This window comes from Schistocerca piceifrons, chromosome 3 (genome assembly GCF_021461385.2).
Source record: "Schistocerca piceifrons isolate TAMUIC-IGC-003096 chromosome 3, iqSchPice1.1, whole genome shotgun sequence".
NCBI classification, from domain to species: domain Eukaryota; kingdom Metazoa; phylum Arthropoda; class Insecta; order Orthoptera; family Acrididae; genus Schistocerca; species Schistocerca piceifrons.
Window position 1 is genome coordinate 753,210,255 of NC_060140.1, and position 144,179 is coordinate 753,354,433.

The window sequence follows — 144,179 nt, forward strand, 5'->3', positions numbered from 1 at the left end:
TGTGTATGTATGTGTATAAAACACACACACACACACACACACACACACACACACACATACACACGCACGCAAGCGATGTGACAAATGTGGGTAAAGAACGCCAGACATCGCCCAGCAGCAGTATGGAAACTACAAAATACATCTTCAGGACCACCACATAACAGTGCTGGAAATCGTAAGTAACACCGAACGATAAGTTCGCTTTACGGAATTTGTGCTACAAAAGTTGATTGTAACCTAAAAAAAGAGAAAAAGACGACAAAATGTAATATATGAGCATATTATATCTGTCACATAATAGGTTTATTCTATGTATACAAGAAAACATGTATTTCAGGCCACTGATGATACTTGCCAAACAAAAGAAGCGAAAGGCGTATAGCAATAAACAAACTGTCTTTATTTAGTTGCATAGATGGTACATACCTCTACGAATTTAGAGCAATTAAGGGAAAGACGGAAAACAGAAAAAATTACAAAAGACTGACGTCCTTAACGTCTGCGTGAAAGACAGAAAGAAAATGTGTTATCCTCATTCACACGATTAAATAGTCACATTCTGCAGACTTGTGTTCATAATTGTAGTGCTAAGTAAAATATTGGCAATAATGGATACAGTCTCTGATTCTGTATTGAACAAATTTTGCTGTTGCCCAAATTGTGAGACTTTGTTTCTATTGCAGCCTTTGAAGATCCATTCTCCTCAGTCAACCTATAAAGCAAGCGAATTTACCATTTCCTTTTTTCCTGGAAAAACTAACGAAAGAACTAACGTATATCGTTTTGCCCATTATTAATTCTTGCACAACATTTCCTGATAGTTTTTAGAAATTCAGTCATCATTAAGCCCCATCCGTGGAGCTGCAGTCACTATGGCCAAATTAACGTGTGTCCATGACACAAGTTTTGTAGCAAATATTATTTGATATCAAAGAACAAACTGTTTTCTTAATCTATAGGATAATGCGCATGGATTAACAACACAGCCTTCTGAAATTTGACGAAATAATGAAATATTTAAGAAAACTGAGCACCTACAGCCGTCCTTACGAAGTCATTTATTTTCGGTGCTTCAGTGCACCATCTTCAGACCTTAGCTGACTCTGAGGAGACTGACACCATCTGCATACACTATTCACCAGTGACACTTATAACTGGTTTTCGCAGACTACATGTAAGAGCGAAGTGGTCTCTCCCATCTCGTAAGGACGGCTGTAAGTCTTCCATTTTATTACATAAGTGAACGGCCGAAGTCCCTCAGACCTCCAATCACAAGGATGGACATACAAAAATAATAAAATGGTGGACATTTCAAACAAACGTGTAGTTATGTTGTTTGTTTTTGGTCACGTGTTTTGCAGTAACTAGTGAATAGATTAATATAATAATAGTCTAGCGCGTGGTCTGCAGCGCCTGTGATCGCTGAATGTCTATCTATCTATCTATCTATCAATGGTCTATTACTACTTGCAGACACCTCCGAGGAGTAATTCTGCCAAACTGATATACACTGTTTCTCAAACTGATGGAGTAGATTACAGGAACGCTGAAAAATACATCTTTCAGAAATTTAGCTGAATAACTCTTCGGGCATGTCTGCAAGGAGTAATAGTATTATTATTTAGTGAGCAATATCCCGTAGATTAAGAAAACTGTTTTTTGATTTCATATAAGATTTGCGGACTGTATTACTTCCGTCAAGGACATACCTCATTTTGTACAGAGCAACTTTAACTCCTCGGGTGTGTGTGTGGGACGGGGGGGGGGGGGTTAATAAATACTCAGTTTCTTTAAAAAAAGCAAGAAATATTGTTTGTGAGTCAATAAATAAAGCGCAAAAAGATTTACGTTGATTTCTTCATTTGTTTTTCCAAAGAAGTCGTAAAATAACTTATTTTATGGGCTGACTGAGCAGAATGGACCCTTCAACCAACTGACTGACGTATGTATGTACTTCTAAAATTTTTCAAAAACTCTATTTCTCTGAACTGACAAATTTTATTATTAATGCAATGGGGAGGCAAAAGCAATGGGATAGAGATAAGCACATATACAGGTTGCGGTATTATCGCGTACGCAAGGTATATAAGGGCAGTACATTGGCGGAGCTATCATTTGTATTCAGGCGCTGCATGTGAAAAGGTATCCGACGTCGTTATGGCCGCACGACGTGTACCAACAGGCTGAACGCGGAATGGTAGTTGGAACTAGACGCATGGGTCACTCCATTTCGGAAACCGTTAGAGAATTGAATATTCCGAGATCCACAGTGTAAATAGTGTGCCGAGAACACCAAATTTCAGGCATTACCTCTCACCATGGACAACGCAGCGGCCGACGGCCGTCTATGATCGACCGAGAAAAGCGGCGTTTGCTTGCAGTTGTGAGTCCTAACAGATACGCACCACTGCGTGAAAAAACCGTAGAGATGTACGATGTAGGATGTACGATGAATGTACCCTTTAGGAGAGTGTGACGAAATTTGGCGTTAATGGTCTACGGCAGCAGACGACATACAGGAATGCCTTTACTAATAGCGCAGCGCCTGCAGCGCCTCTGGTTGGGTTCGTGACCATATCGGTTGGATCCTAGACGACCGGAAACCGTGGGCTGGTCAGATGAGTCCCGATTTCAGTTGGTAAGAGGTGATGAGAGGGTTGAGTGTGGCGCAGATCCGACGAAGCCATAAACCCAAATTGTCAAAAAGTACTGTGCAAGCTGGTGTTGGCATCATAGCGGTGTGGGCTGTGTTTACACGGAATGGGCGCAGTCTTCTCGTTCTAATGAACCGATGAGTGACTGGAAACGGTTATGTTCGGCTGTCTGGAGACCATTGCAGCCATTCATGGACTTCATGTTCCCAAACAGCTACGGAATTTTTATTGGCGACAAGTTGCCACATCAGAATATTCTGGACAATTGAAGCAGATGATTTTACCACCCAGACCGCACAACGTGAGTCCCAACGAACATTTATGGGACATAATGTAGAGGTGAATGTTGAAAGTGAGGTGGCTTGATATGGTAAGGAATGAGGAGGTTGTGGGCAGAATCGAAGAGGAACGGGATATATGGTAGCCGGCCGGAGTGGCCGAGCGGTTCTAGGCGCTACAGTCTAGAAGCGCTCGACCGCTACGGTCGCAGGTTCGAATCCTGCCTCGGGCATGGATGCGTGTGATGTCCTTACGTTAGTTTTAAGTAGTTCTAAGTTCTAGGGGACTGATGACCACAGATGTTAAGTCCCATAGTGCTCAGAGCGATTTGAACCATTTGATACATAGTAAACACTGACGAGGAGACTGGGCTGGATGATAGGATGTCTGTTAAGAGATCAGGGAATGACTTCCATGTTATTAGAGGGAGCTGTGAAGGCAGACTGGAATACATACATCAAATAATTGAGGACATAGGTTGCGAGTGCTACTCTGAGATGAAATTGGCACCGGAGAGGAATTCGTGGCGATCAGCAGCAAACCAGCGATAAAACTGAAAAGAAAAATCGAGAAGTCAGTTGGGACACAAGATCCTACAACGACAACAATTTCACAGTTATTTACGGCTACAGAGACACCATGGCCTTCTGGAGTGGATTCCCAGAGACTTGTTGAGTCCTTGGCACTTCTAGTTGCTGCACCGCACTGGGCACAAAGGGGTGTGACGCGACATAAGCCGGTATTCAAAATGGTTCAAATGGCTCTGAGCACTATGGGACTTAACTGCTGTGGTCATCAGTCCCCTAGAACTTAGAACTACTTAAACCTAACTAACCTAAGGACACCACACACATCCATGCCCGAGGCAGGATTCGAACCTGCGACCGCAGCGGTCGCGCGGTTCCAGACTGTAGCACCTAGAACCGGTCGGCCACTCCGGCCGGCTAGGCCGGTATCCCATGGCTTTTGTCACCTTAGTATATTGGTATGGTTTGCATTTGTGACATCTTGAAAATTGTGGTAGCTGCAAGTTAAATTTGTGGAAGACGGGGGAGGGGGGCGGGGAGAAGGGACTAACGAAGTGTGACCCCCAAAAGGGAACCTAGCATCCGCGCCTTTCTGTAGTCTTATAATGCATGTGCTCTAAGACAAGATGGTACTCAAATTGCACGTGATAAGCATAGGAGGGTGTGGTTCCCAGTGACTAGGCGAAGACAGGGCGCGAGATGCGCCACCTGGACCGAGAGGCCTGCGCGTGCGCGAGCGAGGGCGCGCTCTGTGGCCGTATGTAGCTGCAGCGCTGCGCGCCGTCCTTGGGGCAGCGTCCCACCGACATAAACAGCGCGCTACACCGCGCCGCGCCGTGCCGCGCCACGCTGCTGCCGTAGCCCCGGCCGCTGCCGCAGTCGATAGGTCGAGGCCAAGTCGACTTCCGGCACGCGACTCGGCGCTCCTCCCACAACTCGGCGCGACCTCGCAGCAGCAGCTGCTGCAGCAGCGCCACAGGCAGCGGCCGTACTGCACCGCGCCGCAGCGCGCGCGGCTCTGCCGCTCCGTAGCCGGCGCCTCACTCGCCGCCGTGGCCTTCGCTTGTCGGTTAATGACCACTCAGACATCCGGCACGCGGAATGCGTGTCGCACGGTTCCTCTGCTCCCTGCATCCGACCTACTCTGCATTCTGCGCGACGCCCAACGGAACTACTGGATAATCTCAAAGATCTTCATCTACCTTTACGCTAACGATCATCTGAGCGGTGAATGGCAGGGAGAGCCTAGCGGCAATGTAGATCTTGTCCTTCTTGCTCCATTCACGGTGGTGAGCGCAACAGTCTGCCCATACGACATTCCGTGTAACCGGATTTTTACCACTATAGTCTCAATCGAAACGGGCGTGGAATCGAGGGCTACAGTATTCTAATTCACTGCCTGTAGCAACATCTTCTCCTACAAACCAGAGTCGTTGTTCATTACAGTTCCTTCTTAACTTACGTCATTCTTTATGCGTCTTGTAACCTGTGATATTTGTTCATTTCTTCATAAGTACTTCTTGCTGCAGTGTAGTCACACTGACGCATACAGCAATCTGGTGTTCAAAATTTCGTCTATGACTGCAAAATTTATATCATGACCGATTCTGATCTATGAGATCGTCATCAAATGCACTTATCTTCCTAAACTAAACCGAGTGAGGTGGCGCAGTGGCTAGCACACTGGACTCGCATTCGGGAGGACGACGGTTCAATTCCGCGTCCGTCCATCCTGATTTAGGTTTTCCGTGATTTCCCTAAACCGCTCCAGGCCAATTCCGGGATGGTTCCTTTTAAAGGGCACGGCCGGCTTCCTTCCCCGTCCTTCCCTAATCCGATGAGACCTGTGGTGTCACCGCCAGACACCACACTTGCTAGGTGGTAGCCTTCAAATCGGCAGCGGTCCGTTAGTATACGTCGGACACGCGTGTCGCCACTATCAGTGATTGCAGACCGAGCGCCGCCACACAGCAGGTCTAGTCTAGAGAGACTCCCTAGCACTCGCCCCAGTTATATAGCCGACTTTTCTAGCGATGGTTCACTGCCTACATACGCTCTCATTTGCAGAGACGACAGTTTAGCATAGCCTTCGGCTACGTCATTTGCTACGACCTAGCAAGGCGCCATATTCAGTTACTATAATTACTTCAAGAATGTATTCTGAACAGATAATATTGTAAATCATGTACCGTCAAGAGCGACGTTCATCATTAATGGATTAAAGTTAAGTAACCAACTAATTACGTCCGCTTTCTGAATTCTCATTCCTTGTCATGTTCCATACTTCACGTCAGTATAGTTCTTCCCTCTTCACGTCAGCCTGCGTGTGCTAAAAGGCGTGCATTTCGGCCTCCACTCGTAACACGGCGTTTGCTCTTCTGCTAACACAAAAAGACCGATGACATCGCTGTCTGGTCTCCTCCCCCAAACAATCCAAACCAATCCTAAACTAATAAACAAAGGATAAAAATCATGTGGCCAAGATAAGCACCATAGAAAGATGTAAAAACGCTAGAAAACTGTGATAAAAGATGGTTGACCCACAGTGTAGGGACACTGTCAGCATACCATGTGTGATCCTACACAACAAGGCAGTTACATTTTATCACGGTTTTATTATGTTTTCATACCTTTGGACAGTGCCTACCTTGCCCACAAGCTCTTTATGTTTTGTTTACTAGTTTAGAAACTTAGAAACGCAAACGCATCTGATGATGATCACATCAATCTAAACCGCTCATGAAATGAAAGAAAAACAATTGCGATCAAAGACTGTTTTCAGTTCCATAAATTAATCCTTTTCTCGTCCAGTTTATTATACACTCCCGGAAATTGAAATAAGAACACCGTGAATTCATTGTCCAAGGAAGGGGAAACTTTATTGACACATTCCTGGGGTCTGATACATCACATGATCACACTGACAGAACCACAGGCACATAGACACAGGCAACAGAGCATGCACAATGTCGGCACTAGTACAGTGTATATCCACCTTTCGCAGCAATGCAGGCTGCTATTCTCCCATGGAGACGATCGTAGAGATGCTGGATGTAGTCCTGTGGAACGGCTTGCCATGCCATTTCCACCTGGCTCCTCAGTTGGACCAGCGTTCGTGCTGGACGTGCAGACCGCGTGAGACGACGCTTCATCCAGTCCCAAACATGCACAATGGGGGACAGATCCGGAGATCTTGCTGGCCAGGGTAGTTGACTTACACCTTCTAGAGCACGTTGGGTGGCACGGGATACATGCGGACGTGCATTGTCCTGTTGGAACAGCAAGTTCCCTTGCCGGTCTAGGAATGGTAGAACGATGGGTTCGATGACGGTTTGGATGTACCGTGCACTATTCAGTGTCCCCTCGACGATCACCAGTGGTGTACGGCCAGTGTAGGAGATCGCTCCCCACACCATGATGCCGGGTGTTGGCCCTGTGTGCCTCGGTCGTATGCAGTCCTGATTGTGGCGCTCACCTGCACGGCGCCAAACACGCATACGACCATCATTGGCACCAAGGAAGAAGCGAATCTCATCGCTGAAGACGACACGTCTCCATTCGTCCCTCCATTCACGCCTGTCGCGACACCACTGGAGGCGGGCTGCACGATGTTGGGGCGTGAGCGGAAGACGGCCTGACGGTGTGCGGGACCGTAGCCCAGCTTCATGGAGACGGTTGCGAATGGTCCTCGCCGATACCCCAGGAGCAACAGTGTCCCTAATTTGCTGGGAAGTGGCGGTGCGGTCCCCTACGGCACTGCGTAGGATCCTACGGTCTTGGCGTGCATCCGTGCGTCGCTGCGGTCCGGTCCCAGGCCGACGGGCACGTGCACCTTCCGCCGACCACTGGCGACAACATCGATGTACTGTGGAGACCTCACGCCCCACGTGTTGAGCAATTCGGCGGTACGTCCACCCGGCCTCCCGCATGCCCACTATACGCCCTCGCTCAAAGTCCGTCAACTGCACATACGGTTCACGTCCACGCTGTCGCGGCATGCTACCAGTGTTAAAGACTGCGATGGAGCTCCATATGCCACGGCAAACTGGCTGACACTGACGGCGGCGGTGCACAAATGCTGCGCAGCTAGCGCCATTCGACGGCCAACACCGCGGTTCCTGGTGTGTCCGCTGTGCCGTGCGTGTGATCATTGCTTGTACAGCCCTCTCGCAGTGTCCGGGGCAAGTATGGTGGGTCTGACACACCAGTGTCAATGTGTTCTTTTTTCCATTTCCAGGAGTGTATTTTCCGTATATTTTCACTGCATCCTTTTTAAATCACTGTCTTCTGTGGTAAGATGGGTTAAGCAAATGGGATTAAGTACGAAAAAGCCCTGAGAAAACAATAAGTTCAGAATCCCATGAACTGTTTCCACCTGTTCTTCACGACAGTGTTGTAATACCTTATCAAGAAAACATTGAAAAACGTGGGTGAGACTTTCGGTAGCCTCCTCGACTGGGGAAAAAAATACTGTTGCTACAAACAGGAAGACTCTCGATGCCTCCTTGCCCTTAATCCAAAACTGTACGAGCAATAAGAACTCTCTGTTTATGCTCGTGATCCCTATATCTGCGACATACCTCTATTTGCCCATGTCAGTGCTTCATACTCCCAATTAGTTTTCTTGCTAGCAGACACGTGACTACCATATACTATGTTTGCTTCATTTGCTGGTCAGTGCACATACATCCCAGAGATTATGAACCTGACATATCATTCGAAACGCAACGTCTCATTTATCTAGTATCGTAGTATCCATAAAACAAATACGAGGGCTGTTAATTACGTAAGGAACGATCGGTCGCGAAATGGAAACCACAGTGAAAATCGGAACATTTTTACTTCCTTAAAGCGTTTTATCTGCAACAATTAGCTACGCCTTCCAGCTAATTATCTACATAGCCGCCGCTCCGACTTAGACATCTGTCGTAGTGTTGTACCAATTTTCCATTACCATCGTCGTAGAAGGCAGCTTCGTGTGTTTTACGACGATTTTCTACGCTGGATTGCAGTACGTTGTCTGTGCCAAAATGTTGTCTTCATAGCCAGCAGTTCATTTGAGCAGAGACGGAAATCAAAGGGAACCAAGTCGGTGCTGTATGGTAGGTGATAACAATTCCCATCTAAAAGGCTGCAGGAGCATCCTTATTCCTTTATCGAGAGCTTTCATGAAGAAGGAAATCCATGACAGTTACTTTATGTGGGATTGCATAAAATTAGGCAAAACTTCTCGTCATTCACACACACTTGGAAGGAGCAATTATTTTCTAGCCATCTTGTCGCGCTCATTGTGAGCTCAGAATTGAGATGAGCGACCTGATACGATCGAAGGAAATACTAGAGACACTGCCCACAATATCATTGTAAAGCATCATCTTATGTTCACTGTGGTTTCCATTTCGTGACGGATCGTTCCTTACTTTCCGAATGGCCCTCGTACATTTTCAAACTCTTTCTCTGTTGTTGACATCCACCTCTGGAACAAGCTACCTTGCCCTCTGTCTCCTGTTAAATGCGCTGTTGCCTTTAAGAAGATTCTGCAGTTCTTCCTTGTTCACCCTCGTGGCCAGTTTTCCCTCTGTCAAACAGTAAAGCAAATGCTGCAATCTTCACCTACTTACTCTTTTCGTTATCATTCACGCCACTTTCTTTTCCCTGTCTCCATTAATCGGATTTTAACATGTCCGTCGCTTTCCCGCTCTTCCGTCCCGTTGCTCATGACAACTGACAGCCCTCATGATTTAAATATACTCTACTGGCCATTAAAATTGCTACACCACAAAGATGACGTGCTACAGACCCGAAATTTAACTGACAGGAAGAAGATGCTGTGATATGCAAAAGATTAGCTTTTCAGAGCATTCACACAAGGTTGGCGCCGGTGGCGACACCTACAACGTGCTGACATGAGCAAAGTTTCCAACCGATTTCTCATACACAAACAGCAGTTGACCGGCGTTACCTGGTGAAACGTTGTTGTGATGCCTCGTGTAAGGAGGAGAAATGTGTACCATCACGTTTCCGACTTTAATAAAGGTCTGATTGTAGCCTATCGCGATTGCGGTTTATCGTATCGCGCCATTTCTGATCGCGTTGGTCGAGATCCAAGGGATCGGTGGGTTCAGGAGGGTAATACGGAACGCCATGCTAGATCCCAACGGTCTCGTATCACTAGCGGTCGAGATGACAGGCATCTTATCCGCATGGCTGTAACGGATCTTGCAGCCACGTCTCGATCCCTGAGTCAACAGCTGGGGACGTTTGCAAGACAACAACCATCTGCACGAACAGTTCGACGACGTTTGCAGCAGCGTGGACTATCAGCTCGGAGATCATAGCTGCGGTTACCGTTGACGCTGCATCACAGACAGGAGCGCCTGCGATGGTGTACTCAACGACGAACCTGGGTGCACGAATGGCAAAACGTCGTTTTTTCGGATGAATCCAGGTTCTGTTTACAGCATCATGATGGTCGCATCCGTGTTTGACGATATCGCGGTGAACGCACGATGGAAGCGTGTATTCGTCATCGCCTTACTGGCGTATCACCCGGCGTGATGGTACGGTGTGCCATTGGTTACACGTCTCGGTCACCTCTTGTTCGCACTGGCGGCACTTTGAATGGTGGACGTTACATTTCTGATTTGTTACTATCCGTGGCTCTAGCCTTCATTCGATCTCTGCGAAATCCTACATTTCAACAGGATAATGCACGGCCGCATGTTGTCCTGTACGGGCCTTTCTGGATACAGAAAATGTTCGACTACTGCCCTGGCCAACACATTCTCCACATCTCTCACCAACTGAAAACGTCTTATCAGTGGTGGCCGCGCAACTGGTTAGTCACAATACGCTAGTCACTACGCTTGAGGAACTGTGGTATCGTGTTGAAGCTGCATCGGCTCTGTTTGACTCAATGCCCAGGCGTATCAAAGCCGTTATTACGGTCAGACCTGGTTGTTCTGGGTACTGATTTCTCATGATCTGTGCTCCCAAATTGCGTGAAAATGTAATCACATGTCAGTTCTAGTATAATATATTTGTCTAGTGAATACTCGTTTATCATCTGCATTTCTTCTTGGTGTAGCAATTTTAATGGCCAATAGTGTACCTTCGTGTAGTTTGCCTCTATTGTTGTATGCATGAATTAGTGTAAAATCTGTTTATTTTTCTCTTTCCTTGAACTACGGTAATTGCCCGCCCTAATAGCTGCACGTCTCAACGTGCAGCTTCCGACATTCGTCAAGTGCGCCGGCTCCCGGATGACACCCACCCGTTGCATTAACGACGAGCTAGCGTAGCGTACATGTTGTTTCTAGGTGGTTTCGCACATTCGACTAGGTGAATACCGGGCTGGTACGCACGTCCCACCTCAGTTAAACGATTCGCTAAAGGAAAACTTCACACACTTTCACGTAATTAACATAACACATACACATACATATTCCGTCCTGCAGGGGAATAACGCGGTGGCGACAGGAAGGGGCATCTGCCCACCCATTAAATCAACCAAGCCAATTTCGATAATACTGTAGCTGGCACATGTAACTTATATCATGCTTATCGTAATGAGTATAATGCAAAACATATACTACACCTGGATAGATGTAAGAAGCAGCCATACAGACTGAACCTTGCCTGGTTAAATGATTAAACAAATAAATAAGACTTAACTGCTCTTACAACTTTTATTTTCGCATCTACCGTTGTCTCTGCACCAGCCTTCTCAGTTAACCACATCTCACTGGCTCTCATAAAACTAGTAAAGTGTTATTGTAACCCAGTTCTGAGAGAGTCTTCTTTTGAGCCTTCTTTTGAAATGTTCGTATAATACTCGCTCATATTGTTAGTATTTTAGTGAAGTGATTTTCTACAGATATCTGATACTTAAATAACTGCAGTTTTAACCATTAACTGTAAACCTTTATTCTCTAACGGTCTGGATCACTCAGGCCATCATCACCGGAAGAAAAGGCAAATACAAGAGTTGGGAAAGCAATTCATATTTCTCTTAGATATTTAGAAAGTCCTCAACGTTAGGATTGTATACGCACATCTACTACGTGTCTTTAACGCACATCTACTACGTGTCTTTATCTTAAGTAGTAATTAATTGGTCTTAACAATGGGACAAGACCAAATGTATCGTGAGGACTGATTCCAGTTGACTCATAATGTTGAAAACTTAATTTTTTGAGATATTTTTCCATTCCTTTTCGATATAATTTTCTATTCCAGATAGAATATATGGCGTTTTCTAACGTCTGATTTTGGAGTATGACCTTCACCCTTTCCTCTAAACACAAAACTATCATATGTTGCCCCATTTTTTAAAATTATGTTCCAGTAACAGCTACTCTAGTTTAAAAATGGACTTTAGCATATGATACGAAGAGCGATTAAAAAGTTTTCGTTCAAGGACGTCCAAGATGCTACTCCAGGCGGGTGTAATTGAATGTGCGCAGCGGAAATACCATAAGCGAAAATGAAGATTTGGCCCTGTCTGACTACCCCCTGAAGCAGATCTTAGGACCTCTTAATGGTGATTACCTCATTCTTGGTCTTTAACATACAAAGTACAACGTAAATATAAATGAATGTTTAAGGGAACTAGCAACTACCAAATGATAAATTCTGTTTCTGGTTGTACACTTATTGTAGATTAAAACCCCTTGTATTACAAATGATTATATATCAATGTCCAATGGACATAAAAAGATACAAATTAATATCCTAATACGAATGATCAATTGCCCAAATCTGCCCCTTTTTATGGCTACGCCATCTAATATAAATAACGCGATACGACTGACATCATCTACGTACCAAACACTAGGAGACACTATTTCAAAGATGATCTACAGTGGTGTGCAACCCCAATGGAAATAAAATTTGCGTGACCACAGCTGTTTAGCTTTATAGCCCTAATAAACCGAAGTAGTTAGCAATACCACCATGTGTACTGCGTCCAGTGAATCGGAGTGATGGCTCTCGTACACGTCAGCGACGATGGAAAGACCCCAGCCACAAAATAGAACACTTTAAAACACTAGGACGGCATAAGGCGGTCCTCTGACTAGTATAATCCAATACTGTCTTTTCCTCTTTGTGTTCTACAGAAAAGAAACGCCAACTCCCAGCCACAAGGACGGAATTCTGGTAACGTCTCTACGTGAGTCGTGAGTATAGACAGAAGAACTGCTCTCAGTCACTGAACGCTGCGTACTCAACGACGACTCCCTACCCGGAGGATAAGTCCAGAATTGTGCAAGTTTTCGCTATAAAATCTCCTGAGAGCAAAGACAGCAAGTCCGTCTGTACCAACAAAAGTTGATACTGAGCGACCGTGAAACCCGGGCGCTCAAAACGTAAGACCTTTTCTCTTCACCGCTGGCTTCCCAGCAAAACTCGGCTCCCCTCCCTCGTAACTGCAGAAGGCCAATTTTATATTCGAAACAACGGAATATTCTCCCTCTCTACAGATTCCTCCGACTGCCGACTAACCATGTTTTAGTCTTTTGTCGTCTAGCGTGGAAAGTTTGCGAGTATTACCTATACTCAGTCAATGGTACACTTCACAGAGTAAAAATCCTCGGAAATAACCCTGCCCGCGATTTCCGAGGTAACGCTTTCTCGTTCCTCTCTGCTGTGTCCAAGATTTTCAGATTTTCTGAAGTATTATCCGGTTATCCTTCCGGCCCCACCACAACCGACCAGCCACCGCTGCATAATGCTTCCACGCTCAGGTCTGCAGACCGTCCGTCTTGGCACTACCAGTGTGGAGTAGGACCAACACACCTGTGCGAGCTTTTCCACCCAGGGCTTGAGTTACGCCTGCCGTTTCATTTCCACTGGCATTCCAACCTCTACTAGTATAGGCAATCATTCATTACACCGTTTTGATAATACAGACACTCTGTCACCTTTCATGCAATAAGCGTTAACAACTATTTACAAGGAGTACGAGACAATGTCAGTCTTCTTTAAATATTCATATCTACGATGTACAACCTATGAAACCATACCTAACTGTGGTTGTAAATCACGGCAAAGTATATAGATGAGTGCTTGTAAGGTGCGAAATTATAGGCACCTTACAGACTGTAAAGTCCAAAATCGGTATTGAAATCATCCAAATTCGCCGGAGCATTTTGGTAGGCATCCCACACATACACCAGGTTGAAAATACGCGTTTGATAAAACAATGTGTCCTGCTGTGTGAGTAAGTCAGTAAATTATTGCTACGCATCCTCGTCTGACAGAAACGTTGAACAATCAAGGCCGTTTTCAAGGGACTGAAGGCACTACAATCGTACGGAGAGAGGTCAGGACAATACGATGGCTGTTCGCAATGGATAAGGCATCTTGTGCCGAATCCCCACCATTGCACAACGGTGGTTTTCATTCAGCCTCACACACATTCTTCATTCTCCGACTGATGTCTACCAGTGTTAGCCCTCCTGCAGCCAAGAAAAGAATGAAATGACGTTCGTCCTGTTTGGACACATTTGGTAATAAGGTCGCCATAGTTCACGTTTCCACCTATAGCACACGCACGTCGGAAAGGCACGAATGCCACACTAGCCCCTTGCATACATGTCGGTGTTTATATACCCGCATCTGCATATATGCAGCAGCAACGCCATCAAACGAAAACTTTTTGTTTCTGATGTTGTTGATTGATCGTCAGCGTACAAGAAATATATACCTTTTTTCGCGAGAAATTCTTCGTGGTGCTATATTTTTCCATTAATCAACATACAGTGAGTGGTGAAAAGTGATGCTAAGCACTGTGACACCATTAGTTCGTCGGCTGCCGTAGGTTATGAGATGCTTTTGTCTCTGCAAAGTCCTAACAAGCGCGTCTGCCTTACGCCCCATATTCTAATCGGCGGCCATATGACTTACGGTAGACCGTCGAGCTCCCCTTATGGCTGTGCAGAGGCGACGTGACGTTCTTTTCGTCAAACGCTTGCAGTCATCCACTGCAGCCATTGGCGCGTGTGGTAACATTGCATCTGTGACAATGGAGACCTTTTGATTTCAAAAACCCGGATTTTTGTGTAATCTTCGATACGCGTCTTCCTTCGATTATCGTCTGTCAGCGCGAAGACTGCTAACGCGATAGCTCTCCTACTCACAACACAGCTATCGTTAAAAAACTGCTCAGGTAACTCGTCTACATTCACGCCGTACGCAGCATTCAGTTGCAACATTCGATTGTCATACACATTCGATCGTCATACACACCCCATCTTCAAATTGGACAACCCTTCTTGAGAGACTACGCTGCTCAGTTCAGTGTCACTGCTCTGTATCTTGAAATAGAATTGGGTGTGATCTTACATCCAACCGCATTTCTCTGTAGCTTTCTTTCCAGTCATACTGTTGTTGACTGTGAGAGTAGTCTCTCTCTCTCCACATGTTGATAATATCAGTGACGCACACTGTTGTTGTTGTTGTTGCCTTCAATCCAGAGACTGGTTTGATGCAGCTCTCCACGCTACCCTATCCTGTGCAAGCTTCTTCATCTCCAAGTACTTTCTGCAGCCTACGTCCTTCTGAATCTGCTTAGTGTATTCATCTCTTGGTCTCCCTCTACGACTTTTACCCTCCACGCTGCCCTCCAATGCTAAATTTGTGATCCATTGATGCCCTAGAATATGTCCTTCCAACCGGTCCCTTCTTCTTGTCAATTTGTGCCACAAACTCCTCTTCTCCCCAATTCTATTTAATACCTCCTCATTGGTTATGTGATTTACCCATCTAATCTTCAGCATTCTTCTGTAGATCCACATTTCGAAAGCTTCTATTCTCTTCTTGTCCAAACTATTTATCGTCCATGTTTCACTTCCATACATGACTACACTCCATACAAATACTTTCACAAACGATTTCCTGACACTTAAATCTATACTCGATGTTAACAAATTTCTCTTCTTCAGAAACGCTTTCCTTGCCATTGCCAGTCTACATTTTATATCCTCTCTACTTCGACCATCATCAGTTATTTTTCTTCCCAAATAGCAAAACTCCTTTACTACTTAAAGCGTCACATTTCCTAACCTAATACTCTCAGCATCACCCAATTTAATTCGACTACATTCCACTATCCTCGTTTTGCTTTTGTTGATGTTCATCTTATACACGCTAAATTGTTAAAAATGGTGCATCTTTCTTCAAATGATCGCCGGCCGGTGTGGCCGTGTGGTTCTAAGCCCTTCAGTTTGTAATCGCGTGACCGCTACGGTCGCAGGTTCGAATCCTGCCTCGGGCATGGATGTGTGTGATGTCCTTAGGTTAGATAGGTTTAAGTAGTTCTACGTTCTAGGGGACTGATGACCTCATAAGTTAAGTCTCATAGTGCTCAGAGCCATTTTTTTTCTTCAAATGATCAACGAATGTAGGCAGTCTGAAATTACAACAAGAATGGTAAAGTCGATAATACTTAAGATTTTATCATTAGAGATGCTGCAATTGTATATCCATACGTATAACACTGAAGCGCCAAAGAAAGTGGCATTGGCATGCGTATTCAGATACAGAGATGTGTGCTCAGAGCCATTTGAACCATTTTTTTGCAACAATATTTTCACATAATATGAAATCTTTACGACACTTTTTCTCGCTAACAGCCCGCACAACGTTATGAAATGTAAATATGTTTATCGCTTACTACGGTTTCGGTGTTCATGAAGTGAAACTTCCGCGTGAAGCATGGCGTTTTCATTTATTTCTTCTTTATTGTTTATTCGCTAAACATTTTGCAGCCAGTACCGACATATACTACTGGATACACCTGCAAAATTATGTCATCGTACGACACATAGCTCCGGAGATACGACGTCATAAACATTGAGTTGTGTGTGAACGAAACTGCAGGACGAAATGTAGATGTATGTGAAATATGTGAGAAAATACGTGTTAAATATGTTAAACGCTAGTGAAATATACTTGACACTAGCGCACGTGGGCAAATCCACGAGCAAAATGCTCATCCTAAACCCCTGGAACAATGCAAAAAAAAAAAAAAAAAAAAAAAATTGGTACATATATTAGTTACAACCTGAAAAGAAATACTGTGGGAGTAAGAATCACCAGCCTGCTATTCGGGGGAGGGTTATAGCGTGGAGAGAGATGGAGGTATGAGGATATAGACAGACATGGAGAGGGAAGGAGCGGATGGGTACACAAGGGGGAGGAGGAGATGGACAGGGAGAGAAGAGGCGGTAGTCGGTAATGGACAGTGAGAGGACATGGTGGGGGAGGGGGGGGATAAAGAGAGAAAGGAAAGTGTAGGAGATTGACAAACAGATTGGTGAGGAGGAGATGGGAAGAAAGAGGGGTGGAAGAGATGCACAGAAACAGGGGGTGGGGATGAGATAGAGAGATGGGCAAGAGTAGAAGGAAGGAGGGGATAGTTGGTGGACAGAGAGAGGGGGTGGAGGAGATGAACAGAGAATGGGTGAAGGAGGAGATGGACTGAGAGAGGGGGAAGGAAGGGATGAACTACTAGAAGAGTGTAACACATACCAAGGGAACGCCAGGTATTATGCTAGCTCTTTTATAGTAAAATTTTTATTGCAAATGTCTCAGTTGCAAGCTGCTACAAGTGATTATTAGTTTGGATCAAGTAATGATCATCTTCAGGTCTGATTAACAACGCGTTCTGAAAATTTTAAAATAATGCTTTCTCTCATATCCTGATTAATCAATCTAAATGTGATCATTAACTGAACGAAACCAGTATTCCCTTTGTCATAATTTGCAACTCATCGCAGTTAGCGATTATTTGTTACTCCTCACGAACACATTTAGGCCTGCATTCCCCGTATGTAAATTAAAAACAGTCTTTCACCTCAGAGTAGCACTTGCAATCCACGTCCTCCATTATTTGCTGGATGTATTTCAATCTCTGTTTTCTACAGTTTTTGACCTCAGCGGCTCCCTCCAGGACCATGAAAGTCAATCCCTGATGTCTTACCAGACGTCTTACCATCCTTCAACATCAGTCTGTAGCACCACATCTCAAATGCTTCGACAGTTTTCCCACAGACTATGTTTCACTACCGTACAATGATGTGCTCCAAACGTACATTTTCAGAACTTTCTATCTCAAACTAAGGCCTATGTTCGATATTAGCTGATTTCTCTTATCCGGGAATTCCCTTTTTGTCAATGCTAGTTCGCTTTTGATTTCCTCTTTGCTTCATCGGTCATTTGTTACTTTGCTGCCTAGGTAGTAGAATTCGTCAACTTCATCTACTTCGTGACCACCACATCTGATGCTAAGTTTCTCGCTGTTCTCATTTCTGCCACTTCTCATTACTTTCGTCTTTCTTCGATTCACTCACAATCCATATTCTGTACTCAGACTGTTCATTCCATTCAGCAGATAATGTACATCTTCTTCACTTTCTCTCAGGATAGCAATCTAATCAGCGAATCGTATCATTGATATCCTTTCACCTTGAATTTTATTTCCACTCCTAAACATTTCTTTTATTTCCCTCATTGCATCTTCAAAAAAATGGCTCTGAGCACTATGGGACTTAACAGCTGTCATCAGTCCCCTAGAACTTACAACTACTTAAACCTAACTAACCTAAGGACATCACACACATCCATGCCCGAGGCAGGATTCGAACCTGCGACCGTAGCAGTCACGTGGTTCATTGCATCTTCGATGTACAGATTAAACACTAGGGGCGAAAGACTACATCCCTTTCTTACACTCTTTTTAATCCCAGCACATCGTTCTTAGTCGTCCACCGTTATTATTCCCTCTTGGCTCTTGTACGTATTGTATATCACCCGTCCCTCCCTACAGCTTGCCCTATTTATCTCAGAATTTCGGATATCTTGCACCATTTTAAATTATTGAACACTGTCTGTAGGCTGACTAATCCTATGAACGTGTCTCGATTTTTCTTTAGTCTTGCTTCCTATATCAACTGCAACGTCAGAATTGCATCTCTGGTGCCTTTACCTTTGCTTAAAGCCAAGCTAATCGTCATCTAATATATCCTTAATTTTCTTTTCCGTTCTTCTGCATATTATTCTTGTAAGCAACTTGGATGCATAAGCTGTTAAGCTGATTGTGCGTAATTATCGCCCTTGTCAGTAGCTCTTGCAGTCTTTGGAATTGTGTGGATGATATTTTTCCGAAAGTCGGATGGTATATCGTCAGACTCATACATTCTACACACCAACGTTTAGACTCGATTTGTTACTACTATCCCCAGCGATTTTAGAAATTCTGATTTAATATTATCTATCTCTTCTGCCTTATTTGTTCTTAAGTCTTCCAAAGCTCTTTTAAATTCTGATTCTAACATTGTATCCCCTATCTCTTCTAAATGGACTCCTTGTTTCTTCTTCAACCACATCAAACAAATCTTCCCCTGATACAGGCTTTCAGTGTTCTCTGTCCACCCATCCGATGTCTCCTCTGTATTTAATAGTGGAATTCCCATTGCACCATTAATGTTCCCACCCTTTCTTTTAATTCCACCGAAGGTTATTTTGACTTCCCTATATGCTGAGTCAGTCCTTCCGACAATCATTTCTCATGTTACCATTTCGTTTTAGCCTCCTTGCACTTCCAATTTATTTCATTTCCCAGCGACGTATATTTCTGTATTTCTAGTTTCTCTGAACTTTTTGTGCTTCCTTCTTTCGTCGATCAAATTAAGTATTTCTTCGGTTACCCACTGTTACTTCGAGTTACCTTCTTTGTACCTATGTTTTTCTTTCCAACTTCTGTGATGGCCCTTTTTAGATACGCCCATTTCTACATGTCGACATTATAACTGAACAAAAGCTTGGGGAAACTCTAATAAACAACAAAGCTTCTTTTGCAATGATTTCCTTTCTGATTTACGAATAGAGAGAACCCTTGTGTTGACCAAGACAGAAATGAAAGAAAACCCTCAAAGTTTTTATTTTAACTCGTCATAATCATTCTCTTATTTTACATCTCAGTAACTTCTTTCTTCCGTAAACAAGATGAACTTCATCAAGTATTTACTGTAAGCCCGAAGTTGGACTAAGACCTTTCCCAGATTAATGCTCATTTAGAAATTTTTTATTATGATGAAGATTGCTGTAGTGCATTGGAAACCATGGTAAATTTGACAAAAATTTTGTGTAACACATGTGGCTATATACATACATTCTATAGCACTACAACGGACAGTTGCTGGAACTCAGTCAACATAAAAGTTTAAAATTTCAGTGCTCATTTACTTATTTCAAATACATTACTTTAATATTAAACCTTACATGGTTGATCAACAGACTCCATTTAAATGTTACTGTAGCTTTCTTATTGTTGTAGTTACAATTGCGGTCTTCAGTCCGAAAACCGGTTTGTTGCAGCTCTTCATCTATGAATAACTGCTGCAACCAACCACACTCATTTGCACCTGCTTACGGTACGACTGTTCACGCCTATGTAGCCCTGCGCAATACATGTATCTTTTCTGCAGTTCGATTCAGTGCCTCCTCATTCCTCTGCAGCACCAGAGTTCAAAAGATCTCATTATACCTGAACCACTTATCGTCCACATTTCACTTCCGTACAGGCTACACTTCAGATAAATACCTCCAGAAAGGACTTCCTAACACTTAAATTTCTATTCAACATTAACAAATTCCTCTATTGCAGATTTTTTCTGCATTTTATATCCTGTCTACTTTGTCCAATATCAGTTATTTTGCTGCCCAAATAGCAAAACTCATCTACGATTTTTAGTGTCTCATTTCCTGATCTAATTCCTTCTGCTTCACCTGACTTAATTCGACTACATTCCATTGTCTTTGTTTCAACTTATGTTGATACATATAACCTTTTTTAGAGACTATCCGTTCCATCAACTGTACTTCGAAGCCTGTAGCTGTCTCTGACAAAAGCGCAACCTCATCGGCAAGTCTCACAGGTTTTGTTTCTTCTTCCTGTACTTTAATTCCTTCTCAAAAATTCTCCTTAGTTTTCTTTACTACGCTCTCAAAGTATACATTAAATAACATGGGAGATAGGGTACAGCACTGTCTCACTCCTTTCTCAACCGCCGCTTCCCTATCATGCCCTTCGACTCTTATTAGAGCAGTATTATTTCTGTTGAAGTTCTAAATAACATTTTATATCCGCTATCTTCAAAATTTCAGAAAGTGTTGTTCCTTCAGCTTTGTCAAAAGCTTTCTCTGTATCTACAAATGCTGTAAAGGTAGGTTTGTCTTTCCGCAATATACCTTCTATCATAACAAAGGGTCAGTATTGCCTCGCGGCAGTTCCGGTTTCTCCGGAACCTAAACTGATCTTCTCCGAGGTCAGCTTCCAACAGTTTTTCCATTCTCTCGTAAATAATTCACGCTAGTACTTTCGAACCAGGACTTATTAAGCTGTTGGTTGGTAATATTTACATCGTCCAATAGCTGCCTTCTTCGAAATAGGAATTATTAAGTTATTTTTTGAAGTTGATGGATTTCGCCTTTTCTATATATCTTTGTCAATTCTGGTTCTCCCATGGATCTAGGGACTTCAATAATTCTTAGAAAAGTCGTCCTTTCTGGTAGCCTTGTATCATCTTTGGTCTTTCAGTGGTATGTCAAATTCTTCTGTTACAATCATACCTCTCATCCCATCCTTATTTGTTCCCTCTTCCCTTTCTATATCGCCTTTACAGTTTATATAACCCGTCCACGTTTCAACTTCCCCTTCTTTACGTAGTATTGGCCTGCCATCCAAGTTCTTGACATTCATACAGCTATTTCTCTTTTCTCCAAAGAACTTTTTAATTTTCCCTTAAGCGGCATCTATCTATCTAGGTATGCAAGCTTCTACAGCCTTGCATTCATGCTCTGACCATTTAGTGGTGCTTAGCTATTTGGTGTCTCACCATTTGATTGGTTTTAGTGAACAAAAAAAAAATACATACAATTATTGAGAAGCTGAAGCTATGAACATCCTATTGAATACAATATAAAATAAAAAAATAATATATTAAAATATGAGAGTATAAACCAACAGTGTCCTAATGTGACTTCTTATCATGTCCGACATTGCGCATAACGGGCGTTCAGTGTGCGAGAAGGATTCTGAATACTGTGAAGGACAATCGAGAATGCAGTACGCATACATCAGCATCAGCACATGAGTTTACTCAAAAGGATCTTAACTGTGGGTCTGTATATGGCCAGCTAGTACAGGTTGACAGTTATTGAATTACATGAAATAAAATCGTCATAACTCCTGAACGGTTTGTATTAGGACGTTCAAACTGCACGGTTGGCCGCAGGGCATGATGGGAATTAGTATGCGCATGTATGGTTTGACTTTCATGTGGATAGGTTCGTCAGGAAGCAAAATTGGCGCATTTGCTTGACGAATCCGCATTTCACGACTGGGAAGTCTCTTCACCCTTAACAGGTGACTGTGTGGTGTACAATGACCAGTCACGGAATAATCAGTGCGATATTCCTTGGTGGCACGGTGACTACAGAACGGTACGTGTAAGGTTTAGAAGATTATTTCATCCCCATTATGCAAAGTGACCCTGATTTCGACAAGCTGTGGGTCATGCAAGACGAAACTCGACCCCATGGAAGCAAGAGGGTGTTTGACGTCCTGGAGCAGCACTTTGGGAACCACACTCTGGATCTGGGGTATCCAGAGGCCACTGGCATGGGCCTTGATTGGCCACCATGTTCTCCGTATCTGAACACATGCGACTCCTTTTTCTTGGGCTATATTAAAATTAAGGTGTACAGCAGTAACCCCAAAACCATTGTTGAGCAGAAAACAGCCATTGAGGACGTCATCGATGTTCCGAAACTTCAGCTGGCCACGCAGAATTTCGCTATACGTCTGCGCCACATCGTCGCTAAGGACGGCAGGCATATCGAACATCTCTAAATCTGAATATCTGTAGTGACATTTACATGTTGAATAAAGTGTGTGCACGCCGTAGTTTGTAACTAATTTCCTTTTTTTTCGTATAGTTCAGTAATTGTCACCCTGAATTTGGCACTATCAATACGGGGTGGACGAGAACTTGATAGCAAGCACACGAGTCGTCGAGGTTTTGATCAACCTTGTCTGACCATGTAAGGGAGGATTGCCCCATTGGGAAACCAGCCCATCACTTGACTACTGGACTTTCCATCGGAGCACGAGCAGTAGACTCACAACGGCCTGTGTGATTCATTACCACTGGTAGAAGGCAAGCAGAAGTCAGGATATTGCATCTCCGTTCAATGAGTATGCTAACGCGAAAATCAAAGCTCAGGCGGCTGCCAGTGGTTTTGCACTTCAGAGAGAGATACTAGGGCCGACAGCTGGTGTGGTGAGTCCCAGCTGCATAATAAATTACACTGTTTTTCGAAACTGCTACTTTTAAATCAATTTCATATGAGACAGCTTCCAAGTGCTCACAGCGTTTACACCTTACGCACCTTCTCTGTCTAATACTCTACTAACGAGGCATCTTTCATTGTTTATGTATCCCCCATTTTCTTTCTATATTCTTCTTTCTCTGTAATTACTTGTCTCCAACTGAATATACAACGTCTCTTGCTATATTTATGGCATGTAATCACACAGCACGTTCAGTCTCTCCACCAGTCATTTGTTCCATATCGTCCGTGAGTAATACTTAGGTTGAAACGTTCGGGCGACCGCCCATGGTCGTCAGAAATAAGTGACAACTGCTGCAATTATAAAGATAATCGTATAATATTCCATTTCCTTGTACCAATAAATACGTGACTCCCCCATTAATAGCCGCGAGTACCTTCTATGGACGTCAAAGCTAAGACGAATTCAACGCGGATACGTTCAGTAGTTTGCATCACTAAATTACAGTGGATACAGATTATCCTTGAGCAGCCGGTGTTTAACACTCGCGGAACTCTGCGTTACAACCAGTGGGGCGCAGCTGCCGTGGAGGGGGGTGATATTGTTTAGTCAGCATTTCATCTGCACGAAGTTTTTTCCTTAATTTCTTTATAAGATGTTCGTTACCAATACAATTCAAGTAATTACCCGTCAGCTTGGTCATTTAACGAATACTTCGTTGGTTTAGTTCTGAACGACTTTTGACCGTTTTCGGCGTGAGGTACAGCAGCTATTTTTTACGTAAAGGAGATAAAATATTCTTTTTCCTTCCTGTTTAAAAGTGTCGTTCCTGCTCAGTAGGAGTATGTTTTACCGCTGCGTTGTCTGGCAGTTTCGATTTTGGAATTATGATTATTCCGGACGTCCACCTGCACCGGGTAGTAATATTCGTTTATCTAGTGAATGTAAGATAGTATTACAATTAGAACAGTGTGCGACGAGAAAGTGAGTCAGATGAAAGAAAGCGAAGAAAGAAATGAAGGTAGCGCTGAGAAAATGAGAGTTCCTATTTTATACAAGTTCTGCTGCTGTTCCAGAAAATACATTAATATATGAGAAAATTGTGTCATGTCTGAGTCTACGAACTACTGACGTCATGGTGTTGCAGCTACCTACAATGAAACATCATCAGAGTAGAAAACTAAGGGCGTCAGGCCATTACTATGAGACAGCACACCATTTGCGAACACAACTTGAAATACCAACCACAGCAAACTAAAAAAAAAAAAAAGAATTTGTTTCGTAATAATGCGTTAAGAGAACATTTACCGTAAAACTGGCACGTTTTCAAAACAACAGTCGACACCATTATCAGCTTTCGGGAGAAAGACGGTTCAAACCCGCGTCCGGCCAGCCTGATTTAGGTTTTCCATGAGTTCCCTAAATCGCTTCCGTCAAGTGCTGGGATGGTTCCTTTGAAAGGGCACGACCAACTTCCTTCCCTAATCCGATGGGCCCGATGACTTCGCTGTTTGATCCCCTCTCCAAATGAGCCAGCCAACCATTAGTAACAGCCCAACACCAGCTTTGATTTCCAGTATTTTAACGCGGAGATCACTAAAATGCTGAAGGTTGCTTGGAGAGCAATGAGGAGATGCATGTTGCGTGTGACTGTGAGACACAGGACACTTAATGAATCAGGGAACATACTGAAGTGGAAAACGTAATTATAAGTTTAACGGGAACGAAGTGAATGTGGACACGACGTTTAGCCAGAGAATGGATTGTACATTTCCAAGATAAGAAAAGTCCGGGAGGATAACGTAATGGAAATGTAGTTGTTGTTGTTGTGGTCGTCAGTTCAAAGACTAGTTTGACGCAGCTCTCCATGCTACTCTATCATGTGCAAGTCTCTTCATCTCCGAGTAACTACTGCAACTTACATCCTTCTGAATCTGCTTAGTGTATTCATCTCTTGGTCACCCTCTACGATTTTTGCCCTACACGCTTCCCTCCAATACTAAATTGGTGATCTCTTGATGCCTCATACGTGTCCTGTCAACTGATCCCTTCTTCTAGTCAGTTTGTGCCACAAATACCTCTTCTCCCCAATTCTGTTCACTATCTCCTCATTAGTTACGTGATCTACCCATCTAATCTACCGCATTCTTCTGTAGCACCACATTTCAAAAGCTTCTATTCTTTTTTTGTCTAAAGTGTTTAACGTCCATGTTTCATTCCATACATGGCTACCCTCGATACAAATACTTTCCGAAAAGACTTTTTGACACTTAAATATATACTCGATGTTAACAAATTTCTCTTTTTCAGAAATGGTTTCCTTGCCAGGGCCAGTCTACTTTTTATACCCTCTCTACTTTGACCATCATCAGTTATTTTGCTGCCAAAATAGCAAAACTCATTTACTACTTTCAGTGTCTGATTTACTAATCTTATTCCCTCAGCATCACCTGAAGTAATTCGACTACATTCCTTTATATTTGTTTTGCTTATGTTGATGTTCATCTTATATCTTCCTTACAAGGCAATGTCCATTTCGTTAAGCTACTCTTCCTTTGCTGTCTCTGACAGAATCACAATGTCATCGGCAAACCTCAACGTTTTTATTTGTTCTCCCTGGATTTTAATACATACTCCAAATTTTTCTTTTGCTTCCTTTACTGCTTGCTCAATATACAGATTGAATAACATTTGGGATAGGATACAACCCTGTCTCACTCTCTTCTCAACCACCTAGATCCTTATAACTGCCATCTGGTTTCTGTATAAATTATAAGTAGTCTTTCGCTTCCTGTGCTTTACGCCGGCCACCTTCAGAATTTGAAAGAGTATTCCAGTCAACATTGTCAAACGCTTTTTCTAAATCTACAAATGCTATAAATGTGGGTTTTTCTTTCCTTAACTCTCCTTCTACGGTAAGTCGTAAGGTCACTATTGCCTTGCGTGTTCCCATATTTCTCCGAATCCAAACTGATCTTCCTCGATGTTGGGTTCTACCAGTTTTCCATTCGTTTGTAAAGTATTCGTGTTAGTATTTTGCAACCGTGATTTATTAAAATGATAGTTCGGTAATTTTCACAACTGTCAGCACCTACTTCCTATGGAATTGGCATTATTATATTCTTTTTGAAGTCTGCGAGTATTTCACCTGTCTGATATTGCTTGCTCACTAGCTGGAAGAGTTTTGTCATCCCCAAGTTTTGTCATCTCCCAAGGCTATTAGTAGTTCTAACGGAATGTTGTCTACTCCCGGGGCCTTGTTTCGACGTAGGTCTTTCAGTACTCTGTCAAGCTCTTCACGCAGTATCATATCTCCCATTTCATCTTCACTTATGTCTTCTTTCATTTCCATAATACTGCCCTCAAGTACATCGCCCTTGTATAGACCCTTTATATCTCCTTCCATCTTTCTGCTTACTATTCTTTGCTTGTTGTAACTGGTTTTCCCTCTGAGCTCGTGATATTGATACAGGTGTTTCTCTCTTCTCCAAAGGTCCCTTTAATTTTCCTGTAGGCAGTATCTATCTTACCCTAGTGATATACGCTTCTACATCTTTACATTTGTCCTCCAGCCATTCCTGCTTAGCCGTTTTGCACTTCCTGTCGATTCCGTTTTTGAAACGTTTGTATTCCTTTTTGCCTGTTTCATTTACTGCATTTTTATAATTTCTCCTTTCATCAATTAATTTCAGTGCCTCTAGTATTACCCAAGGATTTTTACTAGCCCTCCGTCTTTTTACCTGTTTCATCGCTCAGACCAATCCATTCTTCATCTACTGTAGTCCTTTCCCCTGTTCTTGTCAAATGTTCCCTAACACCCCCTATGAAACTCTCTACAACCTCTGGTTCTTTCAGTTTACACACGTCCCATTTTCTCACATTGCTGCCTTTTTGCAGTTTTTTCAGTTTTAATCTAAAGTCCATAATCATCTGGCCCTTACAATCTCTGTCTTACCATCATATAATCTCTTTCATTATTCTTAAACCAAGTGCTAGCTATGATTAAGTTATCCTCTGTGCAAAATTCTACCAGGCGGCTTCCTCTTTCATTCCTTACCCCCAGTCCATATTCACCTAATACTTTTCCTTCTCTGTCATTCCCTACTATCGAATTATAGGTCCCCATGACCATTAATCTCCCTTAACTATCTTAATAATTTCTTTTAGCTCATCACAAGTTTCTTCAATTGCTTCATCATCTGCGGAGTTAGCTGGCATATAAACTTGTACTACTGTGGTAGTTATGAGCTTCGTGTCATGGGCTTCGTGTCTACGATAATGCGTGCAATATGCTGGACGTAGCAGCTTGACCGCGTCTTATTTTTTTTATTCATTATTAAATCTACTTCTGCATTACCTCTATTTCATTTCGTGTGTATAACCCCATATTCACCAGACCTGAAGTCCTGTTCCTTCTGCCACCGATGTTCAATAATTCCGCCTTTATCTAACTTTAACCTATCCATTTCCCTTTTAAGTTTCCTAACCTACCTGCACGGTTAAGAGATCTCATATTGCACGCTCCGATCCGTAGAACGCCAGTTTTTGTTTCTCCTGATAACGACGTCCTCCTGAGTAGTTTCCGCCCGCAGATCCGACTGGAGGACTATTTTACCTCCGGGATATTTTACTCAAGAGGACGCCATCATCATTTAACTATTACAATAAAACTGCGTGGCCTCGGGAAAAATTAGGCCTTTAGTTCCCGCTTGTTTTCAGCCGTTCAAAGTAGCAGCACAGTAATGCTGTTTTGGTTGTGTTACAAGGCCAGGTCAGTCAATCATACAAACTGCTGCTTCTGAGACTATTGAAAAGGTTCCTGCCCCTCTTCAGGAACCACACGTTTGTCTGGCCTCTCAACAGATACCCTTCCGTTGTGGTTGCACCTCGCGGAACGGCTATCTGTATGGCACATAAGCCTCCCCACTAACGGCAAGGTCCATGGTTCATGGGGGTTGGGGGTTGGAAGGAAAATATTATAAATGGATTAGAATCGCAATGGATAAGTCTGGAGGAGGACTTAACCCAGCTGATAAGAATGAGGATGGGCTTTCGTTTAGACTCCCATAACGGCAGTTAGGTCACTAATAATTCACACATTGGACAAACTTGCTGTTTCCTTTAGTAGTAAGTTACATTTTTTATGTTATACCTGTCTGATTATCATAGTGGAAGGCTCGAAATACGCCACTCATATAGATACTTTAATGACATTCAGTGTTTTCTGCAGCACACTCAAACTGCATGCCAATCATCCCTGTTTGTCCTTTTTGGAATTTCGTGCTGGGGTACATTACCATATCATGCATAGTCCCTTAAAACAACTCTCTTATCCCTCTTAGTTTTTTACACGCCCTCCTAAATTCTCCTCTCTTTTCTTTGCCAAGTTAAATGAGTATAAATGCGCATGCGTTCAAAGATTTGACGTTATCACACAGCATTAAGATTTCATATTTCAGGCTTCCAGCTCTACTGGAAGGAATGTTATTAAAACGTGAATCCTCGGAATAATGGTTGGTTGATTGATTGGGGGAGGGTACCAAACTACGAGGTCATCGGCCCGTTCAGGTTATGGAAGGATGGGGTAGGAAGTCGGCCGTGTCCTTTCAAAGGAACCATACCAGCATTTCTCTGAAGCGATTTAGGTTCAAATGGTTCAAATGGCTCTGAGCACTATGGGACTTAACATCTGAGGTCATCAGTCCCCTAGAACTTAGAACTACGGGGTGATCAAAAAGTCAGTATAAATTTGAAAACTTAATAAACCACAGAATTATGTAGATAGAGAGGTAAAAATTGACACACATGCTTGGAATGACATGGGGTTTTACTAGAACAAAAATGAGTTCACAAAATGTCCGACAGATGGCGCTGGACACAATACTGCTACCGTGACGGGTGAGAGGTACGCCGATATGTTACAGAATCGCATCATCCCCAGCCTGGATGATAAGCACATGCTGGAACGTACGATGTTTATACAGGATGGCGCTCCACCCCATTTTGCTAGACGCGTGAAAGATCTCTTGCGCGCATCGTTTGGTGATGATCGTGTGCTCAGCCGCCACTTTCGTCATGCTTGGCCTCCAAGGTCCCCAGACTTCAGTCCGTACGATTATTGGCTTTGGGGTTACAAGTGTATCGTGATCGACCGACATCTCTAGGGATGCTGAAAGACAACATCCGTCGCCAATGCCTCACCATAACTCCGGACATGCTTTGCAGTGCTGTTCTCAACATAATTCCTCGACTACAGCTATTGTTGAGGAATGATGGTGGACATATTGAGCATTTCCTGTAAAGAACACCATCTTTGCTTTGTCTTACTTTGTTATGCTAATTATTGCTATTCTGATCAGATGAAGCACCATCTGTCACAAATTTTTCGAACTTTTGTATCTTTTAGATTCTAATAAAACCCCATGTCATTCCAAGTATGTGTGTCAATTTGTACCTCTCTATCTGCATTATTCCATGATTTATTCAGTTTTCCAATTTATACTGACTTTTTGATCACCCGGTACTTAAACCTAACTAACCTAAGGACATCACACACATCCATGCCCGAGGCAGGATTCGAACCTGCGACCGTAGCAGGCTCGCGGTACCGGACTGGAACGCCTAGAACCACTCGGCCACAAAGGCCGGCCCCAGTACTAGGAATTCACAACGTTTGACTACACTACCTGGCTGATTATCTTGCGATAAAGAGATTTCGATTAAACGAAATTTCTGTTACAAAGTGCATGAAATGTGTTTCATTGTAATTAATAGACAATTAGTCTTAAGAGTACACGACCATGTTACACAGCCTCGCGTAGAGGCCGCGTGGTTGGAGGCGCCATGTCACGGATTGCGCGGCCCCTCCCGCCGGAGGTCCGAGTCCTCCCTCTGGCGTGGGTATATGTGTTGTTCTTAGCATAACTTAGTTTAAGCAGTGTGTAAGTCTAGGGACCGATGACCTCAGCAGTCTCCTCTCTTAGGAATTCACACACATTTTTATGTTGTACACTAATTATTAAATCATTTTATTACATACCATATCTCTCACAACAACACCTGTATCTTCTGTGAAAAGATACCTTAGTGTTTTATGCAACATATTTGGGAGCGGGGTGTTGACAAATGTTGCTAACAGCAGTGGCCGAGCTCCTTAATGCATCCCAAAACATAGCATTGTCCACACAGTCGACTAGGCCTCGTAGAATATTAATAGTTAATTAAAACCACCCCAGCTGTAAAATTGCACATTTATTGTCCTACGGCCAGTTTGCTTCTCAGAACATCTTCAGGTTGCCGTTTTAGTCTAGTCCGTTTAACTGTAAGGACTGCTCGTTTTGTCCAGTCAGGCAGATATTAAATACTCTTGATCATGTAGAGCACAATAGCCGACGTTAATTGTAGTGATTAATGAGAACTACCTTTGCTTTATTGCTACAAATCTATTGTTCTGCAACCGGTTTCGTTCTTAGAACATCTTCAGGTAAAACGAGGAGCCCTTCCACTTCAACGAGGACTAATTCTGGCAACCCAATGATGTTATATGAACGAGACCGGTCCTAGCGTAATAAGTGTGTGATTATAAAGCTGTGCTGTTTTTCATTAATAATGAAATTAGTATCAGCTGTTGTACTCAATACGATCGAGATTACTTTCTTTGTAGAATAAATGTTGTGCTCAACTTAACATTTAACCCGGGAAACAAGTCGCAAACGAAATAAAAGATTGGATTTTTGTTGATGTTCGTTCCCACAGATTGTTCGATTAAGAATCGTGGGATCTGAAATATATGGTTCAAATGGCTCTGAGCACTTACAACTTAGAACTACTTAAACTTATCTAACCTTAGACATCACACACATCCACGCACGAGGCAAGATTCGAACCTACGACCGTGGCGGTAGTGCGGTTCCAGACTGAGGCGCCTAGAACCGATCGGCCACTGCGGCCGGCCTTCTGCCTCAATAGCCGTTCATATATCCAGAGTGTGGTCGGCGCGGGATTTTGTGCACGAACTGACCTCTCGATTGTGTGTCATGTATGTTCGATGGAATTTATATCGGAAAATCTGGGTCGAGTTGTCCAGAATGTTCTTCAATCCAATTGCGAACAGTTGTTGTCCAGTGACATAGCACATTACATCGATAAAAATTCCATCGTTGTTTGTGAACATGAAGTCCATGAAAGCCCGTAAATTGTCTCTGAGTAGCTGAACACAACCGTTACAGTCAACACTCATTCAGTTGGACCAGACAAGCCAGTCCATTCCATGTAAACATGGCCAACACAGTTATAGAGCCACCACCAGCTTGCACAGGACCTTGTTCAAAACTTGGGTCGACGGCTGCGTGTGATATGCGCCACGCTCGAACGCTACCATAGCCTCTTATCAACCGAAATCGGGACTCATCTGATCAGGCCTCAGTTTTCCAGTCGTCTAGGGTCCAACCGCAGCAAAGGCACTCGCATCGCTCTGTTGCTGTCAAAGCGTATAATTTCGGCGCTCTTTCCTAACGGGTACGTTCGTCGAACATCCCACATTGATTTCTGAGGTTATTTCACAATAGATTGTTGTGGTTATTTCACGCAGTGTTGCTTGTGTCTTAGCAGTTGTAGCTCTATGCAAACGCCGCTGCTCTCGGTCGTTTAGTGAAGACTGTCCGTGGTGAGACGTAATGCCTGCACACTCTTGGAACTATGGATCTCGGAATATTGAATTCCAAAACTATTTCCGAAATGGTAGTGCCAAGCGCCTATCTCCAACTAACATTCCACGTTCAAAGTCTATTAATTCTTGTCGTGCGGCCACAATCACGCGGGAAACCTTTTGACATGAATCATTTGTGTACCAATGACAGCTGAACCGTAAATTTACTTTCAAAATCTTTTCTTAAAGAATTTACTTTATTTACTAGCGATTCACCAAGAAAATTAAGTAGTTGCCAGGAAGTAACTGATGGAAAATGAAATTACTTTTAACAAATGTGAAATTTACTTCTAAGAGCTTTTTCAAAAACAGATTTAAAATTATAAGCAGAAAAGCACCCTCGAAATACCAAGTTACAATTTTATCTAGAGGCAGAAAGAACAATATTAACAGTATGAGCCTTTGGGCTGAGAAGCTTGTCTGCTCCCTTTCAACACGGCCGTAGTCATGACCGCTCACAACAACCGCTGAAAGAGTACACTGGTGCAAATCTGCAACACACCAGATTACTTTAAACTAAAATTTTTAACAATTCACACAAACACGTGAACTATGCACCCCGTAAGAGGGATGGAAATGGTACAGCACTCAAATTATTTGCCACCGAAATTGCAATTTTTTTTATGTACCCTTACGGTGGAAGGGTGGCAACCTCATAACCTAAATACATCAAGCTCTACGTTACACATATACCACCTCGCTCGCAAGATGATAGGTAAGATAAAAACATATTTCAAGAATTCGGCCCTTAACCAATAAATTCATTAACACCGGATCCGACAAACATGACAGAGGTAGCTATTAAAGTATGGCAGATTGACGGGGGGGGGGGGGGGGCTTACTAAACAACCCGCACCGCAGATTGCTCTAAAGCTCCCCAATTCGACAAGAGAAAAATGGGCCACGCAATTCACAAATAACCACCTCCCGCGGGTGGGAAAACGGAGAAGAATGATGGGACGACGCCAAAACAAAGCGGCTGGTGATTTCACCAAGAAAACAAACAGAATTTAACAAGTAAATCAAACAATATGTCTCCAATCACTTAACTTCTAATAAACTGCGATTTCTGGCGAAGACCTGGCGCATCACCCAAACGCTCTCCCGAACCGTTCGCTGCCAGCCGCTTCAACGGACGTAGGAAGGCGCGCCGATCTCCCGTGTCACGGCGTCACAGCTCGCCCTAGCCAGCCCTTTGCCGTAGCTTCGCTCCTGTTGCTCTCGTGTGATCCGCGAAGCCACTACGCCTTTCTATACGGCGCTGCCCAGTGGACTCACGTGGGGACCTCACATGCGCCGACGCTCAAGGCGGACAAGTCATCTCGCGCCTCAGTGCGCGACCGACCAACCGTCCGATCCAACCGCCAATGACCGTTGCCCGAGCAACTCCAGCAGACTGGCGGCCTAACGCGCACACTCAGATGCAGGAACTCAGCCCCGACTGGGCGACCACTAGCTGAGTTCTGTTACTGGCGGAGTGGCAAGACTCTCATTTTCTGGCTTTAAAGTTTGATCCAAACGACAGACTTACTAAGCACTCCGATGACAGAGAGACACTAACTGCCACACAAATGCAAACGAGAGACAGACCAGCAACTGGTGACGCGAGACTGACGTAGCCTCACTCCGACTGACCAACTGACCAGACTTGCCGAGACTGACCGACTCAGATTGACTGGCTGCCGAGTTTTTTTTTTTTTTTCTTTATTGTTATTTCATTCCCCTGCCCCTCATGGGCAGGGGAGGGCTGTCAGTGGTACAATCCGCCGCTCTTCAGCCGAGTGACATGAACTTAAAATAAGAATAAAATGGTACATACATAAGGCGATAAAGGGGAACTTAAAACAGAATAATGGGAGAAAATGGAGGTAAAAAATATAGACTAACATGGAGACGTTCATGGAGGACAGTTAAAAAAACGTCTTCAGAAAGTTAAAAAACACATTTGGCAATTCTTCAAAACTCAGAAAAGACACTGAATGGACATGCACACGTTAAAAGTCGGCCACAGTACTAAAAACACTCCGGAACAACACACTTAAGACCCACTTGGAGCACACACGACGAATAATAAAACTGCCAGTCGGGACCTGCCAAGGGAAGGGGCAGAGAGGATAGAAAAGGAGGGAGAGCAAGGAACAGCAGGAGAAGCAGCTGGATGAAGAGAGGAGGGGCATCAGTGGGTACACAAAGAGGCAGGAGACACGTGGGGCGGGAGACGAAGAGGGAAGACAGGGCAGGAGGGAGTGCAGAGACACTGAAAGGAGGCACAAGAGATGGAGTAGGAGGGGGAAGCCGCTCAGGAGGAGGGAGGGGGAGGAGAGGGAGCCCTGAGGAGGAGGCAGGAAGATGGGGTTAGAGTTGGAAGGGTAGGTGTCAGGGTGAAGCTCATCATCCAGGAGGGGTAGCCGGTGGAAGTTGTGTTGGGAAAGCAGATGAAGGGTGTGGAGATGGAGAGCGGGTGGGACACAACGGTAAAGATGCGGCAACTGGTTGGGGGTGGAGAGGAAGGGAGACACCAGGGGGTGAGGGGGATCAAGGCGGCGGACAATATATAGTGTGCAAATGTGTTTAAGGAAAAGGAGAAGGTGGGGGAAGGGGATGAGGTCATAGAGGATGCGCGTGGGGGATGGAAGGCGGATGCGGCAGGCGAGGCGGAGCTCATGGCGTTCGAGGATTTGGAGGGCGTTATAGAACAGGGGAGGGGCGGAAATCCAAGCTACGCTGGCATAACAGAGGATGGGGCTGATCAAGGATTTGTAGGTGTGAAGGATGGTGGAAGGATGCAGACCCCACATCCAGCCAGACAGGAGTTTCAGGAGGTGGACGCGGTTGTGAGCTTTGTTTTGGATGCTGACGAGATGGGGAGTGCAGGTGAGGTGGCGGTAAAGTGTGAGGCCAAGGTATTTGAGGGTAGGAGTGAGGTGGATGGGACGGCCATAAATGGTGAGGTAGAAATGAGGTAGAAATCATGGAGGCGGAAGGAGCGGGTGGTGCGGTCTATGATGATCGCCTGGGTCTTGGAGGGATTAACATGGAGGAACCACTGGTTGCACCAAGTGGTGAATTGGTCAAGGTGGGTTTGGAGGTTGGCTGCCGAGCTCATAGCGCCCCTTAAACGCACGTTAACAGGCAACTTTTCCCCTTTTCCACCAGAGGAAGACACCAAAGCTGCGATTGCCATAGCGGCGCCACCGCCAGAAATGGAGGGCAACTGCTTTACACTACGCGCTGCGGTGCACTCTTCAAAACAGCAAATTTTTACCACGGCTCAACAGTTTCGCCAATTCACTGCCCTTTGCACCTTGTGTACTCGATACTAACTACATCTGTATATGTGCATTTCGCTATCCCATGACTTCCGGCACCTCAGTGCCCGTTCTGCATTTCCTTCCATGTCCCGCATCAGTGCAGGATCGGCATGGTTATTAACAGACTTGACACGGTTAACTTAAGGGGTGGCCAGATGCACTGCATGTCGCCATCCCCACCCAGGATGGGATACATGCACCCCAACTGTCTAAATGTTCTCGAATCGTGTAACCGAGGCAGGACTTGTGTACCAGCTCAGTATAGTTACTGAGAGGTGGAAAATTGCCTAACAGCAAACAGTGACATCCAAGCTGGTAGGCACATTGACCGCTGGTTGTTAATCCACGAGGCTGATTTGATCCTAGCGGGCACACCTCTCTGTCCTGGAAGCGGCGCTTTAAGAAGCTGTCTATCCGGGCAGGTAGAGTCTGAAACACGCTACATCTCACTAATGCATAACCTTAATTACATCCTTTGAAAGCACAAATAATTATAGGAATTTCATACTTTCCCGCTTCGTATGAGGTTGTTTAAAAAAAAAAAACAAATACTTTGCGAGGTGCCAGGGATAGCAGTGTATTTAACACTAAATTCTTCTAGAATCTTCATATGGAGAGGGTGCTCTAAGCCCCCCCTTTTCTGACTCCGACTTTTGCTGTTGCACATGGATTAAGAAGAAACGCAAACTAACTGTAATTGACCCTGCAAGTAGAGTAGAAAAGAGTTTGGCACCTGCAATAATTTAATTGGATAGAAATTAATTAGATAAAGGTAAGTTTCATTAACATAGTGAGAAATGAAAGGGTTGCTCTACCGATTAACAGAATGAAAGTTCTGTCGAAAATAACAATTTGATTTATTATGATTAAACTCAAATTAATAAACAAAACACACAAAAAATTTACAATACATCAAATTGGATACTAAAATAAATGATGTGAAGGTGAAGTTGTCTGTAAACTAGATTGTGACATTTATGACCAAGTGGTATGTGGAGCCAATTCCTTGCAACTCAAATCTTAAGAGAAACATCCAGCCAACCCAACATTAATTGCTGCTACAGTAGTGATACCTCAGACAATGAACACCCAAGACCGAACAAAGTTAGAAAAGACGAACAGGCGCGATCTGCTGAGCTCTGATTATCATCTAGCAAAATTCCCTGATTTGCTGGTGCTGCAGATGTACATTACCAAGCTGTCTTCTCAACTGCAAGGACACGATCTGGCATACCAGAGGTGATGGCTGGTTGCTTCGACGTCCCGTCGTGGTGATGATAATGTCGCGAGTACAGCCCGAAACAAATTCTCCTGGTCTGGTTGTTCCAGACTAAAGACTTCCTAGAAACACAAATATGCCTCTGAAGGAGACGAAGAAGGCTCGCTACACAATCACTGACGGTACAGTGAGTGATTTTAACAAGCGAAGTCATACAGTAACTCTGGTACAGTCAACTTTAGCCAAAACTGCTCAAGACGGACAACATAGGCCGCTTGTACGCAGAACGCTCAATTGCCAACTGCACTCGGAAAGTTACGTTGATGTCGAAACTTCAGCAACTTCGTCAGACAGTTACAATTAAATGAAAGTATATTAGACAGCCAACGAAAGGTAGGTTGTCCAGAGCAGCGAGAGCTCAGTCTTGTAACCTACTCCGACCGAAAGCCGAGAGCCGTCTCTATCAAGAGCACCAGTAAAAGCTGAACACAGAACATTCCCGCCCCCACGACAGTGGTCGTGGTTAAAACTTCCAATCAGCAACTCGAAAACCGGCGGAAAATTCCCCTCTATTGCCGACGCAGTACTATTTCACCAATGGAGGTACATGGCGCCAATTTCTGCGCCGATTTTGCTACGTCACGGAGCTATTCCCTGAGCAAGCCAATCACGGTTATGATTTTGCAGAAAACGCGGGAATTTGCCCGTCAAGACTGCCTGGGAACACAAGTCATTCCCACACCTCGCTGGTAGCCCGCCAGAAAGTGTTTTCACTACGTTTCTGCGAAGTAACGGAATCTCTAGCCCAGCCGCTCCGTCAGGCCCCTGTGGGCGTGTCTCCGCCGCTCTTATGACAATGTTGGCGTCTGGAAAGCATCCACTCGACTCCCTCACACCCCTCGGCTTAACCATTTCAAGATCAGGGGAAACCCGCCTGTCACCGGACAACCTGGTTGACGAGAGACGCTGCGTGGTAAGTCTGCGTGTGAAGGAATAGCAACTTTTCACCGCATACAGTTAGAGAGGAAAATCGAATTACTCAGAGTAAGATAGAAATATGAGAGGGGGCTCATGCCACCTCTTAACTTTTCGTGTAGAGGCTGACCATAGCTGTAAGATTCACATGTCTTCGCAAATGTGCCTGATGTTTCATCATAGAGATGTGAGGTCATGACACTTGATGATGAGAATCACTTCCGCTGACCTGACGCTCCCGCATTAACAAATGAAACTAACAGGTCTTTCTACAGTTTATTGAGTCTCCTAAAATCATTATTTAATTCATAAAGTTGAATTGCATTGCGATGACGTTGATGGTATGTAACACTGTAGCTGACAGTAACTGCTATAATTTGTTGATGATGATAAAATAAAAGAAAAATATAGGAGAATGCATAGGAAGAAAAGAATACCGTATCATTCTTTATAGGTTTACTCTATAGCTGTGGCTATTAGGTAAATTTACATCACAGCTGGTATAAGATTATTGTGTAAAGCTATTTATAGACATTTGCCACACCTTACTTATCAGTAATTGGTACAGTTTAAAAGGTAGCCCTAGATAACGTAAACTAGAGAGACAAAAAAATGAGAGAGAAAACAGAAGTGAACTTCAAACTGTTTTCAGTCTGGATATTAGAAGACACAGTTCATTGCATCGAAAGAAAAAGCCTATCACGATTATCATCTTCCCACGTGTGGCAACGCCGAAGACAGCTGATCCTCACAGTTACACCAGCGAGGGCGCTACCGCCGGTCAGTGTGGTCCATCAGTCACCGTGACTCTGACACTTGCGCTCTGTACAGGACGGAGCGGAGAATATCTTCGACAGTCTTCGATGGCTCATTTGAAGATTACTGGCAGTTGTCCAGTCGAAATATCGTGGAGTGAAGTTTTTGACGAGCGGCTGCAATCCCGAAATCTCTTCCAACATTTAATTCACCGGGAAACTTTTAAATTTCACAATTCGTGCTCTGATGACTTCGTGTGGTGTGGGTAGAAAAATCAAAATGAAAGGTTTTCCACCTACTTTTTCGATTGAAGGTCAAATTTACCATATAGCTGGCTCTTTGCTTCCACCAGACAATCATTAGCGCAGCAAAAATCGCTACATATTTACTTCGTGGGGGAAGGTACCAATGAATAAGTTCGCACTGTCACAGAGCAGTCTATAAAAACTCAGCGTCGACGACCTCTGTGTAAGCGTCGTTTACATCCCCACATTATCCTCGTATCGTAACGTACTTTTGCGGGTAACGGTAATCGCTATTCCTTCTCTAGAGCTATGGTGTGGGGGATGAGGAGAGGGAGAAGAACACTTTTAGTCGCATGCAATCTTCTTGCATGAATCCACTTCCCAATCCAGATATCCCTCAATCCTATTGGAATATAATCGAAATCCGTTAATATTAAATGTCGATTCGCACTTGATGGAAAGAAACGGAACGACTAAAAATTCTACATTTCCAAAAGCGACATTCGTACAGGATCTCATCGCAATGAGGTGGAAAGGAAAGGGACGGAAAAGAATGTTAATGTCGACGTTTCATGGGAAGAAAGGTTTGATGTTCACGTCGGTGAGAGAAAGTGGCGTCGTCTACTTTCCCTTGAAGTTAACGTAATCTCCTCACACTCACAGAGAGGATTATGGCGTTCGGGGTTTTAAAGTTCGGCAAACAGACACAGGGAAAAAGGAGGGAAGGGTTACAAACGAAATGCCTTTATTAGCCTTCAGTACCACGGAGTTCAGGAAAGTGCTGACGTTGTGTGTAGCGTGAACACACCACGATTTGTTACCGACGTCACCTTTCGTCCCGCCTTCTAATCTGAGGACTATGATTAAAACAAAATGTTTTCCCAAACTCACTTGTAGCTCTCCTGCAGGTTTTCACATCCCGCTACTACCTTTTCAGCGACACTATATTTTCTTTCTATGCACTGACACAGCTCAGGTCCGTCGTTTAGGCATCAATATTCGTAAAACATAGAAAGAAAATATTGCTTACGTAAATTGCTTAAATGACAGTTCAGAAGATGACAGATTCACATTTGAAATAATGCTATGCATTACAAAATAATTGTTGGAACGCATATGTTAGAAACATTTAATAAAATCTTGTAATTCTTGTTTGTAGAGCTACAATACTAACAATGACGGAAAAAAAACTCATCCCAGATAAACGAATAATTGAACGAAGAAGGCTGCATCAGAACGATGGAATAACTGAACGTACACGGCAGATTCACAGATGTGCTTGACTCCTGCAGAAAATGTTAGAGACAATCTTCAAAATGAATTCGAGACAGAGCGACATGTTTGCCAAATCGTCACGCTAATAGCGGATGTGTTTTTGGCTGAGCTAGGTACAACGAAGCGTAGAATCTTCGAGAGATCGACGTGTCCTGAAAACAATTTGATGTCCAGCGTGTTCTGAAAATTCTTTGAGGTTCGATGTGTACTGAATGTCTCTGAAGCTGGACAGACTGTTCCTCGTCTCTCTGCAGACAGGTACCACACACAAGTGATGTAATTGCCCCTACATCTAGCTATTGCGCGTAGTAGGCGTCGGTGGAAAGCGAAGGCCAATTTATTTTTCCAGTACTCCTCCATGGTCACGTTTAACAGACTCATGGTAAGCGCTGAGTCCCTGCTGTGGATTTGCATGTACTGGATTCGGCTATTACATTACTGGTACCCATAAGCTATTGAGGTCTGAGCGATTGTAGAAGGGTAAAAATCGTTTTGAAACGGACAATAGGCAAGACCAATGCCGAGGTTGTTTTCAGCAGATTTACTTTCAAGTTATGGATGAGATGCCTACATTTTAAGAATCACAAATGCAAATGTAACAAAAGCAGTCAGCGATACAAATAATTCTTATTTTGAACACCACAGGCGCTATCCTATTGCGGATGGTATGTCGTCGATTTCTTCCCATTTTTGTATTGATTTACCAAGGATACATTCAATCGTAGATTTCGAACCACATTGCGGCTTATCATGTTTTTACATTAACAAGCCACTGTCAAAAAAAAAAAAAATGGTTCAAATGGCTCTGAGCACTATGGGACTTAACATCTATGGTCATCAGTCCCCTAGAACTTAGAACTACTTAAACCGAACTAACCTAAGGACATCACACACATCCATGCCCGAGGCAGGATTCGAACCTGCGACCGTAGCAGTCGCGCGGAAGCCATTGTCAAAGATTGCACAAGAGACTGGTGGTAGAAGCAGTATTATGACGCCCCTGGGGGGTGGTGGGGGGGAGAGGGTGGAGGAGGGAAGAGGTAGAAAAGGGAGGCGGGGATGAACAGCAAACGTACTGACAGTTAACAAACGACGGAGTCACCGAGATTTAAGGCGCCGTTAAATGAGCTTATCGGAAGATGTTTCTCGTGTGTTTATGACTTGAGGTAGTGAAAAGATACGTAATAAAAGTTAAGTAACTATTGTCTTGATTACAATTTATTTTTTTACAACTTTATTCTCACTTATCTATCACACTGACATCTGTCTCGAAAAAGTTACTACAGTTCTGTACTGTTTCACTATTTCGAGGGATAACCTGTTCGTTATCTTCAGGCGACGATATAGATCGTTGCCGGAAAATTACACCTGCATCAAATACGTAAGAGCGTACGTCATGCTGCAGTATTTAGTTTCAGCACGCCCATAACAGGATGAAAACAGTACAAAGTTTCAGCAGTAACATACGATACTACAACCTAGCGAAATGCAGCGAGATAGGAGAGCTTTGAACAGCTCAGTGTAAATGTTTAACGTTTTGGCGAAACGTCGCATAATTGTTTTTGTCTTTCATATGCATCGGGGTTGTTTTTACAATTCTCCGCGGTTTGTCATAATTCATTGCGAAAACTGACACGGGTAAAACAAAAGCCAAAACGTGAGAATTAACGTGGCATTGCGGACGAACCGTCTGCTATGTGCTGTCTCGACCCGCCAGTGACATCTGTCCTAGTTAGTATACATGTTTCCGAAATGTGAGCTTTTCCGTTTAACTCGTGACTGTTGTGGCTGGTGTTCTCCTGATGCACACGGATTCGTTACCCGAGAGAGCGAAGTGAAGCCTATGCTGCCAACACCTAGGCCCCAAGACGATTTCAAGAACACACAAAAGATTAGCCACAAGTCAGAAAACGCAATTATGAAAACAGGTACAATTGCCTGGAATTCAGAGTGTAGCGAGGGTCTAGACGACGCACTTTGGACTTTGTCCGTGTATAGAAAGACAATATAATGGCACTGAAGAGATATTAGCAGGATGTGAAAGGCTGCAGGTGAACTACAAGTGAAAATCATTTTGTTTTACTCATAGTGTTTAAAATAGAAGCGAGACGAAAGGTGACTTCACTATCTAATCGTGGTGCGTTCAAGCTAGACAGAACGTCAACAATTTGCTTAGCCCCGTAGAACCGAATGCTACCCTATGTGATCAAACGTATAAGGACACCTGACTGAAAATGATTTATAAGTTCGTGGCGCCCTCTATCGGTAATGCTGGAATTCAATATGGTTTTGGTCTACCCTTAGCCTTGATGACAGCTTATACTCTCGCAAGCATACGTTCATTAGGGTGCTGGAACGTTTCTTGGGGAAATGCTGCTCATTCTTCACGGAGTGCTGCATTGAGGTGATGTATCGATGTCGGTCGGTGAGGCCTGGCAGGAAGACGACGTTCACCGGGCATTCGCCATACCCACACCCTGCCATCGGATCGTCACATTGTGTACCATGATTCGTCACTCCACACAACGTTTTTCCACCGTTCAATCGTCCAACGTTTACACGAGGCGTCGTTTGGCATTTACCGGCGTGGTCCGTGGCTTATGAGCAGCCGCACGACCATAAATCCAAGTTTTCTCACCTCCAGCCTAACTGTCATAGTACTTGCAGTGGATCCTGATGCAGTTTGGAATACCTGTGTGATGGTCTGGATAGATGTCTGCCTGTTACACATTACAAGCCTCTTCAACTGTCGGTGGTCTCAGAGCATTATGGGACTTAACATCTGAGGCTATCAGTCCCCTAGAACTTAGAACTACCTATTTTGGTAAACATTTTTGGAATACAGTGATCAATAGATTATTATATTTAGACTAAAGTTCAGTCTTGATCACACCATTTATGTTTCAGTGACATAGGTAACGGGTTTCGGTTATTTTTACATAACCATCATCAGACCCATGGCTCCCTTAGGATGGTAGGCGGAGCTCTCCTCAGCTGCTACGAAGTCAACTTCGTAGCAGCTGAGGAGAGCTCCGCCTACCATCCTAAGGGAGCCATGGGTCTGATGATGGTTATGTAAAAATAACCGAAACCGGTTACCTATGTCATTGAAACGCTATTTCTTCACAAAGTCGTCAATGTAGAGGTTAACAACATTCCGCGCACCCCCAACAATGCCACAACTGCCAGCGCTTTGCGCACGCGGGTATCAGATGCGGTCTCGCACCCCGCTGCCGCATTTGCGCTGGCGGTCACACGACCCAACGCTGCAAACTCCCCCATACAGCACCTTGCAAGTGCGCCAACTGTGGTGCTGCCCATCCGGCAAACTACAGAGGGTGCATTGCTTACAAAGCAGCTCTGAGGCGCAAAATCGCGAAACATGCGAAACCTACCGCCATCACAGTTCCAAAACCGCCCCCGCGCCCAGTAAGAAGTGGAATATCCTTCGCTGGAGTGGTCGCTGGCAGCCCCAGCAGCGCGGGACGGTCAGAGGAGCCCCAGAGCTCAGAACACGCTCGGCAAACACCCCCAGTAACAGACACACAACAGACAAACACAACACCTGACACCAAACCCGCACCGGGCACACAACACGAAACCAGCAACAACACCACCCTACCCCCTGAGATTGCGAACTGCAGCCCACCACAGGCTACAGAAAACGCACCTACACAGGGACAACCACAGCGCCAGAGGAGGAGGAGAAGGAGAAACAGCCGCAGCACGAGGAACACAACCACAACACAACAAGTACACAGACAACAGGACACCAACACTCACGAATACAACCCGGACACCAACTCAACAACCCACATAACACACCCACTCACCACAGAGAATACACAGGCGCCCACAACTGCCACACGAACAGCCGACTCTCAGGCCAGCCCTCACCAAACGCCAACACTGGAACAAGCGGCCGCTAACACGACCAATAACTCACAGGCCGACATGACCAACAATACGACAACATTCCAGAGAATAATGGAAACAGTATTCCCGGACGCACGACCACCGAAATAGTCACGAAGATTATGGGGTGTGTCTCACAACTCTTCATGCAGTTCACGTCGGGTACGCTCAACTGGACTAGCTTCCAAGCCACTATCACACCGCTTTTTACACTACTACATGGATAATACACCACACCAGCCCCGAAACGCAGACTTAAACACAATCTCACAGATCCTGTTTTGGAATGCCAACGGGATCGTAAGCAAAAAAGCCGAGATGGCCGCGTTCATGGAGCGAAAGGGTATCCGAATCGCTCTTGTGAACGAAACACTGCTTACGCGTCGCAAACAACTAAACTTCCCAGGATATTGCGTCTATCGTACCGACCGAGCAGATGGCAGGTGGGGGGGCGGCACGGCAATCATCATACACAGAGACATAGAACACACGAACATCGAGCTCCCAGCACTTGAAAGACTAGAGGCTACGGCCGTCAGGGTCAAGTTCAACGGGGCCAACACCACACTGGTATCACTATACAACCCTCCTAAAAACATAGTAACACGTGATATCAGCACAGTACTCAACATAACACCGCGGGCAATAGCCGCTGGAGACCTCAACGCAAAACACCCTGATTGGAACTCACGAATACGAACCTCCAACGGCAAGAAACTGTACGAACACGCACTAGGCCGAAACTACATTATACTTGGGCCGGACGTTCCCACGTTCGTGCCTACACAGGCTCGACATAGGCCAGACGTGTTGGACATAGCCCTCATAAAGGGCATCACATGCACACCCAACCTAACGGTTGAAAACGATCTGGACTCGGACCACGTGCCTGTAATACTGCACATGGAAGAGACACTGCAGGATATCGAACCACGCAGGATGCTTAACTACAAGCGTGCGAATTGGACACTGTTCAAGGATACGCTTGATAGTCGCATTCCTGACACTCACGAAATTAACAACACACAGCAAATCGATGAGGCTGTGGAGGCTCTCACAACTGCCGTCCAAGACGCAATGACTGACGCCATTCCATTTACAACACCAAGACAACACTCGACGGCCCGAGCCCCAGGAAATCCTGGGCCTTATCTCAATTAGGAACCGCCTCAGGAGATACTGGCAGCGTACCAGGCGCCCGTTCTATAAACTGCACGTCAACAGACTCCAGGGCATAATACGGAATAAAATACAAACATTCAGAAACGAGCAATGGGGACAGAAACTCGCTGGGCTGGATACCACACGTCCTGGCGTGTGGCAGCTGGCCAGACACTTCACCAGGGAGAAACATTACATTCCCACGTTACAAGGACCAGACGGCCCGGCCTACTCCGCGACGGAAAAGGCAGAGCTTATGGCCACAACACTTGCAGCGTCCTTCAAGCCGAATCTGGTTCCTTCAGACCCAGCATTCACACTTGAAACGGACCAGGAGGTTACACGACTTGTAGCCCAGCCCTCGCGCAACGAAATAAGACGTACTAGCACAAATGAAATCACATGGGCTATCAAGCACACCAACGCTAGAAAAGCCCCTGGGCCTGATGGCATTCAAAACCGTGTCCTCCAGGCGTTCACGGATAAAGCCGTAGAATACCTCACACACTTAACGAATGCCATCCTGACACACCAACACTTCCCTGACTTTTGGAAGGCGGCCAAGGTCCTGATGTTCAGGAAGCCAGGGAAAGACCACTCCCTCCCACAAAATTACCGACCCATCAGTCTGCTGTGTTCGCTCAGCAAGATTGTTGAGAAGGTAATACTGAAACGTATCACTAGGCATTGCATCGCCAACGAAACCCTAAGACCGGAGCAATTCGGCTTTAGGAATCACCACTCGACAACACAACAACTCCTCCGCGTAGTCGAACATATAACACACGGCTACAACTTGAACAAAGCCACAGGGGCCGTGTTCCTAGACATCGAAAAGGCTTTCGATCGTCTCTGGCACAACGGACTCATACGCAAACTAAGCGAAGCTGGTTTCCCAGACGGACTCGTACGTCTCATACACTCATATCTCACGAACAGATGTTTCAACACTAACGTGCAGGATAAACAATCAACACAAGACGGTATCCAAGCTGGAGTACCCAAAGGGAGCATCCTAGGGCCCATCTTGTTTAACCTGTACATTAATGACTTCCCAGCGACACAAAACACGACGTTAGCCGTCTACTCGGATGATACAGCCATCCTCGCGCAAGACTGGAAACCGTCGAACATCAATTCACGAATACAGACAGCACTCAGAACAGCTGAGCCTTGGTTGGAGCGATGGCGTATTAAAGTAAACGTCGGCAAGTGCGAAGCAGTTCTGTTCACACGCAGACCGAAACTACTGCGCAAACACCAACACTGTAGACCAATAACACTACATACACGCCCAATACGTTTCCGAGAGAAAGTCAGGTACCTTGGTGTCTGGCTGGACCGGAAACTTACATGGGGGGGACCACATCGAATACGTTGCCAAGCGAGCGCACGCGAGGCTCAAACAGCTCTACCCAATGCTCAACAGGGAAAGCACACTGAATAGGAGGGTGTCGAGGTCCTTATACATGACACTGATTAGACCTCTGATGACGTACGCAGCTCCCGTCTGGGGATATGCAGCTCCCACACGACTGCGCCACCTGCAGATCATACAGAACAAGGTGCTACGAATCATTAGCAATGCTCCACGCTACACACGCACCGTGGATCTTCACCATGAATACCGCCTTGATACCCTCAAGGAAGTATTCAAAAAACACGCCACACGACTATACAGGAACTCGAGACACTCGAACAATCCTTTCATCCTCACTCTGGGAAACTCCGATCACAACCACAGGTGGAAACACAAGCGACCAAAGACACTGCTAGCTAGGGCATAGCCACCTATGGTTAACTAACATACGCAAACAGCGACAAACGTCGGCAAGCCCCTGCATATCAGCAACACTGACTGGCAACTACCAGCTGCTATTAGTGCCGACCAACAGGCCACAGCAGGGACACCGACGAGCTCGCCCACAGACGCACAAACAATCTGCCAACATTCCCTCACACTGTGCCTCCGGTATATGACCTATCGGACACAAGATCGATAACAAACCTAACTGTTGCAGGTTGCTGACGCTGAACGAGGACTCTGTACCAGCACCCAGCGCCAGCCGCCGAGCAGCACAAACGCACAACGTCAAGGTATCGACATGCATGATACCTACTACTAACAAAGCCTATCCTTACACAACCTATCGCAGGCAGCAAGACAACCGCTACTGCTCTTGCCGCCCAACCTAACTTTCGCAGAGGTTTTTTTCCCTTGGCCCTTGCCTTGGCACTTTTTTTCCTCTGCCCTTCAAACCGCTACCCTTCGTCAGATTTCGACCAATCTATCTCCAGATGAGCGCGTATTAATGGTTAATCCTAACCAGACGTACGCAAACATCGCAGTACCCACATCCTGCGACACCTCACTTTAGTGAATACAAACCCTTATGCAGAGATGGCGGTAGACCTTTTGTGTTGGCCATCATGCCGGTGTGGGCGTGGAGGGGCTCCACCTCTTTTACTGAACTTTAGTCAAAATACTTAAACCTAACTATGCTAAGGACATCACACACATCCATACCCGAGGCAGGATTCTAACCTGCGACCGCAGCTGTCGAGCGGTTCCAGACTGAAGCGCCTAGAACCGCTCGGCAACAGCGGCCGGCTATGTCAGACAACAGATGAGGTCGCACTGTACGCTTTTGAGCTGTACGTGTCCCTTCCTTTTCCAATTCATTATCACATCGGAGACAGTGGACCTAGGGATGTTTAGGAGTGTGGAAATCTCGTGTTCAGACGTATGACACAAGCGACACCCAATCACCTGTGCACGTTCGAAGTCCGTGAGCTCCGCGGAGTGCCCCATTCTGCTCTCTCACGATGTCTGATGACTACAGAGGTCGCTGATATGGAGTACCTGGCAGCAGGTGGCAGTACAATGCACCTAATACGAAAAAAGTATGTGTCCGGATACTTTCAGTTACGTAGTGTAGTAAAGGCATTTCGTTTGTAACTCTCCCTTCCTTTTTCTCTTAGTCCTTTTACCGCACCTTCTTGAAGTCCAAAATCTTCTCTTCTTAACAAATGAGTGTGAGGAGATTATGTTAACTTCGAAGGCAAGTAGACGAAACCACTTTCTCCTACCGACGTCAACGTTAAAACGTTCTTCCCGTGAAACCTTAACATTAACGTTCCGTTCCCTCCCTTTCCGTTCCGACCCATTCCGATGAGACCTGTATGAATCTCGCTATTGGAATTGTAGAATTTTCAGTCATTCCGTTTCTTTCCTTCAAGTGTGCATCGATGATTAATATTAATTGATTTCAATTTCCATTATCTTCCAATAGGATAGTGGGATACTTGGATTTGGAAGTGGATTCATGCAAGAAGATTTCGGGCCACTAATAGGGTTCTTCTCCCTCTCCCCACCCCCAATCCCCGCTCTAGAGAAGCAATAGGAGCTACTAACAGTTACCCGCGAATACACTCGCATATCTGTAATTTTGTTGTGGTGGGTAAAGGACAGTAACAAAGCTAGATCAGTAAGTACTGTACAAATGTATGGAGACAGCGTGAACCTTGAAGACGAAGATAAGCTACTTTATAAACGTAAAAGAAAGAAAAAGACCTCTACGAGGGTAACGTGAGGATGCAGACGACTCTTGCGCAGAGTCGTCGACTGGGGGTGTTTATAGATTATTTCGCGACAGTGCGAACTTATTCATCGGTACCTTGCCCCACGAAGTAAATCTGTAGCAATTTATGCTGCGCTAACGATTACCTGGTGGCAGCAAAGAGCCTGTTATTTGGTAAATTTCGCCTTGAATCGTAGGTGTAAAGCCTGACACTTTGACTTCTGTACCCATACCAAAGGAAGTCATCAAAGCACGAACTGTTTCCCGGCGAATTAAATGTTGGAAGAGAATTCGTGATTGCAGCTGGTGGTCGCAAACTTTACTCCACGATATTTCAAACGGACACCTGCCAGTCATATTCACGTGAGCCATCGAAGACTGACGAAGATATCCGCTCCGCCGTGCATAGAGCGCAGAGAGTATTGCCGCGCATGCGTGAGAGTCTCGGTGACAGATAGACCACACTGCAAAGCGGCAGCGTCATCGGTGGTTTCACTGTGAGAACATGCTGTCTTCGCCGATGGCGTTCGCCGCAGCCATCGGAGTATTCTGGCGTCTTCATATGGAGAAATTCTCAGAGATGACGGGATTCCACGCATTTTCCAGGTGGTAGCTGGAACATTCTGTTCATCGTAAGCACACTCATACTGGCTTGTGTGCTTGCACTCTTCAAGTTGCCATCATCCACCCCAAATCAGGAGTGTGCTTAAAACCCTTGTACAAAGAAGACCATACAGTGTCGGATGCAGATAGTCTACGTAAGGAAGATTTAACGACAGTGTTCAGACACAATGAACACTCGACCTGGCCAATTTACAGGGCATTGTCAGCTGAGACCAAGAACCGGCAAGTGGATAAAGAGGAGAACCCGCCAGCAAACTCTCTAGCTTTTCTTCCCTCGGTTAGAAATACGCTATGTGATCAAAAGTATCCGAACACCCCCAAAAACATACGTTTTTCTTATTAGGTGCATTATGCTGCCACCTACTGCCAAGTACTCCACATCAGCGACCTCTATGGTCATTAGACATCATGAGAGAGCAGAATGAGGTGCTCCGTGGAACTCACGGGCTTCGAACGTGGTCAGGTTATTGGGTGTCACTTGTCTCATACGTTTGTACACGAGATTTATACACCCCTAATCATCCCTAGGTCCACTGTTTCCGATGTGATAGTGAAGTGAAAACAGAAGGGACACGAACAGCACAAAAACGTAGAGGCCGACCTCGTCTGTTAACTGACGAGAACGCCGACAGTTAAAGAGGGTCGTAATGTGTAACAAGCAGACATCTATCCAGACCATCACACAGGAATTCCAAACTACATTAGGATCCACTGAAAGTACTATGACAATTAGGCGGGATTTCATGGTGAAGCGGCTGCTCATAAGCCGTTCATAATGACGGTAAATACCAAACGACGCCTCGCTTGGTGTAAGGAGAGCAAACATTAGACGTTTGAACAGTGGAAATACGTTGTGTGGAGTGACGAACCACAGTACACAATGTGGCGATCCGACGGCAGGATGTGAATATGGCGAATGCCCGGTGAACGTCGTCTGCCAGCGTGTGTAGTGCCAACAGTAAAATTCGGAGGCAGTCGTGTGATGGCGTGGCCGTGTTTTTCATGGAAGGGGCTTGCACCCCTTGTTGTTTTGCGTGGCACTGTCACAGGACAGGCCTACGTTTATGATTTAAGCACCTTTTTGCTTCCCACTGTTGTAGAGCATTTCGGGGATGGCGATTGCATCTTTCTACACGATCGAACACCTGTTCATAATGCACGGCCTGTGGCGGAATGGTTACACGACCACTACATCCCTGCAATGGACTAGCCTGCACAGTGTCCTGACCTCAATCCTATAGAACAGTTTTAGGGTGTTTTGGAACGCCGACTTCCAGACAGGCCTCACCAACTGACATCGATACATCTCCTCAGTGCAGCACTCTATGAAGAATGGGCTGCCATTCCCCAAGAATCTTGCAGCACCTGACTGAACGTATGCGTGCGAGAGTGGAAGTTGTCATCAAGGCTAAGGGTGGACTAAACCATATTGAATTCCAGCATTAAGAATGGAAGGCGCCATGAACTTGTAAGTCATTTTCAGCCAGGTGGTTGGATACTTTTGATCACACAGTGTATTTTCTTTAAAACAGCAAGAATCGTTTGTAATTTTCAGGTGATAGAGATTTTCTGCTCTCCATCTAATATGTCGGACCTGGTGGGTTTAGCGAAGGACAGGTTGTTATTGTGGAATGCGGTAACTTAAAAAATAGCTTGTCAGTGGGGTACGTCCTATATAGGACAAACAATAAGCACAGTGGAAGTACGCTGCGCAGAACATAAACGTCGCACTGGCCTTTTGCAACCCAGCATGTCTGTATTGCCTGAGCATTGTATCTCCAACGAATATTCAATGGAGTATGACAAAACTATAATTCCAACGACAGCAACAAATTTTTTGGACTCCATTGTAAAACGAATCCGTTGAAATATGCACCGCGGAAAATGTAATGAACCTTGATAACGGCTACCATCTTTGTAACACCTGGAATCCCGTCATCTCTGAGATTTGTTACTGATAAAGACGCCAGAATACTCCAATGGCTGCAGCGAACGGCTATGCCGAAGACAGCTGATCCTGGCAGTTCTACCAGCAATGGCGCTACCGCCGATGGTGAGGTCCTTCTGTCCCCGTGACTCTGATGCATGCTCGGGAATACTCTCAGCGTTCCATATAGGGCGGAGCGGAAAATGTCTTCGTTATAGTCTTCGATGGCTCACCTGAAGATGACTGGCAGGTGTCCAGTTGAGTCCGCAGCTCGTGGTCGTGCGGTAGCGTTCTCGCTTACCGCGCACGGGTTCCCAGGTTCGATTCCTGGCGGGGTCAGGGATTTTCTCTGCCTCGTGATGACTGGGTGTTGTGTGATGTCCTTAGGTTAGTTAGGTTTAAGTAGTTCTAAGTTCTAGGGGACTGATGACCATAGATGTTAAGTCCCATAGTGCTCAGAACCATTTGTCCAGTGGAAATATCGGCTGCAATCCCGAAATCTCTTCGAGAAAACCACGCATTATATTTTCCGATCGTATTTTAAAAAAACTCATCTATTCGTTACATCCCCAGAGAATTAGTTTTTAGAGGTTTTTCTAGCTCGGCTGGTACTGAATGTGAGATTTTTCCTCCCTTTTCTTCGTTCCATTTCAAGGACTTAAAATACTTATGTTTTTCATCTATTATCCCAAAAATGGTTCAAGTGGCTCTGAGAACTATGGGACTTAACTCCTGAGGTCATCAGTCCCCTAGACCTATTTAAACCTACCTACATCTACATCTACATTGATACTCCGCAAGCCACCCAACGGTGTGTGGCGGAGGGCACTTTACGTGCCACTGTCATTACCTCCCTTTCCTGTTCCAGTCGCGTATGGTTCGCGGGAAGAACGACTGTCTGAAAGCCTCCGTGCGCGCTCTAATCTCTCTAATTTTACATTCGTGATCTCCTCGGGAGGTATAAGTAGGGGGAAGCAATATATTCGATACCTCATCCAGAAACGCACCCTCTCGAAACCTGGCGAGCAAGTTACACCGCGATGCAGAGCGCCTCTCTTGCAGAGTCTGCCACTTGAGTTTATTAAACATCTCCGTAACGCTATCACGGTTACCAAATAACCCGGTAACGAAACGCGCCGCTCTTCTTTGGATCTTCTCAATCTCTTCCGTCAACCCGACCTGGTACGGATCCCACACTGATGAGCAATACTCAAGTATAGGTCGAACGAGTGTTTTGTAAGCCACCTCCTTTGTTGATCGACTACATTTTCTAAGCACTCTCCCATTGAATCTCAACCTGGTACCCGCCTTACCAACAATTAATTTTATATGATCATTCCACTTCAAATCGTTCCGCACGCATACTCCCAGATATTTTACAGAAGTAACTGCTACCAGTGTTTGTTCCGCTATCATATAATCATACAATAAAGGATCCTTCTTTCTATGTATTCGCAATACATTACATTTGTCTATGTTAAGGGTCAGTTGCCACTCCCTGCACCAAGTGCCTATCCGCTGCAGATCTTCCTGCATTTCGCTACAATTTTCTAATGCTGCAACTTCTCTGTATACTACAGCATCATCCGCGAAAAGCCGCATGGGACTTCCGACACTATCTACTAACTCATTTATATATATTGTGAAAAGCAATGGTCCCATAACACTCCCCTGTGGCACGCCAGAGGTTACTTTAACGTCTGTAGACGTCTCTCCATTGATAACAACATGCTGTGTTCTGTTTGCTAAAAACTCTTCAATCCAGCCACACAGCTGGTCTGATATTCCGTAGGCTCTTACTTTGTTTATCAGGCGACAGTGCGGAACTGTATCGAACGCCTTCCGGAAGTCAAGAAAAATAGCATCTACCTGGGAGCCTGTATCTAATATTTTCTGGGTCTCATGAACAAATAAGGCGAGTTGGGTCTCACACGATCGCTGTTTCCGGAATCCATGTTGATTCCTACATAGTAGATTCTGGGTTTCCAGAAATGACATGATACGCGAGCAAAAAACATGTTCTAAAATTCTACAAGAGATCGACGTAAGAGATATAGGTCTATAGTTTTGCGCATCTGCTCGACGACCCTTCTTGAAGACTGGGACTATCTGTGCTCTTTTCCAATCATTTTGAACCCTCCGTTCCTCTAGAGACTTGCGGTACACGGCTGTTAGAAGGGGGGCAAGTTCTTTCGCGTACTCTGTGTAGAATCGAATTGGTATCCCGTCAGGTCCAGTGGACTTTCCTCTATTGAGTGATTCCAGTTGCTTTTCTATTCCTTGGACACTTATTTCGATGTCAGCCATTTTTTCGTTTGTGCGAGGATTTAGAGAAGGAACTGCAGTGCGGTCTTCCTCTGTGAAACAGCTTTGGAAAAAGGTGTTTAGTATTTCAGTTTTACGCGTGTCATCCTCTGTTTCAATGCCATCATCATCCCGTAGTGTCTGCATATGCTGTTTCGAGCCACTTACTGATTTAACGTAAGACCAGAACTTCCTAGGATTTTCTGTCAAGTCGGTACATAGAATTTTACTTTCGAATTCAATGAACGCTTCACGCATAGCCCTCCTTACGCTAACTTTGACATCGTTTAGCTTCTGTTTGTCTGAGAGGTTTTGGCTGCGTTTAAACTTGGAGAGGAGCTCTCTTTGCTTTCGCAGTAGTTTCCTAACTTTGTTGTTGTACCACGGTGGGTTTTTCCCGTCCCTCGCAGTTTTACTCGGCACGTACCTGTCTAAAACGCATTTTACGATTGCCTTGAACTTTTTCCATAAACACTCAACATTGTCAGTGTCGGAACAGAAATTTTCGTTTTGATCTGTTAGGTAGTCTGAAATCTGCCTTCTATTACTCTTGCTAAACAGATAAACCTTCCTCCCTTTTTTTATATTCCTATTAACTTCCATATTCAGGGATGCTGCAACGGCCTTATGATCACTGATTCCCTGTTCTGTACATACAGAGTCGAAAAGTTCGGGTCTGTTTGTTATCAGTAGGTCCAAGATGTTATCTCCACGAGTCGGTTCTAACCTAAGGACATCACACACATCCATGCCCGAGGCAGGATTTGAACCTGCGACCGTAGCGGTCACGCGGTTCCAGACTGTAGCGCCTAGAACCGCTCGGACACACTGGCCGGCTATTATCCCCCAGACGACTAACCGACGATTATACTTAATGGCTCATAGTCAGATACCACCTCTCTAAAAGCCTCCCATGTTCCATATGTTAAGTCACAACGTCTCTCTGCTTGTCACACAACATGTATACGGAGCCGTCGTTGTGAGTCTACACGTGTCTCAGAAGCTATAAAAAACACGTGACGCTTAGCGGCTAAAATGCAGCAGGCTTTCAACTACTGTAATGTCTCTGATGCTCTTAAGGTCGCTTATAAGTGCAACTAAGTTCCAGCGGATTTCTTCTTTTTCTTTTTTTTATTGGTGAAATACAACCACTACACCAAATGTAGTAGTAGTAGTAGTAGTAGTAGTGGTAGCTGTAGTTGTAGCTTTAATCATCCCTAGATATCTTTTTACAAGGATGAAGGACATGTCAAAGTATTTACAAATTTAGATCAATTTAAAATAAGCTAATTCGTATACACATATATTTACAGACTTCTAGTTGGAGACAATCATTACATTTACTCCTGGTATACAATACATTTTTCACAAATAACTTATTAAATAATGTAACGCCACATTGTTCACTCATATCTCACTATCAGTCACTGCACACACTGTACACACTTCACTCTCTACACTCGCACACACACACATTTGAGACTGCACAGAGGTTTGTTGGGTTCGAACAATTTTCGCTGCTCGAGTATTTGTCATTTGTGGCGCATAATGAAAGAATAAACAATATTAATAATATGTTTCTTAAGGCCTTCCCGACTGATAGCAATAAATACTGTGTCGGGCTTACGATCAGATTTTATTATTTTATTTCCTTAAGGCTTCGCCGTAAAAACTGCCCAGCTTCGCCATGTAGCTTACCTCTTCTCTTTTCTTTCTTTCTTTTTTTTTAAGTAGCTTATGCTTATGTTATCTCTCAGAGGTCAAACTATCTCCTTACCAAATTTCATGAACATTTTTTGTGTGATTTAGTCGTGAAAACGTACCGGACAGAGTTATTTGGCATTTATAATATTACTGTGGAAGATATATGAATATCGACATCACATAGTAACTTCACAGATGACATCGAATCAAGGACTACATGCGTGGTGCCTAAGGAGTTTGTTTTCGACTAGTGCTACTCGTTGGACAGACGCCCACGGGCCGCCACCGACGGCCTTGCTGGTGTTACGCAAGTCATGGTACCAGCTCTCACATACATGCTTGTGACGACCTCGGGCAACCGCAGGCACGTTAGGGTGGGGTTCGGAGGCCGCCGTGGTTTGGCACCTCTCGCATAGTGTGGGGATGCGGGGAAGCTGCCGAAGCGGCCGCAGGTGCAACTGACCAGCTGCGACCGCCTGCCGTTGCCGTAGACGGTGACTGGGACTGCACTTCGAGGATCTGAATTACATTGTTTATGTACAGAAGGAGTGGTGTGTTTGTAAATAAGTATTGTTTGGATATTAGCCTACATGCATGCACGTGCTACGGGGCTTTCGTGGGATCTCTGAAACCACAAGGGGTTAGAATCTGTTTAATTTAATGGGCACAGTAAGTTATATTGATTCTGTGTGCAAGGGATAACTGTAATATTAGACATAAGCTGAATGGTATGCAGCACGGAAAACAATTTTATATCTCTTCTAAAACATTCATCACTTCGCTGTGGCAAGTTAAGCGTTGGGAAAGGAATTATGTTTGGCTTTATGTGTGGTGGCAACGCGGGCTGGGAAGTCAGTAATTACAAAGCATGGCTCTTAAGGCATGAGGCTGTCATTAAACTTCACGAACAGTGGACGGAACCGTGTTCAACATATGAACACAGGCTTAACAAGAACGATGACTTAATTGCCGCGCGGGATTAGCCGAGCGGTCTAATGTGCTGCAGTCATGGAGTGTGCGGCTGATCCCGGCGGAGGTTCGAGTCCTCCCTCGGGCATGGGTGTGTGTGTTTGTCCTTAGAACAATTTAGGTTAAGTAGTGTGTAAGCTTAGGGACTGATGATCTTAGCAGTTAAGTCCCATAAGATTTCACACACATTTTTTAAATCTTAATTGAAACGCTCTCTTAATACAATTAATTAACCAAGGAATTGGCATTGGACTGCTATGACAGAGATAGTTTGCAGACATGGAGAACTGTGTGGAATGAGTTGGATAACAGGAATAATTCACTCAAACTTTCAGACGTATACGTGTTAGGATTCTATGGGTACTGAACTGTTACAAAACTACTGGAGTAGAAATAATTCGCTCAAGCTCTTAGACGTAGACAAGCTATGATTGTAGGGTTACTGGATTATTATACAATCACTGGAGTAAGAACGGGGTAAGCACAGGCACGTAACAGACCAAACCACAGCCGGAAAAAAGGAAAAAAGTCATTAAAGTCTGTAAGTGAAAAATTGTAACGATTTTTTTACGCGCGTCGGCATTTGTTATGCCTGTAACCCGACACAAAATATACAACCCGTGATTACTCGCTAGGTGCAAAACAAAGGACACATGGTACGTTCTGGTTTTCACAGCCATGTTCAGCACTGGCAAGGAAACATTAAGTCGGATTAAACACACGCGTGAAATAAATACACACGCGAAATAACTAAATTCCGCCGGTAAAGGCCATAGTCCTTTCACTGAATCAGATCAAAATCAGCTGCGGTGCCAAGTGGCATGACAACAGAGAAATGAAAAGCCACTAATGATCAAGGCGGACAGTCGTCTTCGGTGCATTGGTAGAATTTTGGGAAGATGTGGTTCATCTGTAAAGGAGACCGCTTATAAAACACTAATACGACCTATTCTTGAGTACTGCTCGAGCGTTTGGGATACCAATCAGGTCGGATTGAGGAAGGACATAGAAGCAATTCAGAGGCGGGCTGCTAGATTTGTTACTGGTAGGCTTGATCATCACACGAGTGTTACTAAAATGCTCCAGGGACTCGGGTGGGAGTCTCTAGAGGAAAGGACGCGTTCTTTTCGTGAATCGCTACTGAGGAAATTTAGAGAACCAGCATTTGAGGCTGACTGCAGCACAATTTTACTGCTGCCAACTTACATTTTGCGGATGGACCACAAAGATAAGATAAGAGAGATTAGGGCTCGTACAGAGGCAAATAGGCAGTCATTTTTCCCTCGCTCTATTTGAGAGTGGAACAGGGAGAGAAGATGCTAGTGTTGGTACGAGGTATCCTCCGCCACGCACCGTATGGTGGATTGCGGAGTATGTATGTAGATGTAGATCAAGTTAAAATTCTGCGATTATCATAAGAAAGATCTCCGACTCTTCCTCGAATAAATTAACGCTTAATTTAGTAATGAAAAAATTCATAAGAGGCTAAAAATGTAGATCTACAGACACATGCAGCTAGCTACATGTCATCACGGACAAAGGCTTCGACACTAAACCGTGCCTTACACATAAAATTCGCATAAATTCTACCAAGAAATAAAATCGCCATCCAGTATACTGAACTGCACTTCCGACTGAAACATATCGGAACTCACTACACGCTAGTAATGACACCAATAATTACCAAATTCAAAACTACACCATTAGGCCCACAAAGAATACAGTTCTGTACTTACATGTCTCCGAAGTGAATGTATCTGACTGTTCGTAACTTGAGCCGGACGCAGTTGAGCGGTGTTTAAGGGAAAAGGTGCACCTTTGGTTCACCCCGCGCTTAGCACTAACTCCAAACTACCAGAATGTGATTACGTTGGTACAGCCCAGGTGTTACTCTCTATTCCCTCGCGGAAATTTCAGAACAGAACGTTCATCCAACCACTCGTACAAGGTATACAGAAAGGAATGTTCAAATGTGTGTGAAATCTTATGGGACTTAAATGCTAAGGTCATTAGTCCCTAAGCTTACACACTACTTATCCTAAATTATCCTAAGGACAAAAACACACACCCATGCCCGAGGGAGGACTCAAACCTCCGCCGGGACCAGCCGCACAGTCCATGACTGCAGCGCCCCTGACCGCTCGGCTGATCCCGCGCGGCTACACAGAAAGGAGCGCGGTTTGGCTGCGTACCAGTATATTACAAGTAAATACACTTTCCTGCTCATTTTTCCTCCAGAGGTTGAGATGCAGTGTGACTTACGTGTTAATAGCACACTCGGATACTGTCAGTGACAAATCTTATGGAACGAAATTGACGGTACCGCTATACTTTCCATGGTCATTACCATCAATATTAAAACCACCACTATAGTAGTCAATCTCAGACACATCGAAATGAATCATTAGCATTTGTATCTTGAACATCATAGTCGTTGACATCGTCATCAAACACATCGACATCAAAGTGATCTTCATCGTAGTCATCATAATCATAGTCATCGACATCATAGACACAGACATACAAAATTTTCTTCTCTGTATAGCCTTTTCATCGTTAATTTTTTTTTCTGCGAGCGTTCTTGTCCTCCCCATGTTACTGACCTGTATTTATATTCTTTTCTGGCTGTGCTATTTTCAGGCTTATACTGCAGATGCTGCAAAAAATGATTACTCAACATTTTATTACATCCTTGATATTCTAGATATCCACGTTTTCTTCGAATGCTGAGCGCAATGGAAACAAGCCACCCCAGAAATTACACAACGGTTTTTGTGCGAATTTCCGTAGCCAAACGAAGAGTGAAATAAAAGAAAATGTTATACTCCTTGAAAGTGATGAGCATAATTAAAAAAAACTTAATTAGTTGTTTGATGGAAAACTGAAATCTTTCACGAACAACAGCTTCTAGCTATGTAAATGAATTGTCAAAATATATATAAAATAACACAAATTGACATTTCTCTCCTTTCTCTTGATCAATATACTCTTGATCATAACAGGATAACTATCGATATTTAAATATTTCGTATTTCATTATTCCTGATGAAAACTTGAAAATAAAAAAAAAAAATGGTTCAAATGGCTCTGAGCACTATGGGACTTAACATCTGTGGTCATCAGTCCCCTAGAACTTAGAACTACTTAAACCTAACTAACCTAAGGACTTCACACACATCCATGCCCGAGGCAGGATTCGAACCTGCGACCGTAGCGGTCACGCGGTTCCAAACTGAAGTGCTTGGAACCGCACGGCCACACCGGCCGGCCAAAAATATAAAAGAAACTGAGAAAAAACTGACCATACAATGTAGGCTTTCACGGCCGGTATTACGTTCACTTAAAACTTCCGGACTGATAAACCGTGGTCGCTGTATGAAACTCCTCACTCACATTTCGTCTCCGACTGCGGGAGACATATTCTGAGGTAAAGCCGCGAATTGGAACGGGAGCTCGAGGAAGCGTTGATTGTATAGGCAGTACAGAGGGTGCCACTGTCCATCAAGTGGTGTCGGCTATGAGACTGCCTCTGGTATTGCCAACATTCTCGATTGAAAGTAATCGATCACCACGCTTCCGGTGCAGCGCTGACATTCACATTTTATCCACTTTAACACCTTCGCCTTTCCTGTTAAAATTATTACGGTTTTTATCACTCTCTACAGTCTCCCCGTACATCCGCACATAATAGTGCGAAGTTTTAGATATGACGTTCATCTCGCTGAATTTTATTTCATGATCACCTTCCTGGTAAACATATTCTGCTACGGCCGCTTTATCCGTCTGACCCAGGCGGATGTTTCTCTTATGTGCAACAAGACGGGTGTTCACACTTCTCTTTGTGGTACCGATATAAACCAGTCCACAACTACAAGGAATTTTATATACCCCCGGTGTAGCCAAAGGGTGTCGTGCATCTTTGCTGATCTTAAATATTCTTTTATTTTCCTGTTGGGTCTGAAAATAGTTTCCACCCCATGCTTACTGAACACTTTGTCAATTCAATCTGTGACCTTACTAATAAACGGAAGAAAAAGCTTGCCGTTGGGCGATTGTTGTTCGTCGTTGCTCCTGATTCTCTGCTCGATCTATATCCTTGCTACAATAGCCATTATTCACGAAAGTTGACCGTAGATATTCGATCTCCTCTTTTAAGTAAACAGGTTCACAAATTTCGTACGCCCTGTCTACGAAGGTTTTTATTACGCCTCTTTTGTTTGTCTAGGGTCGTGCTTTGAATCTTTAGGCAGATAACGGTCAGTAAGTGTGGCCTTTCTATACACCTTATGGCCTAACGTTCCGTCCCGTCGTTTAATCACAGACACCTCCAGGTAATTCAATTGCTCACTACTCTCCGTATCCATACTAAATTGGATTTTCAGATTAATGCTGTTTAAATGTGTCAGGAAGACATCCGACTCCGCTGCTCCGTGTGTCCATACTACGTACGTTATCACTGACGCAGAAATACCATCTGGCTGGTCTCTTAGTACTGCCTATATAATCAGCGCTTCCTCGAGTTTTCTTTGCAGTTCACCGCTTTACCTCGGACGACGTCTCCTGCCGACGGAGACGAAACGTCAGGGGAGAGTTTTACACACCGATCAGGGCCTATTAGCTCGGAAGTCTTAAGTGAAGATGAGAAAATATCTGTCAGATGTTTCGTGAAATGATTTGTCAAAAGGTGGGAAATAAAATTGGTTAAAGGAACATTTCACGTGACTAAATTATGCTCGAAATCATGTGCAGGAAATGTGGTACCGATTGAGATTGAGAATTTAAAATGATTCGCTTATAATATTATAATTTTACAGAATAGAGAGGATACCTGTTCGGTGGAATATGACAAACTGGTCTCCTTATGTCACTAATATCTTAGTTTTTGTAGATTATGTCGAGTGTCATCGAAAGGTGCGTTAAATGTTTCTCTAATCAGTTTTATTTCTTACTTTTAGACAATCCATTTGACGTAAGATGTGAGGTTCTTTTTTTTTCATTCTGTGTTTTAATCATTCTTGTTGTGTTCCGTGAATAACCCACCCTGGATTACCCACCTTCTTGCAGAAACTTCATTTCATCATGACAAATTCTCATTATCATTTACTCTTCTAATATCCAATCCTCAGTTTTCCTCACCCACAACTTCCTACTATTCCTTAGCATTGTAAACAGTTTTACTAACTGTAACCAAAATATCAATTTCTCTTATTGTTTATAATGATCTGTTAATTATTCTCCAAATAATCTTACAGATCGTGGTAGGAAGCAGTCATAACACATACGTCTTTATAAATAACTAGCTATCACATCACTTCGTGCTTCAGACATATCGTCTCATATGTATTTCAGACATATCGTCACACATGACTTAGAAACTCCAAACACGTGAATAAGTGTCTGGCACTACGTCAGTCAGTGCCTTGCCGCTCCACGTTCTTTAATTTTATTTAAGTGGCATAAAATTGTTTCAGTTAGCACTGCCGAAGCTTTTGGGCAGAAAATTGAAGAAATACAGTTTAAAATTACTATGAATTGAATACCCCTAGCTGCATACAGGCGTTGATATAAGTCAACGGAGACAGCTGAAACTGTGTGCCCCGACCGGGACTCGAACCCGGTATCTCCTACTTACACGGCAGACGCTCTATCCATCTTCTTTTATCTCATTTTTGTTCTATATATTGTTCGTTGAATTTCTTCGTGGCGGACGTCCAATGACACTCGTTCAGGTTGTTCGTTGATCCGTTTACTCAGTTTTTTTTATTACAGAGGGTAACTAAACCCTCTTACCGAACACACTGAGCTACCGTGCCGGCGTCCATCCGAGCCATCGAGGACACAGAGGATAGTGCGACTGCAGGGACTTATCTCTGGCATGCCTCCCGTGAAATCCACATTCGCAGCTTATTGTCCCGCACTATACTCATAGTGTCCCTGTCCATTATACTCATTACTTGCGGCTTTACTGCCGATTCCCGTAAGAGTTCGGGCACTGTTTGTGTATCCGCACAGAAGAAGATGGTGAAAAGGTCGGTGAGCCTTAACTCTATATATTGGTATACCTGAAGATGCTTTATTCCAATATATATATATATATATCCGAAAGAACAGACATCATCTTCATATATAAATACAATTTACTTTTAACCACGTTTCCATTTTATTTTCTGAAACCACTTTTCGAATGTTGTGTTGTGGCTGTCTGATAAATTTACTTACAGCTACTTTTCATACAGAGGAACTAAGAATACTGTTCACTAATGAATACGAGTTCTATAATCCTGTGAGTGTTTAAGGATGTCATAGCGGTTCAGTCTTCTGAGTGGTTTGACGCGGTCCATCACGAATTCCTCTCCTGCGCCAACCTTTTCAGCTCAGAATAGCACTTGCAACCTCAGTTATTTGCTGGGTGTATTCCATTCTCTGTCTTTATATACAGTTTTTATCCTACACAGATCCCTCTAGTAACACGGAAGTTATTCTTTAATGTCGTAACAGATGTTCTAAGATCCTTTCCCTTGTTCTTGTCAGTGTTTTCCCAATATTCCTTTCTTCTCTGATTCTGCGGAGAATCTCCGCATTTCTTACCTTGTCAGTCCACTTAATTTTCAACATTTCTCTGTAGCACCACATCTCAAGCACTTCGATTCTCTTCTGTTCATGTTTTCCCACAGTCCATGTTTCACTATCATACGGTGCCATACTCCAAACGTACATTGTCAGAAATATCTTCCTCAAACCAAGGCCTATGCCTGACGCTCTTGGCCAGTAATGCCTCTTTTGCCTTTTCTAGTTTCCCTTTTAGTCCTCCTTTATCCGTCCATCATGGGTTATTTAGCTTCCAGGTAGCACGATTTCTTAACTTTATGTGCTGCGTGGTTACCAAGTCTGATGTTAAGTATCTCGCTGTTCTCATTTCTGTTAGTTCTCATTACTTTCATCTTCCTTCGATTTACTCTCAGTCTGCGTTCTGTACTCATTAGAGTGTTCATTCCATTCAACAATGTCATCAGCATACCTTATCATCAATATTCTTTCACGTTGAATTTTAATCCCACTCTTAATCCTTTCTTTTATTTGCGTCATTGCTTCTTCGATATACAGATTGAACAGTAGTGGCGAAACACCAAATCTCTGTCTTAACTCTCTTTAATAGGTGCACTTCGTTCTTGTTCTTCCAGTCAGTTTTAAAAATTCTTTTAATTATTATTTACTTTCGTGTACCACGCTGCCAATATAAAATAAAATTTGCGGTACTTTACATTTCATCCTGCGATGTACACGTTCCATCTTCATGTATCACATTTTTACACGGTTACCTGAAGATGCTTTATTTCAAGCTTTGTATTGCAAAACTTTTCTATGCAGACCGTCCTCCTTGCAAAGATCCCTCTTAGATTTTTGTAAATATGACATTGTCGTGTAATTTATAATCAATCGAACTGCTCTGTTGGCTTCACATTTCAGATATTTAGTCCTCTGGATCATTTCTTCGCATTGTATGCTACGTTGCAAGCCTAGGATTTCGTTACAGATAGTACGAAATGAGTCACAGTCAATTAAATGCTCACTGGGGGACAATTTAAGAATTCCACATTGCTGGATGGAATCTTGCTCTATATGGTTTGGCGTTATCTTCCTCTGACCTATGATGCAGTTCTAAGCGTATGTGTATCGTGTGGATTCTTATTAGTGCCGTATACATGCCGTTTGTACTGTTACTGAAAAGCATTTAACGAAAAGAAGTGAAGGAAGTTGGAACTCGATGCCAGTCGATATAATGCTTTATATCTTTACACATCTTTATTTCCTCATGTACATCTGTCAGGCCATCTAGATTCTAGAACAACACAAGCTGAAAACCAAAACGTACGGAAGCACCTAATGTGAGAGCGCTGCCGTTTTGGTTCGTACGGCACCTTGTTATAGCTTCCTACTTTATTATTTCCTTGCCCGATGCAAACAATTTATTTTTCCAGAAAATTGCCCTCAAAACTGCCTTGCTATTACTTTCAATAAGCCGTGGGGTTCTAGGCGCTGCAGTCTGGAACGTAGCGACCGCTACGGTCGCAGGTTCGAATCCTGCCTCGGGCATGGATGTGTGTGATGTCCTTAGGTTAGTTAGGTTTAATTAGTTCTAAGTTCTAGGCGACTGATGACCTCAGAAGTTAAGTCGCATGGTGCTCAGAGCCATTTTCAACTGTTAATAAAACTGAAATGTTAAAGGTGCATCCCACAAACAGGTTGTCCGGATCTTGCAGTTCGCCACACCCACGCAAGGCACCTGTTTCATATGGTAGGAGAAAAGGCCCCACCCTTGCGTGTTGGTCTTCTAGCGCACACCTCCTACCTCACCCATCCAGTTAACAGTTCGCCAGACAGGGTAGGTGACAGTATGAAGACTTATAGCGGCAATCCTGGCCAAGACAATTAATAACAGGAAACTACAAAATACATAACAAATTATTATACCTGGGTAACAACAATACCTACATATGACATCATGATTTCGCTATAAAGCAACTAAAACTACAATTCCGCTGTGGTACAATGGACTTTCGGAGTGGCAGGTAAGTGACCTACAATTCTAAAAATAGTAGTTGTGTCAGTGTAGCTTCATGGATGTGAATATTAGACAGTACAGCATCAAAAGACAGGTAAAGTAAAAAATTCAGGAAAGAGGTATCTGAGAAGTGCAGCGTTTTATGCGTTACTGGACTGGAAAAGAAGCGAAGGCATCAGATGCGAGCTAAAGATACTGAAGCTTAACAAAGAAATGTTGTAGAAGCAAATGATATGGTAGAAACATGTGTCAAGGATGGATGGGCTAGAAATAAAAACATGTAGGTAAATTAAGAATCGTAATACGAAAGAAACAATATTAGTCGACCGAAGTTGCAACAGCTCGACGAAGAATGATATATTCTCTATAATTATTTAGAAACCTACAGTTGCTTGTAACATGTAAATAAGGAATTAGGAATACTTAGTTGTCGGAGATGAGTATGTCTTTAAACACTATTCCATAAATACAGAATAAGTGAAATAAAATCATCTGATGTATTATAACTCTGATGCTTCCAGTCACCTATAGATAGTTCCATTGTCAAAAAGTGTCAAATGTTCGATCACGACACCACAAGTGCTCTCTTGTCACCAACAGGTTACTGTACCGTAAAAACATCGAAAGTTCGGCCTATGGAGGACACTTGATTTAAGTCACAACAAAGCATTAAATTATTTTTTACGGTATATTGATAATTTTTACTTATGGACTCCTCATCTATAATTCTTGTCAAATGGCACAGTATTCTAAAATTTGTTACCAGTTGGAGAAAATGTAATGTTTCTGTTGCAACAGTATCGAAACATGTAAAGTGTATTCAATCTAATAATGTGTGCTGCCATCTCCAAACATCTTTTTTTAATCGATGACAAGCATTACACGAACTACTGCTGCATTCAGTACTATGGCTCGTTCAAATCCTGTATGCACTACATCGACATGTAATAAATATACAACCACATACACAACACGATTATTAAGGAAATAAGGAAGGAAATGTGTTCCATTTTACTTTGGACTAAGTTGTTTGATTACGATACACCAATTAAACTGCAGAACTACATGCAGTCTTTATATACACAATCACAAGAAGAAAACAATGAGAGATGTGATATCTCCAAAGACAAGAACAGCGACGATACTTCTAAAATAAATAAAATTATTTATCATTTGTGGTATTTACAGGTGAGACGTCTCACCCTGTACATCACATCTAAATTGTGCGTATTACTTACTAAAATACTAGCAGCATGCATATTGTTAATACCGATAGCAAATTTCAGACTAAACCGCACTTTTAAGAGTTGCACAGGTGTGTTATACCTAAGTATGCTACCATACAAAAAGTGAATGACAATCATTTAACATTGGCGATTTATTTTTTCACAGTTAACAAAGTAAAAAAAAGTGTGTTAACAACCCATTTCAAAATTGTGTGTCAATACCGAATTAATTACAACGAATATGTTCTTACTAGAGCTAGAACATAGTTCTGACATAGGATACATGAGGAAAAGGAATATGTACATCCAATGCAAATAGCGATGTGTCTGCAAGGAAGAAATAGCACCGCCATCTCTTCTTGCAAAATAATTATACACAGGAGAGCGCACATGCTGTTTATGTGCTGGATTAGGAGATGAACGCTGGCAAATTTCTATACTAGGTGGGGATGTCTCCCACATCAAGAGTCTAACTGCCCAAAAGGAAGATGAATAGGGTATTTTATACTCAGTTTAAGATAAGCATTTTCCCATACTTAGCGTATTATAGCATGCTTGGAGACTGCATGAATACATATGCACAGATGTCACCAAGTATCATCATTATAAGTATTTTAAAATTCATGATGTTTACTAAGCAAGTTCAGACTTGTCATGGTAAGAAAAAAGCAATTTTTGACTTACGATGTCAATACTTGCAGGGAAATCCGTATTCCGACTGTAACATTCTGTTGTCTGCAATTTACTGTTGTTCGTTAAATCAGAGAGATGTATTAATTAGGGAGAAGTTGAAGTTTTGTACATAATAGCATTGACCAGCTAAGTCAGCAAGAAAGAGTGTGTGTGCCCTCACACTATAAGTACTTGAGCAAGAACTAGGAGGAAGTGTGCTGCATTAAATTTTATGTTATGGAAAATTATTCGTATCAAATCAAATGAAAAGATCTGCACTTATCACATGAAATCCTAGGGAGACATGAGAGATCAAGAAAGATATACTACTAGTGCCTTTAGGAAATAATGTTTCCCACCTTGTCATTCACAATGGTGAATGCATCAGTCTTCCGTATTTAAGTCCTCCAGCGTCTCGGTTGTTGTTTAGGCATTACGTCCACCGAAGGAGAATGTAGCCACCCATAATGTTGCCACACAAAAGAGGAAACTGTGGCCACCTTTGGGGAATGGTGGCTACCTACGTGAATGGTGGACACCCTGTAAAATGTCCATTATTGTTCCAAAAGCATCCGTTTTCTTTATGTTTCAGACGGTTATAATACCTATAAGAAAGACAGACAAAGTTGAATGCACTGCAGCAGATTTTAATTTGGCAAAAAAAAGCTGCTGCTCAAATTTTATCGATTAGAAAGCGTGCTCAAAGTTTCAGAATACTTCATAACACACTATGAATCAGACACAAGCTTACGAAGGAAATGTGCACACCATGTTAAAACATCCAAAGCTGAAGTTTGTTTAAAGAATTAACTTCAAACCAGACTCAGTGAGCAAAACTATATAAAATAGCAGTTTTTCCTCAGAACCTTACCATTAATTAATAGACATACATTATTTTCAATTTAAAACAATACTCCAGCTTTGCCTGGCGTTGTAAAAAATTTGATCTGGTCCCTTACCATTACATGAGGGAGATATTAACGAGTTAATGATACATTATTTTTATTTCATTCAGTAATCCAGCTGTGCGTAGGGTTGGATACAAAAATCTTTTCAGCTTTTGGAAGAAGAGAGGGAGATGTGGTTCAAGAAGCGTGTAATTCAACTTCCCATAAAATCTACTTCTTAGAGATTGGGACAACTTTTCCGAAAGAAGACAGCTGAAGACGTTAAAACATTGTGTTTATGAAAGCAGAAGGTAGTGAAGGAGAACAACAGGATAATTACGATGAGGATAATGATGATGATTATGATGAGGATGATGAAGAAGAAGAGGGAGATAACACTCGCGGTTAGAAGACAGTCTCCAACAACCGCTAGCCCGAAGGAATTGGTAGGGGTATCAGTATTCTTGCTAGCTTCGAAAGTGGTGGGCAATAATTCACAGGAAAATGAAATACTATCTGTTGAAGAGAAACTTCGAGAAACTCGATTATTATCTGAAGTTGAAGGGAAAAATAAAGGAAAGTTGCATCATACCTGGTATGATGAGGGGAAGAAGTGTAACTCTAATCACAAAATGTTGGGGGTTTTTGACAACACTAGCCTGTGTAAAACTTGATTCTAAGTCGAGATGGGAGTGCTGTTTTTTTCCGCGTAGACACGTTGTTATTGTTTATCTTAAATGTGCGCCTTCGCTTTGCTTGTGTACTGAGTGTCAGAATCCTGTTTTAGCTACAGTAAGATAATATTTCTTTTAATAAATTCAGTATCAACAGAGAGTTTTGAGATGGATTGTTAATATATATTTCTGGACCAGTGAAAAATAATTCGCTGTTGTTAAAGGAATTTGATCCAATATTTTTTATTCTAGTTGGCATAAACATAACACACTTATGTAACTCCTACAAGTGCTGCTTAATCTACAAGCTTCTATCCGTAGTCTCAATATGCATGCTGCCAGTTTTTTTTTCTCGTTAGTCTGTGTATAAATAATCCAAGTCGCTCTACACCTTTACTGATATACCGTAGTTAAACACCCTAGTACATCCTAAAACCGAACTCTTTCGTCCTTCCTTCATTCCCCAAAAATCGCGTTCTCCATTTGGTGATTTTTTTTATTTACAGGTTTTTAATGAGCCGTAATTTCGTATATAACAGCAGTTTAACAGCTTGTGTAATAATTGTCATCGATTGTACTTTTTCTAGTGATCTATTATCTTCGCTTCGCTCCCAAAGTGGTAATGAAAAAACAAGTTAAGTGATGACACAACATATTATCAGATTGAATAGACTTAACGTATTTCGATACTGTTGCTACGAAACGAAAACTTTTTGGAAATTTGTGGTAAGATCTTATGGGACCAAACTGCAGCGGTCATCGGTCCGTAAGTTTATACACTACTTAATCTAACTTAAAGTAACTCATGCTAAGGACAATACACACACCCATGCCCGAGGGAGGACTCGAACCTCCTACGGGAGCAGCCGCACGAACCGTGACAAGGCTCCTAAGACCTTGCGGCTACCTCGCTCGGCTACCCCACGCGGCACTACGAAACGTTACGTTTTCTTGCACTGCTGACGAATTTTAGAATAACGTGGCATTTGACAAGCATCATAATAGTTTGAGCCGTACAGTGTTTTATATTTATCTTCAATTAGGTCCCAATTATTTGCAATAATTGCTATCGATTATATTTTTCTAGTGATACATTATCTTCGCTCTCTCGCCTCCTGAGACGCATTTTAGGGTTCACATTCATGTTTTATAGATGGTTATGTGTGATAAATAACCTGACGTAAATGCTGTGCTAATTGATATAGAACCACACTTTTTGCGTTGCCCGTGTATTTAGCGCACGTTTTGTACTATAGTGACATTTGGTAAGTATCATATATGTAGAAAACAATTAGTTTAAGAAACTGCCAATTGGCTTCTGTCTCGGGTTCTTCGGCCGACGTTCATCTAATGATTTTTCTGACGTTTCGCCAGCACGAGTGGCTGGCATTGTCAAAGCTTCACCCTCCATTGCCGGTGGTGAACTGGAGGCAATGGAGGGTGAAGTTTTGACAATGACAGCCACTAGTGCTGGCGAAACGTCAGAAAAATCATTAGATGAACGTCGGCCGAAGAACCCGAGACAGAAGCCAATTGGCAGTTTGTAAACAAGTGGTCACGAAAGCCTTAACAATTTTGAATTAGTTTAAGGCTCTGTTGTGTCTTAATTCGTGGTTGATAGGATTAACTTGGAAGCGTTACCAGTGCAGAGCCCCTCTGCTGACAGTGAGAGCAACTTGTGGTACACAGATCGAGCATTTTACACTTTTTAACAGTGTAGCTTTCGTAATTTTCTGCACAGTGCAGATGATTAGATGTCTTTTTTGATAAATATGTCGTATACTTCTGAGCACAGCCCGGATGGGCCTACACTGTAATAGGCATACTAGGCTCTGATTGGACGAGAGGAAGGTGTATGATGTATTTTTCTTGATAAATAATTCATGTCGTTCAAATACTTTCGACCACAGCTCAGATAAAGCAATATTGTAGCTGACTCTTTCGTTTTAATACTGGGCTCTGATTGGAGAAGAGAAGGGGTAGGTGAAACATTATGCTGTTTTTTCGTGCCATTTTACATGAATAATGTATATCGTGACTTTCAGGTTGCCGTTAGGCAATTTTTACTACATATGTATATAAAGCCATTATCTAACACTACTCTCTGAGTGGATGGAAAGAGGAACGGGTGTAACTCGTTCTAAAAACGAAGATTGTGGCCTGCATGGTCTCACGAAACGTGATAGATAAATATGTAAATAAATAAATAAACAAACAAGAAACGTTGTCCATCCGACCTGTCGACACGTTTACATTGATCCATTGGCCGATGTCGACGATATAGCAACAATGGCCGTCGTAACTAGCAATAAGTTGGGTCAACATAGGGTCACGTAGCGGTAGTATGCTGTGAAGCTCCAAGTTCAACAGTTTGCACTGAACACTTGTTCCTTCACCAACCCTTTACTCTGTCGAACGCCCGTTTCTTCACCAACTCTTTACTGTGTCTTGAGGTGCCATAGATGGCTGCCTGTGACGAGTCGTGGATGTGTAATATCTTGTCTCCAGTTCGTGGTTTAACCGTCCTTCACATACATCTACATGGATACTCTGCAAATCACACTTAAGTGCCTGGCAGAGGATTGATCGAACCACACTTAGGCCCTACAATTATTCTTGGTTATTCCACTCTCAAATAGCTCGCGAAGAAAACGAACACCTATTTTTTCCGTGCGAGCTCTGGTTTCCCTTATTTTATTATGATGATCGTTTCTGTGTCGATCGTCGTCAACAGAATATTTTAACTTTCGGAGGAGAAAGCTAGCGACTGAAATTTTATGAGAAGATCCCTCCATAACGAGAAACGTTTTTATTTTAATGATGTCCACCCCAAATCCTGTATCATGTCCGTGACTCTGTCGCCGCTGTTTCTCGAAAACACAAAACGTGCTGCCCTTCGTTGAACTTTCTTGATGTTCTCCGTTAATCCTGTCTGGTAAAGATCTCACACAGCACGGAAGTTCTCCAAAAGAGGGCGGACAAGCGTAATGTAGGCAGTCTCTTTTGCAGGTGTGTTGCATATTCTAAGTGTTTTGCCAATAAAATTTAGTCTTTGGTTCACCTTCTCCACAATAGTTTCTATAAGTTCTTTCCAATTTAAATTGTTTGTAATTCTAATTCCTAGGTATTTAGGTACGGCCTTCAAGAGCGTTACACAGAAGATAATTACAGTAGCACTCGAACTGAGGACCAGATTCACCGAAAAGGTCGTTTCCAGTAGCTGGATCTAACAAAAAAATTAAAAAAATGGTTCAAATCGCTCTAAGCATATGGGACTTAACATCTGAGGTCATCAGTCCCCTAGACTTAGAACTACTAACCGACCTAAGGACATCACACACACCCATGCCCGAGGCAGGATTCGAACCTGCGACCGTAGCAGCAGCGCGGTTCCGGACTGAAGCGCCTAGAAACGCTCGGCCACAGCGGGATTTAACAATCTGGCATTTGTCAACTTCGCTTATGTCGATGAACTTCTCAGTTTGCGACCCATTTCTCCGCTAAGGTGATTCCCATTTCATCTCTGCTCCGCTTAAACACTATCTGGTCAAAAGTACCTGACCAGTTGACTTGAAGTCACGGAAGGCGGACACGATGCGGGGAGTATAGTACTCCGACCAGAGAAGCAATAACAGTAGGGTGAGTCGGTCGGGAGACCTTAGTATCTTTGAACGTGGACTGGTCATTGGATATAACCTAACAAACCCGTCAGGAACATTTCAGTCCTTCTAAAGCAGCCCAAGTTGATGGCGATGTGAATGTCTAGTGCAAACGCGAAATAACATGTACTGATAAACCAAGAACAGGCAGAACTCATGCACTGATGAACAGTGACCGTCGAGCATTGCGTAGGGTTGCTGTAAAAAATTCGCATGAAATCAGTGGCAGTGGTCACTCGCGAGTTCCGAAGTGCTACTGGCAGTAGGAAGCACAATGACTGTACGTAGGGAATTAGAAAGAACGGGTAACAATGGTTGAGTAGCTTCTCATAAGCAACACATTTCAGAAGTCAATGGTAAGCGGCTCTTGAGTGATATAAAGAGCGCCTCCGCTGGATAGCGGATGACAAAAACGAGTGATCTGGAGAGATGAATCACGCTATAGCTTGGAGCGAACTGATGGGTTTGGGTCTGGCGGAGCCTGGAGAACGTCAATTTCCAACAGTGAGGCACGGAAGAGTTGTTGTTTATCGTGGTTAGTGTATGGTCCCCTTAGTGTGCTTAAGAAAACGCTAGATGTAGAAGAATAAGAACACATTTTGCAGCGTTGTGTGCTGCATGCAGCAGAGGAACAGTTTGGGGACGATGACTGTATGAGCATGAAATGCACCCTGTCATAAAGCAGCACTTGTTAGACAATGGTTTGTGGAGAATAGTATTCCTGGAACAGGCTGGCCTGCCCAGTCTGACCTGCATCCATTGGATCATCTTTGGGATGAGTCAGAACGACGTGTACGGTCCAGACCCCATCGTCCACATTGGTTTTGTCTGTTGAAGAAGAATGGGCACCTCATTGAAAGTGTTCTCATCAGAATTCAGCCAGTCATAAAGGTGAAGGGTGAACAGACCACATATTAGTGTCCACTAATAGGTGTCAGGACACATTGTATACTCCATTACGGCGTCATGTGGCCATATCGCCTCCAGCTGGCATTTATTCTCTCGTTGGGCAGGGGTCATTAATGTAGTTTTGTCCAAGTAGCAAACTGTAAAAGTCCGAATTTAATAGTGCATGCTGCACACCGTATTGTGGGGGCTGATTGTCCGCAATAACTGACCTAATTACCATACTCATGTTAATGACGTGGGAATTTGTACTGATAGAAAGCATGTGTGTGGTTACACTGACTTTTTTTTAACGATTTTCGTATTTTGCTCTGAATCATATCCCTTATTGTTGTAAAGTTTTTTATCTGAAGTTGGGAGCATTTTCTCCCGATAACTGAGACGAACTGCATCTCGTATAGGATATATCACAACCACAGCATTACATGGATAAATTTAAATTTTATATCTATTTATAATTGAACTACATCCAATTTTCGTGTGGAAAGAGTGGCTCTAACGCTTTATTGTACAATAGGGTGTCCACACCCAACACGCCAGACTTCACATGTGGATGACCCAGTCATCTCAGTAGTGAACTTAGAAACTGTGGTTTATCCAGTCGTCCTTACAACGAAAAGTGTGATGCATTAAGGATATCTTTTATGTCTTCCCGAACTGACTGTCGTTTTATATCATCAGAAACTACTACCAGTGCTCTTAAAAAATACAGTTTCACGCTAGTTTCCCTTTCTTAAACTACTTGTTTTACTTATCTCCTTTTTTACACCAAAGATGAACTACGGTCGTAAATTTAATAATATCAATCGGGAAAAAAACCTCAGTAAATCATTTGTCACACACATGGGTGGCGTAGGAAATAACGGAAGACGAGAGAAAGACGATGGAAGTATCGGACACCTTTAAGTATCTATCATGGCTCATCTGTGTGTCATCTGTCGATCCAGAGTTTTGTAGAGGCTTCTGTATCACTTCTGGCATTCTTCCCAAATGGCTAAATAGGTGGACAAAGCATAAAGTGCTATAATTACTTTTGTTACAATTATACAACACCAGTGGTCTGAAATAAGTAATTAGTTTAAAAGGGGACAGAAAACAGTCTTGACAGAAATAGAATATTTTATCCAGACCGCTATTTTTCTCCACAGGGAATGTTCTCGAAAATCACAGTCAATTAGTAATTTAGTGGTTTGTGTCAGTACTGACAATGGTGCTTACTGTACTTCTGTCTGAAGGATACTAGTACAGAGATATCGTTATTGGAATAGAATTATGATTAACATTTCATCGCAGCGTTAATTCTACAGAAAAGTGAATTCGAAACGCTGATCAGGTTGCTTCAAACATCGTCCGCGTTGTGAATCGGTTCTTACCCACTATACTTCTATTAAATATCTTGTACGTGCAGTAAATTTCTAGGAAGTGGTTAAAATATATAGATAAGATGTCTAGTTAACACTTGTACTGTGTCATTTGAAGCTTATTACGTAAACAAACGCTAATTTCAATAAACAGCTTCAAAATATCGCGATACCTAACAAAGTTACAGGATAAGGAAGGCGAGGTCAACCACAATTCTGTTTCGTTGTTCGGCAACCGCACACTTACGTGACAAACCGGAGAAAAGACCAGTAGTGATCGGTATATTTATTTCACGGCAAAGTTGACAAGAAAATCTGATTTTACTTATTTTGCTTTCCTTAATTAGTGGGTGAACGTGATTTAATAAATTCACTGAGACCACATGCTGTTTATAGTCATTTGATGTCATTTCTAACTTTTTCCACTCATATATTAAAAACTTGTAGAGACAGCCTAAAAAAACCAGGATAAAAACAACGACTATATAAAGGGGTTACTAAGCAAGTTGGAGGGGCTATTGTAACAGCGAATAACTCGTTCGTAACCTTTCATTGGCGCTTCTTACGTTCAACTAAACTTGTCCAGATATATAATTTCGTGATAAAATGTATGCTGCGTTTTCACTCTGCCATAGGGCGATTCATTTGTGGGAACATATTCATGCATGCTGGATGAGAAACGTAATTACAAATAAAATTTCTGGTCTTCTGCAACATGTCTTAGATATAGTACACATCCGATAACAACATGCTAAGAAGTCAGACAATGAAGGAGACTTATCATCGTCATTTTCATCGTCATCACGTACACTTTCATTCCACCATGATTGCAGTATCAAACTGTAGGAGATGATGATGAAAACGACGATGATGGCTCTTGACATTCTTTGACTTCTTAGTATGCTGTTCTGTCATATGTGTGAGAAACATTACTGTCACTACTTAAAGAGAGGGTTAGAAATGGAATAGACTGGAACTTAGACAATGATCAATATGGCTCCAGATTAGGGGAAAGGAAAGAGAAAAACATTGTTGGCACTACGTTAATTTTAGAAAGCAGATTAGAAGTGAGTAGAAAACTATATATAGCATTGTATTCATAGCATTTTATTCATAGCATTTTATTCATATATAGCACTTAGTTACCTAGGAAAAGCATTTGATGTCAATGATTTTAAGTTATTATTTGAATCAATGCTCAAAATAGGACTTTGCAGCAAAGACAAACTATACGATTATATACAGTTGAGGGCAGTAGCGGCAAGTGGTGGTGCAGGCGATAGGTTTTAAGTATCATACGATAAGCTTAAGCTTAAATATAACGCCATCAAAGTACTAGTCAAAAATGGTTCAAACAGCTCTAAGCACTATGGGACTTAATATCTGAGGTCATGAGTCCCCTACACTTAGAAGTACTTAAACCTAACTGACCTAAGGACATCACACACATCCATGCCCGAGGCAGGATTCGAACTTGGGACCGCGGCAGCAGCGCGATTCCGGGCTGAAGCACCTAGAACCGCTCGGGCACAGCGGCCGGCTAAAATACTAGTCGATTTGTGATTGCATCATAAACCTGTTGTCGATTGAATATGTCAGCGTAGGAATCAATTCTCTTCATTTAACGTAGGTTTTAATTTTCTGCTTTAACGTGAGAAATCTACGGCTGAGACTCACAAACTGGTGGGCAAGATCTATGGTGAAACACCTGTTAGTGAAATAACATGCAGAGAATGATTTCAACGCTTCAAGAACAGTGATTTTGACGTTGAAGACCGGCATCGTGGTGGAAGATAAGTTTTAGAAAGTACTGAAACCGACATTATAGGAGACCGTTATCGAAAACAACTGATGGATTTCAGGTGACAGACAAACGGCCGCAGTACAACGGTAGACATGAAAAGGTGATTTTGCAGCATGACAGTGCTCGATTCCATGTCGCAAAACCCGTCAAAAATACTTGGAAATGTTGAAATCGGAAGTCTTACCCCACGCGCAGTATTCACTACACATTTCTACCTCTGACTACCACCCTTTTCGATAAATGGCACACGGCGTAGCTGCCCAGCACTTCTGGTTATATGAACAAGTGCAAAATTGAATCAATTCATTCATCTCCCCAACGTCGTTACCCAGTTCTACCACAGCGGGATTCGTATTCTACCGAAAGCATAGAAGAAAGTAGTTGTCAGCGATGACCAATAGTTTGAATCGCAAAGTATTTATATGTTCTTCACAATAAAGCCTCCAACTTCGAGAAGAAACTGTGTAAGTCAGAGTCCTGAAATGATATTAATGGCAGCAAGAAAGAAGTAAAAAATAGAAAGCAAATAAGACAAGGGTGCTCTCTGTCACCTGACTTATTTATTTTGTTCATCGAGCAGGCAATAATGGCAACGAAAGAAAATACGACCGGAATCCTAATTAGCGGATATTCATATTCGCTGCATCAGATTCGCCGATAACATTGTGATAGTGCCAGATTCAGAGAAACAAATAAACGAAATGCTTAAGTTCTTAAATCAAGATGTAACAGAATTAAAAGTAAAAGTAAATACCGAGAAAACAAAAGTCATGGCTATAGACAAGAGAGGTGGTGGAGGTAACAATGACATTAAAATAAGTAGTAATAAGCAGCAACTCCAGAAAGTATCTGAATTTAACTGTCTATGTAGCACTGTGGAGAAAACAATAGATGTCTTAAGGAAATCAAGACAAGAATAACTCCGGCCAAGAGCGCCTTAAGAAATAAGAAGAATCTTGTGATGAACAATCATATTTGCTTCCACACTAATAAAATATTTCAAAAGACTTTTATGTGGATTGTCATGACATACGAATGTAACGCCTGGAAGCTGCCAAAGCAGGAGAAAGCTCGCCTCGAAGCTGCGGAAATGTAGTTCTGGAGGACAATTTCAAGAGCTAGTTGGACTCACTGAAAAGTAATGAGATGGTTCTGCAGGACCTACACTCATGCTCATAAATTAAGGATAATGCTCTGGTAGGCGGTTTGCAGGTTTAAATCACCTCGGGGTATGACCATGCGGTGCATTTGACCTGCGGTCGTCGCACGGTGGCGCTGGCAGCATTCCACATACGCAGAGGTGTGTTGGTGCATGTCAGAGCACGGTGCAGCGAGTAAGTGTGCAGACGTTTTCAGACGTGCTAATGATGACTGTGTGTTGAAAGTGGCTCAAAGAACACATATTGATGACGTTATGACGAGTAGAATACTAGAGCGACTGGAGGCTGGTAAAACGTAGGTCGTAGCACGGGCCATCTGTGTGCCACAAAGTGTGATCTCAAGATTATGGCAACGATTCCAGCAGATAGGAGACGTGTCTAGGTCCTACAGTTCGGGATGTCCAAAGTGTACAGCACCACAAGAAGACCGATATCTCACTTTCATTGCCCACAGACGGCCACGGATTGCTGCCGGTACCCTTGGCTCAAATGGCTCTGAGCACTATGGAACTTCTGAGGTCATCAGCCGCCTAGAACTTGGAACTAATTAAACCTAACTAACTTAAGGACATGACACACATCCATGCCCGAGGCAGGATTCGAACCTGCGACCGTCGCGGTCGCTCGGTACCGGTACCCTTGCTCGGGACCTTACCGCAGCCACCGGAACAGTTGTCTCCAGACACACAGTCTACAGACAACTGAATAGACATGTTTTATTCGCCAGGAGACCTGCATGGTGCATTCCACTTACCCCTGATCACAGGAGAGCCAACCCATTGTGCGGCCTGTGTACGTGTGCATAGTGGTCATATCCCATATTGATGTCGGGGTACATGCGCAGGAAACAGTGGCGTTTTGTAGCACATGTGTTTCGGGACGGTGTTCTCAACCTATCAGCAATACCGTGGACTTACAGATTTGTGTCGTACGCGTTCCCTATGTGCCTACGCTATTAGCGCCAGTGTGTGTAGTGCGACGTTGTGTGGCACCACATTCTGCAATTATCCTTAATTTATGGGCATGAGTGTAGTAGAGAAGAAAGAATTACTGAAAGTTATAGGCCAACGCAGATCAGAACTCTTTGGACACTTCATTATACATGATATTCTTGTACGAAACATTTTCGAAGGCAAGATCGAAGTGAAGGAAACAAGGGGACGATTGAGAGCATCCTATTTAAAAGAACGTGCTCAACTGGATAGGATGCACTTCATACTTGGAGACGAAGAGGACCTCTGACGAGAGGAAGCAATGGCGGCAGAGACAAGGCCTTGCCTTTCGAAAGAAGAAGAATGTACAGTTTCTCGGCACTGGCAGTGACTGCTTTAATCACAAGCCTATCCAGCTCCTCCGGCCCTCCCGCCACCTCTCTGTTGCTGCTCTGTCCCAATCTTCTCGCTTCTGAAAGCTTTCATCCATTACTTTTACCCACTTGCCTCTTGGCCCATAGGCCTCCATCTTCATCTCGTCGATCTCCCTATGTAAAGGCTCTAGGGAGCCTATGTAAATATTTTTTTCCTTTATTGTTTTGTTTCATCCATTAATGGTGCTCGCACTGTCTCGCCATTTAGCAAACAGTAAACATAGAACAATGTTATGGAATGCAGCGTTCCGTTGCCAGAAGAAAAGAACCAGCAAGGATGGAAGTAAGGAGGCCACGAGTCGAAAATTTCAACATTTCAACATCGGACGGCATGGCCGTGTTCCCTCAGCGCTTGCAGTTAACACCCGGGTCCGCAGATTTGAAGCAACGGATTGTGCTCTGAAGAATGCGAGACTCCTATAACAGATTGCACAGCGAAACTTTGTCTCGAAACCTGGCAGAAAACCCAAAGAGATTCTGGTCGTATGTGAAGTATGTTAGCAGCAAGGGAGATACTATCGAAGACAGTGCTGCCAAGGCAGATTTACTAAACACAGCCGTCCGAAATGCCTTCACAAAAGAAGACGAAGTAAATGTTCCAGAATTCCAGTCGAGAACAGCTGCCAACATGAATAACGCAAATATCCTCGGATTAGTGAAGCTACTCAAATCACTTAATAAAAGCAAGTCTTCAGGTCCAGACTGTATACCAATTAGGTTCCTTTCGGAGTATGCTGATGCATTAGTTTCATACTTAACAATCATATACAACCGTTCACTCGACTAAAGATCCGTACCTAAAGATTGGAAAGTTGTACAGGTCACACCAATATTCAAGAAAGGTAGTAGGAGTAATCCACTAAATTACAGGCCCATATCGCTAACGTCGATATGCAACAGGATTTTAAGACATATATTGTGTTCGAACGTTATGAATTACCTCGAAGACAATGTTCTGTTGACACACAGTCAACATGGGTATAGAAAACATCGTTCCTGTGAAACGTAACTAGCTCTTTATTAAAATCAAGTGCTGAGTGCTATTGAAAAGGGATTTCAGATCGATGCCGTATTCCTGGATTTCCGGAAGGCTTTTGACACTGTGCCACACAAGCGACTCGTAGTAAAATTGCGTGCTTATGGAATATCGTCTCAGTTATGTGACTGGATTTGCGATTTCGTGTCAGAGAGGTCACAGTTCGTAGTAACTGACGGAAAGTCATCGAGAATAAAAGAAGTGATTTCAGGCGTTCCCCAAGGTAGTGTTATAGGCCCCTTGTTGTTCCTTATCTATATAAACGATTTGGGAGACAATCTGAGCAGCCGTCTTCGGTTGTTTGCAGATGACGCTGTCGTTTATCGACTAATAAAGTCATCATAAGGTCAAAACAAACTGCAAAACGATTTAGAAAAAATATCTGAATGGTGCGAAAAGTTGCAGTTGACCCTAAATAACGAAAAGTGTAAGGTCATCCACATGAGCGCGAAAAGGAACTCGTTAAACTTCGGTTGCACGATAAATCAGTCTAATCTAAAAGCCGTAAATTCAACTAAATACCTAGGTATTACAATTACGAACAACTTTAATTGGAAGAAACACATAGAAAATGTTGTGGGGAAGGCTAACCAAAGACTGCGTTTTATTGGCAGGACATTTAGAAAATGCTACAGACCTACGAAGGAGACTGCCTACGCTACGCTTGTCCGTCCTCTTCTATAATACTGTTGCGCGGTGTGGTATCGTTACCAGGTAGAACTGACGCGGTACATCGAAAAAGTTCAAAGAAAGGCAGCACGTTTTGTATTATCGCGAAATATGGGACAGATATTCTCAGAAATGATACAGGATTTGGGCTGGACATCATTAAAGGAAAGGCGTTTTTCGTTGCGACGGAATCTTCTAATGATATTCCAATCACCATCTTTCTCCCCCGAATGCGAAAATATTTTGTTGACACCGACCTACATATGGCGGAACGATCACCACGATAAAATAAAGGAAATCAGAGCTTGAACGGAAAGATATGTGTTCATTCTTTCCACGTGCTATACGAGATTGGAATAATAGAGAAATGTGAAGGTGGTTCGATGAACCCCCTGCCAGGCACTTAAATATTATTTGCAGAGTATCCATGTAGATGTAGAAGCAATCTTCAGGGAGATTCAGAACAGCTCGTAGGGAAGATAATATCAAGTTTGTGCGAACTGCTTCCATAAGAAGCCCGCAGCTCGCTGTCTGACGTCACGCAGAGTCTCTACAGTTGATGCGTTCGAGTGTCCAGCGAATAGAGAAAGTGGGTTTTAAGTTCCATCCATACAAGCTGCAGACTGTTCAGCAACTTCAATCTAAATATCTGCTAAACACACGTTAGCAAAAGTGCATGTCGACGACAGTTTTATTAACAACTTATGAATGTCGGATGAAGCTCCCTTCCACCACAGTGGCTTTGTCAATGCACAGAATTTTCGCTATTGGTCTCAGCAAAATCCACGGCAACTACACGATTGTCCATTGCAGAGCAGTAATATTACTGTATTCTGCGCCATGTCACTGATTGGCATTATAGGCCCCTACTTTTCCGAAGACAATGACGGGTGCTCAACCAATGCAACGTCTGTTGGGTATGTTGCCATGATGGAAAGTTTTATTGCGCGTCAACTGCCCTATTGTCCTGCCAAGAGTTGGTTTCAACATGTCAGAGCAATGACACATACGGCACGGATATCGATGCGAGCTGTGCGACGATTGTTTGGTGACCGTGTCGTTTGTCGTTTCAAGGCACAGTGACATTGCATGGTCCCGAAGATTGCTTGACCTGACAGCGTGTGACATTTTCTTGTGAGGCCACCTTAAGAAGGCTGTTTTCCGTACTCGACCTTTTATCGCCGTAGAACGTAAAACAAGAATACGAGAGGAAATCTCCAGGATTCCTTTTTAAATTTTAGATCGAGTCATGCATAACGTTCCTAGCCAAGGGAGAGCTCACTTACCAGCTGTGATGTTAATTGAAAATGCCTGTGTTACTCAATAATGGCACACTCAGTACTATACATTGACATAAATAAATATTTGTAAAGTAGTTTTGCTCATCCATTAACCTCCATTCCAAAGTTTCCCGTTCTTTTGTGTCATCCTGTATTTAGTAGCAACTGTGAATACATTCAGATATTACACATACGTGCACATCCGTCCGAACAAAAAATTTCTGTGTGTCGTTACATATCGTTGGTACAAGAGACCCTGTTCCAGCTAATGAAACTAAACAATCAAATAATAGATACAGTGAAGAAGAGACGTTGGTTGTTGACATCACGGCTTGGCTGGTTGGTTGGCTTACGTGCGTGAGGACACAGATAAAATATCTACTTTGATACGCGTGTCGTATCGATGTGAGCTGCAGGTAGTGATTACTGTTGACCAAACTGTGGTCTGTGCGCTGTGCTTTCATTCCTGTATCAACTAGGAAGATCTCGCGTGTGAAGAGGAGGCATATCAGTGAGCCGCTCGTGATACAATCCGTGTGCATATTATCGGATTTGAACATTACGACGACAGTGCTTTGATGTAAAAAGGCCTTGAACTATGTCATGTCGATCTAAGAATAGAAGCTACTTCGCTAGTACCGAATAAGACTTCATACACATAAATATACTCCATAAATAAGCACAAAAGTCGTATCATTACCTGGACACCTATGTAACGGGTCTGAAAACGTTATTTTCAAATCAGAGGTGTCAGATATTTTACGCGTAATCTAAATTGAAACTCGATGTTATGGCTGGTGGGAGCGACGGTAAAGGCACCTCCTATTCATAGTCACTCCTATCAGACACCGCTTCGTCAACTTACTTTGCGCGTATAGTACCAACATCGGGCATCAGCGTCACCACAACTTAGAGTTCTGCAACGAGGTGAGCTGAAGGCCAAGTGGAGATTTTTGAAACAGACTGCTAAATAGAATCTCGCTCTCGGCTGTAAAGGTTGTGTGTTGTTTCCCGTTGAAAATAAAATGTTGCTCCACTCGTAATGTTGCCTTAGATCGACACTATTGTGGTGATTGGTCCTTATAGATGTAACGTATAAAAGTATATTCTCCAGCTACCTCACTACAGTTCTTCTGTTAACAGTAAAACCAGAGTCACAAGTGCTCCCTTGACTTCAATAGACCGCAGATTCTGATTTCTCATGTGGTAAATAATTTAAATTCAGAAGGTGCAAATTTGCAAACTGCTATTATACGGCGAGCGGGCGAAGCTACCATAAATGTACTTCGATCTGACTGATCAAGTACCGCTGTAGGCGCTGCATTCAAATCTGATTACTGGTGAACACGGGTTTGTGCCTTGTTTGTTTACAATATTACGAGTGTTGCGTTGATTGGACACCTTCGTGTATTACAAGAGATACTACATTTGTGGGTGCATGTATACCTATTACTCAACAACATTGGTTCTATATGCTTGTGGGAACAATAGATACTGTCAGAGTACGATGTATATTTAATTTTCATGATCCAGATTTTTGCATGCTTGCATATCGAAAGGAGTTTGAGTTGGACACTATGTGTAACTTTATTTTTTTTATCTCAGAATCCAACCCGTCACACAATTAATATACTTAACTTCATTCAGTGTCACGTAAAGATATTAATGCACCACCTGACTACACAGTCGTTTAAATTTAGATCGATCATTCTGTTGTGCTATACGAAGGCGTTCTCGTCTCATCCACTCGATTCGCATCCCCATACGTTTTATCTTTTTGTTCCCAATCGTTTCTCTCCTCAATATTTTCGTTTCTCATATTTTCCATTTTTGTTACTCCTGTCCGATTTTCCAAAAACTTCATTTCACTGGCTCGTATCTTGCATTTTTTTTCTTTTTCCCCTTTCACTCACGATGCAGGTCCCTGCAGCTTGCAGTAATTTTGATATATAAAATACTTGGTATATCATCATCTTCCATTTCTGGGGAACTTGTCAGTTCTACATTATTGCTCCCACATCTCTCCCAAAGACCACCCCTCGTCCAAGTAATGGGGGAAGGACCACGGCACGACGTACAGTAATACCTGCAGAGGTAAGGTATTCCTGGACCTCAACGGTAGTTATGAAGCTCATACAGGATTTTTCAAAAATGGATCAACGTTACATAATACCTGTAATTTTATTTATTCCACACAGCCTGTCCAATGGGCGTAACGTCCCAAACTCAATCCAAATTTAACGAAATTGCTGAGAAATTCAGCTTCGTCTGAGATCGTGTAGTTACAACGATGTATGAACGTAACATGCAAGGCACATTATATTTGATGTTGTAAATATGTTAAAACTCGCTGGAATTTTCTTGAATCGGCTTAAAATCAATGGCGACGAAATAATCTGAATCCTTCACAAGAAGGCTGTCTCTGACATTTGACCGCTGGAGGCTCTTTGGGCCCTCTCTATCTCGGCCTTAACAGTTACAGATTTGTATCTATAACAATGCTCTCTGCGAATTTACTGTACCAAATATTACAATTATGGTTCAAATGAATCTGAGCACTATGGGACTCTACTGCTGAGGTCATTAGTCCCCTAGAACTTAGAACTAGTTAAACCTAACTAACCTAAGGACATCACACACATCCATGCCCGAGGCAGGATTCAAACCTGCGACCGTAGCGGTCTCGCGGTTCCAGACTGCAGCGCCAGAACCGCGCGGCCACTTCGGCCGGCATTTCAGTTATATACCGTTCGTGAATCGATAGTGGAAAGACTGCTCTGTGTGAGCTGGTTTTTTTTTTCAATTTTGTCTACACTATCTTCACGGGATCTATAAGTAGCTCAGGATTATACGCAAGTTTCACTCAGAAAAACTTTGTTAAAATATTTTGGGGTTCCTGTCACGTCTATTTGCAGTGTCTACGGAACGTTTCGAAAGGCAAACTTTATCCTTCCGTCTTCTGACAGCAAACCTATGAACATTTTACTGCTCGGACACCCCACAAAGACCTCCATTTGCAAGCTTCTCTAGTATGGAATTCTTCCCAAGACCTTGACATGTCTCCGGCATGAATCACATAAGTTACTGCTGATTACTTCCATCGTTATCTTGTGTAATACAAGACTGATAAATACTTTTGTTAATACCATCTCCTTGACTATATCGAAGCTGCCTGTGTATTTTAGCCACAGCTTTATCTTATATTGTGCAGGTTTCACAACTAGACATTGAAAAAAAGTTTCAAGAGATTCAATAGTACAAAATTTTGAAAAACACAGCCCTCAGTCGCGAACACAATTAATTTGTAACCTAGGTTTTGGTGTCACAAGGGACTGGTTTCGCGACTGAAGGCTGTTTTTTTTTTTCAAAATTTTGTATTATACAACAGTCGATGATTGACGGCTATGCTAAAAACCTTAAGATTCAATAGTGACTTGTTTCTGTCTGTATTAGAGTTATGCTCGACACACTGATGAACGGATGAAAATTTTTGGAAGTCAAGCAACTGTTCACGTAAGTCGAGCATATATTTCTGCACCTTGTTCAAAACAAAAGTGTTTCTCGTAACGGTTCGAGTCCGTTCCGTAACGGTGTTCTACTCTTTCACATTGTTTAAAATCAAGACTTTCATGGTGACTGATATTTTGAGTATGACCCATCGTAATTACAACCTTTTAATAAAATAATGAATTACATTTTATTTTTATTAATGCTTTCAGAACCGAGCCAATGACATATACTCAGCTCCCTCGCTCCATATGTGAATGGCACAGGATGAAACCGTAAAATGAGGTACAATGCTTAACACCCTCTTCCATGCACTTCATAGTGGTTTGCAGAGAATGTATGGAGACCACTGTGCGATTCCAGGCTAAGCGGCATGTTAGCCGCACTATCAAAAAAATTGGAGTATATTCTTTATGGACAGTTGAGGGTTTCCTTAATACGTACAAAATTTACGATAAATATCAACCACACTTCGAAAAACACCTAATCAAAGTGTGACGAAGTGAAAGAACACATGGTCAGATATGAACAGACCGTTTTAACAGTTTAATTTCAGGAAGTCTTTTGTTACCATTGTTTTCGATATATTACATTTTAAAATAAATTACGCGAGTTTTCAAACAACACATTCATTATTGTCGACATATACCTGAACGGAAACTATCAAAGAACTAAAGAAGTTAAGTAGGACAAAGAGTCTCTGAGCTGTCTATGTGGTTCAGTATTCAATCCGTACTTTTTCTCTAAATCGCGGTCTATATTCTTGTAACCACCGTAGACCGAAAATATCCACTTACGTAAACAAGCAGTCTTATGAATATTACTGCTTCTACATAGGCCAAGAATGAATTTAGAATCGAGATGGGCACAAAATTTTTTTCTAAAAATAAAATATTTGCAGAAAATAAAGAAATGTCTCCGTTAAGTAAGGTAATATAATTATTTGAAACTGAACTGTTTCAATCGCATGGTCGTTATCACGTGAAAGTATGTAAGTGATGAGACGTGTACTGTTTGTAGACCACAAATTACGCAAAATATAACACATAGGAAATAATCCCAGTGCATGTTCCAGCCAGCAGACTGTAGCCGTGACATACTGACAGCTATTAAAGAACATTTGTAAACATTGGTGCATTAACGTGCACAAATGTTCAGTAACAGTCGAATCTCTACGTACTTGCAGGTGATCCTTGTATCGTACTGAATATTGGTCGTGAAGCCTTTCGTGTCATACTCGTCAATGACTACCCGTTACATTATCAAAAAATAGTAGTACGTCTTGGCATATTTAGAGCGGAAGAAGATGACTCAACATGGATAAAGTCGCTGCTTGTGTACAAGATGTTTGATAGTTTAAATAACTTCATCTATAGTAGAATAGTAACTATTTTTGTAGATTCTGAATGAAAATATGAATGTCTGATTAAATTAATTGCGTTGACCCGGACCTGAAGCATGTTTCTCTACATCACGTCTGGTTACTGGACCATCATGTCCTGACCGAAATCAGAAATCAGTTGCAGTAAAATGAATGCGAAATGGAACAACAAAAAGTTTAAAAAAATATCACAGGAGACTTATAAACATTAGAAGAAGCAAATATGGTTATTTGGACACCTACCAGGTACTACTTCCGTTTATGTTCGCCCATGAATGCACGCTTGATGTCCTTCTCTATGTGTTTCCCTTCTGCATCGCGTGAAATACACAAGCAGTAGTCAAACATCATGTGGACTCCGCAACGCCCTTGATATCGTTTTAAGCTCCTGATGGTACCAATCGCCATATTCCTCTGTGTCAGGTAAACAGTCCTGAAAATTGTATTAGTGAGATATTAGAGAATATAGTTTTAGGGGCACATTGCATCCTTACTGTTCAAACATCTGTTGCGTATTTTCTGCTATTTCCTTGTAATCAGGCTGCTTGTTCTGGCCGAGGAAACGATGCACAACCCCTTTTTTTCATTTCTTCAGACTTGCTGTTATATTTCCACCATTGTACTTTCACAGTGTTCATCAGACATCAAACTGTATATATTCGATTCAAAAACTGTCCCTTCTTTCAACATTGCTAATGATAGGTTTGGAAATTGGCTAAACACGTATGGGAAAAGGTTTCCTTTTTTGTCCAGTGCTTTCACCTACTGCTTCATCAGCCCTAATGGGCAATAAAGTGTGATATAGATTAACCGAATGTTCATTCACAGTGTTCTTCGATGCGGCTATTAGGATTATCCTTTTAGGTTACTGTGTCCCCATCCAGTGCTCAAGACGTGTTCTTCTGTCCCACGTGTTCTTCTATCCCATTTACCCACACAGCAAGGCGTTTTTGTGTGGCCTGTTTGGTGGCCGACACTGTTTGCTGGCTGAGAAGAACGCCAATCACATACAAACCGCTGGTGTTCCTCATACTTCACATTTAGAAGGAGTGTGTATTGAATACACTGATGGAATTGATACTAGCCCATTTCCAGTATGTAGATATTCTGCTTTAAAACTTTGTTTTATAGAATCTGTAAATAACCCCCATTGCTTAGTGTTACACTTTTGAGCTCTCACTTTCGTCACTAATCCGGTGATGTCTTAACAGAACACCATTAAACCATCTTCTAAAAATTGATTTCCTAACGTCTGTGAATCAGTTCAAGTACCTGGGAGGTTTTATCACGAAGGATGCCCACTGCACCAACGAAATCCGAGCAAGAATCGCCATCGCCAAGGCTGCTTTCAACAAGAAGAGGACTCTGCTGACCAGCAAGTTGAGTCTGGCATTGAGGAAAAAAACTGATAAAGTGCTACATTTGGAGCATTGCACTGTATGGAGCAGAGACATGGACCATGAGAAAGAAGGAGAAAAAATACTTAGAGAGCTTTGAAATGTGGTGCTGGAGGAGAATGGAAAAGATCAAGTGGACAGATCGCATAAAAAATGAGGATGTGCTGCGAAGGAGAGAAGAGAAGTATTCAGCGTACAATTCTTCAGAGAAAGGCCAACTAGATTGGACATGTACTTAGACACGAAGGACTCATACATGATGGCATCGAAGGGAAACTCAGAGGAAACGCAGGATGAGGAAGAAGAAGAATTCAACATCTAGACGACATGAAAGATGGAAGGGGATACAACAGACTGAAGGAACAAGCTGAAGACGGAACAGCGGAATCAGAAATTCTCCGTACGAAAACATGGACCTGCCACTAGGCAGAATACTACATAACAATAATAATAACGTCTGTATCAATATTTCTGTGCACTGAATATGGCGTACCATACGCAAATAAATTATTTTCACTGAGACGTATAAGTTATGCTTCGTGTTTCGAGAGTCTCAAGCCTTAACCAAACTGTCAAGATCTGTTTGATAAGAGATTTTTGATTACTACCAATAGGCCTACGACAGTCAGAATACATCACTAGTTTCATGACTATATCCTGCTATTTCCGCCGTAAAAAAGTAACAATCATTGTCATGATTCTTCTGTTAGCTTCGTAACATCGAAATCGCGAAGTTCAAACACTATATATTACCTTCATTCCACTTCTTCCATCACTTCGCGCACGTATGACACAAGTTTTCGGAGCAAATGACTTGTTGTTCTTGTTTAGGGTCCTCTTGGTGAAATAAGCAAAATATGATTTCCGCACAAATTCTGATACTTACCGACTCTTTGGTTGGGTTGGGTTGTTTGGGGAAGGAGACCAGACAGCGAGGTCATCGGTCTCATCGGATTAGGGAAGGACGGGGAAGGAAGTCTGCGCCACTCGCTCGGTTACCGACTCTTGTACACAGTTAACAAATGTACATGGGATATTCATACACTATATTCAAACACTGCTTTCCTAACATTTTAATCATAGTTTTTGATAAAACCACTAAAAAAATGTGTGGTGTAAGCACCTTCGTCCAGTTCTCGCAATCATTCAAATGTTGATTACTGTGGTGATACCGGAAAGGCAGCTTTGAAGTTGATTCTCCTCCTCTGAATCACCGCCCTACAAACAAGCTGTATTGCCACATGTATATAAATTATATTACACAGCACATAATTCGCAGCCAATAGCAAATAACCCTCAGTGGGCTGGGAGAAGGGGTAATTGTGGAGAAAAAATAAGAGTGACCGGAAGAAAACCTGACATTTTCATTTTCAGGAGTGCCAAATTAGTAACGATCACCACTTACTCTACAAAACCCGGAACCCATATCGACCTGTTTTATTGGTCGTACTGAGTATCTACTGCTTTCATGTATGGTACAAAATAGTGCTTACTCAAGCTAATCGTGTATGCTTCCACAAGATAATAGTGTAACGTAAATTTGATCATAAAGTCAGTCCTTCTTAGGCTGAGTTATCGTCGATGCGGCCTGATAAGCGACTAGATTTTCACACACTCTTTTGTCTGGATTTGTTCCTATACAAAGGACACCTCATTTCCTCTCCACGCATGGAAAACAAGTGTCACAATTCCGTAACTGAGGTTTAATGCCTTATACACCCAGCATCTTGTCTGTAATATACATAACTCACGTTTCTACCGTTCCTTCTCCTTTGTCATTCGTTTGTGAAACAAACTGCCCAGTATTCAGCGTTGGACTCAAGACCACAATGCATTCAATAGAAGCTACTAGTTTTCAAGTTATCGTTGACGTAGTTTCCCCACAGCCAAGTTACTTCTACAGTCCTCTTGGCTATCGACGAATCTTTCACTTTATCAGCACTCTCCCAGCATTCTTCATCCGCGTACCATCCTGTTTCTTTTTTCTTCCCCCTTCATTGTCATTTCTTTCATTATCCTTGCTGTTAATTTTACCTTATTAATTCTCTTCCTCAAAGCAGTTTACTTCTTCACCAGGTTTATTCTATAGTTTCTGCTGCCACGACGTCTTGTTAAATATCATTACTACCCCCTGTCAGCAACAATGACATCCATAAATATAGGAAAAGGATCCGATTTGCTTAACCTTTTCTCTATTTGTTTACTGAACTGGACAAATATGTGCAAATAATCGTCCAATTTATATAACATCTAACGTATTCTTACAAACAATATTTCCAGTTTTGCCTCTGAGTCCACAGACGAATAAGTTTCGTGTTTGTCTAACATGCGAACAAGTTAGTATAGATTCTCGTGAGAGAAACACTATTCCCCTAAATTCATAACGCAAAATTGGAATATTAAGCTTTGCGCTTTTTCGGTAGCCATGTCGTACGCTAATATTACAGGAAACTGGAGCCTTTTAAAGCTGTATGTTAAACTTGTTGAAATGACTGGAATTCATGGTACAGATAATGAATTGCCTTTTTGTCTTCCGGATAATATTTCGTTTCCTATGGCGTTTTTGAAAGCTGTCTTCCGAGGACGTACATTGAGAGAACTTGGAAATTCTGTGAGAAGTTTACACATTCAACATTGTTCCTCATTATATCACTGGATTTAAATATTTTTTAATTCTTCTGGTATCATATTTCGGTCATTTTCTTCTTTTAGTACGTCGTTCTTTGCTATAGAAATTTTTTTCCGGTCAGTGCGATATATGCCGTTTCCAGATTGTACTGTAGAACATTCCAGAATATTCTAGATCTAAACTTATATAACAACCTCTTTTTTTTTTCTCTGAAAAATACGTTGATGCGAAAGAGAGAGCAGATGTCCTGGTGGCTACCACGATGTGATTACAGGTACTTCACTCATATCTTCACAACCTTATCAGTTACTTCCTCACAATCATTATAAGGCACAAGGGAGGAAAAAGGTGTGCTCCAGACATAACAACCAGTGATTAGCTGTGGATAGTTTTAGAATATCAACAACGTCGCGCACAAACAAATGTTGTTGTGGTCTTCAGTCCTGAGACTGGTTTGATGCAGCTCTCCATGCTACCCTATCCTGTGCAAGTTTCTTCATCTGCCAGTACCTACTGCAACTTACATCCTTCTGAACCTGCTTAATGTATTCATCTCTTGGCCTCCCTCTACGATTTTTGCTCTCAGCGCTGCCCTCCAATGCTAAATTTGGGATCCCTTGATGCCTCAGACCATGTCCTACCAACCGGTCCCTTCTTCTCGTCAAGTTGTGCCACAAACTCCTCCCCAATTCTATTCAATACCTCCTCATTAGTTATGTGATCTACCCATCTAATCTTCAGTATTCTTCTGTAGCACCACATTTCGAAAACTTCTCTTCCTGTCCAAACTATTTACCGTCCATGTTTCACTTCCATACATGGCTACACTCCATACGAATACTTTCAGAAACGACTTCCTGTCACTTAAATCTCTACTCGATGTTAGCAAATTTCTATTATTCAGAGATGCTTTCCTTGCCATTGCCAGTCCACATTTTATATCTTCTCTACTTCGACCATCATCAGTTATTTTGCTCCCCAAATAGCAAAACTCCTTTACTACTTTAAGTGTCTCATTTCCTAATCTAATTCCCTCAGCATCACCCGACTTCATTCGACTACATTCCATTATCCTCGTTTTGCTTTTGTTGATGTTCATCTTATATCCTCCTTTCAAGACACTGTCCATTCCGTTCAATTGCTCTTCCAAGTCCTTTGCTGTCTCTGATAGAATTACAATGTCATCGGCGAACTTCAAAGTTTTTATTTCTTCTCCTTGGATTTTAATACCAACTCCGAATTTTTCTTTTGTTTCCCTTACTACTTGTTCAATATACAGATTGAATAACATTGGGGGAGGCTACAACCCTGTCTCATTCCCTTCCCAACCGCTGCTTCCCTTTCATGCCCCTCGAGTCTTATAACTGCCACCTGGTTTCTGTACAAATTGTAAATAGCCTTTCGCTCCCTGTATTTTACCCCTGCCACCTTTAGAATTTGGAAGATAGTATTCCAGTCAACATTGTCAAAAGCTTTCTCTAAGTCTACAAATGCTAGAAACGTAGGTTTGCCTTTCCTTAATCTTTCTTCTAAGATACGTGGTAAGGTCAGTATTGCCACACGTGTTCCAATATTTCTACGGAATCCAAACTGATCTTCCCCGATGTCGGCTTCTACCAGTTTTCCATTCGTCTGTACAGAATTCGTGTTAGTATTTTGCAGCTATGACTTATTAAACTGATAGTTCGGTAATTTTCACATCTGTCAACACCCGCTTTCTTTGGGGTTGGAATTATTATATTCTTCTTGAAGTCTGAGGGTACTTCGCCTGTCTCATACATCTTCCTCACCAGATGGTAGAGTTTTGTCAAGACTGGCTCTCCCAAGGCCGTCAATAGTTCTAATGAAATGTTGTCTACTCCCGGGGCCTTGTTTCGTCTCCGGTGTTTCAGTGCTCTGTCAAACTGTTCACGCAGTATCGTATCTCCCATTTTATCTTCATCTACATTCTCTTCCGTTTCTATAATATTGTCCTCAAGTACATCGCCCTTGTATAGACCCTCTATATACTCCTTCCATCTTTCTGCTTTTCCTTCTTTGGTTAGAACTGGGTTTCCATCTGAGCTCTTGATATTCATACAAGTGGTTCTCTTTTCTCCAATGGTTTCTTTAATTTTCCTCTAGGCAGTATCTATGTTACCCCTAGTGAGATAAACCTCTACATCCTTACATTTGTCCTCTAGCCATCCCTGCTTAGCCATTTTGCACTTCCTGTCGATCTTCATTTACTGCATTTTTATATTTCTCCTTTCATCAATTAAATTCAATATTTCATCTGTTACCCAAGGATTTCTACTAGCCCTCGTCTTTTTACCTACTTGATCCTCTGCTGCCGTCACTACTTCATCCCTCAGAGCTACCCATTCTTCTTCTACTGTACTTCTTTCCCCCCACTGCTGTCAATTGTTCCCTTATGCTCTCCCTGAAACTCTGTGCAACCTCTGGTTTAGTCAGTTTATCCAGATCCAATCTCCTTAAATTCCCACCTTTTTGCGGTTTCTTCAATTTTAATCTGCAGGTCATAGCCAATATATTGTGGTCAGAGTCCACATGTGCCCCTGGAAATGTCTTACAATTTAAAACCTGGTTCCTATATCTCTGTCTTACCATTATATAATCTGCCTGATACCTTTAAGTATCTCCAGGATTCTTCCATGTATACAACCTTCTTTTATGATTCTTGAACCAAGTGTTAGCTATGATTAAGTTATACTCTGTGCAAAATTCTAGCAGACGGGTTCCACTTTCATTTCTTAGCCGCAATCCATATTCACCTACTATGTTTCCTTCTCTCCCTTTTCCTACTCTCGAGCCGGCCGGTGTGGCCGTGCGGTTCTAGGCGCTACAGTCTGGAACCGCGGGACCGCTACGGTCGCAGATTCGAATCCTTCCTCGGGCATGGATGTGTGTGATGTCCTTAGGTTAGTTAGGTTTAAGTAGTTGTATGTTCTAGGGGACTGGTGACCTAAGCAGTTAAGTCCCATAGTGCTCAAGCCGGCCGAAGTGGCCGCGCGGTTCTGGCGCTGCAGTCTGGAACCGCGAGACCGCTACGGTCGCAGGTTCGAATCCTGCCTCGGGCATGGATGTGTGTGATGTCCTTAGGTTAGTTAGGTTTAACTAGTTCTAAGTTCTAGGGGACTAATGACCTCAGCAGTTGAGTCCCATAGTGCTCAGAGCCATTTGAACCCATAGTGCTCAGAGCCATTTGAACCATTTTGAACGTACTCTAGAATTCCTGTCACCCATGACTATTAAATTTTCGTCTCTCTTCACTATCTGAATAATTTCTTGCATCTCATCATACATATCAACAAACAATTATATTTCTTTTATTATGAGTAGCTCAAGCACTGCTCGCGTTACTATGTTAACTGCAAAGAGACTCTCTAGAAATGCCTGGTTAGCTGTAAAACATGACCTGAAGGTCCTTGCCAGGCAAAATAAACAGTTCTTCGAGTCATGCAATGATGCGGCCCCGCTCGACTGCCTCCTGAGAGTAGTGCTCGTTCCTAACGCCCTCCGGTTATTTGCTGGATATATCGTAGCCTCTGATACCTTCCCTATGGCGCTCTCTGTTACAACAGGAATTATTCCCAGCCGTGTCAAAACGTCCTATCATACCGTTTCTTCGTCCAGTCAGCGCTTCCATACATTCCATTCCTTGCGGAGGAATCTTATCTCATATGCTTTCATTATTGATCCGTAACCACATTTCCAAGACGTCGATTTTCCCAGTGTTCACTTCTGGACACTGGTGTGCGTGAGATGTACATTGTCAAACATTTCTTATTTTATTGCGCAGTTTGTGGTATATGTTAGAATCTGGTAGACATCTTTTGTCGCGTAAGCTGCTCTTCGTTTGTGCGGTTCTATTTCTTATACACTGGTTATTTCGTAAGTTATGTGTTTATTTTCTTCCAAGTTGGTACAATACCCGCACGCCTTCTGCTACGTGATACAGAATTTTGGAGTTTATCTCATTTCTGATACTGTTGCCTTTACTTGGTTTTGCTCTCTCTATATTTCGTGCTCATTGCACAGTACATTCCCTTCAGCAGGTACTGCAATTTTTACTCAATGTCACTGAGCCTAGCACTGTCATTCGAGAATCTTATCATTGATACTCTTTCCACCTGAATTTCAAGCGCTATTCTGAATCTTTCCTTTACTTCCATCTTGGTGTGGCACCTGGGAGAAGAAGGCTTCCTATCGTTGACAAGGTTCCAGTTGATGTAAGTGGTCATGCACCAAGTGGCTAGGTTAGTGCTAACGCTCCTGCAGTGTCACGAGAACTGGCCATCCCACGATCAATAGTACGGAAAGTTTTGCAGTCAATTTTACATTGGTACTTGTACAAGACGCAGACGGTACCGGCCGCAAGTGAAATCTCATGTTGCGCAGTAATGTTATGAATTTGCTCTTCGGTTTCTAGCACGGATCCAAACTGATGACGTGTGGCCGGGCAGTATTCTGTGCAATAACGAGACACATTTTACACTACAGGGTACAACTGCTGAATCTGAAGTACTGTTAAACCGTGTGTCAAGCGCGAAGAGCCGCTGCACCCGCCATATATGACTGTGTGGTGTGGATTCACAAATACCTTGATTCTCAGTCCGTCCTTCTTTGAAGCCAGTACACCCAGACGGCCTCTCACGTGTAACGTAACGTCTGTACGTTATCGATACCTCCTGTACACCACACGATTCTCACGCTGGATGAGAGCACTTCTGTGGAAACCATTGCTTTCATGCAGGTTGGGGCAACACTTCTTGTCGCTCGCCCAGCGAAAGATTTGTTAACTCCAGAGGTTTTCCAGATGTATGCCGTGCAAGTTCACTGATATGAATTCATGTGACTTTTGGCTCTAGGTATATCTAAAAAAATGCGTTTACCAGGGACACGTTCGGTCTCTACCTGATATGAACGGCAGTGTGCTGGAACACGTTGCTCAGATTCCAGCGGAGCTGTTGCGAGCAACTGCTGATCACTCCGTTTTACGGGTGCAGCATTTCGTCGACGGATCTGGTGTTCATACTGAAAAAAATGTGTAAGTGACGCTTTATAATAAAATCAACATTATGCCTTCGTCACTTGTTTGATCTTTTCTGCCGACGTCTCGTTCCTAATCCAGTACATATGGACATATTTCTGAACGTCTTTGTTGCATTCACAGCCCCAGATCTGAACCTAGTGGCCAAAATTGGAACTAATGTTTTACAGTATAAATCGGTTCTTCATTAGCGCATCAACATATGAACCAACTTTCGCTGCCATACGATAATTACACGCCATACTGGACCACTGTGAGTAGCTGCACTTTGTTATTTGTTATTACCTGAATTTCTCTATACCAAGAGGCCCATGCTGATAGGGAAAATACTGTCCGCATTTGCATCGGGAAGTCTTCACTGGCATCCCCATTCGCGGGTATTAAAATATTGTTAACCGCTTTCACCAGTTCGGTATGCTGGAGCACTGACGCTAGTTTTCCACCTGGCCTAAATTTTCTTATGCTGGAGTCGGATGTGGTAAGTCACATTCCGGAGACGCAGACGTAGACGCTGATGTTGATCTCTTCTTAATAAAGCATACATTTGCTGTATTTTTGATTCGTTCCGTTCGTTACAATTGTCTGCCGCAGTTACTGAAATAGATTTTGTGAAATTTTGTGAAGTATGTTTCCTCAGCATTTGGAAGTCAAATGCATTCGTATTACAAGTTGTCACGTCTAACACATTGTTAAACCTTAGTCATATAGTTTTTTATGAAGTGTACATCGATTCATCATAATGTTAAACCGCTCACTGTAGTAGCTCTGCACCGTTTTTATAAGAGCAACGTTTATTACATCACTGATTTTACAGCGAACACGATTTATATCGTATGTGATACACAAACAGGTGTCAGACAATGAAGTAAAGAATTCAGGGAATGTAATGTCCTAAAACGACCTACGTTTCACACTGTGGCGGCTTTCGTTAATTACGTAAGTGTCCTCTCCCGAAGTATTAGTAAGACGGACATGTCACCATCGATAGCCCTTGAAGACGTCAACAACACATCTACCATCTTCAGACCACTGCGCATTCCAGACAACATTGCACGATTCCGTCCGAATGGATAATAATAATAACTCAAACTATAATAATTGTTGAGTGACTCTTCTGAAGTAAAATACCTCATCAACATTACGAAAGAATTCGGTTTAATCCTAAATCTACTAACATTAACCGAGACACATTAACAAATACTTCGTCCAAAGTCAGGTTCTGTAGTGAATTCTTCTGAGACTTGAATAACAGGAGACACACAGGAGGGTGGACTTTCGCCTTGCATTTCAACTGCACTTGGAAAACGTAATAACAGAGTGTAGGAAATCTGAGACGATAGGTGTCAAGGTGTGAAACCAAAAATATAACATCCATGTGGACCGCTTGGCACACGCATATGACACTGTATAAGAGACACACTAAAAATGTCAAAATCAAGATAGGAAACCTAATTGTGCAAGAAGTAAAAATCGATTTACAAATTTCCTTCCCAAAGACTAAGTTATAACAAACGTTAAATGTTACTCACAGAAATTAGTCCTAAATCGAAACGAAATCAAGAAAGTAAGGTCACTGAAATATTTAGGTGAGTGATTAAGTACAGTCTACAGGTAAGAGCAAATAAGATGAACGTAGCATTCCGCAAGACCAAGAACATATATAAAAGAAGGCATTATTATGGTTCACCACATGTAAATATTATAACACAGTAGTGAAACCTTGGGGCTCTGTACGTCGCTGAAACACCAAACGCGTACGGAAAGCTAACACAAACAAAATTATGAAAATAGAAGGAAAACTTGTTAGAACCATACTTGCAGAATACGACAGACCACAACCTAACATAGAAAGCTATGAACATGATGCACACAACGCGAAAAAGAAGAATGTCGTTTTTCGGACGTTTGGGTATGTGAATGCAGAATGCATGATGACAGACAGACGAAGCAAACCTTTAATAAAATTATTAAGCTGAAAGGGCAACCAGTATGCTTTACACACTGAATGACCTTGAAGAAGCAAACATCAACGGACACACATAGCAGAAATTTATTTAGGAAATCCATTAAACGGCCCTCAAGGACGAACAAGAAAGAAAAATATTCATCTTGTGGTGTTGCAACAAGAAGTGCAGCAAGAATTGAAACAATGAGTTACAGTGTTGTTCTCGTGGATCACTTGTAATGCTAAAATAGGCGAAAATTGTGCTAATGACATAGTCATGTAACTTTTAACCACAAAGTAATTATTATTTTTATTGGAACGTCAATATTACTGCCGATTTCAATATCCGTGCGGATCCGAGCCTATAGCTTATACTTCTTTTTCCGAGAATTATTAGCTAAGCTAATAGTATTTGTCGACCTAGGAAAAGTTACTGTCCAATGCGTTTCGGAGCTACAGTTCTATTTGCAAGGACTGTCTAGACATAATGGCCGTTCATCTCTTTCAGTATTTCACCAACATAACAAAACGACAGTGTTGTTAGATTTAACGAGATAATTGTCACAGGTAGCATTAATGAGAGAAATACTAACCTCTCTCCCCCTTAATCGCTTTCCCTGATTTGCATTTGTCGTTTAATACGTGTCTTTTATTACGTGCAGATTCTCCGTCACAGTGTGTCCTTTTATAAAATTCCTTTACGTCAGGAGTCAACAAGTAATGGGTCTCTTACTTGAAGCGTTTTTACTTGGGGAGTCATGCTTGTTAGAGTTGCTTATTCACACGCAAATGCTTCTCGTGCGTTTTTACACATAATGCACAGAGTTTGCACTGTTTACCTGAGCCTGCTGGCTCTCTACAAGCCTTATGACTTTATTATTGGTACACTTTTTCTTATCGCGTTCCCTCTCCCTCTTTCATACATTTTAGTTGATACGTTAATTCTAATAATGAATGTGTACGTGTGAAATCACACACACTGCTCATTGCAGCTTCCTGCGTCCAAGTCGCGCAGGAGCGACACCTATCAGATGTGACCTAAGGGTTAGTGCTTCTGCTCTTCAACCAGTCGACAGATGTCACAGATTCGATTCCACAATTTTTAGTTAAATGTCGTACATGTACAAGTCTTTCAAGCGGCACACTACACTCTGTTGGATCCATTGTCAGTGTGTGGTATTTTACAATGTTAAAAAGAAGCCCTACAGTAGAGAGGTACTGCTTTTATATCATGTATTTTAAATGGTGGTTAAGTGGATGACACGCACAAGTACTAAATGAAATCAACGACTCACACGTCGGATATACGGTAGATAATATGCAATTCCAAGTGAGTATACTTCACTAAAATTATTTTTAAACATTTCCTAACGATACCATCTCTGATCTACAAACGCTGTCGTAATATTTGTTAATAGTTGTAATAACATCCGAAGAAGACAGTTTTAAAACAGTCAAAACCATGGTCCACGTTTGATAAATCTGTATTTCGCAACTGGTTGGTTGTTACTTGCAATCCATTGAAGATTTTTTTTTTTTTGTCACTTGCGTAAATGTAGATAATGCGAAATACAGTACTCCTTGATATCACTGTGACATAGGTTAAGTACGAGTCGTTTTAGTCATGTTGTGCCGTTATAAATATGTTAAAGTGCAATAGTAGAAGGCTTTCACCCATCTAGTCGATGAATGTCATGCGGTCATATAATTAGTTCGACAGCAATTAGAAAATAAAAAATTATGTGGCAAAAGACAGGATATCACTAATGAAATATACCCCTAACTTGGAAGTTACGGTCACGGACCGTCGACAATTTAATGTTATTAATAACTCAATGAAGATGTTTTGAATTGTCTTACGTAATCCCTCCTTGAACACAAAGATGTAAATAAACGACGGTTGTGCTCCAGAGCCTAGTCGATTCTGAAATGGAAGACAGGTACGAAAACTTCGCAAAACCTATGGCGACCGCACACGAGAATGCGGCCGACAGCTGTCGCATAGGCGGTCGAGCTGGGTTCGCATTTTAGCGGACGCGCAGGCGCAGAGGGGTGCTGCGAGACAATAGCCCTCCCAAAGGCACCCCCGGGCGACCAACGGGACTCGCCTGCCCCCACGGCGATATATATACATCACAGCGCGGTGCGGTGCGGGGCGCAGTTTTTTAACGTGGAACCTGCTCGCCGACCATTCTTGTTTGCAATAGACACACGTACACAGACGCACACGCGCGCACGCAGACGCTAGTGGACGCAGCACCCCTCGCTCTGAGCGTTCTTTCTCCCTGCGGCGGAAAGGAAGGAAAGAAAAAAAGGAAACTGGGGAGCCGCCAATAAAAAAAGACAGAAAGGAAGCTGCGGCCTCCCCGGATGCCAAGGCGGCGGAATACGGGCCACCGACAGGGGAGGCGGGCAGTTCGTTCACCTCGGCCATTAACGCTTTGTCCCAGTTTGCCGCGTCCTCTGGCTGGCCCGGGCTTACAATGGCTTTTTGCGATAGACGGCTGGTGGCGCACCTTTCCGCGAAAAGCTTTTTTCCCAGGCTCTCTCGTCTGCAAGACGTACGACGTCGGCACGGACCGCGTCCAACGGATTACACGCAGACAAATAACTTGAAGCACCGCCCCCAGCAACGAAGAGACCCACACGACCGAAAAGTTTTCGCGACACACATACACACACACACACACACACACACACACACACACACACACTCACACACGCCACGTGCCTTTTCTGCGTGTAGGTATACGAGCGCGAACGCAGCAGGCGACGTGAAAGCTACCCTCACACTGTTTTGTTGCACAGGGCTAAAAAACTGCGTCTTGACTTCAGTGTGATAGCAAAGAACACCTGTTGTGAGGGTTGCAGAATTCTTCCTTTCTTGCGCGAGAGAGGACACAAAAAACTCTCCACTTTCCCTACCTTGAGAAGCTAGAACCGTCACAAATTAACCTCTTCCTTCGCCCAACACAGATAGCCACAATTGGCATGAAATTACAGTTAATCGTTGTATTATTTTTGAAATATCTTTTGCTATGACTGACTTAGTACTGAAACTTCTAAAGACTTATAGGTACAGGACGCATTAATAATATATATTCTCCGCTACGTACCGTATTCTGTCGTGCACGCCCATAAATTGAATGGTTTGTGGTGGTTCTTCCTCGCTTTCTTTGTTGTGATAAACACATTAAATCAATAAATAATAATAATAACAGAAATCATACTTATGTAACTTTCTTGTGTATCACAATTGCTGCTTATAGGGTGCAACAAAAGTGGAATTTTCTTACCAAATTATGCAGTAAATTGCAATATTAATTTTATGGATGACTAGTTTAGAGCTCTAAGCTCATTATCAAGTCATCCACTAAGCTATGTACTGTCATTATTATGACAGCCACATGACTGTTTACTTTAGTTAAACACTTCAATGTAAAGTAATGCAGGACTGAACGTCATTCACCTAATTTTATTTATCCATTGCTTAACATCACTAAAACGCGAAATGAATCAAATGATTCCTAACAATTTTTCACGTTAAAATTTGAATAAACGGTATATGAAGGTGCAATTTCGCACTTAGCCTGTATTTTCTTAGACCTCCGTCTCACAATCAGTTTCGGTGCTTTAAGCTATTAACGAGTGTTTGGTTAGAGCAACGTACTATTCATGTAAAATAGCAGTTTACCCAGTTGATGTTTCGGTTCGTTTTGGTTCGCAAATTGCACTGTTCCTGTTCTTTAGAATGATTATATTTGTAGATGAATGCAGTGAAACAGGTGCAAAGTTAAGAATATATCTGTACAGTAATGTGTACATAATTCAAATAACGAAAACAGAATGATACAGAATTGTGACTAACGTTAAAAAATAATTACGTTTTCATCATTTTGTTTTCCCTGTTTGTCCTGTATGGAGCGTCTTCAGTGAGTTACATGAGTTGGAAACTTACTTCCAAGTTGCTCGACTCTTATTTCCTCTTGTTTTAACTGAGATTATGTGTAGGGTAGAAACTGTCTCTTGACCCCATTAGAGATAATGCGTATAAGCCCTGATTAGTCAATGGAAGCCTTCCTGGCATTAACTGAAGTGAATGTGATACTGCATTTATTCCGTTAGGTAATTAAGTTATAATTTAAAATATAAAAATAATACTTGCTTCTCGATTCACTATGTGTCCCCGAGACGAAAGTGAGAAGTAAACTGCATGTCATCATCCTCCCTGCACAGTGGTAATTTTAGGCCATGTAAACTTTAATGCAACACATTTCAAACTGTTATGATACTGGTCGTTACCAAGATGGCAGCGACCGTTAGTGAGACTGTTTGGTTTGAAAAAGAACTTTAGAAGCGCAGGAATACTTCCCTGGGAGGTTGCTGATGGTTAGGCTAAGCCACTTAATAGAAACCTTAATAGAAACCTAACAGATTTGGAGGGTTTCCTGAGAACTCGCTTGTAAGACTGACATAGCTGTTTGTAGGGACGGCCGTTGGGGTGGCTACCCTGACAGTCTCTTGCTTTCTTGCTGGGATCGTATTTTAAATAGCAGCAGGGCCACTCAGCCTCACCTTTCTCGGTGGCCTGCTTAGTCAGTGTCCATCACAGAGGACGTCGAGGTGGAGGCCATGTTGCCAAAGGTCTGGCTGTAAGGCCTCACACACACACGAGAGTAGTGAGAACTTTTAAAAATCAAGTAGGGCACTTACTATTCGCGAGACGTAAATGATATGATTTATATCTTCGGCAGGCAATCGCCGGCCGTCGTCTGAATAACAAAAGTGAGGTGGGAAGGTCTACAGATGTTATCAAGCGCTACTGTCGTTCCTCATTGCTAGTTTCTTTCTCCAGCTCGTCACAGTCCTATAACAGCCACCTTGATATCATTAAATAACTATTATTTTTAACCGATAATTGATCACTCGAGCAACCTGATGTCGAATACTCGTGTACTCTTTCCTCCAGGTTTTAGTGCTCGATATTCGTTCTCCTGTTTGTCTGTAAATCTTAAATGAAGAATCTATTTCAGTTAGAGACTTAAAATTGGGCTCCTCTCGTTTGATTACAGTAAAGGGACTTCCTGCTCATTCCCACCCCCACCCCCACCAAAAGCTTTGATTAATCGATGTTCAACTTGGCTGACTGATTCACGTCCGTAAGTCGGATTGAGTCAGATTTACCTAGACTACGCGATACGGCATCTCGTTATTTGGTTCAGTTGGTTACACGAAAAGGTGGGGTCATGACCTAAGCCTTATTAGACGGTCATAATCTTCTACTGAAAAGCGGAACCGAGTTTGTCTTTGCCTTCCTCTCATCATCCCCAAATCCGTCTTAATGTATTTAGAGAGTCCCTGGAAAAACTTAGTCTGTATCTCTCGGCGATACGGCTACTATACCCCCCCCCCCCCCCGCCGGCCACCGTGGTCTCGCGGTTCTAGGCGCGCAGTCCGGAACCGTGCGACTGCTACGGTCGCAGGTTCGAATCCTGCCTCGGGCATGGATGTGTGTGATGTTCTTAGGTTCGTTAGGTTTAAGTAGTTCTAAGTTCTAGGGGACTGATGACCACAGCAGTTGAGTCCCATAGTGCCCAGAGCCATTTGAACCATTTGAACCCCCCCCCCCCCCCCCCCCAACGAGAATCCACCTAGTTACATCTAGTTCCTTAGGAATCGTTTTTAACAGATTTTCATTCTAGTTGTAAAATCAAGTGGTCGTTTTCACTTTATTTAACGCTACAGAAAGAATGCCAATCAAACAAACAGCTTTTCTTTTTACATATTGGGCAATATGTACCATAATAACAAGGACACTGTTTCATTCTTATCAGTAGCATCTCTGTCAGATCATAATATCCTCTTTTTGTCCGAGACTCACGCCACACACACACACACACAAACAGATCTCACACACACACACACACACACACACACACACACACACACACACACACACACTCTCTCTCTCTCTCTCTCTCTCACACACACACACACACACACACACACACACAAGCACAGAGAGAGAGAGAGAGAAATCGGAAATATTAATTAGTATATTGTTGTCTTTGGTGTTTTATCCGTCCTAAACAACGTAGTCGTATATAATGAAATAGTAAGCAACCAGTTGCACAAATCGGTAAAGAAATTGTGCTTCTTTTATGCAACTGGTTTCTTATTATTTCACTATATATTGCTGTCTTATTAGGCTATAAATTCCGTCTGTTCACAAATAGAAAAGGTGTTTGACTGATTGGCATTATTTCTATAGCGATAAAGAATGTGAAAACGATCAGTCGATATTAGAAGTGGAGTGAAAGTGTTAAAAGTCTTAGTGACTTGTGCACCATGAAGCTGTTTTACTCTAAAAAATAAAAAACACAAATTCAAAGTTATTTCACCACATACCTAAATTCTAAATATATAAGGGGCAAAATATGTATTATAATCAGTCAAGATGCTTCGACAATAAAAGTAGGGAAACACATCTGTTAACCAAACAAATAGCCTTCTGTTTGTAGTAAACACGAAATTTATGCCCTAAGAAAATACCAACATTCTATTTCGTGACGGAGGAAGGACAGAAGTTACATGCAAATTACATTAATTAGTGCTTGTAGTTATGAGAACCGTTGTGCATACTACGATAATAAGCATAATTATTCGTAGGTGTCAATAGCACTATGCAGTTAATGTAACAACTATGCCTTCTGATCAATGTCTACCATAATCTTGTTAACGAAAGTTAGCGACAGTATAAGGAACTGAAGTGACCTCCGGGAAGATGGTTTCTGGAGTGTTTGCTGTGAAAACTTTTGTATGTAGGAAAGTTGCCTCGCCAGAAAAGTGGAACAAAATGAAAGAAAATCTGCAGGCGATCGACACTTGGTGTAGGGATTAACGCTTGAACTTTATCATAAACACGTGTAATGTATTGGTCATTAGTAGGCTGAACAATTAAAACAATTGAAGACTAAAAGTATTTCAAGACCATATGCCTTGAACGTTTCAGTTGCAGCAAGTACCTGACAGTACTTTTAGGAAAAGCAGTGTAGAAGAATCGAAAGTAAATGCAAGTCGCCCGTTTGAGGATATGCCTTACAAAATCCTCGTTCGATGAACTACTGAATCTTACTGGTTAGTTCGTTCCTTACCATATAAGACTGCAAAGAGGAGAGAGATAAAAGTCATGGAAGAGCAACGCATTCCGTTAAGGGCTCATTAACTAAGAGCGAGAGCGTCATGCAGGCAATTATCTAACTACAATGGCAAACTCTACAAGAGAGGCGTTGTGAAATACCGAGAGATTAACTCTTAAAATTCCGGAAACACACTTTCCAAGAAACGGCAAGCAACTGTTTCGAGTCGTCCGCTGTTGAGAGGGAACTGCCGTGTGCGCGTACGCAGGTGCTGGCTGCACACATCAGCAGTCTTATTGTTGGGTGTTTAATGGACAAATTCCGTGAAGTGATCATGATGGCAAAAACAGGAAAATTCCAACTTATTTGGAACTTTATTGACAGTCGTTCTCTCTGCGTTCCATTCGTGAATTCAGAAGGACAGGTATGAAATAACAGTCGTACGCTTGCGGACTATAGATGCAGAAGAGGAATCTCGATCTTGATTTTCTTCAAGTAACCATGGTAAGCTAAAGGAGCGTTATTCTGGTTTCTGTGCCTCTAGTTCCGAATGTTGTGAACGAATTCAATGATTCCCACCTCGCTCAGAGCACAAATCTTCTGAATTGTCCACGTAGTTTCAGTGATACTACAAAAAATTGTGAACTACTGTCGAGTGTCTAGAATGACTCACACTACCGCATCAGAAATCGTGTTAATGTAGTGCGTATCCATATTTGATCTTCAATAAGGCACAAACACAATGATAATTTTCAGTAAATTTATTTATTTAAAATACGCGAACCACAATCACAAATAAATAACATCGGTAGAGCTGTAATGAAGTAGCAGAAAAAAACATGCAAGAACGTCGCAAAGACTCCGGAGCTTAACGCTTTGCATACGTGTAAATGATTAACAAATAGTTTTGTCCATGATGAATTACTATACATTTTCAGACTTGGAAAATTAACTGGATTTCAGAGAGGTAACCTTCAATCTTTATAGTAAGAACACGCATGTTATACACAATGACACACGTAACTGTATTTCCTGTTATTTTGTGATACGCTAGAGATGTATGTTTAAAAGCGATATTTACATCGTCAGAGGCAGTGTACGTTCAGCAACCCACAAACGGAAAATACGATATCTGCCTTTCTGTGCAAGTATCTACAGGGTTCACAACGTTTAGTAACGCATAAACAACAGTTAATGTGTAGCTCTGGACTGCTAATCGCATCACCATTTGCAGAGACATTATAGATTATAACGCAGCAGCAAAAGCTTGTTCAAGAGACATTATGTTTTAACGTTTCTTACAAACCAACATTGTGGTCAGAAATACTATTTAAATTTTGTAATTAGCAGTAAAGTACGTGGAGGAAAAGGCTTTTTGCTGTACTCTATAGTAAGACCTCATCCAATTTCACTCACGGATTAAACGCGGTCAAAGAAACTTCTTACAAATCTGTGTGCGACATGTGTTTCATTCTTCACAGTCCCTACGCAGCAATATGTAAGAGCCATCTCGGGAACTGGATCTCGAAATTTTCTAAAGAGAGTTTTTCAAGACAGCAGGCGCATCTATTCAGACAGCAGTAATCCAGATTCTGCGGCAATAGGGTTACACTCTTCCATCGCCCAAAAATACCTGTGGCTGTACATAATTTGTTTATGTGCTCGATTTGGCTTTCCGTTCGTCCTAGTACTTGCTGTCACAAATGCGCCGCATTCTGCTAAAGATCAGTGGTATATCTTCAACTGGCTGTATGTGATTATTTCACACATATTCCCGTGCATTGTTGCAACTTAATATTTCAATAATGTGGATAAATTCAGCTTTGATTTATTAGACTTGCTGTCAGTTACGTAATACGTGTGATAGTTTTAAACTATGGGACGGACGAGAAGTCAAAAAATTATAATTACTTTTCATGGGAACCATCTAGCTTCGAAGTCTGCCTGTTGCACTCAGTGCGTCGACTACCACCGTATAATGTGTATTCGTTATAATCTTCCAACTCCATTCTGTAGATGCTCTTCGACTGTGGTCCTGTGTGAGCCGCTCCCACGCACCTGCTGTTGGTAATAAATTTGTGAGGTGTGGTAGTCAGCCACACAGGGCGGAAGCCTTCGTGTCCACAGTTACGTCTGTAAAGCGCAGTCTCCCGACCGTGTATGAGAACGGCACCTCGGTCATTGCACAACATTTTTCAAGGTCTTACATTCGTTATTCTTAAGCTTTCTATTTACACGCCACTTAATCGTGGCTCAGATAATATCCTACTTAATAAAAGCCGTTTAACCTTTAACATAAACCGTAAAGGAAAGTTCCGCAGCGGACAAGCTCTCGGGAGATATTAAGAGAAGTAGGACGGCTGTGATGGCCAACAGATTCCCAACAGCACTGCCGTCACTTCTCAGCCCGATTTGGTTACATTAGGTTTTTGCGGAGAAAGCGTTCTTTTTAATACGGATTTGCCGTCTATCCTGACTCGTTCTACTGCACAGGTTAGAGAAAATATGGAAACACCGAGAGAAATGCATACTTGAAAATAAATGCAGATGCTGGCCAAGTCTGCAGATTACGCTGATGTATTTAACCACGAACTCCAAGTGTGCGATGTCCTCTATACGTTGGAAGTGTCAGTCGTGGTTAGAACAGCGTTCTGCCTTGTTGTGAGTACGTTATGTTGGAGTTAAGTGAATTCGAAAGTGGGAAAATTGTTGGTACTCGTATAGCATGTGATTATGTAACCAAGGTAGCCGAAGTGTTCGATGTCCCAAGAGTCACCATATCGAAGATTTGTACCACGTACGGGGAATGTGGGAAAATATCATCCACTAAGCCACAACACAGACGAAAATGTGTACTGAGTGATCGTTACAGACTGTCACTGATGAGGATCATGTCGAAAAGTAAGAAGACAACAGCTGTAAAAGTCACTGCGGTACTGAATGTCACCCTCTCGAATCCTGTCGGCAACAAAACAACAGGAAGAGAGCTCCATAAGCAGGGTACCCAAAGGTACTCATCAGTGACGCAAATGCCCGTAACAGGGACGCTTGATGCGGTAACCACAAAACCTGGGCTATGGAGCAATGGAAGAATTTCGTTCGGTCGAATCAAACCTTCTTTCGCTCTGTTCCCAAATTCTGACAGAGTTTACGTGCCTGCAGGAAAACTTGGTAGGGGTTCAATGGTGTTTTAGGCAGCCATATAGTGATACTCCATGAGCCCCTCGGTTATTCTGCAAGGTCGTATTACTGCCAAAGATTATGTGATCATTTTGGTTGATCGCGTCCATTCTGTGGTACAATGCCCTTTACCCAATGGTGGTGATGTGTTCCAAGAGGGCAGAGCTCCTGTTCAGACGTTTTACGTCGGCCAGCTGGTCTTTTGAGAGCGAGGGTGAACTGTTGCATCTTCCCCTGGTCACCACAATCGCCAAATCTCCATATTATCGAGTCTTTGTGGTCTACCTTAGAGACAAGGTTTCGTTATCGATACCCATATCCACTGTCGTTACCTGAGCTAGCCACTATTGGCAGAAAGACAGGTATAATACACGACTTGTGCTTATCCATTCCGCGACGACTGGCAACTGCTTTGAATGCGAACTGTTTTCCCTCGCCATATTAGACACGGTAATGTGTGGTGTTTACGACGTTCCATATTTTCGTCCACACCTTGTATGTCCGCTGCACTCAACTTTATGGGCGTGTCACTTTCAAGTTCTAACAAATGCCAATTACAAGTAGCAGTGTTATCGACAGGAACCTAAAGTGAACATAATCGTTGTAGAGCAGTAGAGACATCGTATGGTTCTTTTGTAACTTCTTTCTGTAAATAATATTTAACCTTCACTGACGCAAAAAAGAAATCAACATCTTTTAAAGCTCAGTCAATCAAATTTTTCATCATTAAAGAAGGCACTGAAGTTAGTGTCATAAATGTAAAAGATGCTGTTTCCAATACAGTGTTAGTAAGTTTCGTCTTGGCGAGCTGTCAACGCGAATAACGAACAAGACACTGCATAGTAGCCGGCCGGGGTGCCCGAGCGGTTCTAGGCAATACAGTCTGGAACCGCGCGACAGCTACGGTCGCAGGTTCGAATCCCGCCTCGGGAATGGATGTGTGTGATGTCCTTAGGTTAGTTAGGTTTAAGTAGTTCTAAGTTCTAGGGGACTGATGACCTCAGAAGTTAAGTCACATAGTGCTCAGAGCCATTTGAACACTGCATAGTAGAACCGATATCCATCTTTTGAGCTGCAGCGACGTCTTGGTAGCGGTTTGGGACGGCTTACATAGTTTGTCATAAACCTAACGATTAAGGTTTGAGCAGACACGAATCACTGTGCAAATTACGTGAACGTTGTTTCGCTTGTAAAAGAAAACGAGGGACGCCGATTACTGCTGCGTTGACACGTATGTTTTGATCACTGACATAAATCAAAAATTTCTGCAGGAATTTGTACATATTAACTGCATCAGACAATTCGAAAGTGTGACTGCCTTGTCTAGCCTCTATTCAGAACCTATATTCTTCTGCAACAAGGGTTAACAGTTAAAATTCGAAGATACTAATTTTGGATATAGATTACTTTTGTCAGCTCAGATGATAAATCTTAGTATGTCCGTTTGAAATTCACATTTCAATCCCCCCAACTGATTAACACAGAGCAAAATATGTATGAAATGCACATTGCACCACTGTGCAATTCATTGTCACTGTGTAATAGTGATTCATATGTACGAAAAGGTACGTGTATACAGTTTGGGGAAGTATGTACTGAGTGAGAGTCTTTATTTCGTCTAGTTGACGCAACTTGGACGTACTCTCATCGATTATTATGATAAGACAGCCTTGTGGTACCGCTTCGTAACTGCAGTGTTCTGATCTGTTATTTTATTTGTTCCAATGCTGCTTCCATAGTGTTCCAGTGAAATATGAACGTTTTTATCCAGTTCTTTGTGAAATTTAGAGGGGAAGTAATGTGTATATACGTATGGAACAATCAGCCGCACTCAATTCGATAGACAAGTATATAATAATGGACTTAATAAGAGGTGAGATGGTTTAAAATTGCGTGCCGCTGCTACGCAAATTCATTATTAGACCCAACTAGTGACGGTAACTTTCATTTCCCTAGCAATTTTTGTCAGCGCGTGCCGTCCATAGCTCGTAACGTGCTTTTCAGAACAAACATTTGGCCGACACGCTAGGTTCGACATTGTCAAGATTATTTCTGGGAGAATAACAACAGATAAGCCACCGACATTACAGCGTCATAACGTGATCTTTTATCCATAGTTGAGTGTGTACCACCCGATTAGAAGCTGGCAGAGGGACTGACATTGTTGTGAAAGAGGTGATGCATATCCTACGGCAATCCATGCGACCGAGTCTGCTCGCCCACGTTAAACAACAGAGACAGAACAGAAACTGCGGGAAAATTACTCCTTATATTCGATTATGAGTGCTGGACGCGTAGGCTGCGGTCAGGAAACAGCTTGCTGAGTGAATGACGAAAACTATTGCGTCACTTCTTAGGTGGCGGATACTAATGCCTGGTGCTGAATGTGACGTTTTGACAATGCTAATTACTATCTCCGAGTTCCTCTTTATGACAAAGAAGATACTGAAATGTTGAGGATGGAAGTGACTGTGGTATATCATTGGAAACGCCGTTTGTGATGACGTTATCACGCAATATACGAATTAGTCGACTTGAAGCTGTGCGACTCTATTACTGTAGTCAGTAGGAGAGACATTCATAAGGAACGATTTCTCTCCATAATAGATTAAAGAATACTATGATTGTATCATAAGTTTCTGACGAAGGATTTACTCTTGACCTGAACTGTAGAAGATATAATTACACAAAAGGCCTAGAAACGCCGACGTCTGCTCTCAACACTTACATTGTCATCTTTTTTTTGTGTATCAGTGAGGCTACCGATGTGCTAGAGTGCGTATAAAACACAATCACTTTATCCTATGCACGCCAAGTTACAGCTCAACAATATGAGTCGAAAGTTAAATAGATGTTTACATTATCGACATGAGGAACATATCAATACACCGCAATTGTTTTTGTACAGTACTGTCAACCTGTATCATCATTATAATAAAGATAACAGTGAACAATTATTTACTAGGCTCAGCATACGCAGCGTTAATTCCAATGTATGAAATATGCATCCTCCAGTCTCAGCTATCTGCAAGAGGGTCGAGGAGGTCTACAGTTCAGCGTTCAACTTGTAATGAAACCATAGCAGACGCTTAAGGACCAAACGGAGGCCGCCAATAATTTTCAGAGCGCACTGTGGCCATATGCACTTGTAAGCTAAAAGACATTATTACATGTGAAAAAAACTGGTATGAAATTTTACATCTTCTTATTAGCAAGTCTGCTGTATTATGTAAAATACATATTACAGAAAAAAAGAAGCAATGAATAGTAGTGTAGAAATAACTGTTGAGATTTCTCTTATTATAAGACCAATTTACTCATTAATTATGCCTCAACCTGTCATGTAACATCAATGCAAAGTGTTTCTTTAATGACACAATGCTGCTTGTAATTGTTAAATTAAAGTTCATTTTGACACTAATGTACTATTTGAGCCATAGGTTATTCTCAAGTGTGCTGTTAAAAGTTTTTTTATAAAACAATATTAGATCGCTACATAATTCTTAGTTAAGGTTAAAAGCACTGACTAATAGTAGTATGAATTGTGCTACTTTTAGTAACTTAAGAGATACATTTTTCCTCTGTTTGATGACTGAAATATCTGCGATGGCAAATTTTACCAGTTCAGCGGGGGCCATTGTAACAATAAGGTTATGCCAACTGTTACTGCGTTTTTATGCAGACGATACACACATGTTTCATTGGTATTCCGTATCTGTATAGCACAGAGCATGTAGGACTAGAAGAAGAGGGTAAATTAAAAACCAATTATGACAAAACAAAACAAAATTGTAATAAGTCGTGGTGATAACACACTTTGCAATTACTTCTGAAGGTAAACTAGTTCCTTATTCTGATCTATCGGTGGAGATACTACAGGAGCTGGTAGGCAGGAGGAGAACAAATAAACCAAACTTTCTAAGAAACGGGTCATTAAATTTTAGATGACTTAACATTACACTCAAACTGTAAAATCTGAAACATGACATGAGCAAGGTGAAGATAGATTTGTCCGGGTATAGTGAAGTGAAATGGAAAGAGGGCGATGATTTCTGGTCAGACTGTTTGATGAAATAACAACAGCGTTTGTGAATGGTTTAACTTTAACAGTTATTGGCATCGTTATGAACAGAAAAGAAGGGAGTTTACTGTAATCAACATAGTTATCGAACGATTTTTCTGAGCAGGGACTGTTGACTGTCAGAGACCGCCGATAGTTGAAGAAGGTCGTGAAGTGTAATAGGCAGATATCTATCCAGACCATCACACAGGAATCCCAGACTGCATCACGATGCACTGCAAGTACTATGACAGTTAGGCAGGAGGTGAAAAAACTTGGATTTCATGGTCGAGCGGCTGCTCGTAAGCCACACATCACGCCGGTATATGCCGAACGAAGGCTCGCTTAGTGTAAGGAGCGTATACATTGGGCGACTGAACACTGGAAAAACGTTGTGTGGAGTGACGAATCACGGTGCACAAACTGGCGATCCGATGGCAGGGCGTGGGTACGGCGAATGCCCGGTAAACGTCATCTGCCACCGTGTGTAGTGGAACATTAAAATTCGGAGACGGTGGTGTTATGGTGTGGTCGTGTTTTTCATGGAGGGGGCTTGCACCCCTTGTTGTTTTGCGTGGCACTATCAGAGCACAGGCTTCCATTGATGTTTTAAGCACCTTCTTGCTTCCCTCTGTTGAAGAGCAATTCGGGGATGGCGACTGCATCTTTCAACAATATCGAACACTTGTTCATAATGCACGTCCTGTGGTGGAGTGGTTACACGACAATAACATCTTACATCCCTGTAATGGACTGGCCTGCACAGAGCCCTGACTTGAATTCTACAGGGCACCTTTGGGAAGTTTTGGAACGCCGACTTCCTGCCAGGCCTCACGGACGACATCGATACTTCTCCTCAGTACAGCAATCCGTGAAGAATGGGGTACAATTCCCCAAAAAACCCTCCAGCACCTGATTGAACGTATGCCTGCGACAGTAGAAGCTGTCATCAAGGCTAAGGGTGGGCCAACACGATATTGGATTCCAGCATTACCGATGGAGGGCGCCACGAACTTGTAAGTCATTTTCAGCCAAGCGTCCGGATACTTTTGATCGCATTGTGTAGCTGCATATTTCACAGAATTTCACCAACAGACAGTTTACATATGATTAGCTCACAGCAGGAAATGGTCGCTGCACATATAGATGCATCTATACGTCTGAGGGTTGCTGCAGTCGACTATTGGTGCTCGTTCTGTCATAACTCTGTCTGTGCATCAGAAGCTTGAACTTGTTCGGAAAGAGGGGAGCAACTCGGTGCAGTTCCTTTGCTTTGTTGCGGGTCACGTGAAGTGATGTCAGAGCACTACCACCTCTCTTGCAGGCCTACGCAGAAAATGTCGTCTGACTCTTTCTGGCGTGACTTTCCTTCGAAGTAGGTCGCAGTCAGTAACACGTAGGCACAGGCCTGGCAATCTTCAACAGACCGACAGAATTGTGTTCTTCTTTGATCAGAGGTCAACTCATCTTACTGTTGAGCTGAAGTGCTTTCATTTGTTGAAATTTGATTGTAATTTACGTTTTTCACACCCATGACGCTACATGGTGTGTGTGGTTTCATTGTATTGCTTTACCTAGCTTGTTATTTCTGCCATAGTATTACTTTAGAGTGGTAAAGTTTAATTTAAGGCCATCGCTCATACTAGCGGCAAGTATTGTAACTATTGCGGTTTAATATATTTATTGTGATCATACTGTTACGAATTGCGCGTGTGTGATGAGATATCCTCGATGACGTACAGCGATGTTATATAAAAGGCTAAAAGGTGCAAGACGCTTTACTTACTCTAGTAACTACCACATATGTAGTTTTACGTGTATGAGACTTATATTATATCTTTGTGGGATGGGGACCCTCAGTTGGTCTTCCCAGCATAATAAGCCTTTCCTTTCAACATACGCTCACGAAAAGGAAGCACTGATTTTTGACAAAACTTTCTCAACAGACAACTGTCTTTCCATATTTCTGTCGTTTCTGCTACTGTATGTAAGCAGGTATCTCAGCTAAAAGGTAAGCACACAACAACTTGATGATGCAGCTGTCACAGAACAGAGTGTCAGGAAGAAGAACCATGAAATTATTTGGTGTAAATAATTCGAGACAATCATTGATATGAACTAGTTTATTGGGGAATTAGATGGAACAGACATTCTTTTAGTCAGAAATAAACAATATTTGCTTTCAGAGTAAAATAATTAAGGCCCGTTCTAGTAGGGAGATCTAGATTCTGGCACTTAGCTTTATTCTAATGGTACATGCCTGAATTAGCACAATTTAATACGGATTTTTCTCCTAATTTATTGATGTATATTTATTGATTTAATTGAAGTGAGTTACTCATAGGAGATTGGTGTCGCTGAAGTGTTCACATGATTAAGGGCACATATGAACACTGCACGTGATATAGGTACAGAGCTATATCTTACACGGACCAGTCAGTCTGTAGCAGAAAAGAAGTAACATCTAGCTTTCACGACGACAACCTAGCAGTGATGTCTAGCAAGCTGAAATTAATAAGAAGAAAGGAAAAATAGCAGACGATGAAATGGAATGCTGAAAATTTAGGAAAGAATGTGATGAGGTACAGATTCTCTGAATTAGTCACTAATAGCCCGAGAGTCAAGAGCTATTCAGTAAGACTTGAATGTAATGAAAACGGAAATCACTAGGGCCAAATAAAACACCAAAGCTATGTCTACAGTAAACCCGAAGAAGTCTTATGAATGAAAGAAGCAAATATAAGAATCTCATTAATGGAGTAGGCATTCGTCAGTCTAGGTTGCTATGAAAGGAAATTAACAGGAAGTCGACGCAAACAAGCAATATCATATTGAATGAGAGAACTATGCTGAGATACTGAAAAATACATAACTGTATGAAAGATTCACAAGGCGTGAAAAAATGAAATCTAATCTTGCTACTATGCGACTGCAGATAGAAAGCCACCATTAAGCGCGTACGAAAGAGATTCCAGGAGTAAATCCAAGATGTATACGATGGAGGGTAACTGTTTCAGAAAGTGACAAAAAGAGAACGAGACAGTTGATCTACAAGAATCACGGTCAAAATTTGACAGAAAACTGAATGATCTAAGGGCAAACAAGTCAATAAAAATCGATCATATACTTTAGAGTTACTGAAATCTGTGTAAGGTTGAGGAACAAGAAGTGTATTTGAGTTAGTGTCAAACGTCTATGAAACAGATGACTTACCATCAGATCGTATTATTATCAGATCACCAATGAATTCATACGAATACAAATGAAGAAACTACTGGACGATAATAACAAGACACATTCGCAAGCTACTAATAAGCATACCATACAGAAGAGTAGAAAGAGAAACTGAAGACGTACTGGACGAAGATCGGTTTGGTTTCACGGAGGAGAAACTCACTGTAGATCCTGTTCTGTCACTGTGCTTGGTAGTGGAAGACAGACTGATGAGAAATGAGAAAGTCTTCCTAACATTTTTGAACTTCGAGAAAATTGAATAAGGCGTTCACAATACTTAGAACAATATCGGAATAGTTTGCTCACCATGTAGAGTTTAATTTCACTGCGTGTACAACTGACGCGTGAAGCTTTTGCTTTTGACAAGCAGTCGTGTGAAGTATCAGTGGCTGTAGAATTAGTGGTTGATTATTGCTATTAGCAGCATTGCCGTTGTGTTCTTTCTATAGAGTAAAATTTTTAAATCTTATAGCTACGTCCTAAAATCGTTTTACTATAGTAATGTAACTTACGTAACGTAGACGTGCAGTTCTTTCGATGATTATAATATCTTCACCATGAGTGAGAGCTTCCTTTTTTTCATTTTGTTGGTTGTTGATCGTTGTGTTTAGTCGTTGCGGACGTCACATAAAATCCGTTAAAGTTCGTTTGTTGATCCTACCACTCAGTTTTTTTATTACAGAGGCCAATCTCCTTTCTGACTGAACACGCTGAGTTACCGTGCCGGCAAGAGCTTTGACTTCATTGTAGGTTTGTGAGCAGTGAATAACGGTATGAGATTTTTGCGAAGTATTTTCGTTGGGAGGGAATGCAGTGGGGAATGAAGTGGGAATTCTAGGGAGATCCTCTCCTGGAATTGTAGGATATGCAGCAAAAGTAAGTAAACTGAGGAGCAGGAGTGTAAGGTCTAGGCCGTTCAGAAGCAGTCAAAAAATGCAAGGGAGGAATTAGATGGGATGAGGAGGGAGAAGCAAGCAGTAAAGGAAACAAAAGAAAAATTCGGAGTTGGTATTAAAATCCATGGAGAAGAAATAAAAACTTTGAAGTTCGCTGATGACATTGTAATTCTATCAGAGACAGCAAAGGACTTGGAAGAGCAATTGAACGGAATGGACAGTGTCTGGAAAGGAGGATATAAGATGAACATCAACAAAAGCAAAACGAGGATAACGGAATGTAGTCGAATTAAGTCGGATGGTGCTGAGGGAATTAGATTAGGAAATGAGACACTTAAAGTAGTAAAGGAGTTTTGCTATTTGGGGAGCAAAGTAACTGATGATGGTCGAAGTAGAGAGGATACAAAATGTAGACTGGCAATGGCTAGGAAAGCGTTTCTGAAGAAGAGAAATTTGTTAACATCGAGTATAGATTTAACGATCAGGAAGTCGTTTCTGAAAGTATTCGTATGGAGTGTAGCCATGTATGGAAGTGAAACATGGACGATAAATAGTTTGGACAGGAAGAGAATAGAAGCTTTCGAAATGTGGTGCTACAGAAGAATGCTGAAGATCAGATGGGTAGATCACATAACTAATGATGAAGTATTGAATAGAATTGGGGAGAAGGGAAGTTTGTGGCACAACTTCACAAAAAGAAATGCCCGTTAGTAGGACATGTTCTGAGGCATCAAGGGATCACAAATTTAGCATTGGAGGACAGCGTGGAGGATAAAAATCGTAGAGGGAGTCCAAGAGATGAATACACTAAGCAGATTCAGAAGGATGTAGGTTGCAGTAAGTACTGGGACATGAAGAAGCTTGCACAGGATAGGGTAGCATGGAGAGCTGCATCAAACCAGTCTCAGGACTGAAGACCACAACAACAACAACGAGGCGGGAGAATCTAGTTAGGGAATGGAAAATGGCAGTTGGTAAGAGGGCTGCTAGGAGAAATATATATTTAGATGTGGCATTTTGTGTATTACCAATAGAATGGGCCAACTGTCAGAGTTTAAAGGAGAGGAGTCGTTTGTAGCTGCAGGTGTAGGAAATATGCTGTAACTCTCAACAGTTAAGAAGCCTAAGTCAGCTGTAAATTCAGACTGGAAGAAGAAGGTCTGATATTAGGGATTTCTCATGGCAGTGGTGTAGACCGACAGCTGCAGGAAGTGTTGGGATGTACTAGTTCACCAGAATTGTGAAGGCTAGTGCAGCGTTGGGTCAAATGACTAACAATATTGGGGAGCTAAGTAAGAATTTCACAAAAGTTGATCAGTTAGTGATGGTGGGAGGAGCTTCAAAGGTACAGAGAGACTGAGATAGGTGATGATCTGGGGAAGATTGCTACTGAAACGACACAAGTGTGTACCTTATGCAGCTGTTTCAGCGGCCTCATCGGCCTCATCTCAATATAACCGTTCAAGCTTCAGAAGGCACTGAAGACGGAGGAGATGGGTCACGTTTCGAGGGTGCCATTTGGGTCTATCGATAGCTTTTCACGAGTTACGACCAGCACCTCAACAGATACTGGGAAGAGGAGGTTGGAAAAGTTTATAGGTGACGGTGTAGATGGGAGTGGCGGAATCACTTATGCGGAATTTTCTGTAGTAATATTTGTGGGAGCTGCAACTATTTTTGGACTGAAGTCAGTTGATATTTGCCCCTGTTGAAGGGAAGACTCTGTAACAAAGGAGCCACAGTCACAAAAATGTCGGGTATCTAAATAATGAATAAATCAGCATATTTCATCAAGGCATAAGAAGTATTACAGGTAAAATTAGTAAACTGCTTACAAATGTTAACTCTAACATTACTTGTATACCAAAGTGCCACTTAAGCAATGTGACATTTCAGAGGCTTCTTATACTGGGATAAACATTAGTTGCCTATTTTTGCAAGGATATCTTTGCGAGATGAAGGAGTGACCATGTACGTGAAAAACAATATTCTATTTGAATCTATTGATGTATGAAAGCATTGCACTGAATAGTTTGTTGAATGTTGTGCTGGATCAGTTGAATTAAGTGAAACTAAACTTTCAATTGTAGTTTTCTATAGGCCGGCTAACTCTGATTTCAGAACATTTCTCTTCAAGCTAGGTTCAAATGGTTCAAATGGCTCTGAGCACTATGGGACTCAAAATCTGAGGTCATCAGTCCCCTAGACTTAGAACTACTTAAACCTAACTAACCTAATGGATCACACACATCCATGCCCGAGGCAGGATTCGAACCTGCGACCGTAGCGTTCGCGTGGTTCCAGACTGAAGCGCCTAGAACCGCTCGGCCACCGGCGGCCGGCTCAAGCTAGAGAGTTGTTGATTCAGTTTGCAGAAGATACCAAAAATTAGTTTTATGTGGTGACTTTAATATTAGTTTTATAAGTGACTGTGCAAGAAAAAGAATATTGGAAGATTTCCCATATTCACAACATCTGATGTAGACTGTATTCCTTCCAGCCAGATTGCAGGGGAACAATAGCAAACCTATAGACAATACTGTTGTTCATTCATCGTTACTAGAGGAGTAGTCCGTAAGTAACAGGGTAAATGGCCTTACAGACAATGATGCACAAGTTTTGAGGACACACACATGTTAAAAATAATTACAAACTACTTATAAACGTTAGTTCAGTGGCAATAGAGACTTATTTAAACCTCATTAAAGAAGCAGAGAGGGAGGATATTTATAGCCCTAGTAACATAGAGGATAAATACTGGCTGCAAGTGCAGATCTTTTTATTGGTGACTGGGGTCATGAACTGAACAACATTACACCAGTATTTATTTCGTTTACAAACTAATAATTATAGCTGTTAGGAAGAATATGCTTTTAGGTTGGTTAGTACCTCCAAGTTCATGTGGCAAGAGCTTATTTTTCCCCTGGGCAGCACAACAGGTATTGAAGTGTGGATGTGTGGGCGCAAAACGGTTAGTCTAGACTGCAGGTGCTTTCCATTCACTCGTGCTGTTACGTTTGTGCAGAAAACATCAGGTAGTAAATTATACGGTATGTTTGTAAGGAAGGCTGTTTGAGGCAGAGAAAAAACAACCAACTCACTGATGTGTGTACATTTTGGGGTACCACATATAAAAGTATCTGTACTTATAACCGTTACACCCTGTATAATGATTTCCACAACACACTTCTCAACCTGTTTGAAAGCAATGTCGGAACGGCCTTTGTGGTGCCTTTACCTTTCCTAAAGCTAAACTGATAGTCATCTAACTGATCCTCAACTTTCTTTACCATTCGTCTATAAATATACTTGTCAGTAACTTAGATACGTGAGCTGTTACCCAGATTGTGCGACAATTCTCGCAGTTGTCGGCTCTTGCACTCTTCGCTCTTCGGAATTGCGTGGATGATATTTTTCCAAAAGCCTGATGGTATATCGCCAGTCTCAAACGTTCTGCACACCAACGTGAACTGTCGTTTTGTTGCCACTTACCCCAACGATTTTAGAAATTCCTATGGGAAGTTGCCTATCCCTTCAGCCTTATTTTATCTTAAGTTTTCTAAAGCTGTTTTCAATTCTGATTATAATACAGGATCTCCTATCTCTTGCTTTCTGCTCCTGTTTCTTCTTTTATCATTTCATCGACAATTCCTTCAACGTCGTCAATGTAATCTCTCCACCCATCCGCTCTCTCCTCTGCATTTAGCCGTGAAATTCCCACTGTTCTCTTGATGTTACCACCCTTGCTTTCAATTTCGCCGAAAACTGATTTGACTTTTCTACACACTAGGTCAGACTTTCTGACAGTTACTTCTTTTCCTATTTTTTCATATCTTTCACGGAACTATTTCGCCTTAGCTTCTCTGAACTTCCTATTTATTTCATTCCTAAGTGACTTGTATTTCTACATTCCTGAATTTCTATGAAAAGTTTTGCACTTCCTTCTTTCGTCGATCATCTGAAGTATTCCTTTTGTTACCCACAGTTTCTTGGCAGTTACTGTCTTTGTACCCATGTTTTTATTTCCAACTTCTATGATTGTCATGCTAGAGACGTCCATTCCGCTTCAACTAGACTGATTACTGTGCTGTTTACTATCGCAGTATGTACAGCCTCAGAAGACTGCAAGCGTACCTATTCTGTCCTTAGAATTTCCTTATCCCACTTACGTGCACATTGATTCTTACTCAGACCTCTTAAACTTCAGCCTAGTCTTCATCATTACTAAATTGTGATCTGAGTCTTATCTGCTCCTGATTTTGGAATCCCTGCTTGACCAGGATGTAATGTAGCTGAAATCTTCCCGCATCTCCCAGCCTTTACCAAGTCTGTATCCTCCTCCCGCGATTCTTGAGAAATATATCTGCTATTACGACCTGCAGTTTACTGCTGAACTCGATTAATCTCTCTCCTTTCCCATTACTACCAACAAACCAATATTCTCCCGTGAGCCTTTTTTTCTCCTGCCCCTACAATCGCATACTCTTGAGTATTGGACTTTCGTCTCCCTTTACGTTGGTTCAAATGGCTCTAGGCACTATGGGACTCCGGAGGTCATCAGTCCTTTATACTTAGAACTACTTAAACCTGAGGACATCACACACATCCATGGCCGAGGCAGGATTCGAACGTGCGACAGTAGCAGCCTCGTGGTTCCAGACTGAAGCGCCTAGAACCGCTCGACTACCGCGGCCAGCTTTACGTTGGGAATTAGCCGTTCATTATCTTCAGATACATTCACTATTTCTTTATTTTGTGATTGAGACCTGGGCATGTACATGCGAACTATTGTCGTAAGTGTTGGTTTGCTGTCAACTCTGATGAGAACAACCCTATCACTGATACGTTAAATTTAACTCACTCTTTGCCCTGCCTTCCTGTTCATAATGAATCTACTCCTGTTGTAACATTGTCTGCTGCTGGTAATCTTACCCTATACTCGTCTGAACAGAATTCCTTTTTTCCTATTTCGGTTCACTGATCTCAACTATATCTAGGTTAAGCCTTAATGTTTGACTTTTCAGATTTTCTAACTTCCCTACCAAGTTCAGAACTTCTGACATTCCAAACCCCTACAAGTAGAACGTTATGCTTTCGTTGTTATTCATTCTTTTTCTCATGGTCGCCTTCCATCTGGCAGTTCACTCCCGGAGATCCGAATGGGGCACAAGTCCCTAATCTTGCGCCAATGAAGAAATCATCATGATACTTTTTAAATTAATCTCATTTGTCCCACCATGCATGTATAGTTCATCTGTCTTAAACACAGTGGTTTCTGTTGCCCTCTGCATCCCACATGCTGATCATTGCTGATTCTTCCGCCTTTTAGGGGTTGTGTCCCACTCCAAGGGCAAGACAGGCCCTGAACCTTTCTCTCTCCGCTCCTCGGCTCGCTTTGACAAAGCTCTTGTCGGAAGAGTGACTTCTTATGCCGGAAGTTTTCGGCTGCCACTATTGCTGGTGATTTTTATTCCAAATTTAAGCGGTGACGGGGTTCGAAGCGACATTTTCATTACTAGTCAAAGAGCACAAGTAAACTATCATCCACTAACAGAACTTCAGTTTTGTTTTAGCTCTTGTTCTGATCCAATCTTGCCATCTTCGGATTGTGTGTGTGGTATTTTGATGCTTTGTCTCCAGTCTTGTAGGTCCTTAGCACCAACTTCAATAGTCATTTACCATGATTTTAGAAATTCCAAAGAAATGTCATCCTTTCCTTCTGCGTTATTTCTTTTCACGTCCTCCAAAGCACTTTTACTCTGACTACAATACGGGATCACCTGTGCCTTTCATATCGACTCCCAATTCTTCTCTTGTCACGTCAAAAGACAAGTCCTCCTCCCCTTCAGTGTGATCTTTCCACCTATCCGCTATCGTCTCCATGCGTAACAACGGTATTCCCATTGCACTATTGTTGTTGTTGTTGTGGTCTTCAGTCCTGAGACTGGTTTGATGCAGCTCTCCATGCTACTCTATCCTGTGCAAGCTTTTTCATCTCCCAGTACCTACTGCAACCTACATCCTTCTGAATCTGCTTAGTGTATTCATCTCTTGGTCTCCCTCTACGATTTTTACCCTCCACGCTGCCCTCCAATACTAAATTGGTGATCCCTTGATGCCTCAGAACATGTCCTACCAACCGATCCCTTCTTCTGGTCAAGTTGTGCCACAAACTTCTCTCCTCTCCAATCCTATTCAATACCTCCTCATTAGTTATGTGATCTACCCATCTAATCTTCAGCATTCTTCTGTAGCACCACATTGCACTATTACAACAGCGGAATTTCCATTGCACTATTATAACAGCGGAATTTCCATTGCACTGTTAATGTTGCCCCCTAGTTTCAATTTCACCGAAGTGTACTTTGTATTTTCAGTACACTAAAAGAGACCGTTTCATTTCGATTTCTTCAATTTTTCCTTCCGCCATTTCGTTTTAGTTGCTACGAATTTCCTATGTATTACATTCCTGTGTGGCTTACACCTCTGTATTCGTATCTTTCCCGGAACGCGTCTGTATTTCCCTCTTTATTCGATCAATTGATTTCTTCATTTACCAAAGTTTTTTTCGCATTTGCCTTCGTTCTATCTGTGTTTGTCTATTATACATCTGTCATTAACCTTTTTAGTGATTTCTATTCCTCTTTAACTGAACTGCCAGCAGTGGAATTCATTGAAACAGTACCAAACTCTCAGAGAACTCCAAATGCACCTCGTCATTCCCCAGTACTTCAGCATTCCACGCCTTTTCACACTGATTCTTACGGACGATCCTCTTAGACCTCAGTCTACTTTTCACCGTTAATAAGTTGTGTGACTCTATATCTCCTCCTGCGTATGCCCTACAATCCACCATCTGATTCCGGTGTCTCTATCTCACCATGATGTAATCCAACTGGGTTCATCCCGTGCCTTCGGTCCTCCCATACTTCTCGCACGGTTTATTTGCTAATAGTACCTAAACTTCATTGTGGAACCTAATTAGTCTTTATCCCCTCTCATTCCCACTACCAAGCCCATGTTCTCCCAGATGTTTTCCTTCTATCACTTGCTCTACTACCGAGGTCCGAACCACATTATTATAAAACACTACCTTCCCTTACATATTGCAATACCCATTCAGTACCCTCACATACCTTCCCAACCTCTTCAGCATGTGTACCTGATCTACTGTTGTAGCCGTTAGTTTGCTGTCCATTCTGATGAGAGCAGCCCGATCACTAAACTGTTCACAGTAACTCTTTGATACTGAAACACTATGACTTACACTCCTGGAAATGGAAAAAAGAACACATTGACACCGGTGTGTCAGACCCACCATAATTGCTCCGGACACTGAGAGAGGGCTGTACAAGCAATGATCACACGCACGGCACAGCGGACACACCAGGAACCGCGGTGTTGGCCGTCGAATGGCGCTAGCTGCGCAGCATTTGTGCACCGCCGCCGTCAGTGTCAGCCAGTTTGCCGTGGCATACGGAGCTCCATCGCAGTCTTTAACACAGGTAGCATGCCGCGACAGCGTGGACGTGAACCGTATGTGCAGTTGACGGACTTTGAGCGAGGGCGTATAGTGGGCATGCGGGAGGCCGGGTGGACGTACCGCCGAATTGCTCAACACGTGGGGCGTGAGGTCTCCACAGTACATCGATGTTGTCGCCAGTGGTCGGCGGAAGGTGCACGTGCCCGTCGCCCTGGGACCGGACCGCAGCGACGCACGGATGCACGCCAAGACCGTAGGATCCTACGCAGTGCCGTAGGGGACCGCACCGCCACTTCCCAGCAAATTAGGGACACTGTTGCTCCTGGGGTATCGGCGAGGACCATTCGCAACCGTCTCCATGAAGCTGGGCTACGGTCCCGCACACCGTTAGGCCGTTTTCCACTCACGCCCCAACATCGTGCAGCCCGCCTCCAGTGGTGTCGCGACAGGCGTGAGTGGAGGGACGAATGGAGACGTGTCGTCTTCAGCGATGAGAGTCGCTTCTGCCTTGGTGCCAATGATGGTCGTATGCGTGTTTGGCGCCATGCAGGTGAGCGGCACAATCAGGACTGCATACGACCGAGGCACACAGGGCCAACACCCGGCATCATGATGTGGGGAGCGATCTCCTACACTGGCCGTACACCACTGGTGATCGTCGAGGGGACACTGAATAGTGCACGGTACATCCAAACCGTCATCGAACCCATCGTTCTCCCATTCGTAGACCGGCAAGGGAACTTGCTGTTCCAACAGGACAATGCACGTCCGCATGTATCCCGTGCCACCCAACGTGTTCTAGAAGGCGTAAGTCAACTACCCTGGCCAGATCTCCGGATCTGTCCCCCATTGAGCATGTTTGGGACTGGATGAAGCGTCGTCTCACGCGGTCTGCAGGTCCAGCACGAACGCTGGTCCAACTGAGGCGCCAGGTGGAAATGGCATGGCAAGCCGTTCCACAGGACTACATCCAGCATCTCTACGATCGTCTCCATGGGAGAATAGCAGCCTGCATTGCTGCGAAAGGTGGATATACACTGTACTAGTGCCGACATTGTGCATGCTCTGTTGCCTGTGTCTATGTGCCTGTGGTTCTGTCAGTGTGATGATGTGATGTATCTGACCCCAGGAATGTGTCAATAAAGTTTCCCCTTCCTGGGACAATGAATTCACGGTGTTCTTATTTCAATTTCCAGGAGTGTATTTGCTTTCCTCCACTCAGTTGTCTTTATGAAGTAGTATTTTGTGGCAACTCTGTGCAGTCACTAAGAATGTTCACAATCAAGAAAACGGCGATCGGACTGATTTGCCCTCTCAGCTCGCGAGCTTCGTGTGTTCCACTCTTCAGGTGCTTCTGAAACCTAACTCTGTCATATCTGTACAGATATTCCATCATGGGATTTGTTGTTGACAATATTGATTCATTCACCCCAAGTATTCAATTGGAACCTGAAAGATTTCCTTGTTGTAAATCCCTTTGAAACACGATTTATAAGTAAATAAATAAATAGATAGATGTATCTGAACGGCTCAGCCCGAGTATAGGCCGAATCGAAAGTACACCCCAGTCACCAGAGAGCCAAGGTTTGCGTCGGTTGGTGATTGTAGGCGCGAATTCCCTGGATTTATTCTCCACAGACGTGGTAATACATCCCACTTTCAAGAGACTCCATGGAACCACGGCATGGTAGCTCTTAAAGGCCTTGCTAAGATTAAGAGGTGCTTTTATCATTTTAATTTCTTGTAATGCGTCTGAATATCGCATGTATCAGTAACATGTTGACGACATACCTTACTTCCAGACACTTAAACGTGACTCTTAGTTAAGAGTCAGTAAATGTTTTGTGTTACTGAATGCTTTCAGAGGAGCCTAATTAAATGAACAGCGAACCATTAACCACAGTATCGCCGTCTGACACTTATACAACGCAGCACCAACGGGAGCCAAATGTGCTCTGCTTTCTGAGCAGATAACCTCTGATTTATTTTCTTTCGCCACTTTGCTTCTGGGCTGCTCAATAACACTTCTCCATTAATTGGTGAATACGAGCTAACTGCTTTCCTGTGCCTGTAGGAAGAAAGTAATCACTATTACATATGTTTACCTCCTTCCTTTTATTTGGCAATGTCAGATGTTATAGGCTTCAAGTGTTTCAGAGATCTATAACATAGATTTCTGGAAGGTCATCAGCTCAGAAGAAATTTACCACCGATACACACTTTATCTTCTTCCTTTTATTTGGCAATTCCAGATATTTCAGGCTACGTCTTTAGCCGAGGACACTAACACAAGTTTCTCAAAGGCAGACAACAGATAACCGCTGGAAGGTAACATCATGAAATGCTCCTGCGTTGTTCAGAAAGAGGACTGGGTAAAGCTTGGTTGTTTGCCAGTTTCAGGTGTTGAAATGAAAGTGTACCATTCAGTGTCTGTGTTGTAGATTGTACTCAGGGCCGGATGAAATTATTCCGTACTCTAGGCCCAGTTACTTTCACAGCGATTAACGGATGTAGAACGTATTTTATAATTCAGACATGTGGTATAGACCGTTTGAAAAGATTCTTAACACTGCCAGATGACAAGCTGTCGATACTAAGTGCATAATAATAAAGATTTTAGCAGTTATGTATTGCATGTGAACCTTTACGAAAGCTGTGTGAACATCTATCAGACTGCAGCTAGTGTCGAAGAATATGAAAACGAATCATTGTAAAACAGTGCTAAGTCTGTGTATATCTGAAACTAGACTGAACCCCCACCTGCCTCGTTTTATCAAATAAACAGAAAGCAGCTGTCAACTCTGCACTATCACTCCTCAGTATCTTACTAGTTCGCTGGCTACTGCTTTTTACTACTGACCTGCATACACAAGGCATTGCTATGACTCTACTTATGTCTGTTCAGTTGATAACCACATACACAAGCAAACCCTTCCTGTTAATGCACTGTCTCAAGAATTCTCTTGCTAGTACAACCTGTGCACTCATTCTCACAAATCCACAGCCAGACCATACAACGAAACATGAATACATGATAGTGTATCACAATAATCCACTGGGAAAAAGAAGCAAAGGGGTCACCTTTAGAAACTCCATCATTTTTCCCCATTGCAACGCAGAAATTTCGAATTTAGTTCAAAGTTCCTACAACCGTCCTCTGCAGCGATTCATAAGCGTGGCAGCCTGCGATGAGATCCTCGGCATCGACGACGCTTCAGACATCACTGCGTAAGTAGGCTGTTTAAGTTTTTGTATTGGTAATGCCACGTAGCGCTCTGTATGTGCTGTGTGCAGTCTGTGGCTAGTTTGCATTGTTGTCTGCCATTGTAGTGTTGGGCAGCTGGAGGTGAACAGCGCATAGTGTTGCGCAGTTGGAGGTGAGCCGCCAGCAGTGGTGGATGTGGGGAGAGAGATGGCGGAGTTTTGAAATTTGTAACACTGGATATCATGAACTGCTATATACATTATGACTTTTGAACACTATTGAGGTAAATTGTTTGTTCTCTATCAAAATCTTTCATTTGCTAACTATGCCTATCAGTAGTTAGTGCCTTCCGTAGTTTGAATCTTTTATTTAGCTGGCAGTAGTGGCGCTCGCTGTATTGCAGTAGTTCGAGTAACGAAGATTTTTGTGAGGTAAGTGATTTGTGAAAGGTATAGGTTAATGTTAGTCAGGGCCATTCTTTTGTAGGGATTAATGAAAGTCAGATTGCGTTGCGCTAAAAATTTTGTGTGTCAGTTTAAGCACAGTCATGTATAATATTTCTAAGGGGACGTTTCATATGTCGACCCTTAGCCGAGGATACCTCACTGGAATCTTCTGATTTTTTTTCCTTGTAGTTTGTGTGATTAGTGTAGGTTTTGTTTATTGCTAGCGCGTAACTGTAGGGAGAATCTTCCTTGTAGTTGCAGTCTTTCACTGTTGTACAGTAAAACAGGTGTGGCACGCATGTAAATTTGCACCAAGTATTTCGCAGCTGCGATTGCAATAACGTAGATATAATTTTCAGTGCTATGTTAATGTGTTTTCTTATTTTTGCTCTTCAAATTGTGCTTTTCTGTGTTATCGTGTGAAATATTGTGACAATAATGGCGTGTGAAAAACGTAACACTAGGCTCCAAAGTATACTGAGAAATAATAGTGACGACGAGCGTAGCTTACCAGTACCACTGTGTAATGAATTAACAGACATTCAAAGTAGTAATTTGGTAACTGTGCATAGGGAAATGGAGCGGGCGTCAAATAATGGTGTAGACACTGAAACAGGTAGTGATCAGGCAAGCATTATCGATCGATCGGTCGGCAACAGCTCGCCTCAGGAATCAGGAATGACAGAACACAATATTGCAAATACTGCAGACTCAAGTTTTGGGTTCTCACCGTTTTCTCAAATGAGTCAAGACACATTTTCCGCTTGTCGAAATGTGAATGTTGCCGGTGCAAATTCACTGCCGAAAAGCATAGAGGTACAGATTCCAGACACAAATACATTATTATTGCAATTAATGCAACAAATGAATCAAAATCAGAGACAAACACAGCAACAGTTAGACACAATGGAATAAAATCTTCAAAAGTTAGACACAGTGGAACAAAATCTTAAAAAGTTAGACACAATGGAACAAAATCTTAAAAAGTTGGACACAATGGAACAAAATCTTCGAAAGTTAGACACAGTGGAACAAAATCTTAAAAAGTTAGACACAATGGAACAAAATCTTCAAAAGTTAGACACCACACTTGAACAAACACGTGAAGTTTTAATACTGAGTTACATAACATCGAATCGAAATGTCAAATAGTCTGTAATGACGTAAAAACACAAATTTGTAAGCATTTCCAACCTATCTTTTCGCGTCATGAAAAAGCATTACAGAATCACGAAGCAGCCATAAAAGAACTGCAAACTATTGTTCATGAAAATCACGACACCTTGCAGGCTAAAATTGACTCAGTTGCATCTACCGATTCGGTTACGCAACTTGCAAAAACTCAGGAAAACTTAAAGGACACAGTAGATACGATTTCAACACAAATGGACACTCTGAAACTTGGTTCAGAAAAACACACAGAGGAAATAATTTCACTATCGGATAAAGTAGCTGAACTTTCAGATCAGTTCACTAACTTATCTACAAAGGTAGATGATGACACAAGACCTGTAGCCCTCACGGACACTGAAGAGTATGAACAAATTAGAAAATTCAACAAAATCAAAATCAAATCAATACACAGTACAAAAGAGAAATCCGGGAAGTACAAGATCAGTTGGCACAAGTAACACAAAAATTACATATTTCAGAGGACACTCGCGCTCCAGTACGGGAAGAGGGACATAGAAATACGGAACAACCACAAAATAATAACACAGGACATTTCGGAAATTATGAAAGAAATTGGCAAGGTTCACCGAATTTTGAAATGGAACCACCGAAACGACGTAACGATGACCGACATGCGACTCGCCGACATGTTGAATTTGACTATAAGCTGTTTATTACTACACGTAAATTGAAAACATTTAAGAATTCCGGCAACAACATTCATCCACAAGCATGGCTTCATCAATTCTCTCATTATTTTCCTCCCAACTGGTCATTGCAGCACAGATTAGAATTTATGTGTGGCTACTTAGAGAATGAACCAGCTGTAAGAATGCAATCAGTCATTCACGATTGACACAGTGAAGGAGAATTTTATCATGCCTTCCTCTCAGCGTATTGGTCTCAAGCTACACAAGACCGAGTAAAACATAGCATCATAATGATGAAACAGTTCGAACAATCTGAATTTTCCAGTCTTGTGAAATATTTTGAAGACACGTTGCACAAGAACCAGTATCTTTCAAACCCATACAGCCCCTCAGAACTCATCCGCATTTGCTTAATCAAATTACCTGAACATTTACGACATATTATTTTAGCAGGACGTTGCAAAGACGACACTGAAGCTTTTCAGGGACTGTTACAAGAACTGGAAATTGACACTGACAATCGCGGAAGGCGAAAACAGGAACACAACAATTACAGGTCACATCCGTCGCAATTGCGCGATGACAGAAATAATACATGACAAGGCTATTCTTACAATGTAAATCGTGACCAAAACAGACACCACCCATATGACAACCTTTGGCAGAGTAGTAATAATTATAGGGAAAGATCACTTCTCTGCGGTAGTAACTATCACAGAGACAATCAGAGAAACAGACAATTTGGGAACCAAAATAATTATCAAGGGAGACAGAATAACTTTAGACGCAACGGTCCAGCGCGCAGTTATGATTCAGGGAGAAATTCTCCACCACGTGGCTGACAAGAAAGAAACTATGGAATCTACCGACACGACGACAGACGATATGATCGTAACGACAGACCTGAATTGCATCAGAACTGGCGGGATTCAAACAGAGCAGGGCCCTCTCGACAAGGTGAATTTGTAGAAGCTAGGTCTCCAAATCCCAATAACGATGCGAACCAACAAAGAGACAACAGGCAATGACTCATACCGCTGGCAGCCACCAAACGTACTTCTGAAACAGACGACGCAGCTGCCGTAGCTAGTAATTACGTAAAAATGGAAGACATTAGGGACATCTTACTCCAGGAGCACGACGTAAAACATAACAACATTGCATATCCTGTGATTCACATTACTGTAAATGACGTAAAATCTACGGCAGTACTTGACTCTGGCAGTCCCATTTCAGTGATTAGTGAAACAGCTTTTAGCAAATGCAATAAATCGAATGATTGTCCCACACTTCCATTATGTAAGATTAAATTACAAGGTGCAATCTTTGGAAAAAGTGTAGATGTACGCCAACAAACCAACTTAGAATTCTTTTGTCAAAGCCACAGCTTCTCTATGAACTTTCTTATTGTTCCATTATTGTCGACAGAAATTATATTGGGAGTAGACTTTTTGAATGAATACAAAGTAATCTTAAACTTTCACAATGCTGATATAAGTTTAGAGAAAGAAGGTAGGTCAATAGCTTTGAAATTTGAAGATTGGCTCTCAAACCACGACGAGGAAATAAATCGGCTTTACCTTCTGTTAGACAACAGTTCGGAATTTTCTACAGAACTAGACACTAACAATCACTCTGCAAGTACTGACAGGGATGATATCGACGGCATATTTGAAACTAATGAGTTAATTCAGAATAAAATTCAAACAATTGAGAATTGTAATGACACTGATAGGCAGGACCTTTTTGAGATTTTATAAGCACATTCTACAGTTTTTACTCACAAAACAGGAACAATCAAGGGATATCAATACCAATTTCGTGTTCGTGAGCATACTAAATTTTGTGTTAGACCATACGTAATTCCAGCACATTATAGGGACCGTGTTAGAACAGAAATACAATCTATGCTTGACGAGGGCATTATTGAGCCTGCAGTAAGCTCATACAACAATCCATTACATGTTGCTGAGAAGAAAAATGGATCGATCAGGCTTGTCTTAGTTTCGAGACAAATCAATACTATCATCATTCCTGAAACAGACAGGCCGCAAACGTTAGAAGAACATCTTAAAAATTTTAATGGTGTAAAACTGTTGTCTTCTATTGATCTCAGATCCAGCTTTTATCAGATCGAACTTCATCCACAATGTAGAAAATATACTGCTTTCCTTTGTTTCGGCGTTTGTTATCAGTTTCGGAAACTTCCTTATGGTTTGAACATTTCTTCGGCAGCATTCATTCGCGGGCCAAATTCAGTATTACCTGAGTTCTTAAAACGTAACATCACATTATATGTGGACGATATTCTGATAGCAGAAGCCTCATGCGAACAACACAATCGCATCCTCAACAGCGTGTTACATATTTTTGCAGAATCTGGAATTACAGTTAACTTGGAAAAGTCTAAATTCGGTAGGACAAAGGTTAAGTTTTTGGGACATATTATTTCTTCTGAAGGCATTCAGCCGGATCCTGAAAAGTTAGAAGCAATCAGAGGCATTCCAGTTCCATCCACAAAAAACAAGTCCGCAGTTTTCTATGTCTCGTAAATTTTTACCGTCGTTTTCTGAATATGCAAATTCTTGTTACACCAAAACAATTTGTAAAATTTTTTGCGGGGAGCTTGGGGGCTATGTAAGAAGGCTGTTTAAGTTTTTATATTGGTAATGCCACGTAGCGCTCTGTATGTGCTGTGTGCAGTCTGTGGCTAGTTTGCATTGTTGTCTGCCATTGTAGTGTTGGGCAGCTGGATGTGAACAGCTCGTAGCGTTGCGCAGTTGGAGGTGAGCCGCCAGCAGTGGTGGATGTGGGGAGAGAGATGGCGGAGTTTTGAAATTTGTAACACTGAATATCATGAACTGCTATATACATTATCACTTTTGAACACTATTGAGGTAAATTGTTTGTTCTCTATCAAAATCTTTCATTTGCTAACTATGCCTATCAGTAGTTAGTGCCTTCTGCAGTTTGAATCTTTTATTTAGCTGGCTGTAGTGGCGCTCGCTGTATTGCAGTAATTCGAGTAACTAAGATTTTTGTGAGGTAAGTGATTTGTGAAAGGTATAGGTTAATGTTAGTCAGGGCCATTCTTTTGTAGGGATTATTGAAAGTCAGATTTCGTTGCGCTAAAAATATTGTGTGTCAGTTTAAGGACAGTCATGTATAATTCTTCTAAGGGGACGTTTCAACTGTGTCGACATTTACCGACAAAGAAAAAAAAAAAAAAGGCCAGAGCTCAGAAGTTCATGTAGGGTGTTAGGTGGGTTAGTGACATCGCAATAGCACAAAATTTTGCCACAGTTCTGCCCAACTCCACCACCGTGGACACGCCGTACGACAGAAGGAAATGTTGTCTTACCTCCTCCCCATACCCACATATAGCCCCTTCTCTTGGCGCCTCTACGATGTAGATCAACGCACCGCATTAAAATAAATCTATTTTCTTATGGATGACCGATGAAAATGTTTCAGACACACCGCCGCTCAGAACTAACGCGAAAGTTCTTCAGGAGGTGGTGTAAGGAGTGCCAACGAAACCTCCTATTCACTGGGGGCATTCATTTACACATATTTGTCAGTCGAGTACGGCAGTTTACTGTGAGATGCGCAACAGAACGGCATTCTTGGCTAACTTTGACTCTGTTGACACCCCCAACACAATTGTAGCTTTCTCTAAGGACATCATGAGGCTATAACACCATTGAACGTAGTCTGGAACCTTTGGAGTGCAGTGCGGCCCCAATTTTTGCTCTGTGCATATCGAAATAACTGGGAAATGTGCCTCCGATACTGTATCGGAGGCACATGCCACGGTTAGTATCGGATGTACATGCCCCAGTTACATCTATATGGACGTATGCTTATACCACAGTTCTATGGGTCTCTCTCAATTCATGATAATCTGATGATGCCCTACAGAGGCAAAACGCACTAAAGCAATAATTTTTCAACCAAGACCCTTTTCTTCAAAAAAAAATCTGGATACAGTTGCTGTGCCACTTACCCAGATGGAGCGAGAGACGTATTATTCTTTTGAACGTTATTGCACTCTTCATCATTACTAGATTATGATCTGAGTCTATATATGATCCTAAGTACACCTTATGGTCCAATATCTGATTTCGGTATCTGTAATCCAGCAGTAACCTTCCTGTGTCTCCATTTGTTTTCCAAGTATACCTTCCGTTCTTGTGAGTCTTGAACCGAGTATATGCTATTACTATCTGAAATTTATTGCGGAACCGAATTAGTCCTTATTTTCTCCAGTTCTTACTGCGTAGACCATATTCTCCCGTAACTCTTTCCTCTATTCCTACCTCTACATTTGTTCAGTATCCTCATATACTTTGCTTATCTCTTCATCTTCGGTTTGCAACATCGGCATATGAACCTGAACTATCATTGTCGGCTTTTGCTGGCTGTCGAATCTAATGAGAATAATCGTATCACTGAACTGTCACAGTAGCTCACTTTCTAGGCTGTCTTTCTATTCATAACGATCTCTCGTTGGACATTCTCTGCCAATGTTAATGTTAGTATGTATTCGTCTGACAAAAAATCTTTTCTCCATCTCATTCCACTGACCCTCACTACACCTAGACTGAGCCTTCACGTTTCACTTTTCATAATTTCCAGCTTTCCTAGTACGCTCAAACTTGCATTCCATGGTCCGACCGATAGAACGTTATCCCATCGTTGGTAGTTCCGTCCTTTTTTCATGGTTATCTCCCTTTTGGGAGTCCCCTCCTGGAGATTCGACTGGGACACTAATAGGAAATCTTTTACCAGTGGATAGATGACCATGGCACTTTTTAAGTTACACGTCTCATGTCCTGTGGATACACTTGTATCTTTAACATACACTATGTGATCAAAAGTATCCGGACACCTTGCTGAAAATGACTTTCAAGGTCGTGGCACTCTCCATCGGTAATGCTGGAATTCGATAAGGTGTTGGCCACCCTTAGCCTTGATGTCAGCTTCCACTCTTGCAGGTATACGTTCAGTTAGGTGCGGGAAGGGTTCTTGGGGAGTGGCAGCCCATTCTTGACGGAGTGCTACACTGACGAGAGGAATCGATGTCGATCGGTGAGGCCTGCCGCGAAGTCAGCGTTCCAAGACATCCCGAAGATGTTCTATGGGATTCAGGCAAGGACTGTGCAGGCCAGTCCATCACAGAGATTTTATTGTCGTGTAACCACTCCGCCATAGGTCGTGCATTATGAACAGGTCGACTGTGCTGAAAGATGCAATCGCCATCCCCGAAATGCTCAACAGTGCGAAGCAAAATGATGCTTAAAACATCAATGTAGGCCTGTGCTGTGATAATGTCACGCAAAACAACAAGGGTTCCAAGACCCCTCCACTGAAAACGCGGCCACACCATAACACCACCGCCTCCGAATTTTACACACGCTGGCGGATGACGTTCACTGGGCATTCGCCATAGCCACACCCTGCCATCGGAGCGTCACACTGTGTACTGTGATTCGTCACTCCACACAACGATTTTCCACTGTTCAATCGTCCAATGTTTTCGCTCCTTACACCAAACGAGCCGTCGTTCGGCATTTACCGGCGTGATGTGTGATTTATGAGCAGCCTCTCGACCATGAAATCCAAGTTTTCTCACCTCCCGCCTGACTGTCGTAGTACCTGCAGTGCATCCTGATGCAGTTTGGAATTCCTGTGTGATGGTCTGGATAGATGTCTGCCTATTACATACTATGACCCTCTTCAACTATCGGCGGTCTTTGTCAGTCAACAGACAAGGTCGGGTTGTACGCTTTTGTGCTGTACGTGTCCACGTTTCCACGTCACTATCACATCGGAAACAGTGGTCCTAGCGGTGCTTAAGAGTATGGAAATCTCGCGTACAGAGGTATGACACAAGTGACACCCAATCTCCTGACCACATTCGGAAGTCCGTGAGTTCCGCGGAGCGCCCCATTCTGCTCTCTCACGATGTCTAATGACTACTGAGCTCGCTGATATGGGGTACATGGCAGTAGGTGGCAGCACACTCAATCAATATGAGAAACGTATAGTGCAGCTGTTTCCAATATCTTGTGCTTCTTCATGCCGTTGATCATTGCTTATTCTTCCACCTTTTTGAGGCCGGTTCCCATCCAAGGGCAAGAGAGTCCCCTGAACCTCGGTCGGCTCCTCCGTCCCCTTTGACAAGACCGTCGGCAGACCGAGGGAGTCTTCGCTCATCACTGCTGGACAGATATTTGCAGAGTCGTCGAGGATGCTGTAAGACTTTCCATCCTTGGAATTTTATTTGGACTACCCAAATTTGCTTTTTCCTTTCGTTTTCAGGCTTTCTATTAATTGTTGATAAATACAGTATATTGAGCATTATTTCGGTTCATTTGCAGTGTAGGTAGTGAAAAACTGAAGACAGAAAAGAAATAAAGACCCTCAGATTACTGTTTTCTTTCCTCTCGGCCACCGCTGCGTGTCAAACACGATAAAATAAGTGGATCATGCCTCGCCCGATCAGGACCAAAAACACTACTTTTTCTATACACTTGCCCTTATGAAGTAGCCAATTCTTTGACACTCATTTCAGGCCAAGTTAACCACAGTTATGGACGAAATCTGTGATGACGACCAGGCGCGGTCTCCTTCTGAAACATGTCCAGTAAACTGGATAAAGAAGCAGGATGTTCCGATGTTCCTCAATGATGAACTTGAAACTTTTATCTCAGGACTTGACAGGAAGCAAGTATAATAGCCATGGATCGGGTTCAATAGAATAGTTGATCATGTAGTAGACAGATGTGTACCCAGTCGAACTTCCACGTTATATGAAGCATCCGTCTGCTGGGGCCAGAAGAATCCCTGGTAATGTTCAACAAAGCTTGAAAAATTATTCTCATTTCGCAATGTTTTAAAACAAATGACAATGTTACAAAATTTGGCCCTTCTAGTGTTTGGTTGTGAAGTAACACCCAAACAGAACTCCCAACCTTAATAACGGAAACAGTATAACAAGAATTTTGCGTGCGGTCTCAAGTCTGGCGCATCTCAATGGTTGGAAAAAAAAAAAAACAACTTGAAAATTATAATGCTCCCACGATGCAGTTGACTGAAGTGTCATAAGCGTCACGTCTCCTAACAGTGTCCTGGAATGAGCAGCGTGACGATCCTCCTGTATGGCTGATGGCACATAGCGAGTGAGCACCCTCTTTGAAAAAGTATTTATGTACTCAGCTCCTGAGCCAGTCCTCTCGCCCCAATGGAAATCTCTCACTGTGATCTAAACAAACGCTGAGTGGAAATATACGTGGTAAACCATTTGCAACACGTGGTATGGTGGAGGGATATAGTTCTGCTTGGGCCCAGCAATCTCTTTGGGCATCGCTAAGGCTCCCTGTTGGCCTGGCGCTGGTGCCGCAACCGCCGTCTGGCGGTAGAAGCAATTTTCTGCAGGACGTCGCTGTTAAAGATCTAACAACGCAAGACGAGCACAAGCAGTCCTCCTCCTTAACCCAACCACCCCCCTTGAAATAAAGAGGTGATGCGGAGGCAGGTGTTGGAAAGACATTTTCCTCCACATAATATGGAGGGAGAGGGGAACAGGTGTCTGGCTGAGTCCCCGTCCATTGGTGTGGTGGGAGACGTTCAAGAAATGTCGACCTGGGATGTCAGAATGTTTTGGACGGGCCACAGACCATTGTGAATCTGGAGCAGAGAATGGCGTTAGTGGTTCCTGCGGTGGCGCTAATCCGTGGCCAGGTTGGACCTGGTTGATGTGTCTATTGTAGCAGCCAACAGATCAGCAACTGCGATTCAAGCATAGCGCGTCCAGTGATGGAGGTGGGTTGCCACCACCAATGTCCTCTGGCGAACGTGAATGCCCAGATGGGATCCTATGGGGAGAAACACTGCGATCGGGAGCTCTGGGAGTGAGACGGGACCTCTAACAGTTGATTAAGATACAGATGACACCGACGAGGGCAGCTGTATTATCTCAAGGAGAGAGCCAGTAGGATGACAGAAAGAATGTGGAGGCACCATCCACCAAGTGGTGACAGTTCACCTTAACCATTTAGGTTTTGAAAGTACAAATGAAGCAGTCATTGAGACCATTGAAGACTGGATGAAAGGGTTGCTGTGTAGATGAGCACAATGCCTTTAAAGGCACAAAAGGAAGTAAATTCCAAAGAATGACTTTGGGCCCGTTATTTGTCACTATTTTCTTCAGAAAACCCACAAGGGCAAACAGCTGTGTTAAGGCTTGGATGGTTGAGAAAGCCATTGTAGATAGCATATGGAAGACGAAAGAATAACCGCTGTTGGCATCAGCTGTGATCACCTGGAAAGAACAAGAAAAGTATCAATAAAATTGAGGCGAAGTCGGGATCAAGGGTAAAAGATGTGGTAAGCCAAAGAAAAAAATCGGTGGGATGGTGACACCATTTTGCTTTGACATGTGGCGTAAGAGGTGACCACCTTCGAGAAGGTTGCATCCATCCCATGGCATTAGATGTGTTGTCTAGCCAACTGTTTGGTGAGGGTGATCCAACCTCAATGGCCCTCATGGAGGAGAGCCAGCACACAATGTTCAAAAGGGCTGAGTATCACTATATGTGCATGCCCATTGTCGCCTTGGAGAAGCAGAACATCATAATAGGTCGACAGCTCATAGGAGTGATACCAGTATTCCTGCATGTTGGAGTGTGCAAGGTGTACCTGGTCCAGTGGCTACACGTGCTGTATGAGACAGAGGAACTACGAGAGCATAGAGTCTCAGTGGTGTGCCAGCCTTTGAGCCATGCATCCAATGGAAACCTGGCTGCACCATCCAATGTATCATATTAATCAGTATGTAATCATACTTTGGGATTATTGTCTGTATGTGAATACTGGCCTACAGGATGACGAGAAACTAGATCAGCGTTTGAGATGTGTGCGTTACATTGGTGGTACTGCATATCAAATGAAAAGCCAGAAAGAAACAGAGCTGAACACTGTAGGCAACATGTCGTTTTGGTAAGGATCGTGACCGATGCTTTCAACAGAGACAAACAGAGGTTTACAGTCCATCAGAATTGTGAAACATCAACCGTAAACATAGTTACGAAACATTCTGGTGCCGAAAATTATTGTGAGCACCTCCATCTCGATTTGTCTGTAAATGCGCTAGGTGGTCTTCAAGGTTTTTGATACAAGAACTATGGGTCGCTCCAGCCCATCAACAATGTGGGAGAGCAGCACCCTGACACATCAGCTGTGAGAAACAATATCCTGGCAGGATCGTTTCCCATTAGGCAGTTAGGTCCGAGCAGGGACTGCTTCAAATAATGAAATGCTTTCTTGAAAGAGTAACGTTGTTTTGGAGTAATTGATGTATGGGCTCCGCTATAGAATCCATAAGTGGTATTTACTGCCTATGATAGTTAAGCTGCCAGCCGATGGCTTTTGTAGTCTGGTCCCTTCAACCCCCCACAAACCAGTTAAGTTTCGGAGACCTGACTTTGGTTGAGTCATGTCCTGCAGGGGGGTCTGGAAATTATAACATGGCTGTGATGTAGTGTGGTGTCTGCTGATTTCAGATGCAATGAATATGTTTCCTACATATTCTACCTGTTGGACAAAAAATACACATTTCTCTTGTCTAAACTAGAGCTTGGTCTTGGCAGAGATGTTTAGTAATGTGTTTATGTCTTTTTTCAGGTTTGAGGCGTCTTTGCCAGCGACAATAATATCGTCCAAATAATTTGAAACGTCCCCTTAGAAAAATTATACATGACTGTGCTTAAACTGACACACAATATTTTTTAGCGCAACGCCATCTGACTTTCAATAATCCCTACAAAAGCATGGCCCTGACTAAATTAACCTATACGTTTCACAAATCACTTACCTCACAAAAATCTTCGTTACTCAAACTACTGCAATACAGCGAGCGCCGCTAATGCCAGCTAAATAAAAGATTCAAACTACTGAAGGCACTAACTACTGATAGTCATAGTTAGCAAATGAAAGATTTTGATAGAGAACAAACAATGTATTTACCTTACTAGTGTTCAAAAGTCGTAATATATATAGCAGTTCATGACATCCATTCTTACAAATGTACTGTTTCTGATGGAAACACGTCCAGATCATCCGCTCTCAAAAATCCGCCATCTCACTTCCCCACATCCACCACTGCTGGCGGCTCACCTCCATTTGTGCAACGCTACACGCTGTTAACATCCAGCTGCCCAACACTACAATGGCAGACCACAATGCGAACTAGCCATAGACTGCACACAGCACAGCCAGTGATTTTCATACAGAGCACTACGTGGCGTTACCAATAAGAAAACCTAAACAGGCTACTTTCAAGTTTACTGTCCTGAAATGTCACAGATGAGGTGTTCCAGGTATCTCTGAAAATTCGCCATTGTACTTGCAATGCCAAATACGAGATACTTACATTGGATTAAGCCATGGGGTGTTGATCACCAGGACTTTCCTAGATTCTACATCCAATGGAAGTTCTGAGTATCTGTCATGCAAGACTACCTTTGCAAATGCCGTTTCTACAGCAGATTCCCCACAATATCTTCTGCCGTTGGCACTGGATAAGCATCAACCACTGATGGGTCGTTAACTGTAGTTGTAAGACGACTATAGATACGCAGAGCCCCTGAGTGTTTATCTATGATCACTCTGGATGTGGCCCATTGGCTATGAGTCACCAGTGTTTGAATTCCTTCATCGTGTAATTGCTGCATTTTTTGAGGGTCTCTCTCTCGGAGAGCAGATGGTATGCTTACGGCTTTACAGGAGTTTTCAAGTGCGTTTGGTAGCAGAATAAAGTGCACCTCGAAGTTCTTGTCTCCAGTGGATGGCTGGTGCAAGACTGACTCAAATTTGGGATGCAATTACGTGGTGTAAGGGCAGGTTGCTAAGGAACAAGCAGCTAATTCAGCATCAAGTTATTCTACCCATGAGCATTAGAGAGATTCAATCCAAATAGATTCGATGCCTCCATGGATGTGACCACAGGGTTTTGTGCAGGCAGGATAGCGGACCAATATTATACCCCAGCATTAAAGTACTCACTGACAGAGTTAAGATCATTGCTCATTGCTGAAACTTTATTATGGAATGTCGAAGGGGTGAAACATGTAGGATCCTATGTTCTGGCATGTGGCCCAGTCAGCATTAGTGGTGAAGGATACTGTGTAAATCGGGAGTTCCACTAGCACCCCATCGATAGCCTCGTTGATGGACGTCAGTGAGAGAGGACAGATTGCATTAACGACATGTCCGGCATCGTTTACGACGCTGGGATCGTGCCCAGTCGACTGACATTAGGATGGAGGATCGTCGGAATTCTGCCCTATGTTTTCATTTACCATAGAAAGAGCACTTGACTCGTCGGTAACGACACTGCTAACACTGGTGACTAACAAAACATTGTCTGCAAAGAGGCAACTGTTTGAACCGATGACCACCTGGTGGATCTTTGTTCGATTTGCCAGGCAGTCTCGTTGTGTCTAAGGGGGGGAGCAACCAAGGCAGAATCTAAGAAGAAGGCCGAAGAACGCACTGTTTGGTCAAAGACTCAAATTATGCCTAAACATGCCTCCAGGGAAGGGCCTTTAAGATTTAACAGGTCATGCCAGAGCCCTTAGTTTGGAGAATCGACCAAGGTTATGCTCCACACAAATTATGAAACGTGGGATTTCTCGCATTGTGCAGTGCGCAGTGAAAACGAAACTCGCGTAAAGTCTCCGAAGTCTTGATTTTCACTAGTGACATGATGCGGCGCTTAGCTTTTGCCAACAAAACTTTGTGTAAAGTGGCGGTGACATGTCAAAATGTTCCAGCAGATTTAATTTCAATGAGGCATATAGTAAAGGTGGCACTGGCCATGAGGAAAATACATTGTTGCGTACAACTCAAATACTGGAGGCTGAACAATGCTGCTATATGTGGATGATGGTTCAATCTTCCTGTTCAGTGTCTGGAAGGGCGAAGGTGTCTAGATTGTTCACATTGATAAGTCGGTCTGGGACAGATGATTCACGAATTCCTGAGACAGCACTGTTTTAAACGGAGTGGCATTGTATTCGGTAAGGTGGAGGATGGGGTCTTCATCCAGCAATACCGATTTAAGTTTTCTGGGCTTTCTGTAACTTATTGCAGGCAAATGCCAGGATGGTTACTACTATAAGATCAAGGATGACTATCTTTCCTCTCCCTGTCATTCTGCGCCTGTAAGTCAGCAAATAAACTATGTGATCAAAAGTATCCGGACACCCAAAAACCCACACGTTTTTCATATTAGGTGCATTGTGCTGCCACCTACTGTCAGGTACTCCATGTAAGCGACCTCTTTGGTGATTAGACATCGTGAGAGAACAGAATGGGGCGCTTCACGGAAATCACGGATTTCGAACGTGCTCAAGTGATTGGGTGTCAATTTTGTCATACGTCTGTACGCGAGATTTCCACACTCCTAAACATCCCTAGGTCCACTGTTTCCGATGTGATAGTGAAGTGAAAACGTGAAGGGACACGTACAGCACCAAAGCGTACAGGCCGATCACGTCTGTTGACTAGCAGAGACCGTCGATAGTTGAAGAGGGTCGTAATGTGTAATAGGCACACTTCTATCCAGACCATCACACAGGAATTCCAAAATTCATGTGGATACACTGCATGAACTATGACAGCCAGCCAGGAGATGAAAAAACCTGGATTCCATAGTCGAGCGGCTACTCATAAGCAACACATCACGCCTGTAAATGTCAAACGATGCCTCGCTTGGTGTAAGGAGCGTAAACATTAGATGATTCAACAGTGGGAAAACAGTATGTGGAGTGATGAATCACGGTACACAGTGTGGCGATCCCATGGCAGGATGTGGATATGGCGAATGCCAACAGTAAAATTCGGAGGCGGTGCTGTTATGGTGTGGTCGTGTTTTTGTGGCAGTATCACAGCACAGCACAGTATGATATTTTGAGCACCTTCTTGCTTCCCACTGTTGAAGAGCAATTCGGGGACGGCGACTGCTTCTTTCGAAACGATCGAACACCTGTTCATAATGCATGCCTGTGGTGGAGTGGTTACACTACAATAACATCCCTGCAATGGACTGGCCTGCACCGAGTCCTGACCTGAATCCTATAAAAAACCTTAGGGATGTTTTGTAACGCTGACTTCGTGGCAGACCTCACCGACCAACATCGATACCTCTCCTCAGTATAGTACTCCGAGAAGAATGAACTGCCATTCCCCAAGAAAGTTTCTAGCACCTGATTGAACGTATGTCTGCGAGAGTGGAAGCTGTCTTCAAGGCTAAGGGTGAACCAACACCATACTGAATTCCAGCATTACCGATGGAGGGCGGCACGAATTTGTAATTCATTTTCAGCCGGGTATTCGGATACTTTTGATCACATAGTGTATGTTGTAGGATTCCAGTATCATTTTGCTGGTCATGGTTATTCTTCGATTTCAGCGCTCAATTACCTAGCTGCCATTTATCTAGTTAATCTTAGGTAGCCCTATTGTTTTTCAATTGTATTTCCTGATATTCTGATAGAACGTAAATTGAATGAGAGTCTCTACCACTCTGTTTACAGCAGGAAGACACACATTGATTTATATCTCAGTCCGCAATATTTCCACCACCCAGTCCAAAGTAAAGCCGTTTTAAATACATTGGTATACAGTGGTACAATTATTTTTGCCAAGGTATGCTTGGAGATTACACGTCTGGAGGACTATTGCATTCGAGATATAAATTTAGCTCTCCCCAGGGAAAGAAATTGCGAAAGTTCTGTACAGTGCGTCATGCTTCCTGGTAGATTAAAACTGTGTGCCGGACCAGGACTTGAACCAGGACCTCTGCCACTGGAAAGAAGACAGGAAGAGACGGAGTAAAGATCGAATAGTGTCGAGGATGGGGAAGGAAGTCGGCCGTACTCTTTCCAGGGAACAATTCCAGCAATTTCTTCGCGAGATTTAGAAAAATCATGGAAAATTTAAATCTGGATGGCCAGAGCGTCGTCCTTCCGAATGCGAGTCCAGTTGTGACAAAGCAATTGAATATTTTTAATTTCCCTCTTGTTTTGCCATCTGCCGCCTTAAACTCGTTTCTTCACTTTTAACTAATTACCATTAACTTACGTGAGTATAATCTACATTTTCAACAAAGAGAAAAATTGGCCTTCAGTTTTAAAGAATTTAACACCAGATCTAATTTTGTGCTTAGTTTTATGTACGTAATTGATTTTCTAATTTATTTTGACTATTCCTAGTTAGTATCTTTTGTTATAGGGTAAAATGAGTAATTGCCCCGTAACTTAAATTCTGTTGTTGACTTATAAACACATATAAATTCTGTACTAACGATAAACATTTGTAGGAACAACTAATAGTATTCTTAAAGGATCTATTTTACTCCATTCGAAAACATGTTAGCAACGCCAACCCTTAATTAATTCCAAATGAATTGACGGTTTTGTCAAAAGTAATTTTTGCGTAACTATATTTGTTAATTTCATCATTTAAGCAAATAATTCGGCTTAACGCTTGGAGGAGAAGAAACTGTTAAAAAGAACCAATTTTGCGATATATTCAGTTAATTTAATAAGTTAAGTTTTAGTTGGAATTTCTTTAAATTAAACATTTAACAATGTGTAGTTTCAGTGCCTATTATTGTGAGGTGGTATAAGGGCCCGATTTTTGGTCCCAATCAGTCCATGGTCGAGTTTCAGATGAGAAACTTGTGTTAGTTAGTACAACAACAATGCATCAACTTAACTATGAAATACGCGAAAGACAATTATGCCGAGTGTTAAAACAATGACAGTGTCTTTTCCATACGTACCTGATTATTCCGAAAGAACTGTAAACTATGTGGTTATGTTTTTTACTGCTCATAGATATTCAACACTAAACTATTGTGGCAGTATGTGGATGTTTGCCTGCAACCTATAAATGAGGCTTATCGAAAGTTAAACAATGGTGCAGTGGCCATGTAACTGTTTAATATTGTGGGGTTGTGAAAAGTGAAAGTAAAGAACTATGAAACGCAACTGTGCACCAGTCATCTATATCATTTACAGTAGTCAATACTGCACTTCCACCACTATTTTTTCAGCCACTGTAGCAACGCAGTACGTCGACACCGAGGAAAATCAACGAAGAAATAAAGCAGGCGAACATCACACAGTGTAGTAACCACTGTGCCATTTCACTTGGTTTTGCCATTTGGAGACAAGTGTTCTACCAGCTGAATTACCAGAGCATGCTTACTAACCTGTCGTCACTGCTTTACTTCCGCCAGTACCTCATCTACTACCTTCCAAACTTCACACAAGTTCTCTCGCAAAACTTGTAGGGCTAGCAGTTCTGGGGGAAAAGGAATTGCAGAAACAAGGTTCAGCCACAGCTTGGGGATTGTTTCGAGAATGAAGGTGGGAGAGAAGGTACCGGCGGAAGTAAAGCTGTTAAGAGGTGTCGTCAGTCGTACTTGGGGACGTCAGTTGAAAGATCACTTGACAGCGGAAGGCGAAAGTCTTGTGTTCGAGTTTCGATCCGGCACACATGTCAATCGGGCAGGAAGTTTCATATTAGCACACACTGCTCTGCGCAGTGAAAGATACATTCTAGTCAATCATCTATGGGAAATCCTTAAGCTCTCCACTGCTATATCTAGCAGAAAAGGTTGGGTCCTTGGGAGAGCAGACGTAAGACCTATTTTTACTACCACCTGGGAAGATAAGAGAGATGTTGCGCCCGGTTAAAGACAGTATCCGAATTTACAATATTCAGTGAGAGTGTCAGTCCATCTATACCGTGTAAGCCAGCTTTAAAGACTATCATCGTGAACAAGTGGAGATTATCACATTGTAAGACCTAATGAGGAACAGAATAACGTGTTGATGACATTAAGCTCTTGCCCTCTTATACATACTGAGATTATGTTGTTAAGGAAGCAGTAGAAATTATAATGTGCGAGAAAAGCTTTAACCGTGACAGCGATGCGTGGAAGTGACCTGTTGACTCAGAAAATATTGAGAGG